We start from the raw sequence: 144,058 nt of genomic DNA, 5'->3' as shown, positions 1-144,058 counted from the left end.
GTGTGGGTTTCCTCCAGGTGCTCCAGTGTTCTCCAAGAGTCCAATGACATACAGTCAGGTTCTCCAATTTGTTTCCTACCTTTTGCCCAGTGAATCAGACCCTCCACGACCCTGAACAGGGTAAAGCAATGGTAAAACAATGTATGAATGAATGAAAACTGCACTCTCTATTTCTGTGTTATACATAAAAAGTGGAATATTGGAAGTGCTGCTTATTACATATTGTGTTCAGTTTACTTTTATTTGGTGGGTCAAGTTCACACTTAACTTCCTTCTCATCCCAAAACCAGGTATAAGAGTCCCAGTCATGTTTTAGCAAGCAGCGGTTGCCAGGTAGTTTTTTTCCCTAACAGACCTGTGTGATTTTTTAACTATTACTAAGAATAATGTCTTTACTGTGTATATGTACAGTATATATCCATATATACAGTAGAAAAAAGTCCTTGGACACCACTTCTAATTACTATATCTATGTGTTTCAGCCCCAACAACTGCTACCAGATGTAAAAAAATCAATTATATAATAAAAAATTGTTTACTTCCCACTTTGCAGCAACAGTTTAAGGAAGGTTGTATCCTGTTCCAGCATGACTGTGCCCCTGTGTACAAAGCAAACTCTATAAAGACATAAAGAAAACCTTGATTTAAATAAACTCCAGTGGCCTGTACAGAGCCCTGACCTCAGCCCCACTGAACAGCTTTGGAATCAACTGGAACATCAACTGAACTTTCTTGACCAACATCAGTGCTCAGAGATACAAATGCTCTTTTGACTGAATGAGCACAAATTCCCACAGGCATACTCCTTCTCAAAACAGTGACTTCTCAGAAGAGTGGCTGTTGTTATAGCTGAAGAAACCACTGCTGATTCAGTCATTATATGTTGGGCTCTTGGAGTTGATTCAAGTTCTCAACCCTCAGATTCAGAGTTTAAATCCATAACCACCGAGCTACCTCTGCCCCTTTTTATTTGTGTACTATTAAAGCATAAACCAGCGGCCTTGAGAGTGGATTGAATATACGTACTTATTCTAGATTAACTATCAACATGCAGTAATTTACTGATCCGGACTTGAGAGTCTTCAATTAATTTATCAACAAACTGATTTTCATTTTAATCAATAAGTTTTTTTGCACTTGCAAAGCCTTTAAATCTAAACTCCCTGATTGTGTGAGCGTGTTGGTCTTTAGTTGATTGCCGACCTGTCCAGGGTGTGTTCCTGCATTCATCCAGTGGCTAGTTGATGGATTAACAGGGTACATCTGACCACCCAGACAAATTTTCTCTTATCATAAGATCATCTGGATGTTTTTAACCGTGGCATAAAGACCACTGTACCATTTACTTGGCACCAGGTGTTTTGTTGATATGACTCAAAAGACACCGAGCAAAAGCTCTGCTGATCTGTTAAAGTCACAACAAAAGCATAATGAATGATTTGAATCAGTTTGTACTCTCTGACAGACTTGGCACAGATACATTTTCATTAAGAAGGGAACCAATTATCATAAACAGTATTTACATATTTTTTATTCTTCTACCCCGTTAAGTAGAATCTCATTTCCATTACAGAAGGTCTCTCATTAGTGCCAGCGTAGCATGCTAAGTGGTTAATGATAACACAACGAGGGATAATGGTAAAGCAGCAAATACATCTTATCAGCTAACATCAAATCGTTTAGCATTCCGTAGCGTAGTATCCCTGTGCAAAGGAACTATTAATGTGCTTTAGTCTGCATGTGGCACTACTGTTTTAGAAATACTGGATATAATTTAAGCTTTTTAGTTATAATTCTGGTTTTGAAGCTTAATAAACCATGCAGCTTTCCAACAGGTCTGATTAAGTATTTAGCCCTTCCCAATATCCCCTGTTAATGCGTATTTGCCTCAATGAAGGATTTTAAAGTATTAAAAATAATATCACACAACAGAACGTCAGTAATCCCAAAATGTATCATGTTGAGAGTTGTGATGGGTCCGGTGGGAATAAGTTGGGAACATACACCGCACAAGCTGCCAAACTATCATTTCATGATCATTTTCATCACCTGCTTTATCCTAGTCAGCGTCCTAGCAAGTCTGGCTTTGCTGTGAAACACTGAGCACAAGGTAGGAATACCCTGGTTCTCAGCAGTAGTGGGCTAATGTATTTTATCATCGCCCCACCCGAACCCCCTCCCAAACTATCTGTAACATTAATAATTTTAATCCACCAGACTATTAAAAATGTGTTGCATCATTTACCAAAACAGAACAGACATAGTAATAATCAGTTACTGGTCTCTATTTTACAGAAACAAAAATAAACAGAAAACAGGGACAGTGGTAGCCTAGTGGGTAGAGCTTTGGGCTATCAATCGAAAGGTTGAGAGTTTGAATCCCGGCTCTGCCATGCTGCCACTGCTGGGGCCCTGAGCAAGGCCGTTAACTCTCTCTGCTCCAGGGGTGCCGTACAATGGCTGACCCCAGCTTCCTCTGGACAAGCTGGAAGATGTGAAGATAGAATTTCATTGTACTGTACATGTGTATATGTATATATGACAAATAAAGGCATTGTATTCTATTCTACTAGACACCAGTGTCAATATCACTACAGGGCCTTGTGCTGAGGACACTTTGGCTAGTGAATTTGTCCAGTCTTTATTTTGTTTCTGACCAATGTCAGAAATACCAATCTTTTATGTGCACTATATGGCCAAAAGTATTTGGACACCTAACCATGAGCTTGCTGAACATTCCATTTAAAAAACAAATGGTATTAAAATAAAGTGACCTCTATGTGAGCTTTTGATCTGCAATAACAGCCACTCTTCTGAAACATAATTCAGTCAAAAAAGCATTTGTGGAGAGCATTTAGGCTTTCTTGAGGTATTCTTGAGGCATCTCTGTTGATGTTCCTGTTCATTCCAAAGCTGTTCAGTGGGTATAAGGTCAGGACTCGAGCTTTTTTTCATGTCTTTATAGATCTTGTTTTGTGCACAAGGGTACAGTCATACTGGAACAGAATAATGCCTTTCCTAAACTGTTGCTGCAAAGTTGGAAGCACATAATGTCCTTTATATAATTGATTTATTATACTTTTTAGCATTTATTGCAGCTGAAACACATTAATTTTAAATTCGTCCCAATACTTGTCTCTTTTGTCACACAACTGGTCAGTACTCTTGCAAAACAGTCACATTAACTCATTATTAATTTCTTTATTATATTTTTCTTTATTAAGTAAATAAACCCACATTATTTAGCATAGCCAGGGGCAATTTAATGCATGGGCTTACCTGGGCTTCAGCCCAGGGGCCCCGATTAATTGAGGGCCCTGGATTGGCTGCTTTATTTTTTATTTATTTTGTTAGTTATTTTGGTTAACAAGAATGGGGGGAAGCTGACAAACCAATGATTTTGTAAATCATTTACACGTTATTCATATTTCTGACTGTTGATTGGCCAGATAAACTCTAACGAGCTGCTGTAATTCTGATTGGTGGTTTCAGTTAAGCAACGTGAACGTTAGAGCTAGTATGTGAGTGACATTCAGCTCAGCCAATCAGAATGCAGCCCCAGGTTTATACACGTGCGTTCGGACGTTCTGCGGTTAGTTTTGTATATGAGACTTGCCTTATGGTCCCAGCATGGAATTCCGGGTTCTGGAGCTATGCAGTCTAAAGTGCTGTAACGCTCATTGAAGTCCTGACTAAACAGTTAAAGTGACTTTACCCTGTCGTGTACCTTTACTCCCACACCTCCACCACCGCACAGCAAAAGACCTGTAGCATCCCCACCGGACAGCGGCTAGGTGAGCCGACCCTCTACAGTAGCAAGTGGCTAATGCTAGCGGTAAAGTGCCGCGATAGCGAAAGTAAAAACACGACAATATTTTCGTTAAGTAAAATATTAAAATAACTAAAAGACAATGAAATATCAGAATACATGTAATCAGAATACACAGTGAGTGCACAGCAAGCGATTTTGGGAATCTGTGTAACCTGCTTAACGTTACTAGACCAATATATATATAGAGGAGGGCCCAAGAGCCCCTAGTTACGCCACTGAACTCTGTTGTCTTGCATTGTGTACTGATTTTATGAAAACTATACGTGGGGGCCCACAACCAGCTGTAGCCCCTGGGCCCACAGGCAGGTTAAATCTGCGCATAGCTGTTTGTTGTTTGCTATTAATCAGAAGAGTCAGTTAGAACTGACACACACAAAAACTCTGGCTTCGGTTGTTAGTGTTATATGCAAGATACAGACGTGTACATATAAATGTATTTATTTATTAAATATTATTAGGATTTTAACGTCATGTTTTACACTTTGGTTACATTCACAAGATTTATCAGTTCACAAGGTTATATCAAACACAGTCTTGGACAGTTTAGTGTCTCCAATTCACCTCACTTGCATGTCTTTGTACTGTGTAAGGAAACTGGAGCTCCCGGAGGAAACCCACACAGACATGGGGAGAACATGCAAACTCCACACAGATGGGAATCGAACCGAGGACTTTCTTGCTGTGAGGTGACAGTGCCACCCACTTATCCACCGTGCCGCCCCTACATATAAATTACAGACTATATTTAATCAATATACAGATTATATAGGGACAAGGTGTGGTAAAGCAGTTAAACTATGTGAATCTAATAAATCTTTTTTTTTTTTTTGCAGAAATGATTCAGATAAAAAAAATAAAAAAAAAACTTTAAATTTACATCAAACATAACATTCAATAAAAATGATAGGAAATGATTCTGGCTTTTTATACACATTCACAAAACAGGTACTTTTCATTGTACTGTAAATGTACTGATGTATTAATTCTCTCTCAGTAATGGAAGCAATAAAATGTAGCTTTTTGTTACTGGGATGGTTCCCCATGTCTTTTGTGCCTTGGGTTGGTGTATTTTTACATGAAAAATGACTCAGATGTAATTCATGGTACGCTGGTGTCCCAGAAATGAGAAAAGATTAGAATAAAGTGTTATTTTTCATGTATCCTCTCAGAAATGTCCCTCAGCAAGTATCAGATATGTTTTATTACTTCAGTTTCTAGACGTGTCCATTAGGGGTGGGGAGATAAGATCTCTCTCTTCCTGTACAGCTTCTCTGTGGTTTTCACTAGAACTTATCATTTTAACAGAGCTGTAGAAACAGAAGCACCATCGTAATGTTTCTCTAATCTTATTACCAACCACACAAGCTAATATCACACTTTCTGCTTACAGGGTTACAAAAGATCGATACGACAAAGTATTAAACTGAAAGCAGGGCTGGGTAAAATCCTTTAAAAAATAGACAGTCATGGCTGATTCTAAATACTAAATAATACTTAATTAAATCATATTGTTTTTATCACTGCTTTATCGTGGTCAGGGTCACCGGAGGTTTGGTTCTACCAGGAAACACTTTGTGCTAGGCAGATATACCCTGCTCAGGGCAATAATTCATCACAGGGCTTCAGAGACATAAACAATCATGTCTGTGTGGACACCCGATTGGCCGCTGGCATCATTAGTGGGCTGGCATCATTTAGTGCTCAAACATCATACCAAGATTTGTAGTATTAGATTTTGTATTGTAAACTACACTGATTAGGCATAACATTATGACCACATTCCTAATATTTTATCTGCTAGAACAACAGCCACTCTGAGAAGGCTTTAAAGTATGTCTGTGGGAATTTGTGCCCTGTAAATCAAAAGAGCATTTGTATGGCTGGGCACTGATGTTGTCAAGAAAGCCTCAGCTGATGTTCCAGTTCATTTCAAAGTTGTTCAGTGGGGCTGAGGTCAGGGCTCTGTGAAGGTCACTGAGTTTCTTTAAACTGAGCTTTTCTTCATGTCTTTATAGAGCTTGTCTTGTGCACAGGGGGAAAGACAAGCTGGAACAGGACAAGGTCTTCCTTAAATTGTTGCTAAAAGTTGGAAGTGTCCCAATACTTTTGTCCATATAGCGTATGTTGTATCATTATAAAGTAAGAGATAATAGGTAATTATACCTATTATACCTATACCTATAAGGCAGTTGTAGCCTAGTGGTTAAAATACTGGACTAGCAACCAAAAGGTTGCCAGGTTGCCACTGTTGGACCCTTGAGCAAGGCCCTTAACCCTCAGATGCTTAGACAATATACTATCACATTACTGTAAATCGCTTTTGATAAAAGCGTCTGCTAAAAGGCCAAAAATGTAAATGTAAAATGTACTTAATAAATCCCATTATCCTGAAACAGCTGCAGCTCCTCTGTACAGAAAATTAAAAAAAATAAAATAATAATAATAAATAAAACACCAACACATTTGTACCATGAGTCCATGCTGCAGGCCTGTATGTGTTTCTGTTAATGACTATAGTGTTTAAATCTTTTACGTCCCCTCACAACAATTATTTATCGATAATTTTTCTTCTCCTCTCCTCATATCCGTGCCTCTGTGCTGGTTGTTATCTGCCACTGGCTCTGATAAAGAAACTGTTAGATTATGACTTGTTAGATTACACCAATGAACATGAGCTCAGTCTGAGAAATACATTTCACCATAGCAGAAGCAAAATAGCAGCTATGAGGATACAATTGCTGCCTAGGTAGCTAGACATGCTATAATAGTTCTATCTATAAAAGTGAACTATTGTCAAAACAGCATGCTAACAATGACATTGCAGAGGTTATTGAACTTCTAAAATGGCAAACTAAACATTGCCTGAATAGTAAGTCTGTCAGACAGCCCGATGACTGATACTGGATGTTTTTTTCTCTCTTTTTTTTCTGCTAAGCTGATCATTTCCCCCAATTTCTCTCTATTTTTGCCATTTCCTTCCTGCCTTCTCCACCCCCAACACCTCAGTGCTTGTTGAATGCCTGGACAGATCAATAGCACCAGCTGGGAATCGAAATATAGAGCTCGAGCTCCTTAGCAGTGATGGGCTAGCGCATTAGACCGCTGTGCCACCCAAGCACCTTGGGGATGCTGGATTATTGGTGTTGGCTCTGGGAAGCTGTGGGTTCAAATGTCTTTTATTAGACATGCAAGTCAAAGACTTTTTCTTTTAAAATCCACAGTAAAAAGATATAAGGACACATAAAATACTCAGATAGGAAGAGAATAACAAAATAAAATAAAGAGAGAAGACATAAGGAAAAAAATATGTTTACATTTGAACTGACACTTTGTAGAATGTACATTTAGTTCCATCATGTAATAAATGACACAGCATTTTAAAATAATTGTTTATTGTTTTTAGTGACTGGATTTTAATCTCTTTCTCATTGAAATGAACAATGGAGAAACCAGAAGCATTTACAAGAGTAACATACAGAAATCATGAATAGTTTAAAACAGGTGGTGTGTGTGTGTGTGTGTGTGATTTTTTTCTTTGTGTTTATGCATTTTCTCCCCTTATTTTCCTGACTTTTTAGCAAGTCCAATTACCCGATTGCCTCATGCTTCCTCTCCACTAATGCTGGCCCCAGCTCCGATTGAGGTGAACGAAGCTAACCCACGCCGCCTCCGACACGTGGGCAGCAGCCGTATGCATTTTGTCACCTACACCAGACGAGATCAGCTGCGGACCAGCTCTGTGTACGGACAGACACACCCTGATCCGCTCTCTTTCCCCGTCTCTGTGCAGGCACCATCAACCAGCTAGCAGAGGTCGTAGTTGCATCAGTCATGAGAGAGTCCCTATCCGGCTTAATAACCCACTCCTATATAAACAACAGGCCAATCGTTGTTCATGTGGCTGAATACGATGTATTCGAGATCCCAGCTCTGTTGGCTAGCATGTGTTTTTACCGCTGCGCCACCTGAGCGGCCTGTGTGTGTATGTGTTTACTGTAATATTTCAATACAGTGAATTTGTAGGTCACTTTAAACGTTTTTTTTTTTTTTTATAATGTAACATTATCATGGTTCATGAAGAGATCATATAAGAGCACAAGTCAGGAGATCTTAAAATGATGTTAAACACATATCTGACAGTTAAACACCAGGTAGTGAGTGTTGCACACCACTAGGGTCCTGGTGAACTGGGTTTAAACCTTTTCTCTATTTATAAGTCTGTGAGGTTTTTAATGTCCTCCTCATGTCCACAGGAGCCTCATCCAAATACTCTGGAAGGTGTCACATTTGTGCACTTAAACAATGACAGATATTTGACAAACTAAAGAAAATAAAAAAATAAAGTAAATAGGTGTTAAAACATAAGTGTAAATGTTTGGAAGTGGAAGGGGTTATGAGGTGTGGATATTTTGCTGACTGTTTTATGTGACTATGTTTCTACTTGCCTTGGTATTAAATAATGTAAATCAGTAACTATGGTCTTTACACTTACAGTGTATCACAAAAGTGAGTACACCCCTCACATTTCTGCAGATATTTAAGTATATCTTTTCATGGGACAACACTGACAAAATGACACTTTGACGCAATGAAAAGTAGTCTGTGTGCAGCTTATATAACAGTGTAAATTTATTCTTCCCTCAAAATAACTCAATATACAGCCATTAATGTCTAAACCACCGGCAACAAAAGTGAGTACACCCCTAAGAGACTACACCCCTAAATGTCCAAATTGAGCACTGCTCGTCATTTTCCCTCCAAAATGTCATGTGACTCGCTAGTGTTACTAGGTCTCGGGTGTGCATAGGGAGCAGGTGTGTTCAATTTAGTAGTACAGCTCTCACACTCTCTCATACTGGTCACTGAAAGTTCCAACATGGCACCTCATGGCAAAGAACTCTCTGAGGATCTTAAAAGACGAATTGTTGCGCTACATGAAGATGGCCAAGGCTACAAGAAGATTGCCAACACCCTGAAACTGAGCTGCAGCACAGTGGCCAAGATCATCCAGCGTTTTAAAAGAGCAGGGTCCACTCAGAACAGACCTCGCGTTGGTCGTCCAAAGAAGCTGAGTGCACGTGCTCAGCGTCACATCCAACTGCTGTCTTTGAAAGATAGGCGCAGGAGTGCTGTCAGCATTGCTGCAGAGATTGAAAAGGTGGGGGGTCAGCCTGTCAGTGCTCAGACCATACGCCGCACACTACATCAAATTGGTCTGCATGGCTGTCACCCCAGAAGGAAGCCTCTTCTGAAGTCTCTACACAAGAAAGCCCGCAAACAGTTTGCTGAAGACATGTCAACAAAGGACATGGATTACTGGAACCATGTCCTATGGTCTGATGAGACCAAGATTAATTTGTTTGGTTCAGATGGTCTCAAGCATGTGTGGCGGCAATCAGGTGAGGAGTACAAAGATAAGTGTGTCATGCCTACAGTCGAGCATGGTGGTGGGAATGCCATGGTCTGGGGCTGCATGAGTGCAGCAGGTGTTGGGGAGTTACATTTCATTGAGGGACACATGAACTCCAATATGTACTGTGAAATACTGAAGCAGAGCATGATCCCCTCCCTCCAGAAACTGGGTCGCAGGGCAGTGTTCCAGCATGATAATGACCCCAAACACACCTCTAAGACGACCACTGGTTTATTGAAGAGGCTGAGGGTAAAGGTGATGGACTGGCCAAGCATGTCTCCAGACCTAAACCCAATAGAACATCTTTGGGGCATCCTCAAGCGGAAGGTGGAGGAGCGCAAAGTCTCGAATATCCGCCAGCTCCGTGATGTCATCATGGAGGAGTGGAAAAGCATTCCAGTGGCAACCTGTAAAGCTCTGGTAAACTCCATGCCCAGGAGAGTTAAGGCAGTTCTGGGAAATAATGGTGGCCACACAAAATATTGACACTTCAGGAACTTTCACTAAGGGGTGCACTCACTTTTGTTGCCGGTGGTTTAGACATGAATGGCTGTATATTGAGTTATTTTGAGGGAAGAATAAATTTACACTGTTATATAAGCTGCACACAGACTACTTTTCATTGTGTCAAAGTGTCATTTTGTCAGTGTTGTCCCATGAAAAGATATACTTAAATATCAGCAGAAATGTGAGGGGTGTACTCACTTTTGTGATACACTGTAATTGCGCTTAACACCAGCTGAACATCTATAGGGGGTTTTGGACTAATGTTCTTGTAATATCTCTTCACCAACTGATACTTAAAAGAAACTAAAAGAGAGGTGATCTACACCTCCAGTATAGTTTTATCGGCTTGTGGAATCAACAGTAAGATACATTGAAGCTTTTCTAATGGCTCATGATAATGGTACAACAATGTGAAAAGAAGCACTGTGTAGAACAATTACTGACTGTAGTCCATCTGTTTCTCTACATACTTTTTTAGCCTGCTTTCACCCTGTTTTACAATTGTCAGGACCACCACAAAGCAGGTATTATTCAGGTGGTGGATCATTCTCAGCACTGCAGTGACACTGACATGATGGTGATGTGTTAGTGTGTGTTGTGCTGGTATGAGTGGATCAGACACAGCAGCGCTGCAGGAGCTTTTAAATACCGTGTCCACTAACTTTCCACTCTATTAGACACTCCTACCTAGTTGGTCCACCTTGTAGATGTAAAGTCAGAGATGTTCGCTCATCTATTGCTGCTGTTTAAGTTGGTCATCTTCTAGACTTTCATTAGTGGTCACAGGACGCTGGTGCTGTTGGCTGAATATTTTTGGTTGGTGGACTATTCTCAGTCTAGCAGTGACAGTGAGGTGTTTAAAAGTGATAGCTCAGTGGTTAAGGTACTGGACTAGTAAACAGAAGGTTGCCGGTTCAAGCCCCGCCACCACCAAGTTGCCACTGTTGGGTCCCTGAGCAAGGCCCTTAACCCTCAATTGCTCATTGTGTTCCGCTCACTGTGTAAGTCGCTTTGGATAAAAGCGTCTGCTAAATGCTGAAAATGTAAATGTAAAAACTCCAGCAGTACTGCTGTGTCTGATCCACTCATACCAGCACAACACACACTAACACACCATCACCATGTCAGTGTCACTGCAGTGCTGAGAATGATCCACCACCCAAATAATACCTGCTCTGTAGTGGTCCTGTGGGGGTCCTGACCATTGAAGAACAGTATGAAAGGGGGCTAACAAAGCATGCAGAGAAACAGATGGACTACAGTCAGTAATTGTAGAACTACAAAGTGCTTCTATATGGTAAGTGGAGCTGATAAAATGGACAGTGAGTGTAGAAACAATGAGGTGGTTTTAATGTTATGGCTGATCGGTGTATATGTACAGTCAGTGTATTTGTGCGTCTTATTCATGTATTTGTGAAACACCTAAATAATGCTTAATTTCCTTATAAACCATCTTGTATCTACAATTCTAGTTTGTGTCGGTTATTACATTAAAATTAGATCCATGTTTTTGTTACAATTACGACGTGATGTTAGCACATTTTCAGTTTTATTACAGTACAGATGAATCAAAGTTAACACCACATCTGCACTAACCAAAATCTAGGGCACAAACTTGCACCTGATATGCAAATATTTATGTGCTAACGAGATGGAGGCAGACAGGGGAAAATAAACAGACCATGCTGCATTCAAAAATGACCTCCAGACTGCTGTGAGGAATTTGTACAACGTAGTTTAAAGCTGTGAAAGTTTTGCTTAAACAAATGAAGTGTAGATGATCCGTCTACATAAGAATTCGTCTTATTTAAAGAGTCCCTGAACGATTTCTCATGTAGTGGAAACTGGTTCATGCTTAATTTCTTCAACCTTTTAAATCCAGGTGTAAATTATCTACAAAAATGGTGATGGGAGCACGTGCAAACTTAAATGCATGTTGCAGGGAACTGGTTACTGCTGAATTACCAGCAGATTTGTTGATTTTTTAGCTCCCGGATTATTATTGGGGTCTTTTTCATGTAGTACATATTCAACGTGGATTAATATTTGTGTCGCTAAATTGTTCTACCCATTTTCACAAATATTCTTTTATTAATAATAATATACACTGATCAGCCATAACATTAAAACCACCTCCTTGTTTCTACACTCACTGTCCATTTTTATCAGCTCCACTTACCATATAGAAGCACTTTGTAGTTCTACAATTACTCACTGTAGTCCATCTGTTTCTCTACATGCTTTTTTAGCCCCCTTTCATGCTGTTCTTCAATGGTCAGGACCCCCACAGGACCACTACAGAGCAGGTATTATTTGGATGGTGGATCATTCTCAGCACCTCAGTGACACTGACATGGTGATGGTGTGTTAGTGTGTGTTGTGCTGGTATGAGTGGATCAGACACAGCAGCGCTGATGGAGTTTTTAAACACCTCACTGTCACTGCTGGACTGAGAATTGTCCACCAACCAAAAATATCCAGCCAACAGCACCCCGTAGGCAGCATCCAGTGATCACTGATGAAGGTCTAGAAGATGACGCACAAGTTGAGTGATCGTCTCTGACGTTACATCTACAAGGTGGACCAACTAGGTAGGAGTGTCTAATAGAGTGGACAGTGAGTGGACACGGTATTTAAAAACTCCATCAGCATTGCTGTGTCTGATTTACTCATACCAGGACAACACACACTAACACACCACCACCATGTCAGTGTCACTGCAGCGCTGAGAATGATCCACCACCTAAATGGACAGATGGACTACAGTCAGTAATTGTAGAACTACAAAGTGCTCCTATATGGTAAGTGGAGCTGATAAAATAATCAGCGAGTGTAGAAACAAGGAGGTGGTTTTGATGATCAGTGTATGTACCGACACTCTAAGGTTTAAAACATAATGCTGAAGCTGAAGGAGTTCTAAGCCACAACCTTGCACCTGATACTTAATAATTTACATTCTAATGCAGTGGAGACAGCTAAAAATAACCTGGAGACTGCTGGGATTAATTTGCACAAAGCATTTTGAAGCTGTGAAAGTTTTCCTGAAACAAAGAAAGCGCAGACAATGATCACAGCAAGATCAAAAGTTAATTAATCGTACGTCAGGTGTGTCTAAAAATCGGAGAAAATGCTTCTACTAGAGTCTTTCTCATACTGCTGTATATTTTGCAGCTGGATGGCTGTGGTAATAAAGAAACGGGAAGATGCTGAGTGTTTTACAGCTCAGATGAGGGTTTTATTCAAGTTCTTTTTATCCCCTCGTTTCTCTCATGTCCTTTATTAGTCTGCTAAAACAAACGGAGCTCAAGTGCCTTTTGAAATGAAACACGAATGTAGAGCATTTTCTGTACAAACCAAAGCAGTCGTCAGACCAGATTAACGTCTCAGCTTTTTTTTGCTTTTTGTTTCTTTAGCCGGAGTGGATCAGGTGATTACTGGCAGTCCAGGTCTTATTTTGAAAAAGAAAATGCACTGGTTCAGCTATCAGTTCAGATTAGTAAGATTTATTTTGAGAGGATTTTTTAGGTATAGATGTTCTAAGCTTTTTGCACCTGTTTAGAACCTTTATTCAGCTGCATTTGAAAAAAAAAAACAATTTTTCCCAATTTTCCTCCCAATCTAGTTGTATCCAATAACCCGATTGCACTACGCTTCCTCTCTACTGATGCTGATCTCCACGCCTGATTGAGGAGAGTGAGACTGACACACGCCCCCTCCAACACTGCATCTTTACACCTGCACGAGGCAAGTTCATATGCGGATCAGCTTTGTGTATGGAGAGCCACACCCTGATCAACGCATTATTCCTCGACTCTGTGCAGGCGCCATCAATCAGCCAGCAGAGGTCATAATTGCATCAGTCATGAGGTCCCTATCTGGCTCCCACCCTGTATGAACAACAGCCAATCGTTGTTCATGTAGGCGCCCAGCCCAGCCGGATGACACAGCTGAGTTTCAAACAAATGAGTCAGAATATCAGCTCTGGTGTGCTAGCGTGTATTAAACTGGCACAACAGCCTAATCACACAGTTTACACTATAAAACCTTTATGAACTATGAACCTCTCACCATCAGGCATATGCAAATGTGAGAGGGTTCTGCAAGTATTAGAAGTCCATGCCAAAAATTGGTGGGTATTCTGTAGTAAGTGCACCTCATTACGATTGTTGCACCTAATTTTGCTGCTCTTAGCTGGACTAGTGCTGGACTGATCCAACTTGAGGTCTACCCTGACCAGCATCCAAAATTCCTCTAAAACCAACAGACTAGATCTGCATGACTAGTTGAGGCCAGGATGAGTTTTTAAAAAGGTAAACAAATGGTGAGAACTTCCTAAAATATTAAAGTATTTTTGTGGGCATTCAAATGTACTTAATAATGAGACGCTCAAGTGGTTCAGCGATCTAGTTCTCCCTAGTTAGAATCTCAGCTGTGCAGCCTAACTTGGCTCGTCATTCAGTTGGCTGTGCCTGAGGGAGGAGGGTCAAAGGGGTACCTCACTGCTGCTTCAACTGATGGCTAATGTGGAATCACTGTGTAGGACTCTTAATTTATATATATAAGAATATCTTTAATGGTCAGGACTCTCCCAGGACCACCACAGAGTGGGTATTTTTTGGGTGGTGGATCAATCTCCTCAGCACTGCAGTGACACTGACATGGTGGTGGTGTGTTAGTGTGTGTTGTGCTGGTATGAGTGAATAAGACACAGCAATGCTGATGGAGTTTTTAAACACCTCACTGTCACTGCTGGACTGAGAATAGTCCACCAACCAAAAATATATCCAGCCAACAGCGCCCCGTGGGCAGCGTCACGTGACCACTGATGAAGGTCTAGAAGATGACCAACTCAAACAGCAGCAATAGATGAGCGATCATCTCTGACTTTACATCTATAAGGTGGATCAACTAGGTAGGAGTGTCTAATAGAGTGGACAGTGAGTGGACACGGTATTTAAAAACTCCAGCAGCACTGCTGTGTCTGATCCACTCATACCAGCACAACACACACTAACACACCACCAGCATGTCATTATACAGTGGGGGAAATAAGTATTTGATCCCCTGCTGATTTTGTAAGTTTACCCCCTTACAAAGACTTGAACAGTCTATAATTTTTATGGAAGGTTTATTTTAACAGAGAGAGACAGAATATCAACAAAAAATCCAGAAAAAAAAACATTAAATAAAAGTTATAAATTAATTTGTATTTAATTAAGGGAAATAAGTATTTGATCCCCTACCAACCAGCAAGAATTCTGACCCCCACAGACCGGTTATGTGCCCATGAGGCACACAAATTAGTCCTGTCCCTGTATAAAAGACTCCTGTCACAGAATCAGTTTTTTCCGTTCAAATCTCTCGACCACCATGGGCAAGACCAAAGAGCTATCAAAGGACGTCAGGGACAAGATTGTAGACCTGCACAAGGCTGGAATGGGCTACAAGACCATCAGCAAGAAGCTTGGTGAGAAAGAGACCACTGTTGGTGCGATCATTCGAAAATGGAAGAAATACAAGATCACAGTCAATCACCCTCGCTCTGGAGCTCCATGCAAGATCTCACCTCGTGGGGTAAGAATGATTCTGAGAAAGGTGAGGTCAGCCCAGAATTACACGGGAGGAGCTTGTCAATGATCTCAAGGGAGCTGGGAGCACAGTCACCAAGAAAACCATTAGTAACACACTTCGCCGTAATGGATTGAGATCCTGCAGTGCCCGCAAAGTCCCTTTGCTCAAGAAGGCTCATGTACAGGCCCGTCTGAAGTTTGCCAATGAACACCTGAATGATTCAGAGGAAGCTTGGGAGAATGTGATATGGTCAGATGAGACCAAAATTGAGCTCTTTGGCATCAACTCCACTCGCCGTGTTTGGAGGCAAAGAAATGCCCGGTGGGGATGGTGTTCTTGGGGTCATATCCAGCATTTCTCTGCTCCCAGCTCCCTTGAGATCATTGACAAGCTCCTCCCGTGTAATTCTGGACTGACCTCACCTTTCTCAGAATCATTCTTACCCCACCAGGTGAGATCTTGCATGGAGCTCCAGAGTGAGGGTGATTGACTGTGATCTTGTATTTCTTCCATTTTCGAATGATCGCACCAACAGTGGTCTCTTTCTCACCAAGCTTCTTGCTGATGGTCTTGTAGCCCATTCCAGCCTTGTGCAGGTCTACAATCTTGTCCCTGACGTCCTTTGATAGCTCTTTGGTCTTGCCCATGGTGGTCGAGAGATTTGAACGGAAGAAACTGATTCTGTGACAGGAGTCTTTTATACAGGGACAGGACTAATTTGTGTGCCTCATGGGCACATAACCGGTCTGTGGGGGTCAGAATTCTTGCTGGTTGGTAGGGGATCAAATACTTATTTCCCTTAATTAAATACAAATTAATTTATAACTTTTATTTAATGTTTTTTTTTCTGGATTTTTTGTTGATATTCTGTCTCTCTCTGTTAAAATAAACCTTCCATAAAAATTATAGACTGTTCAAGTCTTTGTAAGGGGGTAAACTTACAAAATCAGCAGGGGATCAAATACTTATTTCCCCCACTGTATATATTATACTGTATATTTACAACTGCACACATGTCAGAGGGGGCATATAATAGCCAGCGGGCGGGGTGGGGGTATGTAATAGCAGAGGAAGTTACAGTTGGGGAATTGGAAATGGGAGGAAAAGGGAGAAAATGCAAAAATAGAAAAACATTTACGAGTATTTTTAGAACTTTGGAAGTTCCGTATATAGGGAAGAATGTTGTCAAGCTATGAGAATTTCTCTAACACATTAATGCTCTAAACGTTTTACTCCTGACTGCCTGAGCTAGCACTAATACAATATTAGCTTAGCATTTTCTCCTGGGAGTTCTGCTCTGCTCAGTCCCTGGCTTACGTCTGACAGCTCAAATATAAAGCACAGCTGAATATTTACTCAAGTCATTTTCATGAAGCTGTCAGCTCTCTTAGAGCTCTTCTAACACAATAAATGCAAAGAGCAAACGCCTGATAGTTTGAGGACCAAATCCTTGGCTTAGCTGTGGTCCTTTCCAGGGTGATAAGCCCAACAAACGGCACTTTGAAGTGGGACTGCCCTGAGCGGCCATTTGTGGGGTCATTTCAAACTGAAATGAGGAAAAGTGTCCACTTCAAATGGCACTTCAAAGCACCCATTCGTGAAGGGAACAACATACAGCTTTTGTGCTGCAGAGATTTTTTGAAGTACTTTGCTCTGAATGAAAACAGAACAGAATAAACAGTTTAAGTGCAGTTGCATGCAAAAGTTTGGGCACCTCTGGCCAAATTACATATTTTGTTGCTTTGTATTAACAATTATTTAAAAAAGGTATATTTGTTTGCTGTGCATGTGTTAATCCATGGTTACTTCATATTTGATGAACCCAAAAAAAGTAGTAAGTTATTTTGGCAGCTTTCCAGCTGCAAAGTCTCTAGAGATAAATGAACTTGTAAGGTTTTATTTAACTAATTAGGAAGCTGAAGAGCGGCTGATGTGTGGCATGAGATGATGAAGGCTGAATTCCATTAAATATCAATAAATTCTGGGCACAGCAAGTCTAAAAACTGAAGCTGAAAAGAGACTGGCTTCTATAACACAATGATCCAAAATTATCTTCCAAAATTCACTATTTTAAGAAGTGCACACTAAAGTCTTTCAACTGGTCCATCATTTTGTTCATTATATAACTAAATACACTATATTGCCAAAAGTATTTGCTCGTCTGCCTTCACACGCATATGAGTGACATCCCATTCTTAACCCATAGGGTTTAATATGATGTCGGCCCACCCTTTGTCAGACACTGATGTTGGACGAGAAGGTCTGGCTCGCAGTCTCCGCTCTAATTCATCCCAAAGGTGTTCTATCGGGTTGAGGTCAGGACTCCGTGCAGGCCAGTCAAGTTCTTCCACACCAAACTCGCTCATCCATGTCTTTATGGACCTTGCTTTGTGCACTGGTGTGCAGTCATGTTGGAACAGGAAGGGGCCATCCCCAAACTGTTCCCACAAAGTTGGAAGCATGAAATTGTCCAAAATCTCTTGGTATGCTGAAGCATTAAGAGTTCCTTTCACTGGAACTAAGGGGCCGAGTCCAACTCCTGAAAAACGAGCCCACACCATAATCCCCCTCCACCAAACTTTACACTTGGCACAATGCAGTCAGACAAGTATCGTTCTCCTGGCAACCTCCAAACCCAGACTCGTCCATCGGATTGGCAGACGGAGAAGCGTGATTCGTCACTCCAGAGAACACGTCTCCACTGCTCTAGAGTCCAGTGGTGCCGTGCTTTACACCACTGCATCCAACACTTTGCATTGCGCTTGGTGATATAAGGCTTGGATACAGCTGCTCGGCCATGGAAACCCGTTCCATGAAGCTCTTTACACACTGTTCTTGAGCTAATCTGAAGGCCACATGAAGTTTGGAGGTCTGTAGTGATTGACTCTGCAGGAAGTTGGTGACCTCTGCGCACTATGCGCCTCAGCATCCACTGACCCTGTTCTGTCATTTTACGTGGCTACCACTTCATGGCTGAGTTGCTGTCGTTCCCAATCACTTCCACTTTGTTATAATACCACTGACAGTTGACTGTGGAATATTTAGTAGTATATTTCATGACTGGACTTGTTGCACAGGTGGCATCCTATCACGGTACCATGCTGGAATTCACTGAGCTCCTAAGAGCGACCCATTCTTTTACAAATGTTTGTAGAAGTAGTCTGCATGCCTAGGTGCTTGGTTTTATACACCTGTGGCCATGGAAGTGATTGGAATACCCGAATTCAACGATTTGGATGGGTGAGTGAATACTTTTGGCAATATAGTGTATATGTAATATTTAGTTACATTTTGTATCCAGTCACTGTTTCGGTCCAGGTTTCTGAAGCATGAACACAAACACTGTAAGTTAACAGGTTAATGTTTAAATCTGAGTTTATACTGAATTAAGTTGTGTGAATTAAGCATTGCTTTGTTCGGGTTAATGCTAGATCACTTCATGTTGAATGTCAGTTAGCACTTATTCATTCATTTAATGTCTGTTTTACCACCAATTTATCCTACTCAGGGTCGTGGTGGGTATATTTCACTGAGCGATAGGTAAGAAACACTCTGGAGAGGTAAACACGCTATGAACAAAGATTTGGAGTGAATGCAAAAAGGTTCGATACTGAGCAGTCCGCATGTTCAGAATGTTCTATCTCTGACATTTTGTATTTAATACAGTAATGTATCACTATCATTATCTTTTGTGTTGATGTAACCACACTGACATGCTCATTTTTGTTTTCACAGCTCTTTGGAGTTATCAGAAAGACGACACTGTGAGTGTGTTTATCTCCAATCAGTCAGGAATAGCTGTTCAATTAAATTTTTTCATGAGCCAGAGCCAGTACAAACATAGTTATGATACTTTGTCGTCTCTACATTCTGTCTGACAAGACAACAGTGAAGTGAAGCCAGATTTGTGACTTGGATTATTATTATGAGTAACACATGTAGATACTAATGTTTATAACTTCTACAGTAACATAAACATCCATTATAGAAATACGTACAACTGAATGCACACTCACACTGCATTAGCCTTGTGTTGCAGTTTGTGTTAAGGTACATATGTAGAGTAAGTTTCCATCCTCAGACAGGAAAAATGAAAGATTTAAAGGTGATCGGTAACAGTTTGATTCTTTTTCTTAACATCCATTTAATAATATTAAATAGTGAGCAGAAAAAGGTATTTGTGCAATCACATATTCATCATGATAAACTTTGCTTTTTGTAAATCACAGCAGTACATTTCCTGTGGCTAAACATGTTAGCTGCTTGTGTCTTATTTAATGTTATTTATTTAATGTCACCAACACAATTCAATTTTTTTTTTACAGACATGAAGTGAATAACCTAAATGAAACCAAAAACGAACCAATTATCAGCATTATAATCATTTAGCTGCTTTCTCCTGGTCAGATTCACAGCAGCTCCGGCCTATCTGGAATCACAAAGCAGTAACATAGCACGGCAAAATCCATTGATGGGGCCTTCGCCACCCTGTGAAACATGGCCAATCATGTCTGTATAGCTCAGTCACTGATAGCTCAGTGGTTAAGGTACTGGACTAGTAAACAGAAGGCCGGTTCAAGCCCCGCCACCACCAAGTTGCCACTGTTGGGTCCCTGAGCAAGGCCCTTAACCCTCAATTGCTCATCGTGTTCCGTTCACTGTGTAAGTCGCTTTGGATAAAAGCGTCTGCTACATGCTGAAAATGTAAATGTAAAATGTAAATGTAGACTGCACAACTGGGGACTCGAACCCTGGTTCCAGCAGCACTGTGTCCTAATCAGTTACTGTTTTGTATATTTATTCTCATAAATTTAGTTTCATATTTATTATGTGGGATGTGCAAAATGAGACGAAATCAAATAGTTATTCAAATATCCAAATTTTAAAATAAATACTATATGAGTTATTGAATGAGTTTATTTCTGAAGATTGCATGCAGCTGTGACAACAAAACTGTTTCAAAATGACATTAGAGTCAGAATTACTCACACAAATACTTGTACTTTTTATTTTAAATGAAAACGACCAAAAGTGGGAAGCAATGCACCTCATTCCTTCTGCAATTCTATCTGCAATACTTACTACACCTGTGTAAAACCATGTAACAGAAACCAGTTCACTCCATCATGCCATGGATCTTGCATCACTGGGGATTGAATTGATTATTTGATCATGAGCACAGTCCAGGAGAGCATAAGCCAGTCTGCTTTATGGGTGAAAGTTGTAGTTGGCACCTTCTTATAGCTGTGTCTGGGTTTCACATGTTTTAGAGGAAGCACATGTTCACCCCTTCTGTTTGGTAGTTGAGTGATATAGGAAGGATTTAGTTTGTGGGTGGGAATTGTCAATAAAATGAGGATTAAAACTTAATAAATAAATGTAAATAAATAAATACATAAATAATGAAAGCAGACACGATAAATCAACAATAGTTAAAGACTGTTATGTGTGGGGGGCCGGCATAACTTATTTCTGACATGTTTAATACATAAGTTTACCTATTTCACCTCAATTCATTAATCATAAGGAACTGAAGGTTCGAGGTAGAGTATTTACATTGTGTTTATAATTTCTTGTAACTTTAATTCAGTAGATTTTTACTTACTGTTAATCAAGCTTTTTTGTTTTATTTGTGTGATTATTTATTTAAGTGAGATTAGGCTTCTTGTATTGTGCTACCCCAGACACCTCTTCAAATTACAGTAAAAGTTTACATACACTTATAAGGGACACAAATGTCAATGACCAGATTAGATTTTTTTTAAGAATAAATAACACTGATAGGGAATTTTATTAGTCTGTTATAAAGTTATAAGATTGTAATTTAATTAATATTTAATAATTATCTTTTGGCACAATTTTGGTTGGATCTTTGAACACTCTATTTTGGAAAACCAGTACAAAGTTTTGTTTCTTCTTTGCGTTTTTTCCCCAATTTTCCTCCCCAACCTAGTCGAATCCAATCACTCAATTGCATTACGCTTCCTCTCTACCAATACTGATCCCCACTTCTGATTGAGGTGAGCGAGACTATCACACAGTAGCCAACACAGTAGCCGACTGCATCTTTTCACCTGCATTTGGCGAGTTCATATGCGGATCAGCTTTGTGTACGGAGAGCCACGCCCTGGGTGTGTTCGAAAACCTAGTGAGCTGCCTTGCTGGCTTACTGCCTACATTCTAACAAGAATTCTAACAAGTCATTGACTTATAAGGTATGTTATTCGAACGCGCTATTTAGACAGCGATTCCATCAGTTTTTGCTAACTAAGCTAACACAGTTAGCCTCATGCCATTCAAACCAATGGGATGGGGTGGTACAACGTGCTAGCATGTCAACTAACATCTCCCGCCGTGGTTAAATTCTCTGACAAGCCCAAACTTGCAAATAAAAACACTTGTGTAAGTTTATACAAATTAAAAATTAATAATAATTAATTTACGTTTGTAAATAACTCGTAACTAGTTCATTTCTCTGCACCATCCGCCATGTTTTTTATTTTTCTGTGAGAAAAGTTGTGCCGCACTGAATACTGGGATTGGCTCCACCGCTAAGGCAGCATCGGATGCTCACTCAATCTTGAGTCAAAATAGCGTTGAACTTTTAAGATACCTTAGTAGTGAGCATATTAAGGCATCTAGGATTTCGAACAGCCACCTTCTCGGGAACGCGAATAGGATGACGTAAAATGCTGTCTATGTAGAGAGCTCACTAGGTTTTCGAACACACCTCCTGTCCACATTATTCCTCGGCCAGCAGAGGTCGTAACTGCATCAGTTATGAGGTCCCAGCTCCGGCTTACCCACCCTGTATGAACAACCAACCAATCGTTGTTCATATAGCCGCCCAGCCAAGTCAGATGGCAGAGCTGAGTTTCGAACCGATGAGTTGAAAATGGCAGCTCTGGTGTGCTAGTCTGTTTTACCGCTGCCCTAACTGAGCGGCTTAAAAACCAGTACAGGTAAACCTGATTGATTTGTGTGTTTTAGATTCTGCTATTTCAAGAATTCTGCAGTGCACCAGTTTGACTTGCTACCTCCAAAACTATGCAGCTTTAGATTTTGTTGTTGTTGTTGTTGTTATTTCTGGGCAAAATGCATGCTTCAATCATCCGGTCACAGTAAAACCCAGTTCATTTAAATTTAAGGACGTGAAATACCTTACAAGTGTTTGTAAACATTTGCCTTTACCTGTCCATGTGACTTATGTGAATATCTGTTTAAATATACAAATTCTAAAATGAATTTGACTATTACATTTGAATAACTGTGTCCCTCCCTGCCTAAAATGTCCACATGATTTTTTTTTACAACCATAATGTTTCCTTTTAGCTATAATCCAGTGAGTACGTAACAGTGCAGAATGGTGAGAAGAGAACATTTAGTGCATGTACACTATATGGCCAGAAGTATTTAGACACCTGACCGTGAGCTTAACGGACATCTTTATTCCAAAATCATGAGCATTAATATGGAGCTACAAAATCTTGAAGAGTGTCTGTTGGAATTTGTGTGCACTTAGTCCAACAGACAGTTGTGAGGTCTGGCACTGATGTTGAACAAGAAGGCCAGGATCACAATCAGTGTACCAATTTAAGCAAAGATGTTCAGTGGTGTTGAGGTCAGTGCTCTGTGCAGGTCACTGGAGTTCCTCTACACCAGAGGTCCCCAACCACCGGGCCGTGGCCGGGCCACATAGAAAGAATAAATAATTAGAAATCACTATACGAGACTTAACATTTTTAATACTCTTGGGATGTTAGTGTCTCTAATCACAACTAGGTGTGAGCAGCGTCTAACTGCAGCGAAAAAAGCTCAAAATTCCCAGTTTTCCACCGAATTTCCATTCTATAGTACTTCTATTTTAAATTCTCCCGCCCCCGCTGGTCCGCCAAAATATATCTTAAATGAGGTGCAAAAAAGTTGGGAAGCGCTGCTCTACACCATATTTGTCATGGGTGACAGTCAGGCTGGCACAGAAAAGACCTTCCCCAGACTGTTGCCACAAAGTTAAAACCTGATTTAATACACCTCTAAGCAATGAGTGAACTTAATAATTAGGACAGGTGTCCACATACTTTTGGCCATTCAGTGTCTTTTAGTCAAAACAACAATATATAAAATAAGTGTAGAATTCAGCAGTTCTGATCTAGCAACCGACCAAATAACATTAAATGAAAATCAGACATTATGTATTAAGTAAAAAAGAAGACATTCCCTTCTATGGATGAGAGCATCTCTGAAGTGTTCATCAAGTGAAATGATTCATTTAAAGTTCTACCAGATTTAGACGTCAATGGATACTTCTGTCCATCCTCCAGCCGTTACTCCAGTCCGCTTTTACTTGACTTTCTTTATTTTCCTTTCACTTAATAAACTCCTGACACCACTGCATGCTGGGAAGAGTCGGTAACCATCACCTCAATGTGTATTTAATTTCTGTTTTTGTTCTGTGCTCTTTCCTGTAAGCAGATGATTGAGGATCTCACAGATGTTCCACTGTTTCAGTCCCTTTCAGTCTTTTGAGACAATCATCTGCTTCTGATGTCTTTTGTTACAAAATAGTGAGAAATATTGCCTTGTTTATTCAAGCTGTGCTTTAAAAGGTACAATTTTAGTACAGTGTGTTTAGCTTTAGTTTACAGGAACGAGACGTCTGAATGTTGCGTTCTGCAGTGCTACGTCCTTGTTCCTGTAGGATCTTGATGTAGACAAGTGCCTGCAACACAAAAAACCAGAATAGAATGTCTTTATTTGTCATGTATACATACAGTATATATGTGTAAAGTACAACGAAATTCTTTCTTCGCATATCCCGGCTTGTTTGGAAGACCGCAGAATCTGCCATTGTACGGCACCCCTGGAACAGAGAGGGTTAAGGGCCTTGCTCAAGGGCCCAACAGTGGTTTCATGGCAGAGCTGGGATTCAAACTCTGAACCCTTCAGTTGATAGCCTAAAGCTCTACCCACTAGGCTACCACTGTCCCATACATAAACATAAGACATACAGAACAACACAAAAGAACACATTCAAATTCAGGGCTAGTGAAGTTTGAACAGCTGCATGTATTCTATGTGAGTTAGCATTAGCCTATTTGATATCTCCAGACGACATGCTAGCATTTAAAATTGTTTACAATAACAGAACTTACAGTTACAATTAACTTTCAGATTAAAAGTCGAAAGCTTTAAACTTAAAGCTATACTATTATACATTAGTTACTTAATGCAGGTATTTAATAGCAGTTTATGCTGGGCTTGTAATCTGATCTGTTACACTTGCTTATTTTTTATTGATTTGACTGATTGATTAGGTTGATATTTTGTGCCACTTTGTTAGTGTTTTCGCATGAATATCTCTTGTTTTTGAAACAAAGCCATGTCAGCTAGTACAACAGTTAATCTTTATTTGTTACAGTAATTTATATATTATATTTTATGGTAATTTATATGGAAATTAGTGTTTTTAATGGTAATTAATTGGTGTTTCTGATTTAGTTTGCTTTGGTTTTATTATTTATAATTGTATTATTTGTTAACTTTTTATGGGTGGTATGCAGTATCTGGTTGCTACAGTAGCTCACACCTTTGTTACAGTAGGTAGCCATTCTGTTAGCTTTCTATTAGCTTTGAGACGTACAATAGTGAACAAAAATTCGAACAGCAAAAATAAATAAGACTTTATGGATCACCTTTATGGAAATTAATTAATTATTATTTATTTTTTATGCATTTTCTCTCTTTTTCTCCCGTTTTTTAGCACGTTCAATTTTTACCCAATTGCGTTACGCTTCCTCTGTACTGGTGCTGACCCCCGCCCCGATTGTGGAGAGCGAACTGACACACGCCCCCTCCGATACGTGAGCAGTAGCTGACTGCATCTTTTCACCTGCACGAGGCGAGTTCATATGCAGACCAGCCCTGTGCAAGGAGAGCCACACCCTGATCAGCATTATTCCTCTACTCTATGCAGACGCCATCAATCAGCCAGCAAAGGTTGTAATTGCATCAGTTATGAGATCCCTATCCGGCTCCCTCCTGGATGAACAACAGCCAAACGTTGTTCATATATCCGCTCAGCCCAGCCAAATGGCAGAGCTGAGATTCGATAAAATGTATTCGAAATCCCAGCTCTGGTGTGCTAGCGTATTTTACCGCTGTGCCACCTGAGCGGCTTAACTAATTATTTTAAATATTTATTCTAATTATTATATAATAATTATAATGATATTAAAAATAAATAATAAATAATAATGTAAATAAATAAATAACAAAAAATAATCCTCCAGATTTGTTATTATTTTGACAAAGAAGCCTGCTGAGAAATTAAGATAAGGACTACAGAAAAGTCACTTACAGGAAACAGAAACTGAACTGTATGGAAATTAGCACTAGACTGCAGATTTATTACAAACATTGAAATAAGGCTAAATATGCAGAATCTGGTTGGTGAGTATTTTAGAGCTTTGAAATTTACATTATAGCCATAGTGCAATGTGGTTGCCATGTTTCCATCGTGAAATGTTCTTGTGAATCTGCATTAAAAGTTTAGTGTTATTTTGTTTGTCAACTGGCTTTGACTGTAGCATTTGCGCAATAAAACAGTCACTAGAAAGTACAAACAATTACACCATGATGACCTGCAGATGATGCAGTAGAACTTCATTTAGAAAAATCTATCATTTAAATGATTGGATTTACACAGAGAGAGTTTAGTGTTATTTTGTTTGTCAACTGGCTTTGACTGTAGCATTTGCGCAATAAAACAGTCACTAGAAAGTACAATTACACCATGATGACCTGCAGATGATGCAGTAGAACTTCATTTAGAAAAATCTATCATTTAAATGATTGGATTTACACAGAGAGAGGATGCAGCTTAAGTTGCAGCACAATGCAGCTTAAGTTCCTGCATTAATTTAAACTGTTTATTTGGAGTTAAACAAATCTTTAGGCTTAAGCAACTTCGCTTAATCACTCAGGGATTGTGCATAAATCGTGAGTGCATGTGTGCAGGATTACAACCCAGCCAAGGTATTTAACACCCAGGCATTTTTTTTGTCTAAATGAAACACAGCGTTTTGGTTTTGCAGCTCATTATGTTCTCACGTTTTATCCATGGGTGGCGTGACAGCTTCTTGTGTTCTCACCAGCCTGTGACACAAAACTTGTTCTAATTTTATTCAGATTTTGTACCTGATTCATTTGATATTTCGTTTGCTTTTGGGAACAACTCTGGTTGGATATTTGAGCGTCATTCTTGTTTGTTTGTTTGTTTATTAGGATTTTAACTTCATGTTTTACACTTTGGTTACATTCATGACAGGAACGGTAGTTACTCATTACACAAGATTCATCAGTTCACAAAGTTATATCGAATACAGTCATGGACAATTTAGTGTCTCCAATTCATCTCACATAAAAACATAATTATAGTTTCGAGTCTAAAGTAACACATCAATGTTAGGAATTAAGGTAATATGGCGACCAACTAAGGTGCAATATCACATTTCCAAACCCAGCACTTCAAAGTGTGTGTATCTATTGCTTTTAAGATCTGTTTCTGTTACAGTAAACCGATGGTAGTAAACACAATAAAAAACATGTTTAATCTGAAGAAGTGAAGCTCTAAAAAGTCTAAAACATTTACCATTCACATCTATTCTAATAGTAAAAACAGAGTAGGATCAGGTGTGTTTGTGTTCCTTATTTACCAGTGTTGAAGAGAAGATTAGATCTCCACATTTGGATCTGTAAAGCCTTTCTTGCCTTCATTCACCAGGACAGGTTTCTCCGTCCTTGTGTGCCACACAAGAATCTGCCAGTATATAAAAAACAGAAAGTATCAAAGTGTGTGTGTCATATTGCAGGTAGATATGATATACAAAACAATAGATAAATATATATTCTTTAAGTGATTGCTGAGCCCCGGGGGAAAGAAAACTGCCTGACTAGCTACAGATTCATTAGTGTTTTTATTTATTACTATGTTTTTACATTTGGAAACAATTGCTCTTATTGTGGTTTGGTGAAGTCCTAAATCTTTAATCTTGGAATTGGTCTACTGCTAATTATCCACAGCTGCACCTCGTCTGAGGTGATATGCCCATGGCATTTAAGGGAGAAGCTGTGGGTCATTCAGCAGAGGCTATTTTGTGATTAATGGTTTTGTGGATAGTCATAAGTAGTTTGGTTATCATGTAATCCTGTTCATGATTCTTGTTTAGCATTTTGCTTCATGTGTGTAGTTATAATTCTGATTTAGTAATACTGTCGTCTTATGTTGTCTAGTTCATGTTTCATGTGTTTAGCATTTAGCTTAGTAGTTAGCATAGGTTGTGTGTTATTGTGTCTTGTCTTTTGTTGTTATTATTAAACATAGTGTGAAGCATATCTGCGTGTGTGTATGCCCATTTGTCACAGTAACCCTGTTTAATCTAATATTTAACTCTGGAATTTTCTTTAGATTGTGGCATGATGTTCCCGTAGAAACTTTAAACTGACTGCTTGACTGCTTGACATTTTAAAGTGTGAGATGAGTGAAGTTTTCAAAAAACCAAGTAGGTGCTGGATCATTTTGCCAGGCGCTTATATGGTCAATGATTGGCTCATCCGAAGAATGGGATTGCCAGAGGGGATTCCTCATAACTGCTGCAATTATGACCTCTACTGGCTGTTCAATGGTGCTTGCACAAGGACGGGGGATAACGGAGATCAGTGTGCGATACGGATCTCCATATCAACCCGACTCCTGCAGGTAATAAGAAGCAGTCGGCTACCTCACATGTATCAGAGGGGGTGTGTGATAGTCACGGCTCTCCTCGGTCTGGAGTAAGGGTCTGCAGCATTAGCGGAAGCAAAATGTGATATGGGAATTGGATATGACCAGACTGAGAATAATTGGGGGGAAACTGCATTAAAAAGTGCCAGAATGAATGAAATCATTCATTGTAACAAATGCAACAGCAGAACATGACATTGGGACAGACTTTTTTCACACCACTCTTTATTCAGGAGAATAAAACACTGTAATTAAATCTACCTGCAGTTTTTCACATGCTTGATCTTTATTACACGATGATTCAGTCTGTGATATAGGAATAATCATGTATACACGCACCTTTGTGTCTGCTAATAAGTTGTGAGATATGCACCAGCACGCTTCCTGTGAAACATTTGTTTTTTTACTGCAGAGGTTTATGAAGCTGCTCGACTGGAGATGCTTCTTCATACAGATTATTTATAAAGGTTTGTGTTTCTTCCCCCGGCTTGTACCCACGTTTTCGGAACAACACTGCAACCCTTTCCTGCTCCTGCTCCTGGTCTGTGATGAATAATGTATATGTGGATATGAGCTGACTTTTCTGGTGAGAAAACTGCTGCATTTGGATTTTAAATAAAGAGATATTAGAATAGAAGAACGCCTTTATTTGTCATATATACAGATACATGTGTACAGTACAACACAATTCTTTTTCTGCATATCCCAGCTCATTTGAAAGCTGGGTTCTGAGTGCAGGGTCAGCAGTGCAGGGTCAGCCATTGTACGACACCCCTGGAGCAGAGACAGTGGCCCAACAGTGGCTGCATGGCAAAGCTAAGATTAGAACTCTTAACCTTTAGACTGATAGTCTAAAGCTCTACCCACTAGGCTACAACCGTCCTAGACCTACTAAATATAAGCATCATATATCTTAAACTGTAGCATTAATGCCAAGCAGTAACCATGTTTATATATCTATATATTATATATCTATATGTATACACCAACCAGGCATAACATTATGACCACTGACAGGTGACGTGAATAACACTGATTATCTCTTCATCACGGCACCTGTTAGTGGGTGGGATATGTTAGGCAGCAAGTGAACATTTTATCCTCAAAGTTAATGTGTTAGAAGCTGAAAAAATGATGGATTTGAGTGAGTTTGACAAGGGCCAAATTGTGATGCCAGACGACTGGGTCAGAGCATCTCCAAAACTGCAGCTCTTGTGTGGTGTTCCCGGTCTGCAGTGGTCATTTTCTATCAAAAGTGGTCCAAGGAGGGCATAGTAGTAAACCAGTGACAGGGTCATGGGCGGCTAAGGCTCATTGATGCACGTGGGGAGCAAAGGCTGGTCCGTGTGGTCCGATCCAACAGACGAGCTACTGTAGCTCAAATTGCTGAAGAAGTTAATGCTGGTTCTGATAGAAAGGTGTCAGAATACACAGTGCATCACAGTTTGTTGCGTATGGGGCTGCATAGCCGCAGACCAGTCAGTTAGAAAGGTGGTCATAATGTTATGCCTAATCTGTATATATTATATATAACCACAACAGATTCACACCACACTCATAAAGTCATTTGTACAATTACAAACAAAAAGATTATGCCCAAGAAATTAAGGACACCTCTTCTAATTATTAAGTTTTATTTCATACGGGTGTATGAAATTAATTATGTATAATAAATAATATTACAAACACTCGACTGGCGCAGAGGTCTAGCCCACTTATCGGCTTTCTCAGTCTACTCAGACATTAAGTCTGAGATAGGGACCTAAAGCCTTGCAATGAATAGATATCCTGTCTAAGGTAATCCTGACCTGGGCCCAGTGTATACTGGTAAAACCAGATCCACTGTGACCCTGACCAGAAAAATGCCCTCCAAATGTACTCCTGTAATTAGGTTGAGATACTGTATTAAGCAATATACACTTGTTTACAAACACATACACACACTGTCTTTGTTTCTTACCTTAGTGCAATTAGCAGCTTTCGGTTCAAGGTCATTGAGCGTGACGAGTTCACGGAGTAGGCTGCTCTCCTGGTAGCCCCCCTTCACCCCCCGCAGTTTAAAGTAAGCTTGTGGCTTGAACAGGATAAGCCGTAGGTTGATGGCGAAACCCGCCATGTCGATAGCGAAAGGTCGATGGGGGTCAAACACCGTTTTCCATCCGTACACTTTGCCGGCGGCGTTGACCTTCGGAGACTCGTAGCGCAGACCTCCGACGAACGCTACGGGCCAGACGGACACCTTCCTGGTGGAGCGCATCTACAGAAAGAGAGGAATGTTTAAATGTGGGTGCTAAACTAGACATTTTTAGTGTTTATGACCTAGAAAGTGCAGAGGATGTTAAACGCTTCAGGGCTTTTTACATTTCTGCAGACCGTACCAGCTGACAGGCCAAATTCGTCTCTACTGAACTGACTGTCCTATTTATTTAGTTTATTTATTATTATTTTTTTTAGCTGCATCTCATTAGAAGTTCAGTTCTGATAAAAGTCTATAAATCCTAAATTAATTGTAAAACCTTTTAACCTTTTTTTTTAACATTGATTCTTTTAACATCAACCAAAACACTTTAACTCTTTAAATCCCTTAATGGTTCTGGAACTCTTTAAAACCTCATTATCTTTAAAATTCTGAGTGGTCCAAAACTACGAAAACAAAATGCTCTAAAAAGAAAACTCTTTTGGTCTATTTATTTATTTATTTTATTTTTTTCTATTTATTTCTGCATTTTCTCCCATTTTTCTCCAGCTTCTTCCACTGCTGGGGGATATTTCCTGCTCAAGCCTCCTCCGACCCGTGCGCAGTCCTTAGCGGACCCTTTTTTTCCCACCCATGCACTCTGCACAGGCTATATCTGCTAATCAGGGTCTTTGCACAGCATTAGAAGACCTCACCCACATAGTCCGGCCATCCCGCCCTAGCAGACATGGTAGCCAATTAGGGTGCTGCACTGTGGTGCAGGCACTGCGAGTTATGCCCGCGAGATGGCGCCCAGCTGACCGGTGGCGACGGCGAGTTTCAAACCGAGGCGTTCAGAATCTCGGAATATCCCGCTGCACCACCTGGGCGCTTGCTCTTTAATTAATTTCCTTAAAATTTCAGTTGTTCTTTTAACCTTAAGAGGTTGTAATACTTCTTTTTCAATACAGCCTCTTAGAACTCCTTTAAAATCTCAACAAGTTCCAACAGTCCATAAAATCAGTAAAGATTCTGGATGTTTTTAAACCTTGAAATGTTCTAGGACAAAAATTTAAATGCTCATTGGAACTTAACATGTTTTTAAGTCTTTTAAACCTTAGAAACCTTATTGGTGTTATTAACAAAACTTCCAATACCCTAAAAATTTGACTCTTCTGGTCTTTATTTAATTGGCTTACAATTTTGTCTTTATTTAATTGGCTTACCCTAAAGCCTCCTGGAACTCCTGGAAAAGTCCATAAAATCTAAAAATTCTAAAGGTTTTTTTTTACCTTAAAATGTTTTAGCAAAAATTCAAATGCTCATTGGAATTTTTAAAAACCTTAACATGTTTCTGAAGTCTTTCAAACCAGTGGTCCCCAACCACCGGGCCGCGGACCTGTACCGGTCTGTGGGCTATTTATTACCAGGCCGCACAGAAAGAATAAATAATAATAGATAGCTAGAAAAGCAGTTTGCACTGACTCTATTTCGGGTATTATTGTCTTATTGTCACCCCTAGGTGGGAGCAGCGTGTCGTTGCAGTAAAAAAAGCTCGTTTTACATTGTCCCCGCCGGTCCGTGAAATTATATATATTATATATGAAACGGGTCCGTGGTGCAAAAAAGGTTGGGAAACACTGTTTTTAACCTTAAAAGGTGGTGCAACAGGATATTCCGCTAGCACACCAGCACCGAGATTCTGAATCCCTCTGTTTGAAACTCGGCGTTGCCATCTAGGCGCCATCTAGTGGGCATAATATGCAGTACCTGCAGCAGACATGTTTCTGCTAGGGCGGGATGGCCGGACTATGTGGGTGTGTAAGGACCCTGATTAGCAGATAGAGGCACCTGTGCAGAGTGCATAAGTGAAAAAGGGTTTCGCTAACGGCTGTGTGCTGGTCAGAGGAGGCTCACCTTGACTGCAATCAGTAGTGGAACAGATTGACTAGGCTGAATTGGGAGAAAATGCATAAATAAAATAGAACAAAAAGGCTCCAAAACTTCCAAAACCCTAAACATAAAATTTCTCATATATTTTTAAAACCTCTATGTAAATGCTTCTGAGCTTTGCTGAACCTCAAGATGTTTTCTAACATATTTTCTTCCTGAAAGGCTGAACTCCATAAACATCTAAACAGTTTCAGAGCTTAATTAAAATCTCAATCTATTCTAGAGCTCGTTTATACCTTAAAGTGTTCTGGGACAAAAATTCAAACGCTCTTTTAAACCTTAAGCGGTTATGGAACCCTATTTCTTCCAAAAAGTTCCAGAACAGTTTAAAACACAAACATCACTTTATAAACTCCATGGTGTCTTTAAGGTTTCTAAAACTCTTTATAACATCAAAGTGTTTTGGAAGTTTAAAAGGTGACAGAACATTTGGAAATCTCTTTGAGGTCCTGAAGCACTTTAACACTTCCAGGTTCCAGAACTCTTCACTGCAGAGGTTCTGAACCACTTAAAAAGCTCTAAAGGTTTTAAAACATCTGTGGAATTAAATCCTTTCAGAACTCTTTTCTCTGCAGGATCCTCCTGCCAGGCTCCGTGTTCTCTACTTTTAAATAAGACAAACAGAACGTACACACAGAGAGGTGAGATCAGATATGAGTGGGTGTGATGATGAAATCAGAATGAGTTAGAGAGCTGTACTCTTTATTCTTTCACCGATGGCAGTGTTTCTCCATGCAGGGTTTCTGTTTGCTACCCAACAGGAGTAGTGCACATCATGAAAGGAATGTAGATAATGAATGGTAAAAAAGGGCACTGAGGGCAATGCCATGTTTTGGTACTCGCAGTCAGGAGTGCATAAAAAGCTTTTCTGAAAAAAATAAAAAAGATAAGCAGCTGCCGTGCACTCAGATACTTCACTTCACTATTATTACTATGGTAATAATCAAAAAGAAGCTTGTGCTTGTAACAGAAATATAGGTGGGGTTGTTCCATCCAGTCCAACATTAATATATTTACATTTTCAGCATTTAGCAGACGCCTTTATCCAACGTGACTTACAGTACTGTGACAGTATACAATCTGAGCAATTGAGGGTTAAGGGCCCAACCTGGCAGTGGTGGGGCTTGAATCAGTGACATTTTAATTACTAGTCCAGTACCTTAACTGCTAGGCTACAACTGCCCATTTATCTGTAGTTCTGTTCACCACAGTTCCAAGTTTCCTTAATTTGAAGATAATGGCTCTCGCTGTAGTTCGGTGGAGTTTTAGAGCCTAAACTTAGCCATGTAACTCTTTCAAAAGTGATATATTTAAACATTTTTACTTAGCTTTTTTTGCTCCAGGTTGTTGTGGACTGTTTGTTTAGACAAATTTTTGTATTTATGCATTTTCTCTTTTTCTCCCGACTTTTTAGCGCATCCAATTGCCCGATCGCGTCACGCTTCCTCTCCACTAATGCCGACTTCCGCTCTGATTTGAGGAGAACGAAACTAACCCATGCCCCCTCCGACACGTGGGCAGCAGCCGTATGCATTTTGTCACCCACACTAGAGTGCATATATGCGAATCGGCCTTGTGTACGGAGAGACACACCCTGGTCCACACTCTTTCCCCACCTCTGTGCAGGTGCCATCAATCAGCCAGCAGATGTCGTAGTGCATCAGTTACAAGGAGTCCCTATCCGGCTTAATACCCCACCCCTATATGAACAACAGGGCAATCGTTGTTCATGTGGCCGCTCAGCCCAGACAGATGGCAGAGCTGAGATTCGATACAATGTATTCGAGATCCCGGCTCTGGTGTGCTAGTGTGTGTTCTACCGCTGCGCCACCTGAGCGGCTCTTTAGAAACTTTAAGGTGCTTGACTTTGGTGGTAGGAATCACGATGAGTGAGATTTATAACTAGTTAATTAAGTAACTAAAGTAGCTGTTACTTTCTGCGGGAGTGAAACGTGTGTAAGTACGCTATACACAATGAATTGCTTTTTATTCTATTTTCAAAACACCAAATGAGCCAAAAGCTACAATCACAATACAGAGACTATTATATAATCATCAAACCATTTAGTGCCAACTCTGTCCTGAGTTAATCTGGATGAAACCACTGCATCAGGATTTAATATTCCCTTATATGGATCAAATAATTGGTCAAACTCACTTTGTATTGATTTGCACTAATACCTTCTAGGCCTGGATTGTTCTCTTGGTGTTTTATACCCATGCACCTCTCTACTGATACACTAACAGTTAAGTAGTCTTTGTCACTAAAGGTCCTGTCATCATGTCTTAAAAATCTTCTCACCATAATCTAAGTAACATCTGGACCAGATCAGCCATAACATTAAAACCACCTCCTTGTTTCTACACTCACTGTCCATTTTATCAGCTCCACTTACCATATAGAAGCACTTTGTAGTTCTACAATTACCGACTGTAGTCCATCTGTTTCTCTGCATACTTTTTTAACCTGCTTTCACCCTGTTCTTCAATGGTAAGGACCCCCACAGAGTAGGTATTATTTAGGTGGTGGATCATTCTCAGCACTGCAGTGACACTGACATGGTGGTGGTGTGTTAGTGTGTGTTGTGCTGGTATGAGTGGATCAGACACAGCAGCGCTGCTGGAGTTTTTAAATACCGTGTCCACTCACTGTCCACTCTATTAGACACGCCTAATACACTAACAGTAGGTCCACCTTGTAGATGTAAAGTCAGAGACGATCGCTCATCTATTGCTGCTGTTTGAGCTGGTCATCTTCTAGACCTTCATTAGTGGTCACACGACGCTGCCCACGGGGCGCTCCTGGCTGGATATATTTTTGGTTGGTAGACTTTTCTCAGTCCAGCAGTGACAGTGAGGTGTTTAAAAACTCCATCATTGTTGTCCATGTGTCTGATCCACTCATACCAGCACAACACACACTAACACACCACCACCATGTCAGTGTCACTGCAGTGCTGAGAATGATCCACCACCCAAATAATACTTACTCTGTAGTGGTCCGGGGAGAGTCCTGACCATTGAAGAACAGGGTGAAAGCGGGTTAAAAAAGTATGTAGAGAAACAGATGGACAACAGTCAGTAATTGTAGAACTACAAAGCGCTCCTATATGGTAAGTAGAGCTGATAAAATGGACAGTGTAGAAACAAGGAGGTGGTTTTAATGTTATGGCTGATCGGTGTATAATTACTTGTGATTCCATACAAGTGCCCAGTTTACCATGCAGCGGGTACTTTTCCAGTCTGAGCTGTTCTTGCTTTCTGCTCAGTTTGAGAGCTGAGAGAGAATAAGTTTTTGTAATTTGTCTGAAGAGACACATGAATAATTTTGTGAAGTCCCAAGACATGCAGCCAGGCCAACTGGAACCTCAACTGCCCTTATTGTGTGTGTGTGTGTGTGTGTGTGTGTGTGTAAGTGTATGTTTTGTCTACTTCATGTCACCAGTGGTCTCTCTGCCTCCTGTCACTGCAGATTGACAGCTTTTATTAAAAATAAATGACCTCAGACCACCTATCCCTGTTGCATTACTGCTGCGGTGAATGCTTGGATGTCCATATTCTTTTGGGCATATGTTGTTCTTTTATTATGGATTCATACCAATAAATAAAATATAATATAGCTGGTATTACTCTTGAGATGGACTGGTTCTCATATCCAGAGTGTATTCTCACTTTGAGCACAGTGTTTCTAGACTTCAAACCCACAGCAACCTGGATCAAGTTTATTGCTTGCTGACTATAAATGGGTAAATAAAGTAATTATGGATTTTAACAACAATTTATTGCTACACAGTAAAAGTGCTATTTTAATAATGAGCATGGGGTGTGATGCAGCTAGTAGAGAAGGTGTTGCACAGAAACATGGGGCCTAAAAACCTGGGTTGATCCTTGCCCTTTCTCTGAAATGCATCTGTAGCCTAGTAGTTAAGGTACTGGACTAGTACTGGACTAGTAATGCTGGTTCAAGCCCCATCTCTACCTCTGTTGGGCCCGAAAATGTTAATGTTAAATGTGATAGCTTTAAATAGCCTCTGTGTGTCAGAAAGTAAGTGAACGGGTGAATGTTTTGCCTTGCTAAGGATTGGCAACCTATTCAGAGGGTATTGTTGTGCCGTACCCACCACAACATTGACCAAAATGATGTGGTCAATACGATAAATCCATGAGTAAATGAATGATAAGAAGCAGTAATTTTTACACAGTTATATCAAAGGACTTTGTTGCAGGAATCTTTGACCAAACAGGTGTTCATCTTTATATATGTAAATATTAGTACGAGGGTTCTTCAAAAACTCTTGAGCGAAACGTTTCGTCACTCATCCAAGTGACTTCTTCAGTTTGAGCCAGTGGTGAATACCCCAATCTTATATGCAGTTGATTTGCATAACGACCGATCACCACCGATTACATGACAATGAAACTGGCGATCAGGTCCATATGCAAATCACAATGACCATTAATTACAATGGCCATGGTTCACCCTGACTCTGCGGTTTACAGTCACCTGCAAGCCAGCGGCCACTCATTTAATAATAACAATGTGCGGATCCTTGACAAGAAGGAACGCTGGTTTGAACGGGGAGTCAAAGAGGCCATCTTTGTGAAGAGGGAATGACCATCCCTGAGAGTATATCTCTCACCATCTTACAACGCCGTGATAGGAGCTATACCCCAATCATATGTGAAAGGCACACAAGGCCATTGTAATTAATGGTCATTGTGAATTTCATATGAACCTGATCACCGGTTTCATTGGTATGCAATGAACGGTGATCGATCGTTATACAAATCAACTGCATATAAGGTTGGGGTATTCACCACCAGCTCAAACTGAAGAAGTCACTTGGATGAGTGACGAAACGTTTCTCTACAAACTTGTGTCCAGATGAACTGGTTCAACTTTGTGGGTTCTTCAAAAAGTTTCCGCACTTTTAAACTCCATTTATTAAGAATTTCAAAAACAAATTACATCACTTTTCTACATGGTCACCTTCTGATGCATTTTTTCCAGTGTCGTACCAACTTTTTAATGCCATCAGCAAGCAATGTTTTTGGTTGAGCGCATAGCCACTGATGCACCGCTGCTTTCACATCAACATCACATGAAAATCTTCTTCCTCTTAAAGCTTCTTTGAGTGTCCAAAAAGGTGGCGCTAGATCCGAACTATAAGCTTTCACCCTCACCATTTCCGACCAAAATTTAAAAGTGCAGAAACTTTTTGAAGATCCCTCATGATAATATTATGCATCTGTCAGTACTTGCTGTTGTTCCTAGCATCCACACAGGATCACGTAGCTCCTGTCTCTTATTAGCTACAGGCCTTCAGCAGTATATAAAATGATAAATAGGCATTTAATGCCAGAAGATAAACTAGGCCACAGTCTTCAAAGCTCTTAATGATCTGTAAGTGAGACGAGCCGAGACTCAAAAAGGCATCGAGTGTTTCTGAAGTGATGCTAGCTGTCTGGCTCAGAGCGGTATAGTTGATCCCAATACAAAGGTAATGACAGTGGCATCAATACTGCACTACAAGCCATTCTGTGTAGCTCTGTCTACAAACAATACAAAATCCTTCATCTGTAGATCATCTAGAATCTGCTCAGGTAGAGAACTTTTATCTTTTAAGGTCTTATTCCTCGACAATAAAGTGCTATTTAATCTAAGACTTTTTGAAATATTAAGATGGTTCCAAATGTCCACAAAACTACAGAACTGGGACATTCAGTAAAATTTATTGTTTCAACTTAGGAAACAATCACTTTCTCTGAAAAATTGAGTTAAATTTCCTGACCACTGAGGAGCATCATATTATTATAGCATCATACAATTATTACTGACAAATCTATAAAAGAGTATAGATATTGAAAATGCAGCCGATAATATATCTGGTTTGTTTTTACTAAAACATTTGCCTCCCAAAACCCGGTGTAAATCAATGCAACTGTTTTGTTAGAAGTGGTTGCCAAGTCTTCTCCAATTCTGTTGTTTTCTAAATTAATTTAATTGAATGTAACAGTGAGAGCAGATTATTTTTTCTCACATTACTATGTTTAACTTAAATTAGTAGCCATAAAATATGGGCTTCTCTGAAATTTCATCTTTATCCAATTTTTAATATTGCATGTTTTGGATTAACACATGAATCTTAGTAAACTGATTTACTCGGTCATAAATATTTCACTTTATGACAATATCTGTAATAATAACAAACTATTTAAAACTCACTTTCTTAACCGCTTATCCACTCAGGGTCGTGGGGGGGTGCTGAAGCCTATCCCAGTTTTTCAATGGGCACAAGGCACACAGTAACACCTTGGACATGGCGCCAGTCCATTTCAGGGCAGTCTCACATACACACACAGACATACACACATCCATTCACCTATAGGGCAATTCAGTGTCTCCAATTAACCTGACCGCATGTTTTTGGACTGTGGGAGGAAACCAGAGCTACCGGAGGAAACCCACACAGACATGGGGAGAACATGCAAACTCCACACATAAAGGACCCTGACGGTCCCGCCTGGGGATCGAACCCAGGACCTTCTTGCTGTGAGGTGACAGTGCTACCCACCGAGCCACCGTGCTATTTAGAACGAGGTCCCCTGAACTCAAAATCTTTGAAACCCTTAAACTCAATGTTTACCTTAAACTCAGCGTGTTTATTTAATTTCAAATTAACAATGAACAGTCGCTTTGTTCAGCGCTTGGCTTGAGTGGCGCAGTAGGATGTCATCAAAGTGCGCATATGAGACGAATCTGCATTTGTGTGGAATAACTATCAAGTTCACTCTGAAAGCTCAACAAGTATCTGTGTTTAGCTTGATTTTTCTCCTGTTTCACTTTTAAACTTGTGTTACAGCTCGGGGTGCTGAGAAAGAATCAGCTTTTTTTGAGAGAGAGTCAAAAATGCTTATTTAAAAAAAAAAAAAGAAGCTTAACGTGACTTAATGTATTAAAAGAATGACATAGAAACACCAAAACCTTCTTCACTAATTCAATTCCTCGCTTGTTTCAGTACAATAAGTCACGTTAAGCTTAACACAAACATCTGAGCCTCTACAAAGGGTGTGAAATTGTATTTGGAAATGAAAGACTTTAAGACTTTAAAGACTTTTTTTGTCAGGACGTTTCTATTGTAGCCCTGTATTTAAAAAATTGTATCAGAAGCTGCCAACAAGCAGTTTTCATAATAATTTAAAATAATAAAAAAAAACAACAACTTTGCATCGCTTCATCAAGATTAGCGCAGATTAATTATATTTTAGCCACAAAAAATGGCTAGAAGGAAGCAGACAGAAGCTGAAATTTTAAAAAACGACTTGTCAAAAATCTAATCATAGGTTGTAATTTCCACGTACCTCTTCAAACAGCTCCAGGCTGTAAGTGTTATCATCATCTGCAAAGTAGACAATGCCTGGCTGAGTGCTGTTGGGGCTAAAGGTCTCCCTGAGCCACCGTAGAGCCAGGTTCCTCTGCATGGTTCCTCGTGGGATCCTGGGGTCTCGCGTGTCGCCCCGCAGCTTATAGTTGCGTGGAGTCTCTACGTTCAGGTGCGTGTAGTTGAGACCCGTCTCCCTCAGCAGGCGTGTGACCAGCGGCGTCCTCCTCTGCGAGTCTTCCACCAGGATCCAGTGAAGGTTGGGAACGTGCAAGAACGTGTTAGCAAGGCGAGTGAGCTCAGCTTTCTGCACTGGCCGGCTGTAGGTGGGAGTAATGACGTGGATGGTGGGAAGAGAGTCGGACCATGGCGGCGGCCGCGTGTAGACATACTCGGTGCGCACCACCTCCACTATGTCCTTATCAGAGGAGCAGAACTCTTTAGAGTCGCTGGCCTGGTTTACTGAATCGCGTCTGCTGTCACCTGTTCCATCATCTACGAGGAGCAGAGAAAGAGAAATCAGGCATTAGCACGCCCCAGTGCTGTTCTGTATTTGTTTGACATGCCAAGAGCCCAAGAGGAGTACCTGACAGGCGGTGGCGCTGGACCATTAGCCTCTCTGGTATGATAAAGATCTCTTTAACTAGATGGTGACAAGCTAGAAAGGGCGAGAGTAGGGACTGTCAGAGGGTAACACCCTCTACTAGTGTACTTTCAGTGACAGTAAAGCATCTCTACACACTTATCCACATTTTAAATAGCTGGATCTAGAATTATTTATGCATATAAAATGTAGAAGACATTATTTTATTTTCTCTTTTTTTCTCATGCCACCACAACACTTGCATTTGTTACCACTACCCTGGCTACCTGTACTGTGCTATGCTTATATAAAATGGAAACCAGCCACAAATACAAAAAATCTTTCCCTGTATATTTGAATTAGTGTGGGTCACAAGATCAAGTCATTTGAAGGGTTGTTCTAAGTCTACAGTTGAACCCAAGTGGCATTAGATGGCGAGCGACTCGTGACAGAAGCTGCAGGTGTAACCAAGCACTTGAGTAGATATCAAACGATGAACCCAAATGCAGGGCTGAAAAGCCACACAAAGAAAAAGAAATAAAAACTGTAATAAAATAATAAACTAAATAATAAACCTCAAAAAAAAAAAAAACATAAAGACCACAATTCAAAGAATGAGAAAAGAAAAGATGGGCACTCAGGTGGCGCAAAACATGCCAGCAAACCAGAACTGACATCTCAAACTCCTCGGTTTGAATCTCAGCCATGCCACCTGGTAGATGTTCAGTCAGCTACTGCATATGTATCGTATGTTAGTCACGGCTCTCCTCAGTCAGAGTAGGGTTCAACATCAGTAGAGAGAAAGCATAATGCAATTGGGTATCAGATATGACTAGACTGGGGGGAAATGCAAATAAAAAAAAGGCCGTATTACACAGGTGAGAACATTATAATCTATGCAACATAATCACTAGGCAACACAAACACATGAAAAAAAGAAACAAAAAAGTGATTGGGTGCCAGCTACTCAATCCACCGATGAGCCACAATCCAAAAGCCAAAACAGGGGAACTCAACAACAAATTTGAGACACTTTTACGCCACCCATGGAAACCTAAACAAAACAGTATGATTTGATGAGGTGCGGGGAATGCTTTAAAATTCAAAAAGAACTACACTTCCAGTCCTCCTGCACCTCCTCTCCTACCAGACTAAGCAGCTAACTAAGCAGGTGGGGACGTTACAATATACTTTAAATGTAGAGCAATTCCGCAGGACTGCAGACTAGCACATGTCATTAAGCTCTCCTGTTCACAAGCCAACAGCGCATTCCTACAACAAGCCGTACGGGTCTTATAGAGGAACACACTAGAATAAACTACTCCTTCACTTCTTCTGCAGACACCTCAACCTGTTGCAGCATCTGGGTAAATACCCATTCAGCCTTTCTTTCATCTGACATGTACAACTGTGTTCGCAGAGTGCCCAACCAAGACACTGGTACCGCTGAGACCCAGGTTAGAGAGGTGGGCTTGTATAATACCAAGCACCACCTAAGTGCCTAGCAGGTGTATTCTAAATATTTACTATATCAATATACTTTAATTTAAATTAAATCATGATTAACTCGTTTAAGACCTGTAACAGAAAAGAACTGAAGCTAAGTGGAGCTGATCTGAACCAGGCTTGTTGAGCTGATTACTGCTGAAGCACATAAAAGAAAAGAAAAACTGAGCCTTCACACCTAATCTGGATGTAAGTGGTGTTAAACCAGCAGTGCTATTGTCTGATATGATTAATACATGCCACACTGTACAACATGGTGCCAGTTGGGCTAAATTCTGTACGATATTGTGTTGACGTTAAATTCTACAATGAAGATTTTTAGCACTATGTTCTATATATTATAAAGATGTGTAAACAAAAATAAGGTCTTTTAATGTTACTTTTTCTGTATATTAAAAAAACAAAATAAAAATGAAGTTTGGCAGCTTGTGGCAAGGCAAGGTGGGTGATATGAAATGTCCATCCAACAAATTAATCCAAAAGTATTAAGGATATCTGCATATTTTCTGTTAATTACCTGCATGCTATTTACAAAACCTAAAACATTTAGCCTATTCTATATAAATAAATGAACATGCCAAGTTAACCTAGCCTTAAACAGACTGAGTATTTATTATAAGTTATAATAAGTTAAATAATAATAAATCCATTTATTAGATCAGCGCTCCCCAACCTTTTTTGCACCACGGACTAGTTTCATATAAGATATAACTTCACGGACCAGCGGGGGTGGGAGAATTTAAAATAGAATAACTATACTACTCACAAATTAGCTTTTTTCTCTGCAATGTGACGCTGCTTCCACCTGGGGGTGATATGAGATGATAAACACCTGTGTGTTGGAAATGGAAGCAGTGTTTTCATTGCTAATGTAGTGATCTCTAATTATTTATTCTTTCTGTGCGGCCCAGCGATAAATGACCCGTGGACCGCCCGGTGGTTGGGGACCACTGCATTAGATGAATATGCATCATCCTTTGCTTTCCTCCAATTGATAGTATTTACAGGAGCATTGAAGCAACAGTGCTGGATTTCCACACACAGTTAAAATTCATCAGGTGTCTATGGTTGCAGTGCTACACTCGTCAGCTGCCAGTGAACATGTCCTGTTCGACTTACAACCAAACTTTTGACAGGTGCCCGCATTACTGGGGTAGAAACACTACATTCCGTGCAGCAAAAGCAAACAGAATATGTTACAGCACAAAGCTGGATTTACTTTAAATGAGTAGCCACCGTAATGTGCATCCATAATGTGCTGCGTGCTATTCATTACACTGTAGTTTACAACAATTGTAATTATAAATTTAAAAAGCATGTTTTAATAAATTAAAATAGCTTTACATATATAAAGTATAAATATAGAGTATATAGGTATATATATATATACCGATCAACCATAACATTAAAACCACCTCCTTGTTTCTACACTCACTGTACATTTAATCGGCTTCACTTACCATATAGGAGCACTTTGTAGTTCTACAATTACTGACTAAAGTCCATCTGTTTCTCTAATGCTTTGTTAGCCCCCTTTTCATGCTGTTATTCAATGGTCAGGACCCCCACAGGACCACCACAGAGCAGGTATTAGTTAGGTGGTGGATCATTCTCAGCACTGCAGTGACACTGACATGGTGGTGGTGTGTTAGTGTGTGTTGTGCTGGTATAAGTGGATAAGACACAGCAGCGCTGATGGAGTTTTTAAATACTGTGTCCACTCACTGTCCACTGTATTAGACACTCCTACCTAGTTGGTCCACCTTGTAAATGTAAAGTCAGAGACGATCGCTCATCTGTTGCTGCTGTTTGAGTTGGTCATCTTCTAGATATATATTTTGGTTGGTGGAGTATTCTCAGTCCAGCAGTGACAGTGAGGTATTTAAAAACTCCAGCAGCATTGCTGTGTCTGATCCACTCATACCAGCAAAACACACACTATCACCTGACCATTGAAGGACAGCATGAAAGGGGGCTAACAAAGCCTGCAGAGAAACAGATGGACTACAGTCAGTAATTGTAGAACTACAGAGTAGTGGCAGATAGCGCTACACTGCACTGTGTAAAAAAACAGGTGCTAAACTGGCCTGACTGCGATCTACTGCTCTTCAGAAAATGTATCATTACATTTTGGACAAGATTTATTTGTACTATGCAGTGGAAATATCTGACTAAATATAGTCCGTTAACACAGATGGAGTAAAGTTACCCTTTCGAATGGCGAGCAGGGGGGCGATAGCATTCTGGTGCCACACAGTGATGAGCAGAGTCCATGGTAACACGATCAACACGATGGCAAGAATGTCTCTTCTCTTCGGCATCTCCAGGGTTGGTTCTGTGTCTGGTCATTACCTAAAAAACACATGTAAGGGGTCACTTTCCTCTTTTTTACTTCTTGTAAATCTAAGTAAATGTTGATAAATATATAGTAATTACTTGCTGAGAGCTGAGAATAAAGACATCTGCAGATGTTTTTCTGAGCCCTTATTCTATGGAATTTCACCACCTCCAGGTTTTCTCAATTTAGATACACGGATACGCCAAAACATTGGGACCATCCCCAAAAATGTCCATGGTAATGCTATTTTGGAAAAACGCTGCTTGTGATTGTTAAGGAACTGTTAAATGCTGGGCTAATGGTAGTTACTTGTAATTCCTGTGTTGAGTTTAGATATTATCAAGTATAAAGACCTTAGTGATTTTGATAAGAGTCAAATTCTTATCACCAATTGACTGAGTTGAAGAAGCGCTCACAGGCATTACATTTACATTTACATTTTCAGCATTTAGCAGACGCTTTTATCCAAAGCGACTTACACAGTGAGCGGAACACAATGAGCAATTGAGGGTTAAGGGCCTTGCTCAGGGACCCAACAGATATACCCATGGTTAGTACCCACTGGTTTCAGGGACTAGTGGCTAGAGCTTTGGGCTATCAACTGAAAGGTTGAGAGTTCAAATCCCAGCTCTGCCATGCAGCCACTGTTGGGCCCTTGAGCAAGGCTCTTAACCCTCTCTGCTCCAGGGGTGCCATACAATGGCTGACCCTGCGCATTCAAGTCAAGTCAACTTTATTTATATAGCGCTTTTACAACAGTCATTGTCTCAAAGCAACTTTACAAAATCCAGGACCAACAGATACAAAAACCCCTGTTGAGCAAGCCGAGGGCGACTGTGGCAAGCAAAAACTCCCTGAAAATTACAGGAAGAAACCTTGAGAGGGCCCATCCTTCTTGGGTGGCCTGGAGGATACTTTAAATAAGTAGGACTTTAAATAAGTAGCATTGACCCCAGCTTTCAAAACAAGCTGGGCTATGCGAAGTTCATTGTACTGTACACCTATATATGTATATGTGACAAATAAAAGCCTTCTTCTTTCTTTTTCTTCTGACAGCAACCCATGGAGAGACAATCCATGAACCGCTGCCAGGTTGTTGGGTGGCCAAGACTCAATGATGCCAGAAGACATGAAGGCTCTGTACGGACTAACATAAGGGTGTCTGTGACTCCAGTTGCAAATCATTTTAAAACTGGTGATGAGTTAAATGTGTCACAACACTCAGTGCATCAAATCCCATTGTGTATTGTGTATAGCTACAGACCAGTCAAAGTCAGAGCTGTTTTGAAAGCATATTAATTGGATGGTTCTAATGTTTTGGCTCATCAATACATAATGGCTCTCACTGTCATACAGTGGAGTCCCAAAGTCTTTGTAATAATTCTCAGAAATGTAAAATTACTTATTAGATCATAGTATAGCGTTTCTGTAAAGACTTGAATGTTATGGGATAAACTGGCTATATGGAGGTTATTGTTTCTTAAGTATTAAATTGTGGGCAAGCTGTGGCCTAGTGCTTAAGGTACTGGACTAGTAATCAGAAGGTCGCTGGTTCAAGCCCCAACACTGCCAGGTTGCTGCTGTTGGGCTCTTGAGCAAGGCCCTTAACCCTCAATTGCTCAGACTGTAAACTATAACTGTAATGTAAGTCGCTTTGGATAAAAGCGTCTGCTAAATGCCGAAAATGTAAATGTTCAATTTTTACTCAAATTTTCTTTGTGTAATATATTTTCTTATATGAATTAAAATAATTATGTGTGTGTCTTCTTACCCGTGGTTATAAATGGTGGATTGATGTGTGTTGGATGTGCAGCTGCAAAAGCTGCTTTTTGGGAATCTTACACCAGGTCATCACTGCCCAGCTCACCTCATTTTGCACGGCAATAAATCTACAACACACACAATACAGCAATGTTATCTCAGTAATCACACATTTAAACAATGCACACCATGTTGGTTATACCAGTCAGGAGAAACCCGATTTGACCCTTCCTCCACCTTCTTGCCAACTGAGTTACTGTGATTATTATGGTGAGAATCGTTGTTTACATGTTAATAATGTGATTTTTTATGGTGAGAATCTTTGTTTACATGTTAATAATGTGATCTTTGTTTACATGTTAATAATGTGATTATTATGGTGAGAATCTTTGTTTACATGTTAATAATGTGATTATTATGGTGAGAATCTTTGTTTACATGTTAATAATGTGATTATTATGGTGAGAATCTTTGTTTACATGTTAATAATGTGATCATTATGGTGAGAATCTTTGTTTACATGTTAATAATGTGATTATTATGGTGAGAATCTTAGTTTACATGTTAATAATGTGATCATTATGGTGAGAATCTTTGTTTACATGTTAATAATGTGATCATTATGGTGAGAATCTTAGTTTACATGTTAATAATGTGATTATTATGGTGAGAATCTTTGTTTACATGTTAATAATGTGATTATTATGGTGATAATCTTTGTTTACATGTTAATAATGTGATTATTATGGTGATAATCTTTGTTCACATGTTAATAATGTGATTATTATGGTGAGAATCTTTGTTTATATGTTAATAATGTGATTATTATGGTGAGAATCTTTGTTTACATGTTAATAATGTGATTATTATGGTGAGAATCTTTGTTCACATGTTAATAATGTTATCATTATGGTGAGAATTTTAGTTTACATGTTAATAATGTGATCATTATGGTGAGAATCTTAGTTTACATGTTAATAATGTGATCATTATGGTGAGAATCTTAGTTTACATGTTAATAATGTGATCATTATGGTGAGAATCTTAGTTTACATGTTAATAATGTGATCATTATGGTGAGAATCTTAGTTTACATGTTAATAATGTGATTATTATGGTGAGAATCTTTGTTTACATATTAATAATGTGATTATTATGGTTATGGTTTGGCTTCAGTCCTGCGGGCTCTAAGCCAGCGGTTGACTGATTCATTCACTCTACAGGGAGCAGGTCAGGGCCAGGGCCTTGGTTAAAATATTTTTTATTGGATTTTGTACAAAGAAGTAATAAATATTTTACATGCATTAGCTGTTGGTGAAAGTGCAAACACGGCTGGACTGGAAGCAGAATCCGGCTCTGATTCGTCTCTCAATGTCGTAACTCACGTTTCACTCTGTACTCGCCAGCAGCCGCTCAATACGTCTAATGTGTGGATTTATATATCAGCAAAACGATGCTCTGCTTCAGAGACTTTATATATTAGATGTATATGGGCACAGAGAAGTTATCAGGTGTAGTCAATCATAATCAGCAAGTAGGAATTGGGAGGGCATGCCACAAAGCTAAATGACGTTCAAGAACTTTCTAGACATAAGAACAACAATAACATGGAGAAAGATGCCAGGCTCTCCATATTTTACTGTCAGTCGTGGCGGCAGCCAAAATGTATGCATGACAACTATATTTTTAATAATATAATATAATAACACTGTAATATATAACAATATAAGTTATATTACTATATTTATTTGGAGAATAGGTGACATGATGCATGTAAGCTGAATGCAGTCACATTTTTTTTTAATTAGTAGCAGACAAGCGTGTTCTTCTGTACATGTTACTACCACGCTGTAGGAATCCGTCACCGGCTGGTTTTCCTAGGCCAGCATGAATGTTGTGAATGAGGTGAGATAGGATTTGAAAAACCCTATCTCAGCGTTTTTCAAACCTAAGGGTTGTGAGCCAAAAAAATGGTTTGCGGAGAAAAATAAGAATAATTAAATAAACTTGTACATGATCGCCCCCTTGTGGAGGCTTTATGTTACATCTCAGAAACCACAGTGGGATCAGATTGTAGAGAGCAAAACAGAGAGGAGTAAGTTTGTGTTGCCTGTGTTGCATATAAAATCATGGACATAATGTGGGTCACTTGAAAAAAAGTTTGAAAAACCCTGTTCTATCTGACACAGCCAATTGTCTCTGTAGAGCACTCGATCATCGCCGAGAACTAAACCCTAGTCTACATGGTGGTGGGGTAGCACATTAGACCGCTGCACCATGCGAATGCCAGAAGTAAAGATTTATGGTCAGATTTGCACAGTCTGCACAATCTATATGATTAGCATAAATTGATCTTTACTCGTACTTAGACTTTAATCGTACTTACATTTTTATCCTTACTACCAAATTACAGCCCCAAATCAGAAAAAGTTGGGACAGTATGTAAAATGCCAATAAAATAAAAATGCAGTGTTCCTTACATTTACTTCGACTTTTATTTGATTGCAGACAGGATGAACCTGAGATATTTCATGTTTTATCTGCTCAACTTCATTTCATTTATTATTAAACATCCATTCTTGCATTTTAGGCCTGCAACACATTCCAAAAAAAGTTGGGACGGGAGCAATTTAAGGCTAGTAATGAGGTGAAAAAACTAAATAATGATGTAATTCCAAACAGGTGATGTAAACAGGTGATTGTAATCATGGTTTGGTACAAAAGCAGCATCCAGGAAAGGCTGAGTCTTTGATGAGCAAAGATGATCAGATGATCTCCAGTTTATCAACAAATGTGTGAGAAAATTATTGAAATGTTTAAAAACAATTTACATCAAAGAATAATTAGAATGGATTTGCATATCTCTCCCTCTACAGTGCATAATATCATTACACGATTCAAGGAATCAGGAGGAATATCAGTGCGTAAAGGCCAAGGGTGCAAGCTTAAGCTGAACTCCTGTGATCTTCAACCCCTCAGACGGCACTGCATCAAGAACCGCCACTCAACAATAGCTGCTATAACCACATGGGTGAGGGATTACTTTGGCAAACCTTTGTCAAACACTACAGTACAGAGTCACATGCACAAATGCCACTTAAAACTTTACTGTGCAAAAAAGAAGCCTTGTGTTAACCATGTCCAGAAGCGACGTCAACTTCTCTGGGTTCGGAGGCATCTAGGATGGACCATCACACAGTGGATTGTAGCCAGAGAAAAGTCAAAGTAAATGTAAGAAACTCTGTGTGTTTTTTTCTTCTTCATTATTTGGATTTTCCATGCTGTCCCAACTTTTTCTGATTTGGGGTTGTACAAACTTTGCAGAACAGAATATATACCATATGGACAAAAGTATTGGGATACACCTTTCCTTAAAATTTTTAGAATGCCTTTGTTTCAGCCACAACAATTGCTAACAGATGTATGTAATAAATCAAATATATAAAGAAAAGAATGTGCTTCCAACTTTTCAGCAACAGTTTAGGGAAGGCTCTTTCCTTTTCTACCATGACTGTGTCCCTGTGTGTGAAGCAAGCTCTATAAAAACATAAAGAAAAGCTCAATTTTAAAAAATCAGCCCCAGTGGAATTATCTGGAACATCAGCTAAGGCTTTCTAAACCAGTATCTGTGTCCAGCCATACAAATACCTTTTTGACTAAATGGGTTTAAATTCCCTCAGATATACTTCAAAGTCTTGGGAGAAGTCTATAGATGTCATTCTATTTTAACACATTAACATTTACATTTTCAGCATTTAGCGGACGCTTTTTGTCCAAAGCGACTTACAATTATGACTGAACATGATTTTGAGCAGTTTAGGGTAAGGGCCTTGCTCAGGAGCCTAACAGTGGCAACTTCGCAGAGGTGGGGCTTGAACCAGCAACCTTCTGATTCTTACTAATACCACTTGTTATTGAAACCAAATGTCCAACAAGCTCATGGTCAGGTGTCCAAATACTTTTGGCCCTATAGTGTATTTCGACTCAATTAAAAATCCTCCCCTGAATTCCCTCCTCAGTAAGAACAAGTAATGAAATGCTATACTGCTAACAGGCGTCCCGGTTCCTCTAATGAGGCTGACGTGAAGGAATCCTCTTTGAAAGCATCCATCCAAATCCCCGGTCCCCAATTACAGGCCGGTGTGTTAGTAAAAACATCCAATCATGAAGCTGATCAGTGCTAATTAAACTATCGGGAAATAACTGCAGGTTAGGAAAGCAGGCTCGGTGGTGCGGTGAGAGAATAATGTAGAACTTAATGAAAGGTGAGCTGGTGGACGGATGTTCCTCACAGGTTCTATCTCCACGCTTATCATCCACTTATAATAACTACATTAATGTGGTGTGATGATGGAACGAGGACAACCTTGCTAAAATAAAAAGAAAAGAAAAACACCCTCAGAGTTCAATGCATTTTAATACTCGGCAGGACTAGACAGATCAGTATCGCTAATGTTTGGGACAGGCAAGGTTATTATGACTATTTATTTTTAGTTGGAACTGCCCACTGGAAAGGTGACTCAGTAGCTGCTAAATAAACAACCATCATTTTTTGTTCTCCCACCCATTATAAGCCATGCACACCAAAACATACTTGTTCAACCTGGCATGAGGATGCACTATATAATTACTATATGACACTATGTAATCTATAAAAGCCATGTTTCAAAATCTAGTAGAAACTGCAGGAAGAGCAGATGCTTCAAGTTTTGTTTGCAGGGCGTCCCAAAACTTCTGGTCACGAAGTGTATTTTTTCAGCCGCTTTAACATTGATAATACATTCTATTTAAGTGATAATAGAAGTGTGAGGTGATGCCAATCTCAGCAAAACAAGCTCCTATGAGTGTAATTTTCCAGCACAGGAAGCCAGACCTTTATGAACTTGTTTAATTTGCACACATCACAACATCGCAATGCTCAGCTCTAATACCCTGTAATTTACTAATCTAGCCAAACGTCAGTCGAACCCTGTTGTTTCTTGGTTGTATAATTACTCAGACTGATGATGTGTGTGATTTATTTTTTGACATGCTGTCGTTAGGTTTGAACCTGGCAACGCGGGCTGCGAAATCAAATTAATTTCCTCTCATGAACTCTCTAATGGCTCCCGCGCTGTTCGGCTCATTGTTACAGGGCGAAACATTTCATGGCAGTAAATGTAGCATTTTATTTACATAAACACTCAGTACAGTATGTGTAGAGTCAATAGCTTTACTGTACAAACAGAGGAACTAATTTTGTATATATAGTTTTTATTTTTTTATTAGGATTTTAATGTCATGTTTTACACAGTTAAATATCAAACACAGTCATGGACAATTTAGTGTCTCTAATTCACCTCACTTGTTAATAGTTAATTTCCCTAAGGGGATCAATAGAGTCTTATCTTATCTTATATGTTTTTGGACTGTGGGAGGAAACTGGAGCTCCTGGGGAACATACCCATAATTGTCACACATAACTAATGTTAACACATGCTGACGCTAAGGACTCTTGTTGTTGAGTCATGAGGCGAGTCAGAGTCGAGTCTGAAGTCGCTGTGTGTGCGACTTATGCCTAGTTCACACTTTCCCAGCTTGGGAGCAACTCTGTGTTCGCTTGGCGATCGAAACTCGGCTCTCAATCGCTATGTGTAAACTACCCAACAACTCGACCCGAGCGGCTTGGAAAAAATATATAACTTGTCAAATATCTGGATCTGAGTTGCCTGAATGGCACTAAGTGCTATGTCAAACAACCAATGATAATGAAAGACACGGGGTGAGGGGAAACGCAGGGGAGGAGTTGTAAAAAGGTGGAACAGGGGCATAATATAGTTTATGTCAGAATAAATCAGCACACACACAAGTTTTTACAGTATTCAAACATAACACCAACGTTGCATTGCAAAAAAATATTTATTAACCAACAACTTACTATAAAAAAATATGTGCTGCTCGCGAAGCCAAATCCACGCAGATTCATTAATTTTTTCTCTTTGTTTTTACTCTGCACATCAGAGCACAAACTTTGATCGCTCGCTACTTGTTGACGTGTATTTTTGGATGTGGTATCATTAAACCCCTCGTCACTTCTCGTGTTAGTTTTCGTGACAAAACGTAGTTTGGAAGACCAGAGAAGCTCGTCTGCGATTCCAGTTGGTTGCTAAATCGTGTAGTGTGAAACCCCCTATCATCGATCAGTCGTGCAGTGTGAAATACACCCCGACTTGACACATCACGGGCCGTTTCAAAAATGGTAACTGGCCGCAAATGTCCCACGGGCTGTAATTTGGACACCCCTGCTAAAAAGCCAAGCAAAGCAGCAGTATTTCTGTTTCCTCTGGAACAAAGAAATAAGCTGAAAGTGCACTCTGAAATAACAACGAATGCACAGCTGCGCACATCCCAGCCCGGCATTAGCTGCTGGATTAACATTTTGTACATTTAAATTTGTTCATGACAAGTGAAATGCCAAGAGATTCATGCTGCTGTTAACCTGAGAGTTACAGATCAGAAGAGCTTCCAGTGTTTTTCATGAGGCTCTCTGTGACAAAACCTAAAGCAGCAGTGTGAGCAGCTTCATTTCGACCTTTAAATTCAAAACAACATGTTTTTATATTAGAGACAGGGCTGTGCGATATGACTAAAAAACTAATATCTCGATATGCTTTTGAGAAGTGGCGATATACGATACGATATAATGTACACTTAAAGTACAGTGTTTATATTTTGTATTATTACAGGCTGTATTTGTATTCATATTGACAATATTTATATCAAACAAACCAGCAGAATCTCACATTTATGCTGTCCATTTTACATCAAATATAAGAGCAAAAAGTTCAATATTTAATAATGCTTTGCTATCATTGCAAAATGAAAGCGAACGTTAAACAACAGCACCGCGACCCAGATCAACCACACAGCAGCATAAAATCATAACCACTGCGTACCTGCGTGTTGTTCCATTAGAGATATAATCACCATGTTTTTCATTTTGAAGGCCACCTTATATGTTTCCAGAATATTTCCATAATATATAAATCCATTTCCAACTGTGTTTATCCTCCTATATGGTAAAAAGCTGAAACTGGTAATTCGTTCACTAAGCAGACACTTATGCCTTTACAGCCAATCAAAAGAGAGAGATTGAAATTCCGCCCAAAATCTAAATTCGTAAGCTTTGATTGGTTTATACAGCTGTTTTTCAAGGCTTGAACCACGAAGGAATCTCTTTCACAAATGAACTGATTCACCCTATTTGTGTCTGCTAGAGGGTGCCCAGCCGACCGGTAGCAGAGCCAAGATTCAAACCCGGGAGCTCAGAATCTCTGCACTGGCATGCTAGCAGATTATCCCGCTGCACTACCAGGGCACCTGACTGTTGCATTTTTTAAATGATCGTTTATTCACTCTAATTAAATGTTAGATTTCTTTTATATTTTCAGTCAGTCTGTGCAACTGATTTTTTAAACATTTTTCCCAGTTTACAATAATTCCAATAATTCTGGAGCTGACTGATAGAGACAGCATTCCTATGTGGGTACATGCTCATCCTGAAAGTCACATTCAGATGTGCAGGAGTGCTGAAACACTGATACACGCTGGTGCTGAGTGTCAGTTTATTCTGAGCTGCTGTGTCAGTGGTCGGGAGTTGGAGCCATGACTTTGCAGAGAAACCTGAGTCTCCTGACTGCAGCAACATTCCCAGTGTCATCTCTAACCAGCTAGACAGGCCATTTTATACACTATATGACATGCCTTTAACTTTGTAGCAAGTTTGGTGCTGGTGCTTTCCAGTTCCAACATGACTGTACTCAAATTGAGATTTAAAGGATATTCTGTGACTCGATTTAACACCTTTGGGGTGAATTAGATCATCGATTGCTAGCCAGGACCTCTTATCTGACATTAATGCCTAACCTGCTATAAAATCTTGAGGTGCTAAGTAGCAGTTTATACAGAGCCGCTGTGTCAGTGCTTGGCAGTTTGAGCGATGACTTTGCAGAGAAACTCGAGACTCCTGACTGCCGTAACATTACCAATGGCATTTCTAACCATCTGTGAAGCACAACAAGCTAAGAGCACAGTGAAGCAGAACATAGCGATGAAACCCTACAATAAAATACACCAGTCAGAAAAAGCAAATAATGAAATGCATTAGGGGCTTTGAGGTTTTATATTGCGTCTTTATACACGTTCCTGAAGATCTGATGAACTGCCAGATCGTTCTTGAATACTGAACATTTCCAGCTGCCCTGTGTGCAATTTAATCCACATTATGCAGAACGAGAGCGTTCCGTCGTGAGCTGTGAAACTATAATAATTCTGCAATAAAGCCGCCATCCAGTGTGTGCTATCATTCGTCATGTTCCATCATGTTCTATCACCTGATATGATAGTTCTAGCTCTGGTGTGGGATTTGTATTCCAAATCAGCAGCATTAGATATAGATAGATTAGATACAGGAGAACACATCTTTAACCACCTTTGTTTCTGTTATGTTATATACAAACTCAGTTTATGTGGGGGGTTTTGAGGGTTTTACATTTTCAGCATTTAGCAGACGCTTTTATCCAAAGTGACTTACACAATGAGCTGAACACGATGAGCAATTGAAGGTTAAGGGCCTTGCTCAGGGACCCAACAGTGGCAACTTGGTGGTGGCAGGGCTTGAACCGGCAACATTCTGTTTACTAGTCCAGTACCTTAACCACTGAGCTACCACTGGCCTTCGTTTTTAGGACCTTAAATGCAACAACTGCTAATATTTCTTACTTTTTCATTTATTCCTCTCTAATAAACACTTCATCCTTATAGCCAACTTTATTTACATTTGCGGCATTTAGCAGACGCTTTTATCCAAAGCGACCCACAATTGTGACCGAATACAATTTGAGCATAATTGAGGGTTAAGGGCCTGGCTCAGGGGCACAATGGTGGCAACTTGGCAGTGGAAGGGCTTGAACCGGCAACATTCTGATTACCAGTCCAGTACCACTGCCCTTCACACTAAACAGGCTGGCAGCCTATTACAGAACAACACAGGACGTCCAGATGGCACAGCTAGATATTCTGCTAGCAGAACTGCAAGTCGAGACTGCAGTGCCAACAATGCTGCTCCTACTAGACGGGATGGTAACCTGGCGTGTTTGCACCAAAAATGTCCAGAACTTAGAACGGACTTTATCACAGACTGGACTAAACAGTTATTGCTAGTTATAACTTTCAGTTCAATTTAATTTTGTGTTTGTGTGATGTGTAAATCCTATTTATTTAAAGTATCCTCCAGGCCACCCAAGGAGGATGGGGGTCCCTGCTGAGTCTTCTTTGTTCCTCTCAAGGTCTCATCCTGTAATTTTAAGGTTTTTAGAGTTAGAGTTTTTCCTTGCCGCTGTCGACCCTCGACTTGCTCAGTAGGGGTTTTATTGTCTGTCGGTCCTGGATTCCACACAGACTACGCAGATTACCTGCTGTGTTACTATGGCACGCGGTTAACATTTGTTTGTGGTGAATAGGCTGCTAAATAAAAGTAGTACTTGTAGAGACTAGTGTTGTGAAGCAGCTGGCCATAAAAAATACTGAAGCCTTTGTTTCAGCTTTGCTCCACACAATCTTCACTATACTGGATTGAGAGTTTCAGTGAAGGCACTGACACTTCAGGAGAGCAGAACTCAGCCAAACCATTAAACAGCGGCTGAAGGGATGCATGAACCCTAATTAACTCTCACGGGACGGCCTGATTACACATGGAAATGGCTCCAATTAGGCCTCCCGGTGATAAATTCCTGAAGAAGACAAAGCCGAAGTGATTTAATGAAGTCAGTAAGGGTCAGAGATGCCACAAGGGTGGGAACTGGTATTATGTTCGGTTGAATATTAATCATCGATTCAGTTGTGCGATTGAGAGTGCGATGAGAGTTGTGCAAGCCTCTCATGGGGGTTCAGGAAGGAGGATGAAGGAACTTCTGATTAGAAACCCGAACAAAAGGATGACATAATGACTTCTGACTAGGGCTGACTCGATACCACTTTTTTAGGTTTGATAACGATACTGCAAATTGAGTATCTGCCGATACCGATACCGATACGATACCGTTTCTCCTCTCAAACAACTAAGCAGTAATAATACATGTCTCAATGCACCATGGTTAAACTAGCTATCTAAATAACAATGCTCAGATTGTGAAATAAATATACTAAAGGATTAAATACAGAACCTACAACATCACACTTATACAAAACTGCTGTTTTTATTTTAACTTTTACACACAGAACATTTAGCAGCATTTTTGGCTTGTTTAACAAAAGTGTCTACAACTGGAAGATGTGGATATCAATCAAACACAATGGACCAATTAGAATTGACGCAGAGTTGAACTTTTCCATTAAAGTTCTGTCACGCCTTTTAGATTATTAAAAACCACAGCGCACTTATTACAAAACCCTGCTGGATTTGGAAGAGGACATCTGTGGCTAAACGGGAAACAGTGTAGTTTGTTTTATTTCATAACACTAATGGATTAATCGTTGAGGATGTGAGAGATCTCCAAGCCAGGACAAGATAGGTTTTCTTTATCTCAGGTGGGTGATTTATCATTTATAAAGTGATTTTTATTGTGTTTAAACAGTGTTTTTAGATGTGGCAGTAGTAGATGATTTTTAAAAATGCTAAAAGTTTAAGTAGATCAGTGTATTTTAATTTCTGAATGGCTGTGGCAGATGAGTTGTAGATCAGTGGCACATATTAATGATGTGATCAAGCGTGAGTGGCGCTCTGTTGGAACGTATCTTAATGTATTTACATTTACATTAAGCAACAGTATCAGATCGGATTACACGTTTTTTTTCTTTCCGATATCCGATCCAGTGATTTGGGCCAATATCGGACCGAGTATCGGATCGGTGCCAGCCCTACTTCTGACATTTTCATTAAAGGGTTATTTAAACAGTGATTGTGGATACACTTTCTGACCCATTAAAATCTGTGCTAAAGAAATTTCTTATTCATGCCACACAGTCTGAATCATACAGAACTGTTTTGCTGTACGGCAAAAAAATGATTAGACTTTTCAACTGCACTCACTCCAAACTGACCTGCATGAACCCACAGCGAGTACAAAGCTGCCTGAAGTTGCTAACAGAAGAGAAAAACTCTTATTATACAGTATTTATACATTTTTCACTTTTTCTTCCAATTTTAGCTTATACAGTATATATATACAGTATATATTTTTATTTTTATATATATATTTTTTTTAATGCATTTTCTCCCATTTTTCTCCCTTTTAACACCTCCAATTGCCCGAATACGCCATGCTTCCTCTCCACCAATGCCGATCCTGGCTCTGATTGAGGAGAACAAAGCTAACCCATGCCCCCTCCGACACGTGGGCAGCAGCCGTATGCATTTTGTCACCTACACTTTGACGAGTGCAATGCGGATCAGCACTGTGTATGGAGAGACACACCCTGACAGCACTCTTTTCCCGTCTCTGTGCAGGCACCATCAATCAGCCAGCAGAGGTTGTAATTGCATTAGCTATGAGAGAGTCCCTATCCGGCTTTAATATCCCACACCTATCTAAACAACAGGCCAACAGTTGTTCATGTGGCTGCTCAGCCCAGCCGGCAGACAGAGCTGAGACTCGATACGATGTATTCGAGATCCCAGCTCTGGTGTTCCAGTGTCTGAGCAGCCCTTCCAAGTTTAGCTTAGCCAATTAGTCTTCCGCTGCTGGGAATTCCTATAGCCTCCAAAGAGGATATATACAGTGTATCACAAAAGTGAGTACACCCCTCACATTTCTGCAAATATTTCATTATATCTTTTCATGGGACAACACTACAGACATGAAACTTGAATATAACTTAGAGTAGTCAGTGTACAGCTTGTATAGCAGTGTAGATTTACTGTCTTCTGAAAATAACTCAACACACAGCCATTAATGTCTAAATAGCTGGCAACATAAGTGAGTACACCCCACAGTGAACATGTCCAAATTGTGCCCAAATGTGTCGTTGTCCCTCCCTGGTGTCATGTGTCAAGGTCCCAGGTGTAAATGGGGAGCAGGGCTGTTAAATTTGGTGTTTTGGGTACAATTCTCTCATACTGGCCACTGGATATTCAACATGGCACCTCATGGCAAAGAACTCTCTGAGGATGTGAGAAATAGAATTGTTGCTCTCCACAGAGATGGCCTGGGCTATAAGAAGATTGCTAACACCCTGAAACTGAGCTACAGCATGGTGGCCAAGGTCATACAGCGGTTTTCCAGGACAGGTTCCACTCGGAACAGGCTTCGCCAGGGTCGACCAAAGAAGTTGAGTCCACGTGTTCGGCGTCATATCCAGAGGTTGGCTTTAAAAAATAGACACATGAGTGCTGCCAGCATTGCTGCAGAGGTTGAAGACGTGGGAGGTCAGCCTGTCAGTGCTCAGACCATACACCGCACACTGCATCAACTCGGTCTGCATGGTCGTCATCCCAGAAGGAAGCTGACGCACAAGAAAGCCAGCAAACAGTTTGCTGAAGACAAGCAGTCCAAGAACATGGATTACGGGAATACCCTGTGGTCTGACGAGACCAAGATAAACTTGTTTGGCTCAGATGGTGTCCAGCATGTGTGGTGGTAAGACAACTGTATCTTGCCTACAGTCAAGCATGGTGGTGGTAGCATCATGGTCTTGGGCTGCATGAGTGTTGCTGGCACTGGGGAGCTGCGGTTCATTGAGGGAAACATGAATTCCAAAATGTACTGTGACATTCTGAAACAGAGCATGATCTCCTCCCTTCGAAAACCCCAAACACAACCTCCAAGATGACAACTGTCTTGCTGAGGAAGCTGAAGGTAAAGGTGATGGACTAAACCCAATTGAGCACCTGTGGCGCATACTCAAGTGGAAGGTGGAGGAGTTCAAGGTGTCTAACATCCACCAGCTCCGTGATGTCATCATGGAGGAGTGGAAGAGGATTCCAGTAGCAACCTGTGCAGCTCTGGTGAATTCCATGCCCAGGAGGGTTAAGGCAGTGCTGGATAATAATGGTGGTCACACAAAATATTGACACTTTGGGCACAATTTGGACATGTTCACTGTGGGGTGTACTCACTTATGTTGCTAGCCATTTAGACATTAATGGCTGTGTGTTGAGTTATTTTCAGAAGACAGTAAATCTACACTGCTATACAAGTTGTACACTGACTACTCTAAGTTATATCCAAGTTTTATTTCTATAGTGTTGTCCCATGAAAAGATATAATAAAATATTTGCAGAAATGTGAGGGGTGTACTCACTTTTGTGATACACTGTATTTTGCCTGCTAGGTCCACAGACCTCTTCTTATCCACCCATTCTTCAGTGGATTTGTGCATGACGCCAGTCTCGCTCATGGAGAGTCACGCACTGATCACCACGTTTCTCCACTTGTGTACATGTCCCTTGGGCTACTAACCAGGGTCCTTACACAATATCGAAGACCCCACCCCCTGGTTTTTGTCCGTTCTTTTCCATTACATAACTGTTTTGCTCTGACTCTGACTCCAAACGGACCTGCATGAACCCACAGTGAGTACAAAGCTGCCTGTAGGTGCTAACAGAAGATAAAAACTAGACCTAATTGTATTTGTCATTCTTTATTTATGCTTTTTTTCACTTTTTCCTCCCAAGGTTAGTGTAGCCAATTAGTCTTCCACTGCTGGGGACCCCGACTGTGTACAAGAAGGGTATATTCACCTGACACAGGCTCTCTCTGATGCATATGCAGTCCACCGACCCCTTCTTATGTGCCTGTACTTAGATGGATTCTAAGTCACCAGTCTCGCACATGGAGAGTCACACACGGATCTCCGTGTTGTTTCACTTCTGTACAGGTGCCTCGGGCTACTAACCAGGGTACTTACACAGCATCAAAGACCCAACCCCCTTTTTTTTAGTCGATTCTTTTCCCACACAGCAGACTTAGTGGCATTTATGCCTGCTAGGGGGCGCCCAGCCGACCAGCAGCAGAGCTGGGATTCGAACTCGGGGAGTTAAGAATCCCAGAGCTGGTGCACAAACTGAGACTTTCTGAGCTGTCAGAATTTGTACTAGAGAAATATCGTATTCATTTCACACAGTCTGAATCATTACAGCCAGAAAGTGATTTTTTGTTTTGGACTTTTCTACTGCACTGACTCCAACAGACCTGAGTGAACTTACATAGGGTACAAAGCTGCCTGTAGGTGCTAACAGAATAGAAAAACTGGGCTGAATTTTATGAATAGTGTTTTTATTAAAGAAATATTTTGTTGTGCAAGGAGCATAGGTGCACAGAGTGGTATCAGCCGGTTGGATGTCTGCATACAGACATGACTGAACATGTCTGAGGAATGGCTGAGGCCTCGCAATGCATTGGTGTCTTAAATTATTTTTTAAATGGGTCAGAATGTAGTTGAAGGGCGCCCAGGTGGTGCAGTGGGATATTCTACTAGCACACCAGCGCAGAGATTCTGAATACCCCGGTTTGAATCTCGGCTCTGCTACAGGCCGGCTGAGGACCATCTAGCGGGCACAATTGGCAGTGCCTGCAGCAGACACAAATTGGCCACCGTGTCTGCTGGGTCGGGCAAATGATCGGACTAAGTGGGCGGGGTCTTCAAAGGCTACGCAAGGACCCTGGTTAGCAGACCGAGGTGTATAAGAAGGGGTCCACTAGGACTGTACGCTCGTCAGAGGGCACGTGAGCAGCAATATACCCTCCTCGAACGCAATCGGGGATTTACAGCAGCAGAAGACAAATTGACTACGCTAACTTGAGAGAAAAAGGGATCAAATGCATAAATAAAAAAATAAAAAAATAAGTGGTTTTATAGTGCCTGCTACTACGATTATACATGTGTATTTTAACAATAAGGTTCAGTCAGTCATTGAGTCAGTTCACCAATAAAAATACCTCTTTTAGGCCATAATGCACAGCACATGCTACAGAGAATCATAACACAATTAAATGCACTTAATGTCCATAAACGTATATTCACACCCACACATCCTAGTAATGTGAAAAAGCCTTTCTGTTTTACTCCTACAGTCCACTAAGCAAATGCAATGAGATGCGAAGTAAAATAATTTGCAGTCGATATCTGAAAGGTCGTGGTCACTGAGGTTACCCTAGTTTAAAGAATGAATGCACTCTTTCTCCCCCCTAATGAATAGACGAAACACAGCTTATTAATAGAGCGCGGAAACTCGCAGATCGATCTGTAAGGATGGATTGTCTTCAAACTCGCAGCATTAACAAGGGATTTTTCATGATCAGATTCTGTTTGCTGACATGAAACAGGAAACTTAATCCATTCCGATGAATGGAAATGAGAAATGAATTGAGCTGCATCTCTATAGCTGGAGGAAATAGAACCAGATACACAGTTCACTGGGGGCGGTGAGGACAAATGGAAATAATGAGATGCTGGAAGTGTAACCTAGTTCATGAACGAGGACTGTGTCAGGAGCTGCTCTAAAATTGCTCTAAAAACCCATTGTTGCTGACGTTTTGAGATGCTTAAGTGTTAAGAACGTGGTGATGAGATTAAATTAGTGTAAACACTGAGATTCACCTGTCTTCCACCAGAGGATTTACTCTACTTTTCTGCTATTTGAGTGGTTCTAAAGCTTTACTTTACACAGCAGTGTAAGAAACTGTGATTCAGTATCCTTTAACTCAACAAACTACTAGGGCTGGCACTGATCCGATACTCTGTATCGGTATCGGTCCGATATTGGCCCAAATCACTGGATCGGATATTGGAAGGAAAAAAACATGTAATCCGATCCGATACTGTTGCTTAATGTAAATAACACTTAATGTAAATAACACTTAATGTAAATAACACTTCATGTAAATAACACTTCATGTAAATAACACTTCATGTAAATAAGGCCATTGTTTGTGCGTAAAGCAAATAACACATGCAGATACGTTCCAACAGAGCGCCGTTTATTGCCAGCTTACTCGGCAACTGCTGTAACAAGGTGCATCTTGATGACATCATTAACATGTGCCACTGATCTACAACTCATCTGCAACAGCCATTCAGAAATTAAACACACTGATCTGCTTAAACTTTTAGCATTTAAAAAAAATCATCTACTACTGCCACCTGTTTTTAAACACAATAAAAATCACTTGGCTTGGAGATCTCTCACATCCTCAACGATTAATCCATTAGTGTTATGAAATAAAACAAACTACACTGTTTCCCGTTTAGCTACAGACGTCCTCTTTAAAATCCAGCAGGGTTTATTCATCTAAAAATGTGACATAACTTTAATCGTTAATTAATTTACATGATTTTTTTAAAGAGAAATAATAAAAGGACACTTAATTTGTCATAATTTGTTTTCAATTTCAGTTTAAAAAATCTGGAAAAAATTGTATTGTGAACCCAGTATCATGAATCGCATCGCATCATGGGTAGAGTCTATCGTTACATCCCTATTCATATATGCTGGAGCCTATCCCTTATTCACACTTTAACACACACCTAATTGCAATTAGTTTCTCCAATTAACCTGACTGCATGTCATTGTAGGAGGAAACCTAAGCACCAGTAGGAAACCCACACAGGCACAAAGAGAACATGCAAACTCCACACAGAAAGGACCCAGACCGCAGACTGATTTGTAATGAAATAATTGTATTACATTTGAGATGTTTGGCTACAGTGTGCAGGTGAATGCAGGAATGTCCACAGTTCTGAAACAAAATGTTCAGGTGTCGTTCAGATGTTCAAATACGTGAATATAGCATGTAAATCAGGTACGAACTGATGTTCAGTACATCAGTGAAGGAAAAAGGTGCATCAACTGATTTTTTAACATCAGACTCAGTGTGTGTGTGTATGTGTGTGTGTGTGTGTGTGTGTGTGTGTGTGTGTGTGCGCACGCAAGCTGACACTAACAGACATCTCGTCTAGCTTGTCCTGTCTCAGCAGAGCTTACTGATTGAGTAAGCATTCAGACAGAAGATCTATAGGGACACTCCATCAGATGCTGATCAGACACCAATGCACTTTGGAAATGAGTTTTATTGCTTAATCAATATTTCAGGCTCATTTCACCGTTTCTGTCAATTTGTTTCACATATCACTCACAGTATGGAACTCAATAGTGGTTATTCTGCAAAATCATAGTAAGCGATTTGAAATCAGTTAATCGCGGTGTTTTTTTTATCACATCTGACTGAGGGATCAACACTTAACTGGGATCAACTGGGAGGTGGCAGAGCTTCAGAAATTCCTTACTCACATATAAAGATGAATTCAACATAACCTTGACATAGTTTAAGTGTAAATGTCCTTTTCATTTACTGAAGTAAAAGTATGAACACAAAAAAAACCCACAATGGACCCACAAGCCAGTATGGATTTTATAAAAACTCTTTTATATAAAAGTTGGAATATTTTGTAAAATGCAATTTAACCGAACAGCACCAATAAAAGACGTCCAATATCGTCAATGATCAACTTCACTGTATTTTGTAAATTACAAAATTTAGAATTGTATTTCTTTAACACACTCAGACTTGGGACAGAGGCGTGTTTACCCCTGTGTTCCATCACCTTTCCTAATAATGACACTTTTGGGCACTGAGGACACTCATGCTTGCTATATACGAGACTTCAGCTGCTCAACAGTGTGTGTCCTCTGATTCTCCACCTCAGAATGTACCACAGCTTTAACAGGAGACTGATCCTTTGGTGGATTCCTCCTTTATTCCCAAACATGAAACTCACCTGTTACCGATTCAAAAATTATAACAATGCAACTTTAATATTAGGGCGGCACCGTCGCCCCACAGCAAGAAGGTCCTGGGTTCGATCACCAGGCGGGGTGGTCTGGGTCGTTTCTGTGTGGAGTTTGCATGTTCTCCCCGTGTCTGTGTGGGTTCCTCCGGGAGCTCCGGTTTCCTCTCACAGTCCAAAAACATGCAGTCAAGTTAATTGGAGACACTGAATTGCCCTATAGGAGAATGGGTGTGTATGTGTGTCTGCCCTGCGATGGACTGGCGCCCCGCCCAGGGTGTTATTGTGTGCCTCGCGCCCATTGAAAAGCCGGGATAGGCTCCAGCACCCCCTTGCGACCCTAATTGGATAAGTGGTTAAGACAGTGAGTGAGTGAGTAAACTTTAATATTCTATACAATCTATACTCTTTAAAAGTGTGTTACAGCCATCAAATTCAAGATTTGTTTATTTTTATAAATACAGTTAAAGTTGGTCCATGAAAACACAGATTTTTTTTAACAATCAAAATTTTATTGCATTTTACAAATTGTCCCAACTTTTCTGGAAATGGGGTTTGTAATATCTGCTTTTAGGTAATGTCACAAATCCAGCCTCTCTGTGCTTGTGCATGGTTGTGTATGTGCCCGGTCTCTGTGAGCAAGGCTTTTGTTTATGTCTACACCTTCTCACCATGATTGGTCAATGAAGCTAATGATCCACAGCTGCTCCTCATTTCAGGTAAAATGCTCAAGGTATTTAAGGGAGCAGCTATGGATCCTGGTTTAATCTTGTTCAGTCTTGTGTTAGTCTAAGATCATGTTTAGCTTTAGCATTGTTCATGTGTGTTTAGATTAGTGTTAGCATTTAGATTAGCTATTAGCATAGGTCATGTGTTTGGTCTTGTGTACCCCTGTCTTGTGTTTTATTATTATTAAACGTTATTAAACATCTCTGTGTGTGTGTTCGCCCCGTTGTCTCGTCTAGCCCATTCGTAACAGGTAACAGCATATCTAGTCAAAAGTCTTATACTGTATGAGGTACAATTTTATAGCTTCTCTTATTTTTGACACAGTTAGATTAGCTTTAGCTAATATTTTAGTTACATGACTTATTTTTAGAATTAAAATACCATGTCATGATAAATAAAGTTGGAAGGAATTTAGAGGCCATGTTTATATATATATATATATAATGTCAGACTAACAGCCTGAATATGTAGCCCAGTATTCTTAAAATGCAATGAAATGTAAATAAATGTCAAATAAATACAAATAAAAGAGGAAGGCTGCTGGTTTCAGAAGCCCCACCACTGCCAAGTTACCACTGATAAAGGATTTTGCTGCAACAGTTTAGGGAAGGCGCTTTCCTGTCCCAGCACAACTGTACCCCTGTGCACAAAGCTTGCCAGTCTTTAACTTCATTACCTCCCACATCAGCGCTCTCCCAGGGTTCCTGTACGACTGCATTTGTGGATATCTCATCCTGTATTTAAAATCACAAACAAACACAGCCCACAGAGCAAAAGCACAGCTGTGTATTGTTCTAACGCGGCTTTATTTGTTCAGACAAAGCTTCATATAAACCTCACTGAGGTGTTTCCATCAGGAGAACGAGTGTCTCGCTCGAGGCACCTTCAACATGCACTGTTTCCTTTGAGTCGCTCAGATACACTCACACACAGACAGGAACACACGCATACACACACACACATACGGTTTCCAGCTCCTATTTTTTATGGGTTCATACTCATGGATATTAAAACATCTGCTATCCCAGCCTCACCATCATGACCAAAGCAACCCTCCATGCACTCTTATATGCACACACACACAATTATCCAGCTATACACACTTACACAATCATCCAGCTATACACATACATACACACACACATATATGTTTTTACAATTAGTTAAATACATTAACCAACAGTGAGTTCTCTTTCCACAGTTCACCAACTACACTTTAAATGTACAGTGGACCCTTAAGTTACGAACGGTTTACCATACAAACATTTTGGGTTATGAACGATCTTTTTCAACTTAACGTACGAACAAATTTCGGAATGTGCAGAGAAAGCGCAGTGTTGAGAAAATGAACAAATCTATTCCTTTTTGTTGTGTTGTATAATTACTCCTGCCAGTAGCTGTCACTGTGTATCAGACAGAGGGGACAGTGAGTGAGAGAAGAAGGAAGTCGCTGAGTAAAGTAGTCTTTCTTTCATGCAATTACACCTACAAAATACAACACTATTGAAATGAAGAAGGAAATAATAGAGAAATATGAGAGTTATTGTTGTTTCTGGTAGATTATTATTATGATGGTGTATGGTACAGCACACGTACTATACTGAAATGTGGTGTTTTTTATGTACAGTACTACTGTGTATTGTTGTTGATTATTGTTTATTACAGTATTATCAATTCTATAATTTAAGATTTACGGGAAAATATACTTGTATTAGGTAAGGGGGTGGTTTGGGAGGTCTGGCATGGATTAATTATATTTACATTATTTCTTATAGGAAAAATAGGTTTAACTAACGAACATTTTGACTTAAGAAAAGCCCTTCGGAACCAATTAAAATCGTAAGTGAAGGGTCTACTGTATTTTTATTTTGTGACATGAAATGTGTTAATTGTCTTAAACTGTGTTCATTTAAAATTTTATTCAGTGATTTCTCACTCAAACCTCTGGAGTTGATAAACACACCTAAACTAAAAATATGCATACTTGCATCAAGTACCAGTTTCAATGTGTGTATTAGGTTATTGTTATCTCAAAACCCATCAGCTTCAAGATTCAAGAGTTTTAAGGTATAATTCCTGTCCAGTTTTTGCAATGCATCAGTTCCACTGGCCACAAAACATTTAATAATACTGCCAATCCTATGCTTGAGAGTAGGTACGGTGTTGCTGGGTTTTACACCGACCAGGCATAACATTATAACCACTGACAGGTGAAGTGAATAACACTGATTATCTCTTAATCACGGCACCTGTTAGTGGGTGGGATATATTAGGCAGCAAGTGAACATTTTATCCTCAAAGTCGGTGTTGGAAGCAGGAAAAATGGCCAAGCGTAACGATTTGAGCGAGTTTGACAAGGGCCAAATTGTGATGGCTAGACAACTGGGTCAGAGCATCTCCAAAACTGCAGCTCTTGTGGGGTGTTCCCAGTCTGCAGTGGTCAGTATCTGTCAAAAGTGGTCAAAGGAAGAAACAGTAGTACACCAGTGACAGGGTCATGGGCGGCCAAGGCTCACTGATGCATGTGGGGAGCGAATGCTGGCCTGTGTGGTCCGATCCAACAGACGAGCTACTGTAGCTCAAACTGCTAAAAAAGTTAATGCTGGTTCTGATAAAAAGGTGTCAGGATACACAGTGCATCACAGTTTGTTGCATATGGTGCAGCAAAAGGGGGACCAACACAATATTAGGACGGTGGTCATAATGTTATGCCTCATCGGTGTATGTTCTCACCTCTTCTAAGCCAAATTTTATGCCCATGTTGATATCAAGCTTGTTAGCTGTGAACAGTGATAGCAGGTTTTCATTAACTGCGACTGTTTTGGTAATTCTTGGATTACATCTCATCATCCAGACAAATTTAATCCCTGTTCCACTGATCACGTTGCACTTATGGAGAATCATTGATCCTGGTACTTACAGTTGATTAGAAATGGCTCAAATATATGACCAATATGTTTAGATCAGTACAATCTATATTTCCCTATTGTGCCCTAATTAAACGGGCATAGAGAAGCTTCCAGCTGTAGTCCATCACACTTATTATTGATCAGATTATATGGGGTCATACCACTAATTTAAATAAGATTATATAAGTTTCTACACTTTTAAAGTATTCATTCAATGGAACTGCTGAGATTCGAAAGCCGAGTCTCGACGGTGTTGGGCTAAAGTAATAGACCGTTGTGCCACCCAAGAGCATTCATCAAAGTACATGTTGTAAAAGTCATTCAATCACTTTCGGTCCATGTTCCATTTAATTCCAAAGGTGTTCATTGGGATTGAGACTAGGACTTAAGGAGGGAATACATGGACAGAGTGGCAATCCATCACAGGACTTCAAGCACCCACTCTTCAGGCATACCCAGTCATGTCTGTGTGGACGACTGACCAGCCGATAGCACCAAGAGCCAATATGAGTAATGATTATGCAATTACTGTCTAAAACAATAATGAAACACTCACTCACTCACTATCTTAACCGCTTATCCAATTAGGGTCGCGGGGGGGCTATCCCAGCTTTTCAATGGGCGCAAGGCACACAGTAACACCCTGGATGGGGCACCAGTCAATCGCAGGGCAGACACACACACACACACCAATTCACCTACAGGGCAATTTAGTATCTCCAATAAACTTGACTGCATGTTTTTGGACTGCAGAAGGAAACCGGAGCTCCCGGAGGAAACCCTTGCAGACACGGAAGGGACATGCAAACTCCGCACAGAAAGGACCCGGACCGCCCTCCCTGGGGATCGAACCCAGGACCTTCTTGCTGTGAGGCGACAGTGCTACCCACTGAACCACCGTGCCGCCTAACAAGGAAACAAAGTTATTTAATTATTTATTATAATATTATTATTATGTTGAGCCACCCAAGTGCACAGAAAAAGTAGCGGAATTTGTCACCCATAACAAATCACACTGTCCAATCACACGACTGCTTACTGTTCACTAGTGCTTCATTTAGTCAGTGTCCAATCAGGACAAAACAGCTCTAACAAAATTGTCCCAGATTTACAGAGCTGATCCACACAAAAAAACCTATTACAGCTGAAAATAAATGTAAGAATTTAATTAAGGGAACTTACAGAAGATGATGGTGTGTCCCTCTGCCTATAGATTTATAATAATCGCGTACACTTTAATAATCCCAGATTTCAATCCTTAAACATCCTTCATCAGGGGGACAAGAAGGATGAAAGGGGTGTAAGATCCGTTCCTTCGGGACGCAGTAGTGGAGCGCCACGTGTCCCGTCACGTTCTACGAGCAGGCGGCTGTGGACACAAGAGCGTTCACTTGTTAGAAGTGGAATGGCTCATTCTCATCTCATACAAAGGCTCACATTGAGACTAAAGGGTCGGGGGCGGGGGGGGGTGAGAGCTAGCCACATGGCACAATGAATCAAACCAACCAATCAGCTGACACTGGCGCAGGATCGGGTGACATCACAATTTCATACACTGTACAATTTGTGAAATTACATCTTTGTTTACGTTTTCTACCAGTCCAGTAAGGTACTTGATGCCAATTCACACTCCCTAGCATCACCCAGTCTAGTAAAGTAAGGGTCCTTCCCTAGCTGTTTGTTTCTTCAACACTCATAAAGCCAAGGAAAAGGACAAGGAACAACACCAATTATGCTCTCTTGGACCACCAGACACGAATTAACGGTGGCATCATTGTGGCTTTAGCTTTCAATCTTTCAGAAACAAATTAATTACCTTGCCTTTTGTCCAATGAATCGAACCCACTGCGACCCTGACCAGGATAAAGCAGAGGTAAAACAGACAGTGAATGAACGAATAAACAAATACACTACTTAGCCAAAAGTATGTGTAGTTCTGACCATGAATCTTTGCACATCTCATTCCAAAACCATGGAGAGTAATATGAAGTTCCATATAAGTGTTCTTGCAGCAATAACAGCCTCCACTCTTGTAGAAAGCCTTTCCCCAGGGTTTTTAGCTGTGTGACTTGTACTGTATTGTACCTACTTAAGTATTGATGTTGGACAATAAGGCCTGGCTCTCAGTCCATGTTCTATTTCAATCCAAAGGTGTTCATTGGGATTGAAGTTAGGACGTAAGGCGGGAATACATGAACAGAGTGGCAATCCATCACAGTACTTCAAACACCCAGCCCTCAAACAAAGTCAGACATGTCTGTGTAGACGACTGGCCGGCCGACAGCAGTGAGCACCTATATGGGTAATGATTATGCAATTACTATCTAAAAACTTTGTGGGTAGCACTGTCGCCTCACAGCAACAAGGTCTTGGGTTCGATTCCTAGGCAGGGCAGCCCGGGTCCCTATTAAATCAATTTATAAATACTTAATTAATATTTAATTAATAAAATTAATAAATAATTAATTCATAATATTAATACTACTAGGACTATTATAACTACTAGTACTGATATTAATATTATGAATATTAATAATAATTATAACAATAATAATAAACATAAAACAATAATAATAGATAAATAAAAATGTACATTTTCAAAGTAAAATTAGTAATGTTTTTTTTTTCATAGCATAGCATGAAATTGATTCTACTTTATTTTCTCTCATCATTAGATTTATATTTCGCTCTGCAGCTTCAGGTTGAAAGTGTGAAAAGCACATGAGGAGTGTAAAGGGTTAAATGACATTTTCTTGATAAATAACTCACAGCTACTGTTGTTTCACAGAACACGACAAGATCCTGATAATAATCTATTTTAAAATCTTCTTCCTCTACGTCGTTACCATGCGACTGTAAGATGGCGTGGACGTGCGCTGTGTAGGTGTGAGTTCTGCACCATCCTGCAGAACATGGAAAGAAGACTCAGCAGCACTGACAGGAGACCCAGCACTGCTATTAATACCCATTTCTCCCAGGCATGCCCACAGGAAGCAGACTTTCAACACTTCCACTTTAAAAGAAACCATCAAAAGCGCCGCATGCACTCGTTCTTTGTGCTTGATTTGGTACTGTTTACGCTCGTCCGTTATTGCTGGAGTCTGTGCGGCGGTTTTGGCTTCTGCTTCAGTAAATTGGAGGCCAGGATCTCTGGATCTGCCTAAGTTCTAGTCTCATTTAGCCTAGCAGGTGTTGTAGTGGGTTTTTGGCAGTAGCACCACAGCAGTAATGGTTTTCATTAATATGGTTCAAACCCAGTGAATTCTTAAAGTTATAAGCAAAACTGGACTAGCAGGTGCACCATGGATGCCAAATTCATAGATATGCAATATAATGTGGCAGATGGTGCAGGTGGCAGTGTTAGTGCAGCATAGCTTTCACAACCTGGGTTCGGTCCTGTTCTGCCCAACCCTGACTACATCTTTGCCAAGTACTCCAGCTTCCACCCACGACTCAAAACATGCCAGTAGATGCATACCATTTTCTACATTCTAAATATCTATGATGGGTTGTAAACCACTTTTAGCACTGTAATGACACTGGCATGGTAATGACATTGTTTTGTAACATCTGTAGCATGTTCAACAATGTTGTTGGGATTTTGAAGCACCTTAGTGACGATGCTGGAATGTAAACAGGGCTCCAATTCTAGACTCTAGACTAGACGAAGATTAACACACATTGTGCATTAAATGAGTCTCTAAGTGCACACCTACAGTACATCCAGTGCTAACAGGGCATGTGTTCCTAATAAAGAGGCAAGTCCGTTTAAACAGTATTTAATCCCAAAAACACTGATGCACCTGATACACTTACACCAGAACAACACACACTACCATTTTAATACAATTTTAGTGTCATTACAGTGCTTAGAGTGGTCCACCATGCAGACATTATCTCATTAGTAGGGTACTTTAGGTGTTCCTTTTAATTGATAAATGGGGTACAGAGCAAGAAATGAGCAGTCAGTAATTGTATACCCAAGTTTATCTCTAAGGTAAGTGTAGCTCATAGAATAATTAACAAATGTACGGACTAGATAGGTGTACCTGATAAAGTGCTTGGTAAGTGTGTATATGATTAATTCAGGGCAGCTGTAACCTAGTGGTTAAAGTACTGATCCAGTAATCAGAAGGTTGCTGGTTCAAGCCCCACAACTGCCAGGTTGCCACTGTTGGGCCATTGAGCAAGGCCATTAACCCTCAGTTGCTTAGATTGTATACTGTCACAACTGTATGTCACTTTGGATAAAAATCATCTGCTAAATGCTGAAATGTAAAAATGTAAATTTATTTGTTATTCTTTAGTAACTGCTGGTCAGGGTCATAGAGGACCCAGAGCCTATTCTGGAAAGACATGACTGTATCTTATACCTGGTTCCAGGGCAAACTCCTCACAGACAACAACCAGGGGCAAGGACTAAACCTGGCTCACTGGAGCTGAGCAGCACCAACCTGATCTGTGTTATCATGCTGCTTAAGTCAGTATCATGTATTATTCTGTGGATGGTTTTCACAGTGTGGTCTGGTGTCCTCCCACCTCCCAAAACTCAATTACCTACAATAAATGATGCCAGTGAATGGGTGGATGAGTGACACCCTGAGATAGATTGGTGCCCCGTTCAGGATGTATTTCTGCCAGTCTTAATGGGTAGGCTCTGAAACCACGGCAACCCTAATTTTGATTAAGGGGTTAATGAATGAATAAATAAGCTGTATTGAGCCTCATCCAAATAATAGCAATTGTTGCCATTGTTGCTTTACATAGCAACAATGGCATCATAGCTGCAGGATGACACAGCTGGTAGAGTGGATGCAGCATAGCAACATGGGTCCTAAAGACCTGCTTTCTGTCCTTTTTCTCCTTTCAAATGAATGAATGAGATGTAATGTGCATCATCCTAATAATAGCAAGTTTAGTTAAAATTTACATAGCAAGAGAGGCATCATGGCAGCAGGATGGCACAGCTGGTAGAGTGGATGCAGAATAACAACATGGGTTCTAAAAACCTGCTTTCTGTCCTTTTTCTCTTTTTAAATAATAGTAAATAATAGCAAAGTTTCATAAAAATTTACATAGCAAGAATGGCATCATGGCAGCAGGATGGCACAGCTGGTAGAGTGGATGCAGCATAGCAACATTGGTCCTGAAGACCTGCTTTCTGTCATTTTTCTCCTTTTAAACGATAGTAAATAATAGCAAAGTTTAGTTCAAATTAACATAGCAACAATGGCATCATGGCAGCAGGATGGCACAGCTGGTACAGTGGATGCACCATAGCAACATGGGTCCTAAAGACCTGCTTTCTGTCCTTTTTCTCCTTTCAAATGAATGAATGAGATGTAATGTGCATCATCCAAATAACAGCAAGTTTAATTCAAATTTACATAGCAAGAGAGGCATCATGGCAGCAGGATGGCACAGCTGGTAGAGTGGATGCAGAATAGCAACATGGGTTCTAAAAACCTGCTTTCTGTCCTTTTTCTCTTTTTAAATAATAGTAAATAATAGCAAAGTTTCATTAAAATTTACATAGCAAGCATGGCATCATGGCAGCAGGGTGGCACAGCTGGTAGAGTGGATGCAGCATAGCAACATTGGTCCTAAAGACCTGCTTTCTGTCCTTTTTTTCCTTTAAAATGAATGAATGAGATGTAATGTGCATCATCCAAATAACAGCAAGTTTAATTCAAATTTACATAGCAAGAGAGGCATCATGGCAGCAGGATGGCACAGCTGATAGAGTGGATGCAGCATAGCAACATGGGTCCAAAAGAACTGCGCTATCATCAAGGAGTTTCCCAAATTCCTCTGTTGATTAAGTGTTTGTGTGTTGCCCCGTGTCCAAGGTATAGGGCAGTGATAGCTCAGTGGTGAAGGTACTGGACCAGTAAATTCCCGGTTCAAACCCAACCACCGCCAAGTTGCCACTGTTGGGCCCCTGAGCAAGGCCCTTAACCCTCAATTGCTCAAAAATCGTGTTCAGTCATAATTGTGAATCACTTTATATAAAAGCGTCTGCTAAATGCCGAAAATGTAAATGTATTCCTTGTGCCCAGTGGTTCCAGGTGGGACTAAACCCAGGTCACATCTGTACAACAAGTCTAACTATAAACTGAACCCTAATGTGACGTCTTTTCTAAAACACCTCGAGCATAAACAGCTTCGTCAACCTCTGGTCACTGACGTAGCCATACATGTGCAGCATTAGCCTGAGGAGCGCTAAACCCGTCCCCCTCCTGCGCTGACTGAGAGAAATGGATAGCTGGATGTGACCTATGAGAAATCAGTGGATTAGTATCGATCCAGTCGGTCAGCCTGCAGCCACCGGGATCAATTTGCAGCTTATCACACTCCATCTATTCCAACATATTCATACAGATCCCACTTCAGGCCATCTCAATGTCATTTTCTTCATTTAATAACCGGGCATTACTGAATACCAAGCGACCCTACAGAAAATAAAAACCCAATAAATATTCAGCTCTTGTGGATCGAATCAGTAAATAAATACACTTCTGATACATGATGTTCATTTCTGATCAGGTGATATTTCTGTAACTGGCGTTTAATGTAATATGTATTTTACTCTTGCTTTGTGGACACAGAACAGTTCACTCATCACGCAACAGGATGTACTGACCTAAACCTGTTGCCATGGTAACTCCTCAGCCCTTCCTCAAGTTAGTAGAAGAGAGCGGTCCCAATAAACAAATAAAGATCAATCCCCAGTTAGATCAATTAAATCAATAGATACATATCAGTCTATGAACTATTTACTCTTCTGATTATTATTTATATTAAGGGCAGTTGTAGCCTAGCGGTTAAGGTACTGGACTAGGAAGTAGAAGGTTGCCACTGTTGGGCCCATGAGCAATGCCCTTAACCCTCAATTGCTTAGACTGTATACTGTTGTACACTCACTCACGTGCTTACCTGCTCATTTACTCACCTGCTCACTCACTCACTCGCTTACACTCGCTCACAGACTCACTAACCTGCTCACTCACTCACTCACTCACCTGCTCACTCACTCACTCGCTTACTCACTCGCTTACACTCGCTCACAGACTCACTAACCTGCTCACTCACTCACTCACTCACTCACCTGCTTACCTGCTCACTCACTCACTCGCTTACTCACAGACTCACTAACCTGCTCACTCACTCACTCACCTGCTCACTCACTCACTTATTTACTCACTCGCTTACTCACAGACTCACTAACCTGCTCACTCACTCACTCACCTGCTTACCTGCTCACTCACTCACTCGCTTACTCACAGACTCACTAACCTGCTCACTCACTCACTCACCTGCTTACCTGCTCACTCACTCACTTATTTACTCACTCGCTTACTCACAGACTCACTAACCTGCTCACTCACTCACTCACCTGCTCACTCACTCACTTATTTACTCACTCGCTTACTCACAGACTCACTCACTTATTTACTCACTCGCTTACTCACTCATTCACTCACCTGCTTACCTGCTCACTCACAGACTCACTCACTTATTTACTCACTCGCTTACTCACTCACTCATTCACTCACCTGCTTACTTACTCACTTGCTTACTCATTCATTCACTCACTCGCTTACTCACTCACTCACCTGCTTACCTGCTCACTCACTCACTTACTCACAGGCTCACTCATTCATTCACTCATTCACTTACCTGCTCACTCACTTACAGTACTTATTCATTCACTCACCTGCTTACCTGCTTACTCACTCACTTGCTTACTCACTCACTCAGTCACTCATTCACTCACCCATTTGCTTACCGGCTCAATTGCTCGCTCGCTCAATCACTCGCTTACTCACTCATTCACTTATCCGCTCACCTGCTCACTCACTCACTTATCTGCTCACTTTCTCACTAACTCACTTATCTGCTCACCTGCTCACTCACTCACTCGCTCTCTTACTCGCTTACTCACAGACTCACTCATTCACTTACCTGCTCACTCACAAATAAAGATCAATCCCCAGTTAGATCAATTAAATCAATAGATACATATCAGTCTATGAACTATTTACTCTTCTGATTATTATTTATATTAAGGGCAGTTGTAGCCTAGCGGTTAAGGTACTGGACTAGGAAGTAGAAGGTTGCCACTGTTGGGCTCATGAGCAATGCCCTTAACCCTCAATTGCTTAGACTGTATACTGTTGTACACTCACTCACGTGCTTACCTGCTCATTTACTCACCTGCTCACTCACTCACTCGCTTACTCACTCGCTTACACTCGCTCACAGACTCACTAACCTGCTCACTCACTCACTCACTCACTCACTCACCTGCTTACCTGCTCACTCACTCACTCGCTTACTCACAGACTCACTAACCTGCTCACTCACTCACTCACCTGCTCACTCACTCACTTATTTACTCACTCGCTTACTCACAGACTCACTAACCTGCTCACTCACTCACTCACCTGCTTACCTGCTCACTCACTCACTCGCTTACTCACAGACTCACTAACCTGCTCATTCACTCACTCACCTGCTTACCTGCTCACTCACTCACTTATTTACTCACTCGCTTACTCACAGACTCACTAACCTGCTCACTCACTCACTCACCTGCTCACTCACTCACTTATTTACTCACTCGCTTACTCACAGACTCACTAACCTGCTCACTCACTCACTCACCTGCTTACCTGCTCACTCACTCACTCGCTTACTAACAGACTCACTCACTTATTTACTCACTCGCTTACTCACTCATTCACTCACCTGCTTACCTGCTCACTCACAGACTCACTCACTTATTTACTCACTCACTCATTCACTCACCTGCTTACTTACTCACTTGCTTACTCATTCATTCACTCACTCGCTTACTCACTCACTCACCTGCTTACCTGCTCACTCACTCACTTACTCACAGGCTCACTCATTCATTCACTCATTCACTTACCTGCTCACTCACTTACAGTACTTACTCATTCACTCACCTGCTTACCTGCTTACTCACTCACTTGCTGACTCACTCACTCAGTCACTCATTCACTCACCCATTTGCTTACCGGCTCAATTGCTCGCTCGCTCAATCACTCGCTTACTCACTCATTCACTTATCCGCTCACCTGCTCACTCACTCACTTATCTGCTCACTTTCTCACTAACTCACTTATCTGCTCACCTGCTCACTCACTCACTCGCTCTCTTACTCGCTTACTCACAGACTCACTCATTCACTTACCTGCTCACTCACTCACTTATTCACTCACTCGCTTACTCACTCATTCACTCACCTGCTTACTGGCTCACTCACTCACTTACTCATTCACTCACTCACTTACTCATTCACTCACCTGCTTACCTGCTCACTCACTCACTTACTCATTTGCTTACTCACTCATTCACTCACCTGCTTACCTGCTCACTCACACAGTTGTCTGCTCACTCACTAACTCACTTATCTGCTCACCTGCTCACTCACTCACTCACCTGCTCACCTGCTCACTCACTCACTCACTAACTCACTTATCCGCTCACCTGCTTACTCACTCACTGCTTACCTGCTGACATACTTACTCATTCACTCACTCACTCACTCACTCACTCACTCACTCGCTACCTCACTCATTTACTCACCCACTGGCTTACTCACTCACTCACTCACTCACTTGTTTACTCACTCCTCATGTACTGAAACAGTAACTACAGTGAGAATCAAACTCAGGTTTTAGAAGTTCAGTAGCTGTGCAGCACTACATTACCTGCAGAACCATCACTGTACTAAAGTACATTGTTTTATTCTCATGATCTGTTCCAAATATTTAATCATAGAATTATAAGCATCAAAATAACAATGTAAATAAACAGAATGAGTAAAACACTGATGAAACACTGAATGAAAAAGCACAGGTGGAAAATGGCTGGTGCAGGACCACAACAACCCGTCTGCTGAATCTTTGATGACTGGTAAAACGATATCACAGATAATTTCAGCAATTCCGAGGACGTCTGTCATTAAGAGCAAAAAATGGTTGGGTTTGTAATAAAGGAATCTGTCCTACATTTCCTGCCAGTGTGATGATTAATTCAAAGCAACTTGCGCTGAGTAAATGCCGCTTTAGTCTCTCGTAATAGGCCTGAATCAATAATTTACTGGCGGCCAACTTCAGAATAAAGTTTCTGAATTGGCCGCAGGAGACGAGGATGCAGGCGAGATGTGCTGTATCAGCCTCCGCTACTGGCAACATGAGGGAAATAAGAAACAATGCACAGCAAGAGAAAGAAAGAAAGAGGCGGAAAGAAAATACAATAATAGCCATGTTTCAGTCCGGCTACGCTGAGGTCAAACATTTACACACACTTGTATGTGAGGTGAGACACGACAGTCTCTGGTTTATGTGATTCCAGTGTTTTTACTGTTGTTGTGACTGAGTTTCATGAATAAATAAATAATTTAGGGTTTTTTATTTGGGTATTCTGGCAGAACCTTGGAAGTGGCATCACTACTATAGCACCACTTTAGTTTGAATCATTTTATATTTTTACTAAATGTTTAATCATAAGTCAAAGTATTACCTTGAATTTCCATCACTAAAATGTAAATGTAATGTTTCAACATAAACAAAATACATAATACATATACACCAACCAGGCATAACATTATGACCACTGACAGGTGAAGTGAATAACACTGATTATATCTTAATCACGGCACCTGTTAGTGGGTGGGATATATTAGGCAGCAAGTGAACATTTTATCCTCAAAGTTGATGTGTTAGAAGCTGGAAAAATAATCAAGCGTAAATAGTGACGGCTAGACGACTGGGTCAGAGCATCACCAAAACTGTAGCTCTTGTGGGGGTGTTTCCTGGTCTGCAGTGGTCAGTATCTATCAAAAGTGGTCCAAGGAAAGAACAGTGGTAAACCGGAGACAGGGTCATGGGCATCCAAGGCTCATTGATGCACGTGTGGAACGAAGGCTGGTCCGTGTGGTCTGATCCAACAGACGAGCTACTGTAGCTCAAACTTAATGCTGGTTCTGATAGAAAGGTGTCAGAATACACAGTGTATCACAGTTGCAGGGCTGTTTTGGCAGCAAAAAGGGGACCAGCACACAATATTAGGACGGTGGTCATAATGTTATGCCTGATTGGTGTAAAATACACTATAGAATATGCAGCATACCTCTGTCTGCTGGCTGTGCCACTAAGCAGTGAGCAATCATTGAGAATCCGATTTTCTCCACCATGTCAGTACCCAAGCATCAAAGCAGCAAATCTTTATAATGTGGAACGCTCAGGGTAAGCGGCACCACCCAACATCATAAAAAACAATGGCACAGCCTACACAAAGTGGTTTTGCTGCATATCATGTAAATGCAGCCTAAGAATTTTTAATAGGAGATAACTGTGTTAAAAGTATATATATTTACATATAACACATTAAAATAAATACTGTTCTATTACTTTTAGTGTATAATTATTGCAATAAATTCAAATAAATATAAATAAAAGCAATTTTAATCTCTCTCTCTCTCTCTCTCTCTCTCTCTCTCTCCCTCTCTCTCTATACACCGATGAGGCGTAACATTATGACCACCTCCTTGTTTCTACACTCACTGTCCATTTTATCAGCTCCACTTACCATATAGAAGCACTTTGTAGTTCTACAATTACTGACTGTAGTCCATCTATTTTTCTACACACTGTTTTAGCCTGCTTTCACCCTGTTCTTCAGTGGTCAGAACCCCCACAGGACCACCACAGAGCAGATATATTTTAGGTGGTGGATCATTCTCAGCACTGAAGTGACACTGACATGGTGGTGGTGTGTTAGTGTGTGTTGTGCTGGTATGAGTGGATCAGATGTGAAGTCAGAGACGATCGCTCATCTATTGCTGCTGTTTGAGTCGGTCATCTTCTAGACCTTCATCAGTCTAGAAGAACAGGGCGCTGCCTACGGGGCGCTGTTGGCTGGATTTTTTGATTGGTGGACTATTCTCAGTCCAGCAGTGACAGTGAGGTGTTTACAAAACTCCATCAGCGCTGCTGTGTCTTATCCACTCATACCAGCACAACACACACTAACACACCACCACCATGTCAGTGTCACTGCAGTGCTGAGAATGATTCACCACCCAAATAATACCTGCTCTGTAGTGGTCCTGGAAGAGTCCTGACCATTGAAGAACATGAAAGGAGACTAACAAAGCATGCAGAGAAACAGATGGACTACAGTCAGTAATTGTAGAACTACAAAGTGCTTCTATATGGTAAATGGAGCTGATAAAATGGACAGTGAGTGTAGAAACAAGGAGGTGGTTTTAATGTTATGGCTGATCGGTGTGTGTATATATATATATATATATATATTTATTTATTTATTTATTTTTAGTAGAAACATCACTGAAGGATTAATTTCTCTTAAGCACTGGAGCTTCATTATTCTTCTCACTTTTCTTTTCAAACAAAACAAAACCTTCCTCATAAAAGCAAGAAAAAAAGTAAGAAAAAAAAATACAAAACACATTTACAAGACCTGCGGTTACCATGACAACAAGTTAGCTTATTCTTCCACCTCCAGAGGGCTGTCTGTGTGTAGGGAGGGGGGTGTGAGTGTGTTTTTTGGATTATTGCGTGTGTACACATGTGTATCGTGTGTACGTTCATTTTGTGTGTGGGTGTGAGTGTGTCTTTGTGTGTATGTTTATTTTATTTTGTGTGTGTGTGTGTGTGTGTTTCTACAGGATTAATTGTTTGTGTGCATGTGTCTGTATGCGGGTGTGTGTGTACATGTGTGTGTGTGTGTGTGTTTAGGGACAGAGAGGTCAATCAGGAGAAGAGAATCATATCTAAGCCAGAATGTTCCTGTTATGATCCTTTCTTTTTACGTGTGTATTTATTGTGGGCTTTTATAGATAAATAATTTGATGTTATAAAAGTTCTGTGATGTCATTAAACTTTGTGTTATGACCTCTTAATTTCTAATTTGTGATTCATTTAAGTTATGGAGGTTTAACTGTGAAAATGTTATATTGTGATGTAATGTGTGTTGTTATAAATATAATAATAATAATAATAACAAAACAATAATAATAATAATAATAACAATAATAATAATTATTGAAAGTAATAACAATAATAAAATTATAATAATAACAATAATAATAATAATTATAACAATAATAATAATAATAATCCTAACAATAATAATGATGAAGATAATAATAAGAATAAAATAATAATAACAATAATAATAACTACATTAATAACAATAATAATAACAAGAATAATGATAATAATAACAATGATAATAACAACAATAATAATAATTATTATAATAATAATAAAAATAATAATAATAACAATAGTAATAATGATGATGATAATTATAATAATAATAATAACAATAATAATAAAAATACTACTACTAATAATAATAACAATAATAACAATAATAATGATAACAATAATAACAACAATAACAATAATAACAACAACAATAATAATAATAATAACAAAAATGATAATAACAATAATAATAATAATAATAACAATAATGATAATAATAATAACAATAATAATGATAATAACAATAACAATAATAATAATAACAAGAATAATAATAAAAATAATAATGATAATAATAAAAATAATAACAATAATGACAATAATAATAATAATAATAATATTAATAATGATATTAATAATAATAATATTAATATTAATAATAAAATCAATAATATGTCTAAATAAATAAAATGAAGTAACTAAAAGTTTCCAAACATTTGTCATGTTTGTAGTCGTGATCGTAAATTATTACTAAATATTGTGTTAAATACTGTCTGTATAAAGGAATAATAAAAGGAGTCGATTACATCTAACATTTATCATCCTACATTTTTTCATTTCATTCACATCACAACTGACTTTAGTTTAACCAGTGCTGGGAAAACATCACCTATAAGCCTTAATGCACCGGTGACTAAACAGCATCCACAGCTCATCACATCAGTACCAGAGTTTTCTCAAGTTGAACCTGCCTGCAGAATCAGGAGGCTTTTTAAAATAAATGCGTCTCAGGATGAATCTCAGGACACTATCGGCTTTTTTTTACTCACTTTAAATACCGCCAGGATTCAATTAATCCGAGCACGAGGGGAGCAGCACTTCATTTTCTTTTTCTCTGGCGATTGGCTTAACACCACTCTGTTTACTTTCTCCCTCACCTCGGGCACGATGCTACCTGAATAACAATATTTATGGGCATCATTACTGCTCCAGTAAATAATTCATTTCAGTTCTGTCCAGGTGGACCTTCACACAGATAAGAAGCATTAAAAACTGGGATTCAGGTACTGCAGTCACAGAGTTAAATATTTATGATACTCCCAATTTCTTATTAAAATGGTCAAAGTAAATCAAATTGCTTAAAAAAATGCCAAATCTAAGCGGTGCGTGTCTAGACAGACTTGAATGGATATGTTTGATGGGGAAGACGAAGCCCTGAGATGGACTGGCATACGGTGCAGAGTATATCTGCCTTGCGCCCAGGCTTTCTCGATGAAACCAGACCCGCCATGACCCAAAGCAGAATAAACCAATGCATTAGCATGCTTGCATGGCATTTTTTTAATGCATTTTCTCCCCATTTTCCTCCTGATTTGGCGCACTCAATTTTGTCTTCCACTGCTGAGGGATACCCGATTGCATCCGAGGACAGCACGTTACTGCACACGCCTCTTCCAACATGTGCACAGCCCTACTTTTCTCGCCCCTGCATTCTGCATAGGCGTCTCTTCCGCCAATCAGGGTCCTTACACAGCATACCCACACATAGTTCGGCCCCCACCCTGCAGATATGGTGGCCAATTAGTATCTGCGGCAGGCACTGCCAATTATGCCCGCCAGATGGCGCCCAGCCGACCGGTGGCAACGTCGAGTTTCAAAGCAAGGAGTTCAGAATCTCGGTGCTGGTGTGCTAGCGTAATATCCCGCTGCGCCACCTGGGCTGCATGGCCTTTTGAATCTACTAACTTAAGTCTAATGAAAAATGTAGGGACGATTATAAAATTATAATTCTACAGAGGGTCTTTTGTTTAAACCTGGAAATACGTTGGTTTATGCTTATAAATGATAAATAATTAAATAAATGTAAATAAATCATTAACACACCAATCTACAGTGTGATGTAGTGCTTCAGATTAAATCTGGCCGTCTTTTGGTAATTTCTGTAAAACACATCCGGTCAAAACTGCAGGGGCGTAACTACCGGGGTGGGGGGGGGGGGGGGGGCGTAGGGGTGGCCCTTCACGACATGAACTCAACCCCCCACCACACTGCCCCCCCATCGGCTGCACTCGCCAGGTCGTTATTATTATATTGTAGTGGCGATATGTGAAGGACATTCAGCTCAGCCAATTAGAATGCAGCACCCGGTTTATACATGTGCGTTCGGACATTCTGCAGTTAGTTTTGTATATGAGACTCGCCGTATGGCCCCAGCACTGAACCCAATAGGTAGTTCGGGTGCTGGAGCTGGGCAGTCTGAAGTGTTGAAACGCTCATTGAAGTCCTGACTAAACAGTTAAAGTGAACTCTACCTTGTCGTGTGCCTTTATTCCCACACCTCCACCACCGCACGCAGCAAAAGACCCGCAGCATCCCCGCCGAATGAGCAGCACTCGCAGCGGCTAGGTGAGCCGACCCTCTACAGTAGCAAGTGGCTAATGCTAGCGGTAAAGTGCAGGGAAAGTAATAACACGACAATATTTTCATTAAGTAAAATATTAAAATAACTAAAAGACAATGAAATATCAGAATACATCTAAATAAACAGTGAGTGCACAGCAAGGGATTTTGGGAATCTGTGTAACCTGCTTAACATTACCTGACGTCATATATATATATATATATATATATATATATATATATATACAGTGTATCACAAAAGTGAGTACACCCCTCACATTTCTGCAGATATTTAAGTATATCTTTTCATGGGACAACACTGACAAAATGACACTTTGACACAATGAAAAGTAGTCTGTGTGCAGCTTATATAACAGTGTAAATTTATTCTTCCCTCAAAATAACTCAATATACAGCCATTAATGTCTAAACCACCGGCAACAAAAGTGAGTACACCCCTAAGAGACTACACCCCTAAATGTCCAAATTGAGCACTGCTTGTCATTTTCCCTTCAAAATGTCATGTGATTTGTTAGTGTTACTAGGTCTCAGGTGTGCATAGGAAGCAGGTGTGTTCAATTTAGTAGTACAGCTCTCACACTCTCTCATACTGGTCACTGAAAGTTCCAACATGGCACCTCATGGCAAAGAACTCTCTGAGGATCTTAAAAGACGAATTGTTGCGCTACATGAAGATGGCCAAGGCTACAAGAAGATTGCCAACACCCTGAAACTGAGCTGCAGCACAGTGGCCAAGATCATCCAGCGTTTTAAAAGAGCAGGGTCCACTCAGAACAGACCTCGCGTTGGTCGTCCAAAGAAGCTGAGTGCACGTGCTCAGCGTCACATCCAACTGCTGTCTTTGAAAGATAGGCGCAGGAGTGCTGTCAGCATTGCTGCAGAGATTGAAAAGGTGGGGGGTCAGCCTGTCAGTGCTCAGACCATACGCCGCACACTACATCAAATTGGTCTGCATGGCTGTCACCCCAGAAGGAAGCCTCTTCTGAAGTCTCTACACAAGAAAGCCCGCAAACAGTTTGCTGAAGACATGTCAACAAAGGACATGGATTACTGGAACCATGTCCTATGGTCTGATGAGACCAAGATTAATTTGTTTGCTTCAGATGGTCTCAAGCATGTGTGGCGGCAATCAGGTGAGGAGTACAAAGATAAGTGTGTCATGCCTACAGTCAAGCATGGTGGTGGGAATGCCATGGTCTGGGGCTGCATGAGTGCAGCAGGTGTTGGGGAGTTACATTTCATTGAGGGACACATTAACTCCAATATGTACTGTGAAATACTGAAGCAGAGCATGATCCCCTCCCTCCGGAAACTGGGTCGCAGGGCAGTGTTCCAGCATGATAATGACCCCAAACACACCTCTAAGACGACCACTGCTTTATTAAAGAGGCTGAGGGTAAAGGTGATGGACTGGCCAAGCATGTCTCCAGACCTAAACCCAATACAACATCTTTGGGGCATCCTGAAGCGGAAGGTGGAGGAGCGCAAAGTCTCGAATATCCGCCAGCTCCGTGATGTCGTCATGGAGGAGTGGAAAAGCATTCCAGTGGCAACCTGTGAAGCTCTGGTAAACTCCATGCCCAGGAGAGTTAAGGCAGTTCTGGGAAATAATGGTGGCCACACAAAATATTGACACTTTAGGAACTTTCACTAAGGGGTGTACTCACTTTTGTTGCCGGTGGTTTAGACATTAATGGCTGTATATTGAGTTATTTTGAGGGAAGAATAAATTTACACTGTTATATCAGCTGCACACAGACTACTTTTCATTGTGTCAAAGTGTCATTTTGTCAGTGTTGTCCCATGAAAAGATATACTTAAATATCTGCAGAAATGTGAGGGGTGTACTCACTTTTGTGATACACTGTATATATATATATATATATATATATATATATGAAATTTGTTGAGGGGGCCCAATTTTCTTTTTTGCACTGGGGCCCATGAGCTCCTAGTTACGCCACTGCAAAACTGGTTAAGAAACCCTGATCTAAACACCGTGGTTCATTCTGACACATTCATTCTCATCACATTGTAAATAAAAATGACATTTTTATGCAGCCCTTACTGAATAAAAACTCATTACCACACAGGCCCCGAGTTGTAACAGCGTAAATAATAACTGTAATATCAGACCAGAGACGTGGACATGATTCAGAAACAGCCAGAGCAGCAGCAACAGCATTACATCTGAAACGACATCTGCTGAAACCCAGCGCAGATCATTCATGCTGATGGATCAGGGCAGCGTCACCCGAGCTTTAAATATTTATCTAAAGCTGAGCTGGCAGAAAGCTGAACACAATTACGCAGTGCTGAATATTCCAGTGCTGAGCCAATACGGTAAAGTTTCTACCAAAGATTCAGTTTTAACTTTTAAACAGGCACACACACACACACACACGCACATATGCACAGATACACACCCTGCTCTCACCTTATATCCAACAAATCTTTGAAAGTCATTTACGATCTTTGAAAGTCATTTACGATCTATAAATAATTTTTAAAAAGTAACATAAATAATAATAAATAATTTGTGTTCATTTAAAAAAAAAAATCTATTATGTTTAAACTAATATTCTCTGCTTCTCTTAATATTTTATTTTTGTTTTAAATATAATTTTAATGATAGTGTTTATTTTTATTTTTAAATGTTTTATTTATTATAGCATGTTTTAATGGACATTTTTTAGTTTTTTTTATGAATATAAAAATGTTTCAATGTCTGATTTTCTGATATTAAAATACACCGATTAGGCATAACATTATGACCACCTTCCTCATATTGTGTTGGTCCCTATTTTGCTGCCCCACAAGCAACAAACTGAGATGCACTGTGTAATCCTGATACCTTTCTATCAGAACCAGCATTAACTTCTTCAGCAATTTGAGCTACAGTAGCTCGTCTGTTGGATTGGACCACACGGACCAGCCTTCGCTCCCCACGTGCATCAATGAGCCTTGGCCGCCCATGACCCTGTCGTCGGTTTACCACTGTTCCTTCCTTGGACCACTTTTAATACATGCAGACCAGGAACACCCCACAGGAGCTGCAGTTTTGGAGATGCTCTGACCCAGTCGTCTAGTCATCACAATTTGGCCCTTGTCAAACTCTCTCAAATCCTTACGCTTGATTATTTTTCCTGCTTCTAACACATCAACTTTAAGGATAAAATGTTCACTTGCTGCCTAATATGTCCCACCCACTAACAGGTGCCATGATGAAGAGATAATCAGTGTTATTCACTTCACCTGTCAGTGGTTATAATGTTATGCCTGGTCAGTATAAGTTTAATGGGAGGCACGGTAGTGTAGTGGGTAGCGCTGTCGTCTTGCACAAGCAGTCAGTAATTTTTGCCATTATACACATTCACATTTACATTTACATTTTTGGCATTTAGCAGACGCCTTTTATCCAAAGCGACTTACATTACAGTTACAGTATACAGTCTGAGCAATTGAGGGTTAAGGGCCTTGCTCAAGGGCCCAACAGTGGCAACCTGGCAGTGGTGAGGCTTGAACCAGCGACCTTCTAATTACTAGTCCAGTACCTTAACCACTAGGCTACGACTTGCCCATACATTATATGGCCAAAAGTATTTGGACACATGACCATGAGCTTGTTGGACATCCCATTTAAAAAAAACAAATGGTATTTAAACAGAGTGACCTCTATGTGATATTTTCAGTTTTAACAGCAGTCACTCTTGTGAGAAGGCTTCTCACAAGACTTTAAAGTATCTCTGTGGGAATTTGTGCCAATTAAGTCAAAAGATTATTTGTATCTCTGGGCACTTATGTTGGTCAAGAAAGCCTCGACTGATGTTCCAGTTCATTCCAAAGCTGTTCAGTGACTCAACCGAGCTTTTCTTCATGTCTTTATAGAGTTTGGAGACTGGAACAGAAAAGGGCCTTCCCTAAACTGTTGCTGCAAAGTTGGAGGCATATCATCACTTTTATATAATTGATTTATTCCACTTGTTAGCAAATATTGTGGCTGAAACACATGAATTCAATAATTACAAGGGCTGTCCCAATACTTTTGTTCATGTAGTGTATTAACTTTGCAAAACAAGCATCTACATTGAACATCTTTCAATCACTTATTTACACCAACTGATTTATCCTGATCAGGGTCACAGTGGCACATTGCAGGGCAACACAAACACACACCACTCACTTACATTTTCTTACAAAGCTCCACAACTTTGGAATAATCTTCCTGCCTCTGTTCGGGATTCGGACACAGTCTCAATGTTACAAACATATTTATTTTCTCAGGCTTTTGATTAGTATAGACAAAGGCGCAGAGCTTGGGGGTTCTTGGTCATAGAAACTTGTGGTGATCAGGGATGTTGGGTTGCTGTCGTTCTGCCTCTCTTGTCCGATCACTCAGGTTTGATGACGGTGGGGAGATGGGCGCTGATGTCCTGTGAAAGCCTTCATGACCTTGTTACCTGCTCGCTCTCCCTTTTAGTTATGCTGTAATAATTAGGGCTGCCGGAGTCTAAAACTCTCTGTAAAACTGTTTTACTTAACTAGCATTGTACATTATTAACTACATTCTCTATTGTTTTACCCCAAGGGCATTCTGATGGAAACCTGTTTACCCGCCAAGGTTAAGGATTAAAGTCGACACTGCAGTGCCAATATTGCTGCTCCTGCCAGATGTGACGGCTCTGGAGTAATTGAACCAAGAATGACAAGAACTAACTACAGACTTTATTAAAGACTAGACCAAATAATAACTCTATTATTATTTATTTCTTTATTTATTGCCAGTTATAACTTTTAGTTCATTCAATTCTGTGTTTGTATGATTTGTGTAAATCCTACTTATTTAAAGTATCCTCCAGGCCACCCAAGAAGGATGGGCCCTGCTGAGTCTGGTTCCTCTCAAGGTTTCTTCCTGTAATTTTCAGGGAGTTTTTCCTTGCCACAGTCGCCCTCGGCTTGCTCAACAGGGGTTTTTGTATCTGTTGGTCCTGGATTTTGTAAAGTTGCTTTGAGACAATGTCTATTGTAAAAAGCGCTATATAAATAAAGTTGACTTGACTTGACTTACAACTAAGAGTCTCTTCATAGGCAGGCTAGGATCAAACCAAGGACCTCAGAAACCTTACTAGTGTGCGCCAACCTGCTGTCCATCAAATTTCTTGTAAGTCGTCAAATGACAATTTAGTTAATTCCAGTTCAGTCAATTATCTGGCTGCTAGTACAGAGACCCCCGCTTCCACCCCAAACCAAAACCACCACCACAAACATGCTTATTTTTACAGAGTCTTGAGTACATGAGTCTAGTCAAGCCAGATCTGAAGGCTGCAAGATAATTAGGTACGAGGTTTAAGGGAGGTGGTGGGAGTAGGTGGTCCATTTTCAGCTTTGTAGGCAGCCTTCAATCTTTTAAATTTGATGCTTACAGCTACAAAAAGCAAATAGATAGAAAATAGCAATGGGGGACCTGTTTAATTCTCTGGCTTTGTCTCAGGCTGGATGAAAATAAGCTCTTTTATTTTACCCACTCCTGCAGTTTGAAATATATCACTTATTCTTCACAACCTGGCTTTTTACAGCCACTAATGATATGCTAGACTCTTATCAAGGCATTAAAGATGCAACTAAAGCCAAGTAAAAGCTAAAAAACCTGAGGGATTTATTTTTCGTGCATTACAAAGCTGGCCAGTGCTGCACAGATTATTAGGAGTAGTTAATGATCAATAAAAAAACTCTAACCAGGGGATGTGAGGGATCAGGTGATACACTGCTACCAGTTTATAATACTAGTCTTTCCCTCTGGTTGTGTCTGTATGGAGTGATATATATTCATTTGTTAGAAAGAAGGCCCAGGTGTGGGAAAATCTGTCAAGCTGTGATTAATGTGCCGGATGGCTTTTACTTCTCGCTGTGATCCATGCAGCTTTTGGGATATCCAGAGACCAGTGCTGGTGGCCATGATGACATATGACATGTAGTCTCTAAGGTATCAGCAACAGAAGTAAGCATTTCATTCCATTCTATTGAGCAGTGAGTGAGTATTCATGACGACATTAGGGTTAGGGTTAGGTTCAGACCTCGGTAAAACATGGCAATACATCTGTGGTACAAAATTGGCCAAAATAATGTAATTTTTTTTTTTTGGGATTGTCATAGCTCTCACTGGACTACTGTGTTTAAAAGACTTCAACCAAAGTGGAGCCAGCGCAACTTAAACTACTAGGGAATGTTTTTAAAAAGAAAATACTTATTTGCTAATGGTAGTTTTCTGTAGTACCCCTTTTCCACCAACACAGATCCGACTCCATTCCGGTTCGCGAACTTGATTTTGAACCGGTTCCGCGTGTTTCCACCAAAAAAAAGAGGTTCCAGACAGCGAACTAGAGTTCTAATCTGGCACCGAACCGTGCGAACCGTGATGTCATCTGTGGGCGTGTCACAGTGTAGAGGTTTGGGTGCTTTCATATGAGAAGCTGCTAAACTTTCATCTTTTAAAGTTCACCTGCTTACATTTTAAGCCAGTTTGCCGCTGATATTTGCTGATATTTTCAACGAGATGAACTGTGTGATATGACGTGGTAAAAGTGACCGGACAGAACGAAAAACGCTTAACATGAATAAATAAAGCGTAACGTGGCTTGTTGTACTAAAACAATGACCAATGAATTTGGGCAGTACAGAGCAATTAGAACCAGTACAGAGCACTTATAACCAGTAATAACGAAGAGAAATTTAGTGTTTCTGTCGCACTTTTAGTACATTAAGCCATATTACGCTTTTTTTTTTTTTTTTACATAAAGCTTTTTTCGACTCTCCCGAGAAGCCGATTCAGCCATATTACGCTTTTTTTTTTTACATAAAGCTTTTTTCGACTCTCCCGAGAAGCCGATTCAGAACCCCGAGCTGCATAAACACCACACGTGAAGTTAATACGGCTAAACACAGATACACTTGGAGCTTTTAGACTGGATTTGATGGTTATTTTACACAAATGGATGTTCGTGTTGTGGAACTTTAGTGATGTTTAAGTCGAGCGCTGAGCAAATCGGCTATTTGCACCGAGGGTCGCGGTGAGAGTGAAGCACAAAACGCTTCTCACGTCAATGAACTAAAGAAAACAACAACTGCGACAAACACGTCTACGTCTTCTTATCACCAAAAGCTGAGCGATGCTTTTTGCATAAAAACGAACACCTGTAACAACAACACAAATGCTCACACATAATTCTACACGCTCCGTCATCACATCAGTACTCTTAACTTTCGCTGTGTAACGCCCACCGTTGATGACGAATGCTTGGTTTCCAAAAACTGGTGGAAACGCGTGTCGGTTCTCTACAAAACACCAAGGTTTAAAGAAACCTGAACAAAACCGGTTCAAGAACCAGGGTTCTTTTGGTGGAAAAGTGCTATAGCATTACACCATCAAAGTCAGATCAATTAGTCTGGGCATGGAAGTACCCAAGTAGTATGAATAATATCTTGGAAAATGCAAAAAAATAAAAATAAATAAATTACAATCCAGCAATACAAAACAGCATTTTTTTATTTCATTTACTGTTTTATTCCTCTTCACCCAAGAACACACGTCACTCTGGATTGATATGAAATTGGTCTCCCGACCAGAAAACATTGTGTATCAGGAGACATGTCCCTGTGTTTTGACAAATAAGATCCCTTTCTCAGTGTAGTACCTTTATCCGTAGCCATGACACCACACTACTTTCTAACAAGTCATTACCAGAAGAGCCGCCTGCCTCTGACAGCACACAGCAGCTCCAGAAAGACTCTTCATCCTCATTACTGGAGTGTGGTGCTGCTAAAGCATCCAGTCCAGTATCTTTTATCCTCTCACCACATCTTGTTTTTTTGTTCTTCTCTTCACTTCATTTTCATCTCGTTTATTTTTTTCTTCACTTTATTTTCCCAATAGCTTACTGTTAAATTACTGGTGCCATTTATGGGAGGCTGGGTACGCTGTTGGTTAGCATTGTACAGGTATCGCTAGCATACAGGTGCCCTTTATAGGTAGACACTTACTGACTGGCCCATCTGTTACTCTGCACAATTTATCTGCACCCTTCACCCCATTCACCATTAGGAGTCTGCTAGTGAGCAAATGTAAATGTATTTGGAAAGGTAAAAGTATACGTACGCTTGGACAGGATACGTCATAGCAGGCTTGAGATTGTAATGATTCGAATAAAAGCTTGGACCTCATACTTTTTTGCTCAAAATTGATTGTTAGTTTAATAATAATTCAGTGCGTTAAAAAGACGATATCCAGTGTAAAAGTTTCCTCTCTGGTTGCTGGTTCAAGCCCCACCACTGCCAGGTTGCCACTGTTGGGCCCTTGAGCAAGGCCCTTAACCTTCAATTGCTTTAACAATATTTACTGTCACAGTACTGTAAGTCGCTTTGGAAAAAAAGTATCTGCTAAATGCCGAAAATGTAAATGTAATGTAGTCCTCATATTATGTGAAATCTAGTCGTACTGCTCCTGTAATCTGCTCACCTTCCTTTGTCTGCTTTTGGGTGTTTGAGGTTGTTAAGTCTAGCAGTACTGCTTCCAAACTTCAATAGCTTTTCTTTCCTCTTTTTCAACATTCTCTTACTTTGATGCCTTTGGCTTTTGGAATGTCTTCAACTTTTTTACCTTCAAGCCAGCTGCAAGGACATAAGTGCTCTACTGCTGCTGTTCAAGCACCACTTTGAGTAACACATACATTTAAGTCCTGGATCACTTGTTTTTTGGGTTTCTGTGTTTTTTTTTTTTTTTTGGGGCATATTGTTTTCTTTTATCTGGTTATTTTATTCTCTTATATGATTCAGTTTTCTGCACTCATCTTACTGTCACCTGGGCTGTGGGGTTACATTTAGTGCCTTAGTTTAAAGGGACCAGACAACCTAGGTCTGAAATACTCACATACAGGAAGGTAGATTCAATTTGTAGTGTGTGATGTTTACTACATCTGGTGACTTTTACAGCCCATCCACTTTATGACATTGTAGAACTTTGTAGATCCCTACATTAATTATCTAAGTGCATCTTTTTGTCCTTTTTGTCCCCAGCTGATTTTGGCGTGTTAAGAAAAACTTACAAATGAACAGAAAGAAAAAATTTAAAGAATGTAATGAAATACTTACATGATACTTGAAATGTTATTTACAAGCGTGCATATACTTTTGGCCTTAACTCGACCTGAATGTTTGCATTAATTTATCAAAGCCTTAATAACAGTTAATCGCAGATAAACAAATACACCAGTATTCATAAAGTTTTATATCTTAATTTAAGACATGGATTCATCATTCACCAGATAAGGACGATCCTGGACATGGTATGTAAATCTCTGGCCTACTACTATTACTACTACTACTATTATTACTATTACTACACTACTATTATTACTACTACTACTACTACTACTACTACTACTACTATTACTACTACCACTGTTACTACTACTACTGTTACTATTACTACTACTACTATTATTACTACTACTATTATTATTACTACTACTATTACTGCTACTACTACTACTGTTACTACTATTACTACTACTACTATTACTACTACTACTACTACTACTGTTACTACTACTACTACTACTATTGTTACTACTACTACTACTATTACTATGACTACTACTATTACTACTACTACTACTACTATTACTACTACTACTACGACTATTACTACTACTATGATTATTACTACTACTACTACGACTATTACTACCACTACTACTATGACTATTACTACTACTATGACTATTACTACTACTACTTCTACGACTATTACTACTACTACTACTATGACTATTACTACTACTACTACTACGACTATTACTACCACTACCACTATGACTATTACTACTACTACTACTATTACTGCTACTACTACTACTACAACTATTACTACTACTATTACTACTACTACTATTACTACTACTACTTAGGTTTCAGATGAAAGAGTTTTACAAAAAAATTAATAATTAAATAAATAAATTAATTAATGAGTGAATGAATAAATAATTAATAAATAAATGACTTTTAGTTTAAATTACAGTTTCCTGTATGTAAATAAGACCACAACTGACTGTAACTTTAAAAATAAAAATATATATATACTAAATTTCTTCAACACAATGTGATTAAAACATCTTTGTGAAGGATTTTGCAGAATCTGGCAACACAGAACAAGTCTCCAGCAGTTTAAGGAGATATTTTAACCATGTTGTAATACATTTTACCTTTAATTAAAGGTATGGGTGGCATGGTGGCACTGCAGGTTATATGGATAACAGTTTAGGCTGAAACTGTATTGCTTTTGGAAGTGGTAAAAGAAAGATTAAGTTGTTAGTGATTTTTGGACTAACATTTCATTATAAAAACCATGATCCTCTTTTTTGTCTTTTTTTAAAGAGATAAATTCACCAGTTTTAGATAGAAGTGATTTTATTGAACTCAGTTTACCAATTTATAAACTACATGGACCAAAATATTGGGACACTTTCTAATTATTGAATTTATGTGTTTCAGCCAACTGCTAAAACATGCAGTCAATTATATCGAGGAAATGATCTGCTTCGTGCAGAGGAGCACAGTCATGCTGGAACAGGAAGGGCCTTGCCTAAACTGTTGCTGCAAAACTACAGTGGCCTGCACAGAGCCCTGACCTCAGTGCCACTGAACAGCTTTGGAATGACCTGGAACATCAATTCGGGCCTTTCTTCACTAACATTAGTGCCCATTCATACAAATGCTCTTTTGACTAAAATGGGACGAATTCCCACAGACATACTTCAGAGTCTTTGGGGAAGCTTTCTCAGAAGAGTGGCCGACTTCAGCAGTTTCATGTGCTAAAAGATGTCTGGATTAGTTGCATGTCTCTGCAGCTGTTAACATCATTGTCTATTTACTGAATTCCAGCTCTATCCATTAATGCTACATAGAGAGAGAGAAAGAGAGAGAGAGAAAGAAAGAGAGAGAGAGAGACTCCATTCTCACATATTGCTTTATCTGCTAAGCTTAAATCCTGCAGCAGCACTAAAAAGACCCAGACTCTTATCAGATTTGTCTTTAGCCCATCTCACTCCCACTCTCTTTGCTCATTTAAACAGCTTTAGCACTTATTTAAGCAGCCCCGCAGGCTTAGCTGCCTCATTTTTGGATAACACACGGCTAACCTTTATCCGTGATTGTTGAACTTATGGGTTTTCATTTCCCAGGTTTGGTACAGAGGAACAGCGTTAGCGAAATGGTAAAATGGTAGGTAGGTTTCAATCAACTGAAACAGATTTTTATATACATCGGATTATTACATATATTAGGTAATTATTTATAATAGTTCTATATACAGACACTGGAGAGAGCAAAGGCAATTGAGCAGTTAAAGTACTGGTCTAGTAATTAAAACTGTTTGGTCACTGGTTCAAGCCCTACATCTGCCAGGTTGCTGCTGTTGGGCCCTTGAGCAAAGCCCTTAATCCCTAGTTGCTCGGATTGTATACGGGCACAATTGTAAGCCGCTTAGAATAAAAGTGTTTGCTAAATGCTGTAAACGTTGATGTAAGACCTCAGAAAAAACAGGGCAATGATGAAGGTGTTCATCCAGCAGCCAGGCAGCATGTAAGAAAGTTAGATCAGGATAAAAGCCAGGATTTGTCATGGTATGGGGATGTATCAGGGTCCATGGCTTTGGGTAGCTTGCCCTGAAATACATCTACATATTTTAAAGCCACCTTCTAACTGACATCCTTTTCAATAAGGTCCATGCTAGTTTTAATGTAACATCAAGATACACTATATTGCCAAAAGTATTCACTCACCCATCCAAATCATTGAATTCAGGTATTCCAAACTAGAGTCCTGACCTCAACCCAATAGAACACCTTTGGGATGAATTAGAGCGGAGACTGCAAGCCAGGCCTTCTCGTCCAACATCAGTGTCTGACCTCACAAATGCGCTTCTGGAAGAATGGTCTAAAATTCCCATAAACACACTCTAAACCTTGTGGAAAGCCTTCCCAGAAGAGTTGAAGCTGTTATAGCTGTTATAGGTGGGCTGACATCGTATTAAACCCTATGGATTAAGAATGGGACGTCACTCAAGTTTATAGTGTGAAGGCAGACGAGCGAATACTTTTGGCAATATAGTGTATGTACATTGTTAGTGTTTTACAACATGACAGTGAAGCCAGAGATCTGGTGCTAGACTGGCCTGGCTGCAGTACAGACCTATCTGACTTTAAAGCTGCAAGCAACATTATAGATGAAGTGTGATATATGAATGCTCCATAAGGTTGCACAGCCAAAGAATTGTATACCAGAATAAGGCAATAATAAATCAATTTGTCTTTAAAGTCCAAGCATGTTTTAAATATAAAATATTGTGTTAGCGTTTAGTGTACTGTCCCAGCTTTTTTGATAATTAGGTTTGCATTATTACATTATATGTGATAATTACTTACAAATCAAATTCAATGATGTAACGACTTTTATGAGAATCACTATAAAATGAGAATGAGAAGGAGGAAATTGTGTCCTCTATATCATCCAGGTCAATTATTTGATTAAAAGCATGGGTGCTTTCGTGGTGTCTCCTAGGAGAAAAGTGGAACACTGCCAGCATCTGGTTCTGTCAGCTCAATTCTCACTAGAACTCGCACAGCTGGAGCTGCAATGAGCAATTTGCACTTATTTTGCCCAGAGAATAGTGAGACATGGAGAGCTGCTGCTACAGAGAGGGAGGAAAATTGTGAGGGGGAAGCTGGAAATGGCAGCGCAGAACAAATAGTTCAGCTTTGTTCCCTATACGGCTGGTGCGCAGGGTTCGCTATGCAGCAACAGAGATGAAGAGCGGTGCTAGATAGGCGATGCTTAGAAAAAAAACAGCTTCTGTTTCCAACTGCTTACTAATTTTCTCTTCCATGAAAACAAACTGTACTGTATTCTGTAATTGCTGAAGAAAAATGTGAATATAGACCCAAACAGGGCCTAAAACACTTTGATATCTCTCTCTCTCTCTCTCTCTCTCTCTCTCTCTCTCTCTCTCTCTATATATATATATATATATATATATATATATATATATATATATACAGTATATACTGTATATATATATATACATATTTATTTATTTATTTTTTTGTAAAATAAACCACTCATGTCTAATGTTGAAGGTCAGAATTGTCCTTTACTGCTAGCGCTCACCAGATTTCTTTTTCCACCATTTTATAAGCTTTTCTCACAGAGAGGAACATAAATTGTCCTGCGGTGTGTGACATCACGTTACACTAAAATAACAAGAATATGTAATAGTAATTTTAAATTTAAATTTAGATCAGTTATATTCATTTATGCAAATTATAATTAGTATTACATATATGTACAACCCCAAATCAGAAAAATTTGGGACAGTATAGAAAATGTAAGTAAAATAAAAACACAGAGTTTCTTACATTTACTTTTCTTTGATTGCAGACATTTATTAATAAACATCCATTCCTGCATTTCAGGTCTGCAACAGATTCCAAAATAAGTTGGGACATTAAAGCATTTACCACTTTCTAATGTCGCCATTCCTTTTCACCACACTTAAAAGACTTTTTGGCACCGAGGAGACCAAGTGATTTAGTGTTTCAGCTTTTATTTTGTCTCATTCTTCCTGCAAACACGTCTTAAGATGTGCAACAGTACGGGGTCGTCGTTGTCGCATTTTTCATTTCAAAATTCTCCACACATTCAGCTTAAGCTTGCGCCCTTGGCCTTAACACACTGAAATTCATCCCGATTCATTAAATTATGTAATGATATTATGAACTGTAGAGGGAGAGATATGCAAATCCCTTCCAATCTTTCTTTGAGGTTCATTGTTTGTGAACATTTTAATCATTTTCTCACACATTTGTTGACAAACTGGAGATCGTCTGATCATCTTTGCTCATCAAAGACTCAGCCTTTCCTGGATGCTGCTTTTGTACCAAACCATGATTACAATCACCTGTTTACATCACCTGTTTGGAATCACATCATTATTTAGTTTTTTCACCTCATTACTAGCCCTAAATTGCACCTGTCCCAACTTGTTTTGGAATGTGTTGCAGGCCTGAAATGCAGGAATGGATGTTTATAATAAGTTGAGCAGATAAAACATGAAATATCTCAGGTTTATCCTGTCTGCGATCAAAGAAAAGTAAATGTAAGAAACTCTGTGTTTTTATTTTATTTACATTTTTCATACTGTCCCAAATTTTTCTGATTTGGGCTTGTATATTATTCATAGATGTTTTACAATTCCATTCTTTACTGGTAGCCTTTTTTATTACTCACAAGTGGAACTACCTTATAAAATGACAACATTCTGATAATAAAATGCTCAGTTTTCTTTCTATAGTTATATTATGCAGTGTTAAAAAAACACTTGAGGATTGGATTAACTGCACCTTTATAAAGCTATTGATGTCACACCACATGACATGATGTCACACTAGGGCTGGGCAATATGACTACAAATCTCTATATGCTTTTGCGAAGTAGCGATATACGATACAATACAATATAATGTAAACTTAATAAAGTACAATGCCAGACCACTGCCATTTTACTTCAAATAAATGAGCATCAAATAATCCTGAAGAAGTTCAATATTTAATAATGCTTTACAATCATTGCAAAATGAAAGTGCACAGTAAACAGATCAACCACACAGCAGAATTAAAATCATAACCGCTGCTTACCTGAGCTTCTCTTCTTCAAACTGAGACCAAATCTATATCCGTGTGTCCAACATTTACAATCCACTTTTTTTTGTAAATGTTTTCCTTCATGCTTCCAGAATATTTCCAGAATATATAAATCTATATCCAACGGATCATTTATTCTCTCGGCTTTCGTGGTTAAAAGCTTAAACTGGTAATTCATTCACTAAACTGTCATTTATACCTCTACAACCAATAAGGAGAGAATGTTTTATTGCCAACTCACCTAAATGACACGCATTGGAGAAATAAAAAAAAACCCTGAAATTCTGCCCAAAATCTGAATTCAGAAGCTCTGATTGGTGTATACAGCTGTTTATCAACACCTGAACCACGACTGAATCTCTGATGCACAACAAATGCACGACACCGTAATGAAATAAAGTGAGCAAAACAAATGAATCTTTACCTAAAGATAAAAGCACAGCTCCCTGAATCGATTCCAATAAATAATTTGTTTGAAAAGAGTCGTTTCTGACTCATTTTTATCGCTCATGCGCAAAAGAAAGCGTCAAATGGTTACCTGTGTATACTAGGCGTACTCGATATAACGAATATGATCATTTTCAGTATAGTGTAAAAAGTAATATCAAATTCCACCCAGCCCTATGTCACACCACAGGACATTTTAATTACAACACTTAATTTACTGTGGTTATTGTTGTAGGAGTCTTGAGCATTTTCAAACCTTATAGTGGGAATGTAAATATGTATAAAATTATGCCAATGTATTTATAAGCAGTTCCAAGCTAAAACATTTAATTTTGCATTAGTGACAGAAGAGAAAAACTCGTCTTAATAAATATTTTTATTTTAATAAATTAGGGGTATCAGCAGTACGTTAGCATCTTGTATTCATTCGTACACTTATATTACTAGTATTACTGCTTAACCTTGACTGTGAGTGTTTCGGTGGAGGGGAGCGGATGTGAGGCCGGTTTTGTGTTCACAATCATCTGTTGCCATGGCAACTACATGACCAAATGAACTGCTCCACTCAGTAGACCCATGCCAAGGTCTGGCCTCGACCCAGAGTGGCAGCAATACCAGCCCAGACAAGCAGGGCACATATAAATCAGACTGTGTGTCCCAGGCTCATCTTTTCACAGAGGGAATTCTGCCTGTCTTCTGAGCAGCAATATAAAACACATCAGGCATGATGATAAAACTCTGGACCCCCTCAAAGCTTCTATAAGCTCTACCTAAGGCTAGCATTGCATTATTACAGAACCTAGCTTGTAGTCGCAGTTCAAATATTGGCAGTTAAATGAGCTGCGGCAAATCAAACATTGGTTTTCAATGCAGCACAGTCATGGAATGCCATCTATATGATATAAAAAAAAGTTTATTCAGGATTAGTAGTAGCCGTGACACACAAGCTCATAAAACAAGAAACAATGTTAGCATGAGAACTGTTCATCAGAAGCTTTAAATCTGTGGTGGAGGAAGAATGATAATCTGGTGCTGATTTTAATAGTTGGGACTGAATTATTTATAGAGGCAGCTGTAGCCTAGCGGTTAAGGTACTGGATGGGCAGCACGGTGGCTAAGTGGGTAGCACTGTCGCCTCACAACAAGAAGGTCCTGAGTTCAATCCCCAGGTGCGGTGGTCCAGGTCCTTTCTGTGTGGAGTTTGCATGTTCTCCCTGTGTCTGCGTGGGTTTTTTCTGGGAGCTCCTGTTTCCTACTACAGTCCAAAGACATGCAAGTGAGGTGAATTGGAGATACTAAATTGTCCATGACTGTGTTCCATGTAACCTTGTGAACTGAAGAACTAAAGAACCTAGTGTAATGAGTAACTACCATTTCTGTCATGAATGTAACCAAAGTGTAAAACAGGATGTTAAAATCCTAATAAACAAACAAACAAACAAGGTACTGGACCAGTAATCAGAAGGTTTCCGGTTCAAACCCCACAACTGGCAGGTTGCCACTGTTGAGCCCTTGAGCCCTTAACCCTCAATTGCTTAAATTGTATACTGTCACAACTGTAAGTTGCTTTGGATAAAAGCGTCTGCTAAATGCCGTATATATATATATATATATATATATATATATATATATACCAGTATATATATACAGTGTATCACAAAAGTGAGTACACCCCTCACATTTCTGCAAATATTTCATTATATCTTTTCATGGGACAACACTATAGACATGAAACTTGGATATAACTTAGAGTAGTCAGTGTACAGCTTGTATAGCAGTGTAGATTTACTGTCTTCTGAAAATAACTCAACACACAGCCATTAATGTCTAAATAGCTAGCAACATAAGTGAGTACACCCCACAGTGAACATGTCCAAATTGTGCCCAAAGTGTCAATATTTTGTGTGACCACCATTATTATCCAGCACTGCCTTAACCCTCCTGGGCATGGAATTCACCAGAGCTGCACAGGTTGCTACTGGAATCCTCTTCCACTGGTGGATGTTAGACACCTTGAACTCCTCCACCTTCCACTTGAGGATGCGCCACAGGTGCTCAATTGGGTTTAGTCCATCACCTTTACCTTCAGCTTCCTCAGCAAGGCAGTTTTCGAAGGGAGGAGATCATGCTCTGTTTCAGAATGTCACAGTACATGTTGGAATTCATGCTTCCCTCAATGAACTGCAGCTCCCCAGTGCCAGCAACACTCATGCAGCCCAAGACCATGATGCTACCACCACCATGCTTGACTGTAGGCAAGATACAGTTGTCTTGGTACTTCTCACCAGGGCGCCGCCACACATGCTGGACACCATCTGAGCCAAACAAGTTTATCTTGGTCTCATCAGACCACAGGGCATTCCAGTAATCCATGTTCTTGGACTGCTTGTCTTCAGCAAACTGTTTGCGGGCTTTCTTGTGCGTCAGCTTCCTTCTGGGATGACGACCATGCAGACCGAGTTGATGCAGTGTGCGGCGTGTGGTCTGAGCACTGACAGGCTGACCTCCCACATCTTCAACCTCTGCAGCAATGCTGGCAGCACTCATGTGTCTATTTTTTAAAGCCAACCTCTGGATATGACGCCGAACACGTGGACTCAACTTCTTTGGTCAACCCTGGTGAAGCCTGTTCCGAGTGGAACCTGTCCTGGAAAACCGCTGTATGACCTTGGCCACCATGCTGTAGCTCAGTTTCAGGGTGTTAGCAATCTTCTTATAGCCCAGGCCATCTTTGTGGAGAGCAACAATTCTATTTCTCACATCCTCAGAGAGTTATTTGCCATGAGGTGCCATGTTGAATATCCAGTGGCCAGTATGAGAGAATTGTACCCAAAACACCAAATTTAACAGCCCTGCTCCCCATTTACACCTGGGACCTTGACACATGACACCAGGGAGGGACAACGACACATTTGGGCACAATTTGGACATGTTCACTGTGGGGTGTACTCACTTATGTTGCCAGCTATTTAGACATTAATGGCTGTGTGTTGAGTTATTTTCAGAAGACAGTAAATCTACACTGCTATACAAGTTGTACACTGACTACTCTAACTTATATCCGAGTTTCATGTCTATAGTGTTGTCCCATGAAAAGATATAATGAAATACTTGCAGAAATGTGAGGGGTGTACTCACTTTTGTGATACACTGTATATATTAATGTCATGTTTTACACACTTTGGTTACATTCATGACAGGACAGGTCATGACTGTTACACAAGACTCAAGTCAAGTCTTTAATGTCAAACACAGTTATGGGCAATTTTGTATCTCCAATTCACCTCACTTGCACGTCTTTGGACTATGCGAGAAGACCGGAGCTCCTGGGAAAAACTCTTGCAGACATGGGGAGAACATGCAAACTCCACACAAAAAGGACCCAGATCGCTCCACCTCGAAGTCGAACCCAGGATCTTCTTGCTGTGAGGCAACAGTGCTACCCACTGAGCCACTGAGCCAACCTGTTTGGACTGGACCCCTTATTTACTATTACACTGTGGAGGAAGTGTGCTTCCAACAGTATGCAGAATGTTATGTTTTTGTTTAAGCATAGCGATGCCATCATGTGCAACATGAAGTCCATGAAAATGGATTACTACTGTGACATGCAAGTTTTAAGAGCGTGACACAGGTAAAGATAATACAGACTCACAACAGGCAGGTTCTTTTTAATATTTTTTCTTTACTCCCCCTCCAGAGCATCCTCACAACAAGCTGAAACATTGCTCCTCACCCCCCTTAAAGCTTCAACAATCAATAAAGAACCAGGGTCAGTGCGCATACAAAAACAATCATAATGACTGACCATACAGTCACCTCTGTTAAATCAAATCCAGCAACGATTACATTTACAACATACAACTGAGAATTATTACCATTTTAATTATACTATCATACACCGATCAGCCATAAAATTAAAACCACCTCCTGGTTTCTACACACACTGTCCATTTTATCAGCTCCACTTACCATATAGAAGCACTTTGTAGTTCTACACTTACTGACTGCAGTCCATCTGTTTCTCTGCATGCTTTGTTAGCCCCCTTTCACTGTGTTCTTCAATGGTCAGGACCCCCACAGGACCACTACAGAGCAGGTATTATTTAGGTGGTGGATCATTCTCATCACTGCAGTGATACTGACATGGTGGTGGTGTGTTAGTGTGTGTTGTGGTGGTATGAGTGGATCAGACACAGCAGTGCTGATGGAGTTTTTAAACACCTCACTGTCACTGCTGGACTGAGAATAGTCCACCAAACAAAAACATATCCAGCCAACAGCGCTCCATGGGCAGCGTCCTGTGACCACTGATGAAGGTCTAGAAGGTGACCAACTCAAGCAGCAGCAATAGATGAGCGATCGTCTCTGACTTTACATCTACAAGGTGGACCAACTAAGTAGGAGTGTCTAATAGAGTGGACAGTGAGTCGACATGGTATTTAAAAACTCCAGCAGCGCTGCTGTGTCTGATCCACTCATACCAGCACAACACACACTAACACACCATCACCATGTCAGTGTCACTTCAGTGCTGAGAATGATCCACCACCTAAATAATACCTGCTCTGTAGTGGTCCTGTGGGGGTCCTGGCCATTGAAGAACAGGGTGAAAGCAGGCAAAAAAAAAAGTATGTAGAGAAACAGATGGACTACAGTCAGTAATGGTAGAACTACAAAGTGCTTCTACAGTGTATCACAAAAGTGAGTACACCCCTCACATTTCTGCAGATATTTAAGTATATCTTTTCATGGGACAACACTGACAAAATGACACTTTGACACAATGAAAAGTAGTCTGTGTGCAGCTTATATAACAGTGTAAATTTATTCTTCCCTCAAAATAACTCAATATACAGCCATTAATGTCTAAACCACCGGCAACAAAAGTGAGTACACCCCTAAGAGACTACACCCCTAAATGTCCAAATTGAGCACTGCTTGTCATTTTCCCTCCAAAATGTCATGTGATTTGTTAGTGTTACTAGGTCTCAGGTGTGCATAGGGAGCAGTTGTGTTCAATTTAGTAGTACAGCTCTCACACTCTCTCATACTGGTCACTGAAAGTTCCAACATGGCACCTCATGGCAAAGAACTCTCTGAGGATCTTAAAAGACGAATTGTTGCGCTACATGAAGATGGCCAAGGCTACAAGAAGATTGCCAACACCCTGAAACTGAGCTGCAGCACAGTGGCCAAGATCATCCAGCGTTTTAAAAGAGCAGGGTCCACTCAGAACAGACCTCGCATTGGTCGTCCAAAGAAGCTGAGTGCACGTGCTCAGCGTCACATCCAACTGCTGTCTTTGAAAGATAGGCGCAGGAGTGCTGTCAGCATTGCTGCAGAGATTGAAAAGGTGGGGGGTCAGCCTGTCAGTGCTCAGACCATACGCCGCACACTACATCAAATTGGTCTGCATGGCTGTCACCCCAGAATGAAGCCTCTTCTGAAGTCTCTACACAAGAAAGCCCGCAAACAGTTTGCTGAAGACATGTCAACAAAGGACATGGATTACTGGAACCATGTCCTATGGTCTGATGAGACCAAGATTAATTTGTTTGGTTCAGATGGTCTCAAGCATGTGTGGCGGCAATCAAGTGAGAAGTACAAAGATAAGTGTGTCATGCCTACAGTCAAGCATGGTGGTGGGAATGCCATGGTCTGGGGCTGCATGAGTGCAGCAGGTGTTGGGGAGTTACATTTCATTGAGGGACACATGAACTCCAATATGTACTGTGAAATACTGAAGCAGAGCATGATCCCCTCCCTCCGGAAACTGGGTCGCAGGGCAGTGTTCCAGCATGATAATGACCCCAAACACACCTCTAAGACGACCACTGCTTTATTGAAGAGGCTGAGGGTAAAGGTGATGGACTGGCCAAGCATGTCTCCAGACCTAAACCCAATAGAACATCTTTGGGGCATCCTCAAGCGGAAGGTGGAGGAGCGCAAAGTCTCGAATATCCGCCAGCTCCGTGATGTCGTCATGGAGGAGTGGAAAAGCATTCCAGTGGCAACCTGTGAAGCTCTGGTAAACTCCATGCCCAGGAGAGTTAAGGCAGTTCTGGGAAATAATGGTGGCCACACAAAATATTGACACTTCAGGAACTTTCACTAAGGGGTGTACTCACTTTTGTTGCCGGTGGTTTAGACATTAATGGCTGTATATTGAGTTATTTTGAGGGAAGAATAAATTTACACTGTTATATAAGCTGCACACAGACTACTTTTCATTGTGTCAAAGTGTCATTTTGTCAGTGTTGTCCCATGAAAAGATATACTTAAATATCTGCAGAAATGTGAGGGGTGTACTCACTTTTGTGATACACTGTATATGGTAAGTGGAGCTGATAAAATGGACAGTGAGTGTAAAAACAAGGAGGTGGTTTTAATGTTATGGCTGATCAGGGTATATTATTATACGAGGGATCTTTAAAAAGTTTCCACACTTTTATATTTTGGTTGGAAACGATGAGGGCAGGAGGAGTAGTAATTGGTTGTGTCTGATAGACTGACAGATGCTTATAGTCTAGATTTAGCTCCATCTGATTTTTACCTTTTTGGATGCTCAAAGAAGCTTTAAGGGGAAGAAGATTTTCATGTGATGATGATGTGAAAGCAGCGGTGTATCAGTGGCTTTGTGCTCAACCAATAAAATTTTTTGCTGATGGCATTAAAATGGTACGACACTGGGAAAAACGCATCAAATCTAATACTAGTTAAAATGTGCAGAAACTTTATGAAGAACCCTCGTATTTTGTTTATTATACAAATTATTATGTCAATAAAAAAATAATAACTAAAATTTTTTTTCACTCTTTCACTAAGTTACTTGATTCCTGACCTGAACAATATTAGGATAAACTGGAATGCTGACTACAAGCAAGATCTTTTCTGACAACATTTCATTAATGACGTTCAAATTCTAGTCAAACAAGCTCAGAGATGGAATGTTTGTGTACCCTCATGCTTTGGTCAAATCATTTATATTAATTATTGCCAATCATTATTTATCAGGCCATAAAATGACACATTGAAAGGAAATGAATCATTTACAAACACAACAGGAAATCAGAACCAATCGATTCATTCATATTTCCATAAAATAATCTGTATCTATGAAGAGACCTGCAGTTTAGTTTGTCAGGCAAAGAACCTATTTGCACCCTGAAAATAAAATAGTACAGGTCTGCAATAAAAACAATCAAAATTCATTTGAAATTATGATTAGAACACCTGGCACTTACCAACCCCACAAAACAATGTGTTATCTAAGTGTATTTAGCATAGCTGGCATGACCACACACCCTCAAACCACAAGATATCATAAACCTAACATTAAATAAAGTAAGAAGTATCCTCAGGTAAATAACGACAATAACATGTCATCAAATATGTACTTAGGCACTTGTACACATCTATTGCTGGGTGGTTTATTACATTTAAATGCAGGAATAAAACATGAGAGCCGTTTACAAATCCATAGCCATTATCCTCCTGTGTGGGCTTTTCATCCGTCTTTCCCGGCTTGTTATAGACCTGTATTGATTTTTTGCCCATCTCCCTTTGTGGGAAGCCAAATACCGTCTCCTCTCTGTTCTCAATTTATCTACTAATAAGCACAGCCTCTTGAAAAAGGTGCGCCCAGCAACCTGCACTTTATTATTGATTTGTTTAAAAAAGCAGATGTGTTCACAGGTTAAGGAGTTGATTTGAACAAATTTATGACTCTAAATGATTCCTCAACCATCGAGTACTTACATTCCACATCATTAGTTAGTGGTTGTTCCTGGGATCTGTTAAGATTTGATCATTCTGCAGTCGTTTCTGTATGTTCTGAAGCTTCGGAGTGAAGAACATTCAGTAAACACAGGCAATCCAGTAATGCACTCCACTTATAGCTAGTTGGCATGGAATTTCCATTAACCTCCTCTTATATATACACGTTTACCCAGGAATTACATTGGTAATTTATCTGGAAGGGGTGAAAGCATCCCAACAGCACACAGTTAAGATGCAGCACAATTTCTATACCGCAACAATGTATGTATGTAAGACATTGTTTGTTGTCCGATGTGAGCTGCTATAATAAAGAAATTTCCTGCAAAGGATCAATAAAGTGTCTGTCTGTCTGTCTGTCCGTCCGTCCGTCCGTCCGTCCGTCCGTCCGTCCGTCCATCTAATCTATCTATCTATCTATCTATCTATCTATCTATCTATCTATCTATCTATCTATCTATCTATCTAGTGTATCCATTCATTCATCCATCTATCATCGAGTAGCCACATTTTGCTAAATTTTAACTCAGCAAATTTAAATGTTCCAAAAAGAAGCAAACTATAAATGACCATCAAATTATCAGCACAGTTCTCAATTAAGGCTACACTATATGGACAAAAGTATTGGGACACCCCTTCTTATTTTTCTTATTTTTGAATTTAACCACAGTTGTTGGTAACAGGTATAATAAATCAACAGTATAAAGGAATTTAAAGGAACTCTTTTGGCCATATAGTGTATAATCAGGGAAACTGTGTGCTGTGTGCATCACTCTTTATTTAATCGCAGTATTTAATGTTTATTTTCACAAAAATAAAGTATAACATTTTTTTTGTTATTAAGTTAAATTTTGGATATTAAAGTCAAATAACTGAACACTGGCCATTTCTTACACAAAAATATAAACGTTCACCACTTAAATAAATAGGAGTCACAGTTGCAGTGGCAGTAAAAGTGAATTTTAAACTGGCCTTCTCTGTATCAAACACAGCTAACTGTGTCCAGTTAGTGTTGGCACCACTGAAACCTAAACTAATTTGGTGGTGGGTCAGCGTCTTACATTGCTGCACCACTTGCCAGCAGCCATTCAGGGTGCAAACAGGAAAAAACAAGCACCCATTCTACACTGAGTGGAAAAATAACAACGTACAGTTGAGACCTTGCAAGCAATTAAGAGTAAGGGCCTTGCTCAAGGACACAATAGGGGCAATTTCAATGGTGGTAGGGCTTGAACCAGCAACCTTCTAATTAAGTCCACCAGTGGCCAATAAAGCATTAAATAAAACAGCTAGTGACCAGTGTACATCCTAAAGAGACTGGTGTGTTAATGAGTTTACTAAAGTGACTATAGGCATTGACGTAATTAATAATGGAAGAAAACAAAAAAAAAAACGGAACAATTGTGGTGCTGTGTGCAGTTGTGATGTGGTGAACAATTGAAAACTAATCATCTACAGTATGAATGAATCCCGCAGTCTGACGGGAGTGGGTCATGAATGACCTCCTCTTTATTGCACCGGGCTAAAAATGCACCTCTGTTTTATTAAACTGTCACGCAAAGAGTGAGAGGCATTGTCCATGATATATAATACATTACCCAGCATTCTCTCCTGCACTATCATTTTCAGTGGATCAGGACTGGTCTCAATAACCTGTCCAGCCTTTTCAAACAGTTGGCCGGCGTCACCCACCTTTACACCACTTCCCCAGTAAACCGCCACATAAAATAGCACTAAAACAACTGCTTGGTCTGTTCATACGGAAGCGTATTGCTGCCACACAGATAAAAAAAAAATACCGTCAGTATGTCGTTATAACGAGAAAAGATGTCGTTATAACGAGAAAGGATGTCGTTATAACGCGAAAAGGATGTCGTTATAACGAGAAAAGTTCATTACCTCAAATGCTGCACAGCTGATGGAGCGTATCTGCTGATGGAGAGACAGTTTGCACACATGCATGATGCTGTAACTTGTGTAACCTTACAGCTTGTGGTGCCGATCAAGATTCTCCTTTAGGATCTAAACTTGGTTTAATATTCAACATTTGTCTGACATTCGGCATTCCGATCTAAATAAGTGCTTCAAAAAACACATAAGACCTTCTTATTTGATGATTTCTTACACAAATGAAAATAGTCAACATACTACAAAAACAAGTTTATGTTCAATTTAAGATTACGTCTATTTATCTAAAGAAAGGTTATAATGAAACCGTTTATCCAGCTCCCACTTCATGTAACGAGTTAGGGACCGTCATAAAACTAACTGAGAAACGTAGGAAACATGCACTTATACACACTAATAAATCCATTTAAATCTGGTATGATTTGTATTTTTGGAAATATAATTTGTATATTTGAAATATAAATTTATTACAGATTTATTTATCTTTATTTAAATGTAATGTAAAATAAATACCATGTTATTTCAAAAAATAAGGTTTTTGTAGTAGGTGAGAAACATTGATGTGTTTTTGTAAAAACTGTTTGACATTAATTCATCAAATCATACCAGATTTAAATGGATTTATTAGTGTGGATAAGTGCATGTTTCCTACGTTTCTCAGTTAGTTTTATGACGGTCCCTAACTCGTTACATGAAGTGGGAGCTGGATAAACGGTTTCATTATAACCTTTCTTTAGATAAATAGACGTAATCTTAAATTGAACATAAACTTGTTTTTGTAGTATGTTGACTATTTTCATTTGTGTAAGAAATCATCAAATAAGAAGGTCTTATGTGTTTTTTGAAGCACTTATTTAGATCGGAATGCCGAATGTCAGACAAATATTGAATATAGCATTTGAGGTAATGAACTTTTCTCGTTATAACGACATCCTTTTCGCGTTATAACGACATCCTTTTCTCGTTTTAACGACATCCTTTTCTCGTTTTAACGACATCCTTTTCTCGTTATAACGACATCCTTTCTCGTTATAACGACATCTTTTCTCGTTATAACGACATACTGACGGTATTTTTTTTTTATCTGTGTGGCAGCAATACGCTTCCGTATGTTCATGTAGACCAGGGGTGTCAAACTCACGGCCCGCGGGCCAGATCCGGCCCGCCACGTCATTTTATGTGGCCTGCGAGAGCTTAAACGACTGTACGATTGTTGTTTTGGTTCGAGTCGTTACAGAGAAGCGCTTATAATATAATGGGACTCCTGCGCCTTTAAGTACAACTGGCGACATCGTAGTCATGGCAACTAACTTTGACCTCGCTGAGTAGCCAAGTGACTTTTACTGCAAAAGAACGCGAAGTAGCGTAGTCAATAATGTAAACAATAATAAATAAATACAGATAATTATCTTGCAGTATAATACCAAAGCATCGTCTGTAAGTAGCGGCGTTTATATTCTCAGTTGTTAGTAAATGTTTAGTGAGTATATCACAGCGCTTTAGTTACAAATTTACCGTAATTAAATACAATTGTTACTGTTACTATAGCAATTAGTATCTTTACACTAAATGCTAACTCCTTAGTGCTATTTTACGTTTGGTTAAATCTCATATTGTACCAGATGTAACACTTGACTACAGCTGTGTGCTTGTACTGTATTAAGTTCTTTATTATTTTTATTGTTTGTATTTTTACTTCATTCTGGTGCACACAGTGTATCACACAGCTGGGAAGCAAATAAAACCGACTGTATTCTGAAGAGAGCTGTCTGTCTGTCTGTCTGTCTAGCTGAGAAAGGGGGATAAACTATTAGTGAGGGCAGAATGACTGTCTTAAAAATACACTGTAAAATCCTACATTAACTGCATCTTTCAAAATGCAGGCTGATTTTGTGACCTGCAAAGTGACACATCCCGCCTGTAGATGATGTTACACATATTTACACATGATCCTAAAATGTACAAGAAGATAATTAAGAAAATTAAGCAGAAGGAGGAAATTTAATGAAAGTGAAAACAAGTTTGTGCTTCAGGAAGAAAAACCGGTGCGTCTCTTGTGTTATGAGGCTGTGTCTGTGGTAAAGTAGGACAATATAAATGCAGAATTCAGTTCCAAGAAAAACAACAGACTGCAATCACAGTAGAATACGTTACAATCGGCCCTTTGAGGGCCACAATAATGCTGATGTGGCCCTCGGTGAAAATGAGTTTGACACCCCTGATGTAGACTCTTTTACCGTAGTGTTAATGTTTTGCAGATCGTGTCAAATTTATGTTGGTCAACACGTGGAAAAAAGACGTACTTACTGTTATGCTGTAACTTTAACATGCTATTAAAATTTTAGGGAATTGATATGACTTAAAAAATTACAGACCATCACGAGGTTCAAAACTGCATTGAAAAATAAACCAAGCTCGCTAAGGTGGTGCAGCAGTAAAAACACACACTAGAACACCAGAGCTGGGATCTCGAATACATCGTATCGAGTCTCAGCTCGGCCTGCCTGCCAGCTAGGCTGAGCAGCCACATGAACAACGATTGGCTTGTTGTTCATATAGGGGTGGGATATTAAGCCGGATAGGGTCTCCTCATAACTGGTGCGACTGCGAACTCTGCTGGCTGATTGATGGCGCCTGCACATCCGCATATGCACTCGTCAAGTGTAGGTAACAAGATGCATACGGCTGCTGCCTACGTGTCGGAGGGGGCGTGGGTTAGGTTTGTTCTCCTCAATCAGAACGGGAATTGGCATTAGTGGAGAAGAACCATGACGCAATTGGGCAATTGGACGCACTAAAGGGCATAAAAAGGGGAGAAAATGCATAAACTTCTTCTTGTTCCTCAGCCTTTGTCCCGTTTTTTGGTTACGGGGTCGGCATTTCCAGCTTCTTCCCGTTAGGGGTCGCCGGCGGGATTTGGCACAGTTTTACGCCGGATGCCCTTCCTGACACAACCCTCCTATTTGATCCGGGCTTGGGACCGGCACTACAATGCACTGGTTTGTGCATCTAGCGGCTAGGTACCTATAGGACAATTCAGTGTTTCCAATTAGCCTGGTGGCATGTCTTTGGACTGTGGGAGGAAACCGGAGCACCCGGAGGAAACCCACGCGGACACGGGGAGAACATGCAAACTCCGCACAGAAATGACCCGGACCGCCCCACCTGGGGATCGAACCCAGGACCTTCTTGCTGTGAGGCGACAGTGCTACCCACTAAGCCACCGTTCCGCCCTGGAGAAAATGCATAAACAAAAATATAAAATAAATAAATAAATAAAACAGAACATCAACACTTTTGGGTTTTAACAAAGCTTGTTGCTGATCACATGGACAAAGAAAACCAGGAACAGGTGATGGATGGATGGATGGATGGATGGATGGATGGATGGATAGATAGATAGATCTAAGCTTATATTGATGGTAAGCTTGCTTGACTGTGGACAGTGTCACCCCTGACCATGCAGCTTCTTGTTTATGCAGACCTGTCTTTTTATGCATTTCCTCCCTTTTTGTTCCCATTTTTTAGCGCGTCCAGTTTTCACCCAATTGCGTTATGCTTCCTCTCTACTGGTGCTGACCCCCGCCACTGATTGAGGAGAGCAAACTGACACACGCCCCCTCTAAAACGTGAGCAGTACCGACTGCATCTTTTCACCTGCACGAGATGCACAGAGAGACACACCCTGATCAGCATTATTCCTCTACTCTGTGCAGATGCCATCAATCAGCCAGCAGAGGTCGCAATTGCATCAGTTATGAGGAGTCCCTATCCGGCTCCCTCCCTAAATGAACAACAGCCAAATGTTGTTCAAGTAGCTGCCCAGCCCAGCCGGATGGCAGAGCTGATATTCGAGACGATGTATTAGAAATCCCAGCTCTGGTGTGCTAGCGTATTTTACCTGCTTTTCAAAAATGTGTGTATTTTATCTGTCAAACTTCATTTGAGCATAAGTTTGGGTTTCCTTTTTTACCTTGGTCAGAAGGCACTGTTCCAAGTAATTTAGTTTCATGAACTTAGTGCTACCCACCGAGCCACCATGCCATCCCAGTGATTACAGTTGACTACAGCTAGTGACCTCCCTGTCGCTTAACAGCGGAAATCCTTGGGTTTTGGGTTTAATTCCCAGGTTTGCATGTTCTCCCCGTGTCTGTGTGGGTTTCCTCCAGGAGCTCTGCTTTCCTCCCACAGTTCAGACATGCAAGTGAGGTGAATTGGAGATACAAAATTGGCCGTGACTGTGTTAAATGCTGTACTTGAACTGATGAATCTTGTGTAACCTGTAACTACTGTACTGTCATGCCATGAATAGAACCAAAAGTGTAAAACATGACTTTAAAATTCTAAAAAAGTAAACAATCATAACAACTAAGGAATTAAACGGCCAAGCTACAAAGTAAAATGACACATAAATATTGTGCACCACCAGAAAAGAGATAGTCAATCAAATAATTATACAAATATCAATACCACTATGATAGATGTCATTTAAAAGTGTATTTTACAGTGCATTACACACTCAGTAAAATGTATTGTACTATAAACCCTCACCTGTCAGCTGTGAAATAATATCCCATTATTGTAAAAAAATATCTAGCCACACTAAAGACCAGGTCTGTATTATAGATATTTACATAGTAAAATGTTGTTCTACTACAGGAAGCGTTGTAATGTGAGAGACATTATGAGAATGAGCTTCGTCTCATGGGTCAGCACTTTCACTGGGGTGCTGCATCAATCTCTCAGTCTAATAACACTGCACTGTGATTGTTCTCAGTAAAGTGTGCTGATTCTGTACAACAGCTAATAACATCATCCACTCCTTAAAAGAGTACAAACCACAGAGAGCTGAGGTGACACTTCTTTCGTTTGGACAAACAGCAACGTGGTCTCGGCTGAGAAGGTTGGAATAATTGCAGGAACCCTGAAACAGACAAGTGCCCTTTGATGGCTATAATGGTTTATTTGTTGCATTTGATGTTATAGTTTATTCAAATATACTAAATTGATTTATCTGTACATAGTAATAGACACATTGTATCTACTATAAAGCATGGTGGTGGTAGTATTAGACTCTGAGACTCATCACAGAACTAGGACACTCAATTCTTTAAATTCTGATTTGCACTGGTCTCAGCCATGTTCCATGTTCACTTCCCACCTGTTTAAGTCCCCTGAGTTTTAGCTTTGTTTTTGCACCTAATTTCAGTGTTGATTACCTTGATTTGCTGCACCTGTGTTTATTATTGCCTTGATTTTGTTGACTTAATTCCTCTTGTGATTGCTGACTGGTGTGAAATATTAGGCACAATATGAGCCTGTACTGAGCATTGTTCCATGTTCTACTGCTTTGTGTCTTGACCACAGTTTTGTGAAACTTTGCTTAGAAAGGTGTCAGAATACACAGTGCATCACAGTTTGTTGCGTATAGGGCTGCATAGCCGCAGACCAGTCAGGGTGCCCATGCTGACCCCTGTCCACCGCCGAAAACACCAACAATGGGCACGTGAGCATCAGAACTGGACCATGGAGCAATGAAAGAAGGTGGCCTGGTCTGATGAATCACGTTTTCTTTTACATCACGTGGATGGCCGGGTGCGTGTGCGTCGCTCACCTGGGGAACACATGGCACCAGGATGCACTATGGCATAAGGGCGAGCCGGCGGAGGAAGTGTGATGCTTTGGGCAATGTTCTGCTGGGAAACCTTGGGTCCTGCCATTCATGTGGATGTTACTTTGACACGTACCACCTACCTAAGCACTGTTGCAGACCATGTTCACCCTTTCATGGAAACTGTATTCCCTGATGGTTGTGGCCTCTTTCAGCAGGATAATGCGCCCTGCCACAAAGCAGGAATGGTTTAAGGAGCACAACAACAAGTTAGAAGTATTGACTTGGCCTCCAAATTCCCCAGATCTCAATCCAATCAATCATCTGTGAGATGTGCTGGACAAACAAGTCCAATCCATGGAGGCCTCACCTCGCAACTTACAGAAGTTAGAGGATCTGCTGCTAACATCTTGGTGCCGGATACCACAGCACACCTTCAGGGGTTTTGGCAGCAAAAGGGGGACCAACACAATATTATGAAGGTGATCATAATGTTATGCCTGGGAATCAAACCCAGGACCTTCTTGCTGTGAGGCGACAGCAAGAACTTACCCACCAAGCCATCATGCTACCTAAGTGGTGACATGATATGCAGAAACGTTTGCCCTGTTTATTCACTCGGTCTATTCCACTCTGTAAATCCAATAATGCTCCTCTGTAGAGAAGGTCCTCTCCTCTCTGGAGAGAAATTACCAGCAGATGTTTAATGCTCCTGTGTAAACATCATTTGTGAAGCTGATGGACTTTAATGGGATGTGTTCTCTATTCATTAAGCCGCAACAGCCATTTCGGAAATTCTTGCACCTTCAGTAGCTAATAGATGAATTCTGGGAGAGAAGAACGACATGGTTGTGCATGCGGCTGGAAACAGCTGAGGGAAAGTGCAATTCCACCGACGTCTGGCTGTGCGCTTTAACCCTGGGAGTAAATGGCACAGCTGGGAGACGGGTTGAGTCATTCAGGTTCCTGCGGATCTCCATCTGTAGCAGCCTGAAATAGGACAATCATTTCCACCACTGTTCTATCAGTTCAGGAAAGCTGACATCTCCAAGTCTGTCTGAAACATTCATAACTGGATGTTACTGAGGACGTCCTTAATACTGGATTCTTACTGAGACAGTCTGCACTGAACTCACCCATCCTGAAGCAAAGCAATCATCTCTAATAACACCACACTGGTATCATAGGCGTGTTTTAGGATTATCACTCTATAACATTTTATGACCATTCAGCTCTGATTCATTTGATCAGTAAACACCTCTAATTCACATTCAGCCTATTAAAATACCCCTAAAAGATGTCACTTTGGACCCTTAAAATTTATGCAGAATTATAAATGATGTATTTAGTTTTTCCCTCAGATGCAACTTTGACCTTATCAAAAGAACCAGTATGTACATTAATATGCTATTTGGAAACACCCTCATTGCCCTCCTGTCATCTTCAATAGAGGACTAGCTTACTAACTTGCTATTAATCAGTGTTAGATTTTGAATTGGTCACATGTAAACATGAGTGGGGTATTAGAGTAATATTCTCAGCTACAGTATCTATTATAAACATTCACATACCAAAACATGCCATAGTTCATAGCGTACATTGACTATATACAAAAAAAGCTTTCTAAAATATGCCAACTAGTTAACAGACAGACATGAACAGGATTTTATTACATTCGTAGATATATAGTAAACACTGTTTACATGATATGCGTATAAAAACCAAAATACCCCTGATTTTTCATACAAAAATGTAACTAATATTAGCCAACTTGCCAAATGCAATAAATGTGCATTATAGGTAAACATGAGTGGGATTTCAGTATCTGAACCTCTTATTCGTCATTATATTCCCAGCAATACAATGCATACTGTGTGCACACTGTAAATTATACAATAACAACCATGACTTTATAGACAGAAGGATAACTATTATTAACTTAACAGCTAACTGCAAATTAACTAGCTTGTACAGTGGTACCTTGAAACTCAACATCAGCTGGTTCTGGGAGTGGCGTCGAGTTTAAAAGGCGTTGAGTTGAGCATAATGATGTATGGGAAACCTGTTAATGTGTTCCATGGTCCCGTGGAACTGCATATATTTTAGGCTAATGTAAAATAATGGATGTGTTTTTGATACTTATACACTGAAAATAACACAAATATAATATAAAAACACTGAAATACAACTAAAAAACAGTTAAAAATCAATAATAAAAAAAACCCTGCTCTTTACCTTTACTTCTTTATTGTTTTCTTACGCTTCTTAATCGTGGAGATGCTTGATCTTGGAATACCGTATTCCGTTCATTAAAGGCACATTCACATGAGAAGCGGCACAATAGCTTTTGTGCTGGTTTTTAACAATAACCGTTTTAGACTCGAAAAAAACCTGATTATTACAATTTCTCAGCACCCCGAGCTATAACACAAGTTTAAAAGTGAAACTGAAAAAAATCCAACTAAACACAGATACACGTGGAGCTTTCAGAGTGAATCTGACAGTTATTCCACACAAATGCAGATTCATCTCATATTCATACTTTGATAATGTTTTACTGCACCACTCAAGCCAAGCACTGAACAAAGTGGCTGGTTATTGTTAATTTGAAATTAAGTAAATAATTTTTCTTTTAAGAAACTGAACACATTGAGTTTAAAGGAAACGTTGAGTTTAAGGGTACACATTTCTCGACGAAGGGCATTGAGTTTCAAAGATTTTGAGTTTAGGGGACGTGGAATTACAAGGTACCACTGTATTTGCCCAAGGACATGAGAGTGATTTTAGTGTCTGTTTTGATTGAGTTCTGATTGCCAGGTTCATAAGGCTAAACCTAATGGCAGGCTGTATTTCAAAAGTGTTTTATATCAAAAGCTAAAGTGCGAAGAGACATACGTCGGTGTAATGAATAGAATAACTTGACCTATAAGCAAAAAAAAATAAAAATAAACAAATCAGCGAAGGATGCACTGTGTTACCTGTTGGGATTTATAATGGTATGGGCAACAAGCAGGTAAAATTAATCTGACCCAATGATTGCTTTGTATGCTTTGTATGTACAACAGCCAGCAAACGTGATGCCATTTGACAGGGACCCCGTGCACCCAGGTATGGTACAAACACTCTTTTCTGTTGTTCTCATGTCAGAAAGCGTATGCCCTCATAACCACTTCAACAGAAAGAATTATACAGCATTCTTTTTTTCGTTATTTACCAATAATTGAGATATTTCATGTTATTTAAGTTACAGGCATCAAATCTATATTAGATCTGCACCGTCATTCCTCAAACAAGTGGAACTATAATTGAAAGTAGACGAGCAGGTTTGTTTAAACTGTACATATATCATTTATTTATTTTCTTTTTTACCACTGTTTTATCCTGGTCAGGGTTGCTGTGGGTCTGATTCATTGGGCGTAAGGCAGAAAACACCCCAGACAGGTCACCAGTCAATGATTGCATGTTTTTGGAAACCCACACGGACACAGACATTTACATTTGCAGCATTTGCCAGACACTTTTACCCAAAGCGACTTACAATTATCACTAAATACAATTCAAGCAACTGAGGTTTTGGGCCTTGCTCAGGTGTCCAACAGTGCAAACTGGCGATGGTGAGGCTTGAACCGGCAACTTCATGATTGCTAGACCAGTACCTTATCCGCTGAGCTACTACTGCCCCCACAGGGACACAGGAAGAACATGCAAACTCCACACAGAAAGGACTCCGGTCTCCCGGCTAGGGAATCAAACCTAGTCCTTTCTTGCTATGAGGTGACAGCACAACCCATTACATTACTGCACCACCCACATGCATAACTGTCAATTTAAAATACCACACCATGCCATGAAAAGAAGGCATATAAAAGTGTAACTGGAAACTTGTCCTCCGGTCATAGACACCAGCGACAGTTTCAGATGAGTAGAAAACTTCAACATTTAGTAATATTTGAGATTAAAATGGATGTACGTGCGAGCAGGAACCTTCTGGCACAGTACGTTTAATATTTCAGAGCTGCTGCTGCAGAAATATGCAATATTACATTCTGGAGGTGAAATAAGGCAGAGTTATATTATGTAGAGCCTTGGGTCATCAGCTACGAGCACCTTGCCTGAGCTGCCTGCCTGACATTTAAATCATGGGTTGTCAGCTCTGAATTTTTTTTATTCATTTCGGATCTTGACCTGATCCATGTAATCAGGTTTTGTATTATGATCATTTTCTGCCTCTGGTGTTTCAGCAGCTGGATAAACTCAGAATGTAATGAGCATCCAGTATTGATATCTTATGTTGGAGTTATAATTACACAAGAACAAATAAAGACTATAAAAAAGTACATTGCAAAAGCATATGTAATATGTAATAAGTAATATGCAATAGAAAGCTGCCACAAGGGGTGGTCGGGTGGCACAGAGGTCTAGTACGCTAGCCCACCAACTTGGTTTGAATTTCAGTGGTGCTATCAGCCTGCCAAGCATCTATACAACATCTATATGTTCGGCTATGTCTTAAAATGGTTGGGCGAGGACGCCAATCCATGAGGTGTTGCTGCAATGTGCTCATTATTGAAATGTTTACACAACAATGTTCCTTAAAGAAAGATTGATATTAATTCTTCCTCTACAGTGCATAATATAATCAAACGATTCAACAAATCTGAAGGAATTTCACTGCATAAAAGACAAAAGTGCAAGGTTAAGCTGAACACCAGTGATCTCTGATCCCTCAGACGGCACTGCATCAAGAACCGCCACTCAACAATAGCTGATATAACCACATGGGTGAGGGATTTCTTTGGCAAACCTTTGTTGAGCACTACAATGCAGAGTTACATGCACAAATGCCACTTAAAACTTTACTGTGCAAAAAGAAGCCTTATGTTAATCATATGCAGAAGCAGCGTCGACTTCTCTGGGCTCTGAGGCATCTAGGATGGACCATCACACAGTGGAAACGTGTATTGTGGTCAGATGAATCAGCATTCCAGGTCTTTTTCTGGACTAAATGGACGTCCAAAGATGAAAAAGTAACAAAGCCAGGGTCTGTCGAGTATGGGGTCGTGTCAGTGCCCTTGGCAAAGGTCATTTACACTTCTGTGATGGCAGCATTAATGCAGAAAAGTACATTGAGATCTTAGAGCAACATATGCTGCCTTCAAGATGTTATCTTTTACAGGGACGTCCATGCATTTTTCAACAAGACAATGCAAAACAACATGCTGCACACATTACAAAGGCATGGCTGCGGAAGAACAGGGTACGGATACTGGACTGGTCTGCCTGTGGTCCTGACCTGTCCCCAACAGAGAATGTGTGGAGAATTCGACCCCGTACTGTTGCACATCTTAAGACGTGTTTGCAGGAAAAATGAGACAAAATAAAAGCTGAAACACTAAATCACTTGGTCTCCTCGGTGCCAAAACGTCTTTTAAGTGTGGTGAAAAGGAATGGCAACATTACAAAGTGGTAAATGCTTTACCGTCCCAACTTTTTTTGGAATGTGTTGCAGGCCTAACATGCAGGAATGGATGTTCATTGATAAATGAAATAAAGTTGAGCAGATAAAACATGAAATCTCTCAAGTTCATCCTGTCTGCAATCAAATAAAAGTCAAAATAATTGTTGTTATCAGCATCTTTGACTGTGTCCCAACTGTAATAACACCCAGATGACTCAAAATAATAGGACCACCCCTAAAAATGTGCATGGCAGTTCCTGTGGTGGTGGTTCATAGTGGTTTTGTAACCACTATGAACGTGAGGGTCGGGGTCAGTCTCGTACACATCAGCAAGCAATATGAGAAGCCAGTGAGTCATACACAGATACACGGTGGATTGTGGGTTTGTACACAGATGGGATGCGATGATGGGGTAGGTATAAGACAGATGTTTATTTGTTGGTGGATACAGGTGCAGTGACATTTTAGCATTAATCTCAGAGATTTACAGACACACAAACACTGCTCTGGTCCAGATTGAACATCTGCTGACTGACAACATGCAGAGGAAACTCGCTATGAAAATAGGGTGCCGGGTTTATCCTTCATTCACCTGAGAGAACAGCGGGAGGAATAATGGGATGCATGAACTCTGTTACACTGGGTGGATATGAACAATATGTGGTTCAGGTTTTGGAGATTTGGAAATGTGTCTGTAGGAATTTGTGGCCATTCAGTTGAAGAGCATTTTTCAAGTCAGGTGCTGATACTGGACTGCAAAACCAGGCTTGCTATTCATGGTTGTCTAGTGGGTAGAGCTTTGGGCTGTCAATTGAAAGGTTGAGAGCTCGACTCACAGCTTTGCCATGCAGCCACTGTTGGACCCTTGTGCAAGGCCCTTAACCCTCTCGGGTCCAGGGGCGCTGTACAATGGCTGACCCTGCGCTTCCAAACAAGCTGGGGTATGCAAAGAAAGAATTTAATTTCTGTATATGTATATATGACAATTAAAGACATTCTACACTGTTTAGCACGGTTGAGGTCAGGGCTCTGTGCTGGTCAAACTCATCAAACCATTGGTGAGTTTGAAAACCTAGTGACCTGCCTTGCTGTCATACTGTCTACATGGGCAGCTGCCAAAGTAGAGAGGATTCTAATAAGTCATCTACTTATTAGACAGGTTATTCGAACGCATTACTTAGACAGTGATAACATCGCATTTCGTTTACTAAGCTAACACAGTTAGCATCATGCCATTAAAACCAATGGGATAAGGTGGCACAACGCGCTAGCATGTCAAATAACATCTCCCTCCGTGTAACGAAAACGGTTAAACTGTCCCTGACGAGCCCAAACTTGCAAATAAATACAGTTGTACACGTTTATACAAATTAAAAATCAATAATAATTTATTAACATTTAAAAATAACTTAGTTCTTTGCTTTTTTTGTGAGAAAAGTCGTGCCGCACTGAATGCTGGGATTGCCTTCATTGCTAAGGAAGCATCGGATGCTCCCTCGTTCTCCACTCAAAAACTGTTGGAATTTTAAGGTGCCTTAGTAGGGAGGATATTAAGGCATCTAGGATTTCGACCAGACTACTTCTTGGGAGCGCGCACAGGATGACATAAAATGCTGTCTGTGTAGAGAGCTCACTAGGTTTTCGAACACACCCCATGTCTTTATACACTGGAACAGGAAAGGGCTCTCCCTAAACTGTTGCCCAGCTGTTGGAAGCATATCATTTTGTTTTATGTATAATTGATTTTATACACTTGTTAGAAATGGACGTGTCTGAAATTCTATACATCTGTAACAAGATTAATAGGGCAGTTGTAGCCTAGTGGTTAAAGTACTGAACTAGTAATCAAAAGGTCACTGGTTCAAGCCCCACCACTGCCAGATTGCCACTGTTGGGCCCTTAAGCAAGGCCCTTAACCCTCAGTTGCTTAGACAGTATACTGTCACAGTCGCTTTGGATAAAAGAGTCAGCTAAATGCTGAAAATGTAAATGTAAAGACATCCTATATTGTTAGGCAGGGTTAAGGTCAGGGCTCTGTGCAGGCCGAACTCATCAAACCACATCTTCATACACTGGAACAGGAAGGGGCTCTCCCTAAACTGTTGCCCAGCTGTTGGAAGCATATAATTCTTTCTATGTGTAATTGATTGATGTGCCAGATTGCCACTGTTGGGCCCTTAAGCAAGGTCCTTAACCCTCAATTGTCTAGACCATATACTGTCACAGTATTGTAAGTTGCTTTGGATATTCTGTCAGTCTTGGACATTTCACAATGCAGCTGATGTGTTGTCTAATTAGCTGAGTGTTTGGATAAATTAATAGCAGGGCAGGACTGGGACTGGAAGGACAGAGGAGGATGATGAGGAAGACTCTCCAGGGAGGACAGCTATTAGTGAAATTAGATTTACTGAATGGAGACCTTGTTTTTAAAGGTCAAGTTCATATTACGGGTGGAACGGTGGCGCAGTGGGTAGCGCTGTCGCCTCACAGTTCGACTTCCCAGTCAGACGAGTTTGCATGTTCCCTCTGTGTCCCTGTGGGCTTCCTCCGGGTGCTCCGGTTGTCTCCTATAGGTCCCATTAGTTTGTGTGTATGTGTCTGCACTGTGATGGACTGGTGACCTGTCCAGTGTGTTTTCTGCATTTCGCCCAACAAATGAGACCCACCGCAACCCTGACCAGGGTAAAGCGGGGGCAAAACAGACAATGAATGAATGAATAAATGAATGAATATTAAATTACCTCAAGGAATTTAACTGATTCCAGACGAATAATCAACATTCTTAAGAGAGAACATGCACTATATGAGCAAAAGTATATAGACACCCCTTCTAAAGGGAGTTTGCCACACTCTCTGTTAACAAACATAAAGAATGAATTATATATAATGAATGTTATGCTTTAGGCTATAATACAACAGTTTGGGCACAAAGACAGGCATGGTTTGATTATAATGAGTGTAATGTAATAGAACTCTAATGGCCTTAAAAGAGCCCTGAGCTAAACTCTGTTGAACATGTTTAAGCTAGACCTTTTCCTCCAACAGATGCTTTTGACTACACAAATTCCCACAGTCACACCCTGCAACTCCACATCACTGCCCATGGTTTTGGAATAAAATGTCCAACATGCTCAAGGTCAGCTCCGGAATTATTGGCGCCATTGGTAAAACCGGTCATAAGTCTTTGTGGTTCATGTGCCTGCATGTGTATGGTGGTAAAAAATTGAGTGGCTGCTCAGGTGGCACAGCGGTAAAAACACACGCTGGAACCAGAGCTGGGATCTCGAATACATCGTAACCTGCCGGCTAAGGCTGAGCGGCCACATGAACAACGATTGGCCTGTTGTTCAGATATGGGCGGGACTAAGCCGGATGGGGTCTCTCTCCCATGACTGGTGCAATTACGACCTCTGCTGGCTGATTGATCGCACCTTCACAGAAATGAGAAAAGAGTGATCTCAGGGTGTGTCTCTCCGTACACAGCGCTGAGCTGCACTGCACTCGTCAAAGTGTAGGTGATAAAATGCATACGGCATGCTGCCCACGTGTCGGAGGGGGCGTGGGTTAGCTTCGTTCTCCTCAATCAGAGCAGGAGACATGCATAAACTAAATAATAATAATAAAAAAATCGAGTGTATAATGAAAGCGTAACATTTTTTGGGGAATATACCAAATTTCTCACAGACGGTGACTGACAATGAAGATCAAATCCAGGTCTGCTGGACCTTTGATGCTGTTCGTTTTTTACTCTTCCAGCTAAGTCTAGTGTCAAGGAACTGCTGCACAGAGCCCTGACATCAACCCTACTCAACACAAATTCCCACAGACTTCACCATGAGAGGGTCTTTCCAGAAGTGTGGAGGAGCAGGGTCTACATACCTTTGGTCATGTACTGGATACAGAATATTGATGTAAAGATCTATTTTTGTAGCCAAGGTATTCTGATCAGGATCGTATTGGGACTGGAACCTATTCACTAGTCCATCACGGGTCATAAAACACCCACTAATTTATTCAGTAGTCGATATACCTTTCTGTACAAGGCTGGGAAGTGAAAGGCCCCAAGGGAAGCACATCTGAGCCATTTCTACCAGCTGAGCTGCAAAGTATTGCGTTGTGTAAATACACCGATCAGGCATAACATTATGACCACCTCCTTGTTTCTACACTCACTGTCCATGTAATCAGCTCCACTTACCATATAGAAGCAGTCCATCAGTTTCATTACATACTTTTAGCCTGCTTTCACCACTACAGAGCAGGTATTATCTGGGTGGTGGATCATTCTCAGCACTGCAGTGACACTGACATGGTGGTGGTGTGTTAGTGTGTGTTGTGCTGGTAAGAGTGGATAAGACACAGCAGCGCTGATGGAATTTTTAAACACCTCACTGTCACTGCTGGACTGAAAATAGTCCACCAACCAAAGATATCCAGCCAACAGCGCCCTGTGGGTAGCGCCTGTGACCACTGATGAAGGTCTAGAAGATGACCAATTTAATCAGCAGCAACAGATGAGCGATCGTCTCTGACTTTACATCTATCTACAAGGTGGACCAACTAGATAGGAGTGTCTAATAGAGTGGACAGTGAGTGCACACGGTATTTAAAAACTCCAGCAGCACTGCTGTGTCTGATCCACTCATACCAGCACAACACACACTAACACACCACCACCATGTCAGTGTCACAGCAGTGCTGAGAATGATCCACCACCTAAATAATACCTGCTCTGTGGGGGTCCTGGGGGTCCTGACCATTGAAGAACAGGGTGAAAGCAAGTTAAAAAGGTATGTAGAGAAATAAATGGACTACAGTCAGTAATTGTAGAACTTCAAAGTGCTTATATATGGTAAGTGGAGCTGATAAAATGGACCAGGAACCAGGAGGTGGTTTTAATGATCGGTGTAAAGTTATTGGAATTGGCTGTGAGTTGTTATGAAATTAGTAAGAAATGCATGATCTACATTAGTTGAGGTGTTGAAGGTGATTAGCAGAAGTGAACATGCAGCAAATGTAAACTGGTGAGCCGGGGCAATATAATCTGAGCAACCTGAGCTGCTGTGTTCTCAACTAGCCTTATCTTATTTAAAGACACTGCACAACAGCAAGCACCACTTAAGGCTAACATGTTTCCAATGACCCCAAGACACCTGAATTTGACAACTGTGAGTTTATTAACATCCTATTCCAACATCATGAACTGTCAAAGCCTTGTCCTCACCATCATGTTGCGATGACAGCCACCATTCTTCTTTTAACACTTTCTACAAGATTTTGAAGTGCATCTCAGATTAGGCATCTTATTAGACGACAAAGTCTGGCCCATATCGGACTAATTTTAATTGAGCCCAAACATTTTTAATGGGGTTGAGATCAGGTCAAGAGAGCAAGCCACTGGAGTTCCTCTTCACTAAACTTGTCAAACCATGGGTCTAGTAGAGAGGATACTAATAAGTCATCGACTTATAAGTCACGTTATTTGAACGCACTACTTAGACAGCGATTCCATCCGTTTGCACTTACTAAGCTAACACAGTTAGCATTATGCCATTCAAACTAGTGGCTGAGGTGGCACAACATGCTAGCATGTCAACAGCCTCCTTCTCAGTAGCGCATAGGATGACGTAAAATGCTGTCTATGTAGAGAGCTCACTAGGTTTTCAAACACACCCCACTATTGCCACAAGTTAGAAGCATTTACCATATTTTATAACTGAATTGGGCACTCGAGTGGATTAGCGGCGATAGATTCGGGTGATAGATTGGCGCTCAGTCCAGGGTGCATTCCTGCCTTATGCTCACTGTTTTTGGAAAAACCGAACCCACCGCAACACTGACCAGGACAAAGCAGTGCCAAAAATAGAAAAATTTATAAATTAATAATTATTTATTTATAAAATAAATAAAATATCAGCAACACAAACGTAATAATTACATGTGCAATTTTAAGCATTTACGGCTTTCAGTAATTCCTTAACATCATGAATGGATAACATGGGTCTTACTTTATTTATTTTTGCATTTTCTCCCATTTTTCTCTCAATTTAGTGTAGTCAGTTTGTCTTCCGCTGCTGGGGGATCCCTGATTGCAGTCAAGGTGGGTATATTGCTGCTCACGCCTCCCTCGACCCACGCGCAGCCCATAGTGAAACCCTTTTTCACCTATGCACTCTGCACAGACGCCTCTCAATTTGTCAATCAGGGTACTTACACAGCGTTTGAAGACCCCACCCACATAGTCCGGTCATCCCGCCCAAGCAGAACCGTGTCTGCTGCAGGCACTGCCAATTATGCCCGCTAGATGGCACGCAGCCAACCAGTGGCACCGCCGAGTTTGGAAGCGAGGAATTCAGAATCTCGGAGCAGTCATGCTGACACAAGTAAGGCTCTTCCTCAAACTATTGCCAGTTAGAAGCATATACCATATTTTATTTAATTAGGTTCTCAGTCTATCTATTACACTAGCCCACTGAAATTTGCTCTGCCAGGGGTGGATTCCTGCCTTATGCCCAGGGTTTTTGGGAAAAACCGAACCCACCACAACACTGACCAGGACAAAGCAGTGCCAAATTATAGTGCCATACCATTATGAATGAATGAAGATCATCCCATTTCAGTCAACAGTGCCATCCAGTGAGCTAAACATATACTGGATATAAAAAATATATACATACATATACAGCTTTACTGTCAGCATTAGAAGGGGGAGGGTGCCGTGTTTAGGTTGTAGACTGCTATGCATTATGTTGTTGTCATTGTATGAGTGTATATGTGTGTGTGTGTGTGTGTCAGAAGGAGGGGGGTGCCTGTACACTCTTCCGTTCACATGATGTACAGTATATCACTGTCTGCTAACGCTCTATAACAGACGGCAATCCGGATGGATGTGGACATCATAAGCATTATACTGCCTGCTGCTTCATACACCTACTGTACTCTTCACTAGCTCAGCCCAACCCCCACACACACATAAATATATATACACACACACACATACATACATGCACTACCACGGCCATTTATTTATAAACTCTACCTCACACTGCAATGGGAACATGTAAGAGTGTGTATAATCATGAGAATCATGATCATGAGAATATGTGGACGCCAGACCATGAGCTTGTTGGACATAGCCATTTGCTTGAAATTGATGACCCCCTCCCACTTCCTGACATTTTTTGGATGTAACAGCTAAGCAAGATTTTCTTTGTGAAAATGTGACAATGTATGTTGGAATTTGTGCCTATTTAGTAAAGAAGCATTTGTAATATTACAAGAGGTGCTGTAAACAAATAATGGTTTAATTTATCCCAGCAAGAGTCCTGCATGACCAAATCAATTTTATACACCTGATACTTAATTACTTGGTGTGTCCACTTACTTTTGGCAAGAATACTTAATAATTAAATACTTAATAATTACTTGGTGTGTCCACTTACTTTTGGCAAGAATGCTTAATAATGAAGTACTTAATAATAAACTGGTGTGTCCTCTTACTTTTGGCAAGAATACATAATAATTATATACTTAATAATAACTTCCTGGTGTGTCCACTTTTACTTTTGGAAAGAATACCTACTAATTAAATACTAAGTAATAACTTGGTGTGTCCACTTACTTTTGGCAAGAATACTTAATAATTAAATACTTAATAATAACTTGGTGTGTCCACTTACTTTTGGCAAGAATACTTGATAATTAAATCCTTAATGAATACTTGGTGTGTTCACTTACTTTTGGCAAGAATACTTAATAATTAAATACTAGATAATAACTTGGTGTGTCCTCTTACTTTTGGCAATAATACTTAATAATTGAATCCTTAATAATTATTTGGTGTGTCCACTTACTTTTGGCAAGAATACTTAATAATTAAGTACTTAATAATAACTACCTGGTGTGTCCACTTACTTTTGGCAAAAATACTTAATAATTAAATACTTAATAATTACCTGGTGTGTCCACTTACTTTTGCAACATGAATGTGTTTTAATGTAAAGCTCAAATATGGGGAGATTTCTTCCCATCAGCTATCATTCTTCTGGGGTAACAGCTGTCATCCCCGGGGGTATGGGATGGGGTAGGGGTGGGGTGGGGGGTATATGGGGGATTATGGTTCAATGATAACAGTGTGTACATGAGTGTAGACACAATTAACATGTGCAGCCAATGGGCCGGCAGCAGCCCCGGAGTGCCAAATCCAAGATGCTACAAAGATCAGAGCCCGGAGCATGCCAATCTGTTCCCCTTTATTCTCCGCTCCCTCTCGCTTCTTCCACCTCTCAGTTGTTTGTTAGCCGATTGTTAAGGAGGGTGCACTGGGGTTCACAGAGCTGGTACGGGTTTAGCCTCAGCCTGAGCTGGCGTAACCCTCAGTGGCGCTACGGCACCGGATGAATAATGCATTCATAGACGTGTCAGTCAGGGGACAATGAGGCTGCTTGATTTTCACAGCCTGAGGATTCATGGGTCCTCATCAAACACGTATCTGTTTTTATAAAGTCAGTGACTTCACCATTGTGCTGGGTGTGTTTGGGCGGCATGGTGGTGGAGCAGCTGGTGGAGTAGATGCCGCACGCCATTATGAGTCCTCGGGGGCTGAGTTCGATCCTTTACTTCCTGTGAAGTGTTTGCATGACATTCCTGTTTCCCTGCAAGGGTTTCTAATAGGTTCTTTGGTTTTCCTCCACTCCTCAAAATTGTGGATTGATTATGTCATAACTGCTTCTAGGTGTCAGTGGTAATCCGACCCTGCGTGATAGTGCTTCTGGATGATAACATACCCACCAGGACCCTGACCAGGATGATGCAGTTGTTGAAAATGACTGTTTTTTAAATGAATATTAATTTGGTTCATTTACTCCATTACATCTATGAAAGTAACTCCTGAAATAAATTGCACATTTTAATGCAATTCAATTCAACCTTCAGCTTATTTTTATAGGAATTTAGAAGAGCTGTGGTGAAAAAATCTAATGCTCTGGGACTTTACTGAACCACAGTGAGAGCCACCATTTCAAAATAATTCCCGTTCCAATAAAAAATATATCATTTAGAGCCATTTACAGCCATACACTATTATATTTCTGAACCAAATTGATATAGTTATACACCGATAAGCCTTAACATTAAAACCACCTCCTTGTTTCTACACTCACTGTCCATTTTATTAGCTCCACTTACCATATAGAAGCACTTTGTAGTTCTACAATTACTGACTGTAGTCCATCTATTTCTCTGCATGCTTATTTAACCTTCTTTTACTTTAATCTTTAATGGTCAGGACCCCCACAGGACCACTACAGAGTAGGTATTATTTAGGTGGTGGATCATCCTCAGCACTGCACTGACACTGAAATGGTGGTGGTGTGTTAGTGTGTGTTGTGCTGGTATGAGTGGATAAGACACAGCAGCACTGCTGGAGTTTTTAATCACTGTCACTGCTGGACTGAGAATAGTCCACCAACCAAAAATATCCAGCCAACAGCACCCCGTGGGCAGCGTCCTGTGACCACTGGTGAAGGTCTAGAAGATGACCAACTCAAACAGCAGCAATAGATGAGCGATCGTCTCTGACTTTACATCTACAAGGTGGACCAACTAGATAGGAGTGTCTAATAGAATGAATAGTGAGTGGACACGGTATTTAAAAACTCCAGCAGCGCTGCTGTGTCTGATCCACTCATACCAACACACACTAACACACCACCACCATGTCCGTGTCACTGCAGTGCTGAGAATGATCCACCACCTAAATAATACCTGCTCTTTGGGGGTCCTGACCATTGAAGAACAGGGTGAAAGCAGGTTAAAAATGTATGTAGAGAAACAGATGGACTACAGTCAGTAATTGTAGAACTACAAAGTGACACTATATGGTAAGTGGAGCTGATAAAATGGACAGTAAGTGTACTGTAGAAACAAGGAGGTGGTTTTAATGTTGTGGCTGATCAGTGTATATTTTAATACTAAATATACCATTTAAAGTACCAATGGCTCCTGTTTTTGTAAAATAACTAAAGAATTCTGGTCCAGTTTCAAATAAAATCTTTAGCATTAACATTAGGGACGTCACAAAATAACAGATAAACCCAATGATGAACCCAACATAAAGAACAAGATGAACCCAATTGATGGAACTCTGGCACAGAAAAAACACCTGAAAAATCCACAGTGCTGTTTTTACCCCAACCCCCACCCCGCCCGCTCCACTATTTTTTTTGGATGTATCTAATTTTCTGTGCAACCCCGTGACCTGTGCATATTGCACAACACCCTGGCTGGCTGAGGATGGTACACGACTCCTGTGACACGACCAGCGCCAGATTTTTACACAGTCTAAGCACATATGAAAGACTACGCTGCTCTATTTCATCCATCAGACACGGACAGAGATGCCGCTGAGACTCGAACTTGAGAGTCAAGGGTTTGTGGTGATGGGCTTCAGTGATGGCATAGTTACCTTTAAAAAGTAACTTAGTTACTTTATTGATTATTTGATTTTAAAAGTAACTTAGTTACTTTATTGATTACTTGATTTTAAAAGTAACTAAGTTAGATTACAAGTTACTTTATTAGTTACATTCAGCAGCTGCCGTAATGCAACTGGAGCTGCATAGGCAATTGAAGCGGAATAAGAAACAAGAAAGATGGCGGAAAACGGAGTCCTCTGTTCACAAGTGTAAGTAAGATAAATAAAATAAAATTTTTAAAGACAAATAAATAACAAAAAGACGATAAATATTCAAAATTTTGGCGAGTGGGGTTTGTAATGAGTCTGTAACTATGGTGATATTACGTCATCACGTCCCCACGTGTAGTACGTAGCGGTGTTGTGTGCATACTGCACACTTCTGTACTGAAAGTATGTACTTCTTTAACGGCCGAGTAGTGCATACTTCCTCCAATCTAGTGCATACTCTGTAAGTATGCGATTTCGGACGCAGCTCGTGACTTAATTGTCGCATAGGCCAGACGTCACTCCCCGAGTTGCAAAAATAGTAACGCACAGTAACTTGGATAAGTAACTGTAATCTGATTACTGGATTGGAAATAGTAACTCGTTAGATTACTTGTAACTGAAAAATGTGGTCAGATACTAAGTAACGCGTTACTGACATCAGTGATGGGCTTATAGCATATTAGATCTCAGCACCACCCGAGCACCTCTGAAGATTCTTAAACCTTTTGCAGTAACATTTAAAAAAAAAAACTAAACACGTTTTGCTTATTTTGTCAGGTAATACAATTTTTCTTTTAAAATTTTTCATGTTCTTGACTATATTACATCGTCCTATAGTGTCATCAGTACATCCATATAAATATAGGTATATTATATATGCATGTATTCTAACCTCTGATCAGGACATACATCATACTAGAACATAAATCATCCAGAAACAAAGAACAGTGTGACAGCAGATAATCCGTGACTGTATCAGTGTGAATGTGACCGGACTGCTGGATGACATTTGCACGATGAAATACAATCTGCACACAAGCTCTCGGGTTATGTGCTGACATGTACAATCAGAGTCAAGAGCTAAAAATGTCCAGCCAGGTTTTACATCCTTGAGATCCAAATCAGAGCAGGTCTGTGTCAGAGGACGGGTACAGACTGGCATGTTTCTGTGCTCTGTTTGATGATTGAGGTTGTAATACAGCATTGTCAATGGCATGAGCAATAAACGTGAGGGTAAAAGCAGTGCTCAGACCTCAGTAGACTTATTAGGTAATTCCAGGTCCTATTACAGTTTTTCTTGATTTCTATGAAAACGCTCCTTGTTCAGAAGGACTGAAGTCATGATGGAATCCTGCCCACTGTTTTCCACTCAATGCTGCTGAGAGATTCTGGACATGAGACCACATTTAATCATGACAAACACATAGAGCTGGATTTTCCAATGACACTGTTACACCTGAATAAGTCCTGACCACCGTCAGGCCACATATAGTGAGTGCTAGCCAATACACTGAAGTATTTCTACAGCATACTGTATGTCTGAAACACTGCGCTTAACACTGGAAAAAACCTGAAGGACTCTGAGAATTATTTACATAGAACCTACAATTCTGGTACAAGAAATTAGAACTTTGCTTTTTTTGTCAACACTTCCAGTAGCAACACCTCCAGTATGTTCAGGACCAAAGGATTTGGTTACTGTTCTGTTCCATAGGTTTCTGGCATAGTTCAACAGGTTTCAATTGCAGTAACTAATTACTCAGTTTCAGTACCAAAGATACCACTGGCAGTAGCAAAGGTGCAAGTTTTAGAATTCCAGTGGTAAAGATACATGTTTTACTGTGGTACCAAATGTTCAATAATAAAAAGTACCACATAGGTTGAATTCCATCTGTACCAATGACCATTAAATTTTTTCCCATGCACTAACGATTCTCTTTTTAGTGCTAAGGTTTTTAAATCAAATGGAACTAGTTATAAAAGAAAAAAAATTATACCAAAAAATACTAGTGGTACCAGTAGTAAAAATAACTAGGTCTAGGTAAAAATTCTCACTGTACTAACCACTAATTTTTCCCATAAATCCTGTTCAGACTGCCAGTCCTTGCTGCTTAAATAATGCTACACCATCCAGTAGAAGTAACAAACAAACAGCTCTCTTTTTAGTTCCAAGGTTGTTAAATCAAACTGAACTTTTGAAGATTTTTTTGTCCAGTTTAGGTTACCAATATCCAAAATCTCAATGTACAAAGCACACATTTTTCCCATAAATCCTGTCCAGACTGACAGTCCCTGCTGCTTAAAAAATGCTACTACCACCATTCCAGTGACAGTAGCATAAGCGCAAGTTTTAAAAAGAAAACAATCTGATTCCAGTATTAAAGATACATGTTTTAGTATCAAATATTCCAGTATCAAATATTCCAGTATCTGTTTCACAGGGTCAAATTACATCTGTACCAATGACTTTAGCTAAATGAATAAATGAAAATGAATGAAAGTATAAAAGATAAGTATAAAACATTTCACTTTTTAATTTTTAATTTTGAAAAATAACCAAATATACCATTTGCAGTGATTCACTATTATAGTCACATGTTCTGGGAGAAAAAGTCTTCAGTCCCACTACTAAAGGTTCTCTTTTTAATACCAAGGTTTCTAAACCAAACTGAACTAGTCATATATTTTAATACCAAACATACCAGTTTAGGTACGATTGACTCCTTCTCTAGTAAAAAAAAAATCTAGGTCTAAAGAATTCTGGTCCAGTTCAGGTTACCAATATCCAAAATTTTCACTGTCCTGAGGACTATTTTTTCCTATGAATCTTGACCAGACTGACAGTCCCTGCTGCTCAAATAATGCTACTACTACCATGTATTACAGTGGGGATCATTTTAGTTTTTGATTATTTTGGATGGCACTTTAAATAAGTTTGTAAGGAAGGTTTAATACAGTTTTCCTCAACAATCCATTAAAATTATGAATAATTTTAATTTCATCATGGTGTTGATTTTGTATTTTGTTGGTGTTGATAATGTTTATCTTTATGTATGTTAGTAATAATACAGCAGCAAACACGCTTCTTAATCAAATGACCAATCAGACAAAAATGTTCACAAATGTTGACAAAGGTGAGTAAAGTAAAAACACATATTTCGTTTTTATCAACTGCTTTGTCCTGGTCAGGATCGCTGCAGGTCTGGTTTCACCAGGAAACACTGGGCGCAAAGCAGGAATACCCTGGACAAGATATAAACCTATTGCAGGGTTTAGCCACAGACAAAAACAAAGCCTTGTTTTCGTAAACGCCCGGTCGGCTGATAGCACCGGAGAGATCATAACCTAGATCTCAGCAGTGCTGGGCTAGCGTCATAGACCACTGAGCCACTCGAGTGTCATTAAACATAAAAATACTCATTAAAAGAGTATGTTGCATGTTGTTACTTAAGAAAGAGTGTGAAAGCTCAGCAGCCACAAAGCGCGCTGAATTTTTACCCTTTTTAATGTGTGGAATAAGAGAATCGACCCTTGGTTAGCCTAGTGGGTAGAGCTTTAGGCTATCAACCAGAAGATTGGCGGTTCAAATCCAGGCTCTGCTATGCAGCCACTGTTGGGTCCTTGAGCAAGACCCTTAACCCTGTCTGCTCCAGGGGCACCGTATGATGGCTGACCCTGAGCTCTGACCCCAGCTTCCAAACAAGCTGGGATATGCAAAGAAAGAATTTCATTGTACTGTACAACTGTATATGTATATTTGACAAATAAAGGATATCTTCTTCTTCGTATAGTACTGGTTCAGGTGTATCTGAGATGTCTAATCTGGTACATTCCTTCATAATGCTTTGTTCACTTCATTGTTTTCATTGTTCATTAATTGAGAAGCGTGCTGCATCTTGAGATTAGATTATGGAAAAGCTTAATCTGCTAAACCAATAATAAGTAGACACTGACACCTAGATCAGCTGCTGATACCTTGTACTACCTAACTGGCAACATTCGGTATGAATGTGTACTCAGACACAAATACAGTTACAGAAAAGGTTGAGTCCTGTAGACCAGGGTTTTCACTTAGTGTGCTGAATCTTACATTTGTAATGTGTGGAATAAGAGACTTGAACCTCAGTTGATCTGTTCATGGTATGTTTACATGATTTGGTAAATTTCTTCATTAATGTTTTCACTGTGCATTAATCGAGAAGTGTGTTGCATCTTGAGGTCAGATAAGGAAAGATACTAATCTGATAAACCAATTATAACTAGATGGTGACACCCAGATTAGCTGCTGATACTTTGTACTACCTGGCTGGCAACTATTACTATTACTATCAGTTCATTTAGTACGAATGTGTAATCAGACATGAATTATGTTACAGAAAATGTTGAGTCCTGTAGACCAGGGTTACATCCCTTGCCAAAAAATGGAAAATATTAATTAAATAAACAAACTTTAACAGGTGCATAAACATGAAATGAACGTGTCCACATATGTGTCCTTGTGGAAGCTTTACATTACATGTTGTGAACCACAGTAAGACCAGATTGCCACCGTTTTCATTAATTAGGTATATTTTGTTTGTGTGGCCGGGGGTTGCGGTAAAAATCATGGACAAAAAGTTTAAAAACCCTGCTGTAAACCCTCTGTCCTTAATGCACCTGTGCGATGCTGATACTGTACACACCAATTATGCATAAGGCACCGGCTTGCGCTGGCACAGCATGAACGTTAACCAAGGTTGCCAATCCCAGATGATACCATCATTATACGATTATTATTTACCCATCGAACAATTATACATACATGGTGTTTCCTGGGGTTGCCAGGTGGTATATGAGTCCGCCTCGGCACAGCTTTGTGTTCAGCCTGAATTAGGACAATCAGTCATTTCTCCACGTCAGTGCTTATGCATGTGAGAAGCTTAACAAATGTCTGCCTCATTTTTCTTACCCTCCATATGACAGGAGAATCTGCATGCATAATAATTAGAAGTCTCTCTCAGTCTTTGGTGTTATTTTTAATAGCAGAAAAGCATTCTCACCTTTTTGTTTTATTCCTTCCACATGCTGCTGTGGTTCTTCTTTCAGATTGCTCTTCTTTTGTTTTTCCTCAGATTGCATCCCTATCATGCCTTTATTTCTCCTGCTGTAAAGGTCCAGATTTGGTGTTTGGAGACCGGCTTTGAGAAAACTGATGCTCTGATGCTGTGATGCTCGGATACAGAAGATGCCGGTGTTTTTTTTTGTTTTTTTTGCTATTGCTTTTTTTTCTCTGGAATAAACGAATGAAAGATGCAGACCAGAAGCAGCCACAATCTCTGTCGCAGTCTGATTCTTTTCTTCTTTTCTTCTTGCTCTTAGATTAGCGTAACGTCTACAGAGCAAGTACCCTGCCAGGACGCATACAGAGAGACGTCTGCCGGTGGGTTTATGTGGATCCGCTCGCCTCTTGGCCGAGGCTGAGACCCCCCTGCTACACTTGAGATGGTCTTGCTAATGGCATGTACCATTTCGGCTTAGAGCAGGGTGGGCTGTTGCAAAAAAAAGGAGGAGGAGGAGGAGGGGGTAAAGATGAGAAGGGAGGGTAGATTACCCTCCTTAAATGTGTGTAGGGGGCATTCAAATTGCATGTTTATGTGCGTGTGCCATACATCCCCCTGCTACAGATGTTGTTCTTTCTTGTGTAAGTAGCCTAGCAGCCAGAATAAATGCCATTACAAAGTGCCACAGCAACACTATCATTATCTATATGTGTAAATGTTTTATCATCATATAGATGCATTTGTGTATGCGTATAGAATTACTGACAGTGTTAAGTGCCAACTCAGGAACCCCCGCTGTCAAGAAAACAACTCTGCTAGTGTTTAAAAAACATTACATAAAATGTAGAACGCTTCTTAAAGCCTGTAATACATCTCCTCAAATCAGGAACAGCTGGATTTCTGTGAACTCATGAACTCCTGATCATGTCTGTACTGAGATTTCACCTCTACTTGCATTGTTTCCAACATCTGATTTAGTAGCGATGAATAATTCATGAACAAGCACGGGGTAATTAATCCTTAATCAATTGTTCCTTCAAGCACTAAGCTCTAAAACCAGAACAACACAGTCCTGCGTTTACAGCTGATGATACAAACTGCAGGGGAATTTTCACCACTGATTGGCCACGAATGGTTTCGGCACTTTGTAATCATAAACATAAAATAAAAATAATAAAAAACAAAGAATTGAATAATATTATATTTATTATTATATATTCTGTAAAAATAAAGAATTAAATATAATTATATTTATTATTCTATATTCTGTAAAAATAAAGAATTAAATAGTATTATATTTATTATTATATATTCTGTAAAAATAAAGAAATAAATATTTTTACATTTATTATTACATATTCTGTAAAAATAAAGAAATAAATATTTTAATATCTATTATTATATATTCTGTAAAAATAAAGAAATAAATATTTTTATATTTATTATTATATATTCTGTAAAAAGTAAAGAATTAAATATTATTATATTTATTATTATATATTCTGTAAAAAGTAAAGAATTACATATTATTATATTTATTATTATATATTTTGTAAAAACAAAAAATGTAATATTATTATATTTATTATTATATATTCTGTAAAAAATTAAGAATCAAATATTATTATATTTATTGTTGTATATTACGTAGAAAAAAAAGTAATATTATTATATTTATTATTATAAATTCTGTACAAAAAATTAAATATTATTATATTTATTATTATATATTCTGTAAAAAAATAAAGATTATTTTTTACCCAATGTTTCAGAAATTTTTATTAATTTCATTTTATTTAATAATAAACTAATCTAGGGTGGCACGGTGGTTCAGTGGGTAGGCACTGTCGCCTCACAGTAAGAAGGTCCTAGGTTTAATACCCAGATGGGGCGGTCCGGGTCCTTTCTGTGTGGATGTGTGCATGTTCTTTCTGTGTCTGTGTGGGTTTCCTCCGGGAGCTCCGGTTTCCTCCCACATTTTTAATGACTGATCTCAACCACAGACCGCCTGTTTAATCCAGACTGGCTACTATTTCTTTATTTATTCATCTACAGACATGCTTATTCTGCAAACTATTTTATAGTTAATATTTAATTCTTTATTTTTTTTACAGAATATATAATAATAAATATAATATTGAATTATTTATATTTTACAGAATATATAATAAAATATAATAATATTATTTTTTTATATTTTACAGAATATATAATAATAAATATAATAATATTTAATCCTTTAGATTTTACAAAATATATAATAATAAAAATAATAATATTTAATTATTTATTTTTATAGAATATATAATAATAAATATAATTATATTTAATTCTTTATTTTTTACAGAATATATAATAATTATAATAATATTTAATTATTTATTGTTTACAGAAAATATTATATTGAGTATATTAATATTTAATTATTTATTTTTTACAGAAAATATTATATTGAATATATTAATATTTAATTCTTTACTTTTTACAGAATATATAATATTGAATATATTAACATTCAATTATTAAATTTTACAGAATATATAATATTAAATATAATATTTTATTCTTTGTTTTTTACAGAATATATAATAATAAACATAATAACATTTAATTTTTTATTTTACAGAATATATTATATTGAATATGATAATATTTAATTTTTTATTTTACAGAATATATTATATTGAATATGATAATATTTAATTCTTTATTTTACAGAATATATTATACTGAACATGATAATATTTAATTCTTTATTTTACAGAATATATTATATTGAATATGATAACATTTAATTCTTTATTTTTACAGAAAAGGACGTAAAAGTTCTGAGGAAGAAAAAACTATTTTTAATAGTTCAAGACAAAAAAATCTTAACCAGCGATGTCATTGCATCTGTATTAAACATGGAAATAAGTCCACTTTATTTCCAACTCTGCCCTTTCAATGCGAAATTGAGATTAAGTTCTATTTTTTGCATGATTTATTATTTATTTAATTATTTATTAGGGTATTAAAGTTATGGTTTACACTTTGGTTACATTCACGACAGGACAGGTAGTTACAGGTTATTTTGTATCTAAATTTTGCATGTCTTTGGACTGTGGGAGGAAACCCACATAGACTCATCACAGTAAGGAATCAAGTGGCTTTGCCTTTCTCTGCACATGTGACTACATACTGCATCACCAAGGTACCCTGCAGAAATTATGTAGCACTGCATTTAAGGACTGTCCTCTTGGTGCACTATTTAACCAGTTTGTGGTTTGTTTGAGGTCTGTTTGAAGATAAGGTCATTCAGTTAGCTTATGTGCTAGCAGTAGACACATTTTACATTTCTTAAACTTGATTATTTACTTATAAATCATGAACATCCTGGTATATGATGTTTGATATAATAGACACAATGAGGTCCATACACATGCTTTGCAGATACTGGGAGGAGGGACTATAATAGTAGTAGTAGTGGTGTTCTGCTCTTGTTTAAAATAATACCACTGCTTAATGAATAAAAATACTTTAATCACTAACAGTTTATGAACTTCTCTTTACTACTGACAGGGGTCAGAGTCCTAACAAGTGGAAAACAGACCAGCTTTTTCTCAGAGCCGTGGCTCCGGGTTTATTCAGATCATCTAACAGCCACATGTTACATTTAACTGAAGAGTGTTATGTAGTATTTTGAGGACGGTTTTGTCACAGCTTTTATAGTCTCCTAATAAGAGTCACAAATCTGTTCACATCAAGGCCACTGAGCTAAAAGTATGAAGGCCCTTCCTAGAGTACAAACACTGAGAAGAAGTGGTTTGCCTAACCAGACATAAAAACAGTGCAGCCAAAGTGTTAAGCTTCCAGCAGGGGGGTAAAAAAAAATGCTGTTTACCATTTGTTAAATTTAATAAGAAACTAAGTGTATTGATACAGACTGAACAGGAGGTCACAGTCCTGGCTGCAGAGGTTTATTAAATTAAAGTTTTTAAATCAAAATCTATTTAAAGTTAAATAACCAAGCCAAGCTTAAGCCTAATTCACCGAATATTATACAAGTCAAAAAAGCTCAGTGAAATGATTCAGATATCAAAATAAAGAGACAGAGCAGAATCACAGAGCAGGTACAAAGGTACAGTCAAAAATAATTGAAAAAGCCACTCAGGTGGTGCAGCGGTAAAAACACACACTAGCACACCAGAGCTGGGTTCTCGAATACATCGTATCGAATCTCAGCTCTGCCTAGTGGCTGGGCTGAGCAGCCATATGAACAACGATTGGCCTGTTGTTCATATAGGGGTGGGGTATTAAGCCGGATAGAGACTCCTTGTAACTGATGCACTACGACCTCTTCTGGCTGATTGATGGCGCCTGCACAGAGGGGGGAAAAAGTGCGCTGATCAGGGTTTGTCTCTCCGTACACAAGGCTGATTCGCCTGGTGTGGGTGACAAAATGCATACAGCTGCTGCCCACGTGTTGGAGAGGGCGTGGGTTAGCTTCGCTCTCCTTAAATCAGAACGGGGGTCGGCATTAGTGGAGAGGAAGTGTGATGCAATCGGGCAATTGGACACGCTAAAAAGTCAGGAGACAAAGGGGAGAAAATGCATAAACAAAATATTAAAAAATAATAATAATAATTGAAAACTGCAGGAATCAGGAACTAAAGACAGAACAGCGTTGTACATAAAAGTCATGTTTTTAGAACTAAAACGCTGTTTCAAAAGTCTAAAAGGGAAAAGTCAAGCTTCATTACACCACTTCTTTTTTCTTTTATGTTCTTTAATTCATTGGCATGAAAAAGCTGCAGACTTATGACCAAAATGTTTTGAAACAACAGAGAAAGTGAATTCTGTGACTGATTCACCACAGCATTGGGAAATTCAATCTGAAACTAGATACTTTTAATCACAGATCATTCACATGAATCAAACTGAAGATTAAATAAAAGTTTAGACAAAAACCAAAAATGTTTCCTGCTTGCAGTTCAGTGATGTGCATTTCTCTGTACATAACCAAAAAGCATTAGTGAATATACACAGCTTAATGTCTGATATAAGGAGTTTGTATTTGTTTTATACATACATTTGATTTATTCTGCCCATAAATCAGCTTACTAAAGACCAATGTTACCTCTGCTCTGTCAGTTCACTTATTAAGATTTCTTTAAAAGCCGAAAGAGCTGCGCTCAGGTGGCGCAGCGGTAAAAACACACGCTGGAACCAGAGCTGGGGTCCCGAATACAGTGTATCAAAGCTCAGCTCTGCCTGCCGGCTAAAACTGAGCGGCCACATGATTGGCCTGTTGTTCAGATATGGGCAGGACTAAAGCCAGATAGGGTCTCTCTCTCATGACTGGTGCAATTACAACCTCTGCTGGCTGATTGATGGCGCCTACACAGAAATGAGAAAAGAGTGCTCTCAGGGTGTGTCTCTCCATACACAACGCTGAGCTGCACTGCACTCATCAAAGTGTAGGTGATAAGTTGCATACGGCATGCTGCCCACCTGTTGCCGTATGCAACTTATCACCTACACTTTGCCGAAAAAAAGCCGAAAGAACAACAAAAAAAATAAAACAGAAATATTGAAACAATTGAAGCTGGATTAGCTTTAAATATTAAATAAGCAAAAGCTGCATGAATGGGCCAGTGATAGCTCAGTGGTTAAGGTACTGGACTAGTAAACAGAAGGTTGCCGGTTCAAGCCCCGCCACCACCAAGTTGCCACTGTTGGGTCCCTGAGCAAGGCCCTTAACCCTCAATTGCTCATTGTGTTCAGCTCATTGTGTAAGTCGCTTTGGATAAAAGCGTCTGCTAAATGCTGAAAATGAAAATGAAATGAAATGTAAACGTGGTTCTTAAATAATCAGGCTGATTAGAAACAGGTGGGACTGATAATGAGATTGAAAATCACACACTGGCGGCCTCTGGTGGACAGGTATGGTAGCTGCTTTACCAAACCTTACACAGCCTCCTTCCTAACACATTGATTTATCCTATCAATTTCTTAATTTTTATTTACTGATTCCTCCTGCTTATTCATCACAGAGGAACACAAACATATTCCTTTACAACTAGGGACAATTCACTGCCGCCAATTCATCTTCTAAACATTTTGGAAAGGTGGAAGGACACTGAGGTCCTCATACCCACATTAACACCCTGGTGCTGCACGGCACCCACTCTACCAGCTGTGCCACTCTGACACCCATTTACCTAAATAATAGCTTTAAAAGTGTTTCCCCATCAAGAATTAATTGGGTTTATTAAGGTGTCAAATCTGCTCTGTAATTTATTCTTGTTGTGGTAGAGTGCATGCCACATAGATCCAAGGTCTTGGGTTTGAAAATTGTCTCTAGTCAGTGTTTGTAGGGGAGTTGGCATGTTCTCCTCATGTTTCTGTGTGTTTCCTGGCTGCTTTAAACTGCTGCTAAGTGTGAGTACATATGCCTGCTTAATCGGGATGAAGCTGTTAATGAAGATGAATGAATGAATGAATGAAGGAAATAAAATGTAAACACCTCACTGTCACTGCTGGACTGAGAATAGTCCACCAACCAAAAACATCCAGCCAACAGCACCCCTTTGGGCAGCGTCTTGTGACCACTGATGAAGGTCTAGAAGATGACCAACTCAAACAGCAGAAATAGATGAAATGAGATCGTTTCTGACTTTACATCTACAAGGTGGACCAAATAGGTAGGAGTGTCTAATAGAGTGGACAGTGAATGGACACGGTATTTAAAAACTCCAGCAGCGCTGCTGTGTCTGATCCACTCATACCAGCACAACACACACTAACACACCACCACCATGTCAGTGTCACTGCAGTGCTGAGAATGATCCACCACCTAAATAATACCTGCTCTGTAGTGGTCCTGTGGGGGTCCTGACCATTGAAAGCAGGTTAAAAAATGTATGTACAGAAATAGATGGACTACAGTCAGTAATTGTAGAACTACAAAGTGCTTCTATATAGTAAGTGGAGCTGATAAAATGAACAGTGAGTGTAGAAACAAGGAGGTGGTTTTAATGTTATGGCTGATCAGTGTATACAGTATACATGTAAATTAATTAATTAATTCATTCATCCATCCATTCATTGTTTTACCACTGCTTTATCCTGGTCAGGGTCACAGTGGGTCTGATTCATTGCATAAAGGCAAAGAAACACCTCTGACAGGTCGTCAGTCCATCACAGGTCTAAACGTGTACAGTACAACAAAATTTTGATAAAATTTTTACCCTTTTTGTTTGGAAGCTGGGGTCAGAGCACAGGGTCAGCTATTGTAGGGCACCCGGAGAAGAGTGTTAAGGGCCTTACTCAAGGGCCCAACCCAAAATCTTCTAAAAGCCCAAAGCTCCACCCACTGGGCTACTCTGTCCCTAATTCTTCACTGTACGTTTTCACAGCTTTATTAAACTGATGTGATAAAGTAAAGAACCAGTCTGGTGTGTGTTTTTATAAAGCAATAAGTCTTTGCTCCCAAAAATTGTGGTTTGAATGTATTTTAGAATATTAGTGGAGTTGATGAATTAGCAGCCTGGGCGTCTGGGACAACAGGTTGTGTGTTTGGGTTATCAGTGTTTTCTTCGTCGGACAGATGACTCAGTAGCTGCTGATATTGCAGTCACCAGTGTTTTTTTCTCCCGTCCATCAACCAGACAAATGTTCTCCTGCGTAACCGAATCCATTTTTTTAATGGAGAGTTGGTTCAATCTACTCTACATAGCTAAAAGTATCTGGACTCTTTTCTTAATTATTAAGTTCAGGTGTTTTAGACACTGCAAATGCTAAAAGGTGTATAAAACCAATTTGAGAAAATAAAAGAGATGCTTTTAACTTCTTCATTACTTCATAACAGAGATGTTCACAAAATACGAGTCCGAGTCTTTAGGCTAGAGTCCGAGTCAAGTCACGAGTCTTTAGGCTAGAGTCTGAGTCAAGTCACGAGTCAATATAATATACACAAAACATACAGTGTATCAAAAAAGTGAGTACACCCCTCACATTTCTGCTGATATTTAAGTATATCTTTTCATGGGACAACACTGACAAAATGACACTTTGACACAATGAAAAGTAGTCTGTGTGCAGCTTATATAACAGTGTAAATTTATTCTTCCCTCAAAATAACTCAATATACAGCCATTAATGTCTAAACCACCGGCAACAAAAGTGAGTACACCCCTTAGTGAAAGTTCCTGTAGTGTCAATATTTTGTGTGGCCACCATTATTTCCCAGAACTGCCTTAACTCTCCTGGGCATGGAGTTTACCAGAGCTTCACAGGTTGCCACTGGAATGCTTTTCCACTCCTCCATGACGACATCACGGAGCTGGCGGATATTCGAGACTTTGTGCTCCTCCACCTTCCGCTTGAGGATGCCCCAAAGATGTTCTATTGGGTTTAGGTCTGGAGACATGCTTGGCCAGTCCATCACCTTTACCCTCAGCCTCTTCAATAAAGCAGTAGTCGTCTTAGAGGTGTGTTTGGGGTCATTATCATGCTGGAACACTGCCCTGCGACCCAGTTTCCGGAGGGAGGGGATCATGCTCTGCTTCAGTATTTCACAGTACATATTGGAGTTAATGTGTCCCTCAATGAAATGTAACTCCCCAACACCTGCTGCACTCATGCAGCCCCAGACCATGGCATTCCCACCACCATGCTTGACTGTAGGCATGACACACTTATCTTTGTACTCCTCACCTGATTGCCGCCACACATGCTTGAGACCATCTGAACCAAACAAATTAATCTTGGTCTCATCAGACCATAGGACATGGTTCCAGTAATCCATGTCCTTTGTTGACATGTCTTCAGCAAACTGTTTGCGGGCTTTCTTGTGTAGAGACTTCAGAAGAGGCTTCCTTCTGGGGTGACAGCCATGCAGACCAATTTGATGTAGTGTGCGGCGTATGGTCTGAGCCCTGACAGGCTGACCCCCCACCTTTTCAATCTCTGCAGCAATGCTGACAGCACTCCTGCGCCTATCTTTCAAAGACAGCAGTTGGATGTGACGCTGAGCACGTGCACTCAGCTTCTTTGGACGACCAACGCGAGGTCTGTTCTGAGTGGACCCTGCTCTTTTAAAACGCTGGATGATCTTGGCCACTGTGCTGCAGCTCAGTTTCAGGGTGTTGGCAATCTTCTTGTAGCCTTGGCCATCTTCATGTAGCGCAACAATTCGTCTTTTAAGATCCACAGAGAGTTCTTTGCCATGAGGTGCCATGTTGGAACTTTCAGTGACCAGTATGAGAGAGAATGAGAGCTGTACTACTAAATTGAACACACCTGCTCCCTATGCACACCTGAGACCTAGTAACACTAATGAGTCACATGACATTTTGGAGGGAAAATGACAAGCAGTGCTCAATTTGGACATTTAGGGGTGTAGTCTCTTAGGGGTGTACTTACTTTTGTTGCCGGTGGTTTAGACATTAATGGCTGTATATTGAGTTATTTTGAGGGAAGAATAAATTTACACTGTTATATAAGCTGCACACAGACTACTTTTCATTGTGTCAAAGTGTCATTTTGTCAGTGTTGTCCCATGAAAAGATATACTTAAATATCTGCAGAAATGTGAGGGGTGTACTCACTTTTGTGATACACTGTATATATATATATACATATATATAGTATTATAATCATAATAGATATTGATATATATATATATACATATAATTGTAGCGACTCTTGTTGTGAGTCATGAGT

The 144,058-nt window shown here is 39.9% G+C and overlaps 1 protein-coding gene across 2 annotated transcripts; it reads right to left on the bottom strand.

Moving 5' to 3' along the window:
• Positions 1-23,494: 23,494 nt before the first annotated feature.
• Positions 23,495-134,430, bottom strand: b3gat1a (beta-1,3-glucuronyltransferase 1 (glucuronosyltransferase P) a). Of its 2 annotated transcripts, XM_063004431.1 has the most exons (9): positions 134,351-134,430; positions 68,387-68,573; positions 45,814-45,931; positions 43,914-44,056; positions 40,202-40,273; positions 39,596-40,110; positions 30,065-30,361; positions 27,038-27,141; positions 23,495-24,042 (listed from the first exon to the last, which is right to left on the bottom strand). In XM_063004431.1, the coding sequence occupies exons 4-8, from the start codon at positions 44,023-44,025 to the stop codon at positions 27,055-27,057; spliced, it is 1,083 nt and encodes a 360-aa protein (XP_062860501.1). In that variant the 5' UTR covers positions 44,026-44,056; positions 45,814-45,931; positions 68,387-68,573; positions 134,351-134,430; the 3' UTR covers positions 23,495-24,042; positions 27,038-27,054. The 2 variants fall into 2 exon arrangements, with proteins under 2 accessions (XP_062860501.1, XP_062860502.1); XM_063004432.1 differs by lacking the exon at positions 40,202-40,273.
• Between the last annotated feature and the right edge of the window lie 9,628 nt (positions 134,431-144,058).

Source organism: Trichomycterus rosablanca, chromosome 11 (genome assembly GCF_030014385.1).
Source record: "Trichomycterus rosablanca isolate fTriRos1 chromosome 11, fTriRos1.hap1, whole genome shotgun sequence".
Classification (NCBI taxonomy): domain Eukaryota; kingdom Metazoa; phylum Chordata; class Actinopteri; order Siluriformes; family Trichomycteridae; genus Trichomycterus; species Trichomycterus rosablanca.
This window is presented reverse-complemented; position numbering and strand designations above follow the sequence as displayed.

Coding starts and splice junctions, on each gene's coding strand:
- b3gat1a (XM_063004431.1), bottom strand. CDS start 44,025: ATGCCGAAGAGAAGAGACATTCTTGCCATCGTGTTGATCGTGTTACCA. Junction 40,274..43,913: donor CCTGCTCGCCATTCGAAAGG/GTAACTTTACTC, acceptor CGCCCTTTCTAG/CTTGTCACCATCTAGTTAAA. Junction 27,142..30,064: donor AAGCTGCTAATTGCACTAAG/GTAAGAAACAAA, acceptor ATATACTGGCAG/ATTCTTGTGTGGCACACAAG.